At 41.8% G+C, this 144,179-nt stretch overlaps 6 protein-coding genes and 1 pseudogene across 6 annotated transcripts; 3 read left to right on the top strand and 4 right to left on the bottom strand.

Moving 5' to 3' along the window:
- Nucleotides 1–20,085: 20,085 nt before the first annotated feature.
- On the bottom strand, nt 20,086–21,109 carry LOC129821530 (gamma-crystallin M3-like). The gene is made up of 3 exons (XM_055879201.1): nt 21,041–21,109; nt 20,576–20,818; nt 20,086–20,422 (listed from the first exon to the last, which is right to left on the bottom strand). The coding sequence occupies exons 1-3, from the start codon at nt 21,068–21,070 to the stop codon at nt 20,123–20,125; spliced, it is 573 nt and encodes a 190-aa protein (XP_055735176.1). The 5' UTR covers nt 21,071–21,109; the 3' UTR covers nt 20,086–20,122.
- Nucleotides 21,110–40,359: 19,250 nt separating this feature from the next.
- Nucleotides 40,360–41,378, bottom strand: LOC129821123 (gamma-crystallin M3-like). Its single transcript, XM_055878442.1, has 3 exons — nt 41,313–41,378; nt 40,848–41,090; nt 40,360–40,694 (listed from the first exon to the last, which is right to left on the bottom strand). Exons 1-3 carry the CDS (start codon nt 41,340–41,342, stop codon nt 40,395–40,397), a joined length of 573 nt encoding a protein of 190 aa, XP_055734417.1. The 5' UTR covers nt 41,343–41,378; the 3' UTR covers nt 40,360–40,394.
- A 15,988-nt stretch (nt 41,379–57,366) lies between these two features.
- Nucleotides 57,367–59,771, bottom strand: LOC129821477 (gamma-crystallin M3-like; annotated as a pseudogene).
- Nucleotides 59,772–62,422: 2,651 nt separating this feature from the next.
- LOC129821476 (beta/gamma crystallin domain-containing protein 2-like) lies at nt 62,423–87,733 on the bottom strand. Its single transcript, XM_055879161.1, has 6 exons — nt 87,692–87,733; nt 87,318–87,560; nt 86,899–87,194; nt 63,382–63,412; nt 62,917–63,159; nt 62,423–62,763 (listed from the first exon to the last, which is right to left on the bottom strand). The coding sequence occupies exons 1-6, from the start codon at nt 87,701–87,703 to the stop codon at nt 62,464–62,466; spliced, it is 1,125 nt and encodes a 374-aa protein (XP_055735136.1). The 5' UTR covers nt 87,704–87,733; the 3' UTR covers nt 62,423–62,463.
- A 7,018-nt stretch (nt 87,734–94,751) lies between these two features.
- LOC129821475 (beta-crystallin B1-like) lies at nt 94,752–103,005 on the top strand. Its single transcript, XM_055879160.1, has 6 exons — nt 94,752–94,766; nt 94,888–95,136; nt 95,199–95,473; nt 101,477–101,486; nt 101,777–102,019; nt 102,647–103,005. The coding sequence occupies exons 1-6, from the start codon at nt 94,752–94,754 to the stop codon at nt 102,920–102,922; spliced, it is 1,068 nt and encodes a 355-aa protein (XP_055735135.1). The 3' UTR covers nt 102,923–103,005.
- Nucleotides 103,006–105,947: 2,942 nt separating this feature from the next.
- Nucleotides 105,948–106,771, top strand: crygs4 (crystallin, gamma S4). The gene is made up of 3 exons (XM_055879159.1): nt 105,948–105,956; nt 106,050–106,325; nt 106,490–106,771. Exons 1-3 carry the CDS (start codon nt 105,948–105,950, stop codon nt 106,769–106,771), a joined length of 567 nt encoding a protein of 188 aa, XP_055735134.1.
- A 2,644-nt stretch (nt 106,772–109,415) lies between these two features.
- Nucleotides 109,416–111,186, top strand: LOC129821529 (gamma-crystallin M2-like). The gene is made up of 3 exons (XM_055879200.1): nt 109,416–109,433; nt 109,828–110,070; nt 110,923–111,186. Exons 1-3 carry the CDS (start codon nt 109,416–109,418, stop codon nt 111,184–111,186), a joined length of 525 nt encoding a protein of 174 aa, XP_055735175.1.
- The last annotated feature ends 32,993 nt before the right edge of the window (nt 111,187–144,179 follow it).

Genomic DNA, 144,179 nt, shown 5'->3' with positions numbered 1-144,179 from the left:
CCTATGACTCGCACTGTCCCCTTTCCACCCGGCTGGCTCTGCCCTGTGGCTGAGTGACTCATTGCGAGCTTACAGAACAGGGCTGCTGGCAGCTGAGCAAAAATTGAGAAACTAAACTTCCAGAGGACCAATAATCCTTTCACTCCCTCGCTACTTTTTCTTCTTCTGTATCCATTGCTAAAGCCACATTCTATCACTCGAGTCAGGCGTGAAGGCAGGTTACTCAAATGAGACTGTGCTTTTCTGTGTTACGGAGGCTCTCCGAACTGCCAAAGCTGACTCTCTCTCTGTTCTCATCCTCCTAGATCTATCCACTGCCTTTGACACCGGGAACCAACAGATCCTCCTCTCCACCCTCTCAGGGCTGGGTGTCTCAGGCTCTGCACTTTCTTGGATCGCATCTGTCGTGTCTTTGACTATGCCAGATTGATTGCTATGACATGCTATTCTATAAAATAATTTCTCCGGTATCAATATTACCTGATTGAACTAACCATGTAAATATTAATTAACTAGAGAGGGACACCACGAAATAATATTTATAGAGCTGTTATCTTTCGAATAAACTCTTAAAGATTTTGTAATATTTTACCAAATAACAGTCACATTAATCGTCATTTTATTCAGTCTCATCTGAAAGTTGTAAGTCCTTGATTATCTGCAAGAATCCTGGCTAACAAGTTGAATCAGCAATACAAAATTGGGTTTAATTATTTATTTACTAAATACCTAACTAATCACACAGAAACACATATACACAATTAAATCATAACTTGATCACAAATTACGTCATACAGAAAAACGGCCCTAGCGGGCAGAATCGATATGACAGCTTGTTACACAAAGGAAAGGGGGGGGGAGTCCTAGTGAAAGCGCGGGAGACTTGAGCATAGGCGAGCTGTGCTATCGTAAATCTTATCTTATGCATTCTAAATTACCGCCATTTGAAGAGGAAAATGCAATGAATATTTACTCTGAGCTGCGCTTCAGTAGGTTGGTGGTAGATGGCCTGTGTCGCCAACCCGAGTCCTCTGTCCTTTGAAGAAGTCTCTGGTAGTCACGGGAACACGTTGTGGGTATTAGTCGGGGTACTTGGACTGTCCTTCCGAACCTGCGTTTAGCTGTTGCTAACTCCAAGGCTAGGAGATATCACTTCTGTAGTGAATACGAGTTCAAAGTTCATACCATTCACAATCAAAGTCCATGCTGATGTTGGCTTCATCTATAGTGATTATCTGAACCATTCTGACCCTGGATCGTCATCCTAGAGTACCCGGAACAGGAAGTTATTTTCTGGGAAAATGGCTTTTATAGTGGAGGGAGAGGGTTTATAAGGTTTATAACCCATTCCTCTTCACAGGGGCGGACCACTGTGAGCAGAGAAACTTATGAAAGCACAGATCTCTCATTTGGAAGCTAAAATTACATTTCATCTCTTCACAAATAATGTCATATTCAAACATTTGAATTAAACAACAATTCCATGTGAATCCGATACCTCTGACGTTTAGACTTTTCACAGTAGCGTTTATGTCATTCTATCATTGATGAGAATGTGTCAGAGGGCAACCGAACTGACATAATATACCTTAAGTACCACCGTATATGTACAGTTGGTTGGATTACCAGAATATAGTTCATTTCCCCCAACTTCTGATGTTACCAGAACCTCTATGTTAACCCATGGGTTTCCTTATGTCACATCAGTTATAGTGGGGAGAGAGAAAAAGGGGGAAAGAGGTATTTATGACTGTCGTAAACCTACCCCCAACCCAACGTCATGACAGTCCCCCCATGTTGGGTTCAATCTTGCGATTAACCTGCATGTTGCAAACCAACATACAAATGACCGTGGGTTGTTCTGGTTGTGGACCATCGTTGTGGTCCCCATCTGGTGGTCGACCCAGGTAGGGTTTCTGCGAATGAAGAAGTCTGCTCCATGGCTGGACAGCAGATATCCAGTTGGTGATCGCTGTCGCAGTCCCCCCTCTGGTGTGGTCCACCCGGGTAGGGTGTCTGCAAATGAAGAAGTCTGCTCCATGGCTGGGCAGCGGAGGTCCGGATTGGGATCGCCGTTCCGGACCCGTAGTCTGGTCGTCCAGACTGGAAGATCTGGGCAGTAACTTAGGCAGATGTTAACAACGCACACACACTCATGAAATATATCATTACATTTCCTCCCAAATGAGCGGCGTTGTGGCACTAACTGATGGTTGTATGGGGAAGTTGTTTATGGCTATCACTTTCTACATGCCGAAGAAAATGAAACAAAATGAAATGAAAGCATAAACAAATAAAATATAGTTATGCCACCTTAACCATCTAATTGGACTGTATTCTATCTACGTCCATGGTCTTGGCAAAATGACCCTATCATGGCATTGTCTAATGTCATATCTAGGGCTCTTCTAATTTGCGGGGTGTTGGTTAAGGTACTATCCTAAGTTGATAACTATATGATACGTCTACAGCTGTAAGGCACTAGTTTTGGGCAGTCTACAGGGATGACCTATGGACTTCTGAGAAGAAAACTGGTGAGTTCTGTAGCTGTAGAGTTAAAGGCCTCAAAATAAATGTTCAACTTTACTAAGGCTGGTATTTTGCTCGGACCCTTAAGTGATCCTAGCATAAATCCTAATTGGATGTTCCGTTTTACATGTGCGTTTATGCTTACGCAAGCACACATGCCAAGGGAAGGAAACCAAGTATTCTGGCAGATTACAACTTGTTCAGAATGAGTCTGACGTAGTCAGGTAATTTTCAGGTCAATGCCTAGAGTTCAGTCAGAATTGGTGTCGAAGGAGTCTGTAGTGGTTTTACTACCAGTCACTGTCTTCCACTATTGTAGTGGCAGTAGGTATGAAGAAATATACTTCATAGCTATGTTATGCACGGAAGAGCTAACCTCATGACGGAAGTACTGTAAGTATTAGACCAGTCGTACGTGGTGTGATCGTGGTTCTTGACTTCTAATAACTTTTCTCCTGTACGGAGGATTCTATTTATTAGTGGCGTGTGTAACCATTGGAAGAGTGCAATGGAGATTCCCTTCCCCGTGCTGCACTCTGAGTGACTCCTATGTTGCTATTATCAGTAGCAATTTAACTTGTGAGGTTACTAATCCTCTTACTGAGTGTTGCTGGGCTGACTGTGGTATTGGTACTGGTACTCAAGGGGTCCAGTTGTCCAACCGATTTATTCTGAAATGTTATCCTACAGGAATACATGATTAGAGCATTTTACTAGTTGTCTTGTAGTGACTACTACACAAGGCAAGCAATGATTATTGTTGCCATTTGTTTTGGAGGTGGACAAGTCCACTGAACTTCCTTTACGACCAGTGTGGTACACCTCAGTCCTATCTTAGATGTGTTCTAAGAGGCCCATAGACAGGGATTATGTCTGCTCCTCACTGTTCTCAAAGGGGAGTTTACAACTAGATTTGATTTATGCTCTGGCGGCCTCGTACGGTGTTGTCCGTAGTCTCGACCCCCCCACCGGCCTCGATAAGGCTCATCATGGGTCTGGGCTACTATTCCCCCCCTTTGCGTCTCGGGACCCCCCCACCAGCATGTGGTGTTGGTATCCGAGGCGCAAACGAAAGGTTCGGACCCTATGTACGAGTTGTCAATGGCCGCGTTATTATGAGAATGGCTGCAACCTTTCAACCAAATCTCCTGGTGTTTGTGCTTCAACACCCTCAGTGGCTGTCGAGGTCTGTCAGTCACCACCGCGTCCGCGCGTGGCAACCTCTTCAGTACCTGCGAACTGAGACGAGGATATCGGTCTGTGATATCGCAAAGTGTTTCACCAGTGGGAATCATCGGGTCAGTTGCCGGACTGACGCCATTAGTGTCATTGTAAGGGTTGACAGTCCCCCACAAAGCGGAAGGTGTATCATCGGAAGCAGAGTATACTCTGCGCATCGATGTTTTTCTTGCTGAGACAGCCGCAGTGCTTGCGGAAGTGTCCGAAGGGCAAGAGAAGTTCATCTCAACTACCGTATTGCACGACTGCACAGAGGAGGGAAGTAGCGCATTCACAGAGACAGCTGGCTCGAAATCATGAAAAGAATTGTCAATCAGATTGGCTGATGGAATGTTTTGAGATATCGTAATATCTCCTTGGATCGGATTCTGCCCCAAGAGGGTTTTAAATGTCTTTTTCCCAAGGGGTGCTTTTGACAGATATCCCTCGTGACTGACTGTGTTGCAGCTAGCGTTAGGGGAAGACAGTGTGGTCAGTGGAGAAGGCACTGTGGCCTGTGACCATACCTGGTTGGTTTTCCAATCCATCAATGGGAGTAATCGATCCATCAAGTCTGCTCCAAGTAGCAGGGGTACAGTTTCGAGGCTAGTAAGATACACAGGGTGGACGAGCAATAAGTCCTTGAAGTGTAGTTTCAGCATGACTCTCAATGTGAGAGGCGAGGTAGTCTGAGTGACCCCTCGAAGTGTAGTGTCGCATCGTTCCACTTTTAACCAACGTTTAGTTGGCTTCAAAGCCCTTTTTAGATCATCAAACAATGTTTGAGAGATGAGTGATATTGTCGCTCCCGAATCAATTAGCGCATGACAAGGTAAGCAGTCCTCCAGGACTGTTTCCAGGTATGGTCGTTTCGATTCGTGGTTAGTGGACATGTTCCCCACAAAGTGGAGTGGTCTTTCGCAACAACGTGATGTGTCAATTCTGTTCAAGGTGGAAGCAGATTGACTTTTACGATTTTGAGTGGGCTTGGCTTTAACGAAGCGTTTGACCTTTTTCTTCGCAACCTTTGTATCAGAGTTTATAGACGAAGCCCGTGGGCTTGTTTCTTGGTCAATCGGGCCCTGGATAGGGTCTCGAGTGAAAGCAGGAGGGATTTGAATTTTAACGTCCTTGCTATGGGTGTTAATTCCTGTGGACCTGGAGTCCGGTAATTCCCTGTCTAGTCCTTGTGACTTATCTTTTACCGTTTTCTCAAATGTTTCTCGCTTTAGTTCTTCACCTAGTGGAACTTCTGGAGAACATTGGTCTACGTTTTGATCATCCTTCAACCCTTTGTTACCCTTGTGCTCTGACACTTTGTGTGGGTTGGGTGCAGGAACGTAGTGAACAAGTCGATTGTAGCGGTAGTCGTTTTGATGGCGACGTGCTTTACGGTTATTTCGACCGCGGAGGTTATTGGAATCATGGTTTCGTGGTAGAAACTGTTGTTGTGCGTCATCTCTTAACGCTCCAATACCTGATAATGCACCCTCTGACTGGAGTGAGTGCTCCTGGTCAAACTTCAAAACCGAGTGGTCAGGGCTCTTGGCGTTGCGAGCTTTTGATGCCTCAAAAGCTGTGCTTGCAAGCTCTCTGAGTTGTAAGATAGGCAAGCCAATGTGGGCTGCAGTGCCCAAGTAGGTAATGAAGGTGGGATACATGTTCGACAGGAACATTTGTTTAAATGGTAACAGGTCTTCCATGCCTGGTTCAGTGAGTAGGCCAAAGTAAGCTGAACGAAGCCTATGATAGTAAGCTTGTGGGTGTTCATTCCGAGCTTGTTTGACCGTGTTAGCCAGTGAGCTATCGTGTTTGCGAGTTGCAGAACCACTGAATTCTAATTTCAAAGCTGTGGCAAGTTTAGCGTAGTCATTTAGCACGTGTTGCTGTTGTGGGCGAATGAACCTTGTCACGTGTCTATTCGACGTTCGCTTCAACAGGTAAACCCTGTCAGAACCCGTAGCGTTTGGGTAGCCATCCAACGCGTCCTCTATGTCAGCTAGGAACGTCTCAGTATCGTTTGGCTGACCTGGAACGGGGTCAAAGGTGGGGAAATACTTGACGAGTTTGTCAAGGTATTCCGCGTCAAGCGGGCGGAGAGGGTGGGCTTTCTCCTGTGGGGAAAGTGGGGCCAAAAGGCCAAGAGGAGAAGCCAAGCTTTGGCTTTGTTGGCCAAGAGGCGCCATATTACTCAGTGCCGAATGGCCAAGCGGAGAAGACTGGGGGACACCTGACGGAGGCAATGTCTGAAACCTATCGTCTTCACTCCTTTGAGTACCGGGCTCCGGTTGCTTGGATGGATAGTCACGCTGTAGCGCGTGACCCTTCTGGACTTCCTCCAGATGGTACCTAAGGGTGGTATTCTGCTGCATTGCAGAGTCCACTTGAGCGCTTAGAGTACTGATTTTGGACACGTGAGTGTCGCACTTGCTCCTTTCGGTCTCAAACTTATCTGTCATGGTTTGCAGATGCATGTCTTGAGAACGGAGCGAGAGATTCAGTGATGAGATTTCTTCCGCTTGCTTAGAAATCAAGATTTCCATCTTCATCCCCCGAGTTCTCTCATCATTCATTTGGTCAGCGACTTCAATGAGTTCTGCTGATTTGTCATCCAACTTCGTCATTGTGTTCATCAACTGATCGTCTTTGGTCTGCAGAATTTTGAGTAGAACCGTGTTACTCTGAGTAACGTTCAATAAAACTGCCTGCATGTTATCAAATTGTGCGCTCCTATTTGTAGATAACTCAACAGATTTCTCTAGTTTGGAGTGGACTACCTCGTATTTAGTTTTGGCTAAATTGAGTTGTTCCTGGAGACAACGATTTTGTTGAAGCGTTTGTGCTCGTTCATTGTCATAAGTATTTGCAATTACTTTCAATTGTTCAGATTTCAAACACAGTTCCACGACTAGCAGAATGTTTTAATTTCCTGCTTTTGTCAATAGTGGCTCAGTTCTCTCCACCTGTACCCCAATGCTAGCCAAGACTGGCACGTGCTTCAGCTGTGCACGGTGGTATTGAACCGATGCCACATTCTTATGGCGATACATCAGTGCAAAAGTGGGGAGAACCGTCACAAAACCTGTGTTTGATGGTTGATTTTGGAGAGCGTTCGCAATTTCGGCTGTTTTTTCACTAATGGCATAATTAGGGTTGGTATCGCTGCTGAGGTCAGAGATCGATCCTTTTATGGGTGGAGGTTCACTACTTAGCGGAGGAGTGGTGACCCCCTCCTTTGATAGCTTGCACATTATTAGAAAAGTTTAGAGGAAAAATGTTCCCTAAATTTATTCAAAGTTTGGGTTTGGAATTAATTGGAAGCTGCAAAGACAAGTTTAATCTATTTATAGATGTTGACGAACTACCAGTACTGTACCAGTAATGTGGAAGTTGGACGTGAATGAATTTGCAAAAGCAAATTGAATTAATTAATCAATGCCAATGATTAATCCTACCTGTGTGGCTATCTGGGTATTAAACTTTAATTAACATGAGATGTGGCTTCATCTAGGTTAATATGATAAGTTTAAAAGTGTCTCATTTGATTGGAAGAACATTAAATTATGTTCAACAATTTAACTTATTAAATTGAATGAGACGGTAATCCATAAAATCTCTGTTGATTGGTTATCATAAGTGTGAAACAGTAGACCAACTGTTGGGCACATTCAACACTGTGGCACTTCTCCCTAAGGCCGAAACCACATGGGATTCCCGCTGGGCGGGGCTTCTGTCAATACTGGATTACTGAATGGGTTTTGAAAAACCCAAATTTTACTGATTGATCAATTTAATGATAAATCAAACCTGTATAGGCAATTTGTGAATTGAACTTTAATTAACCTGAGAAGTCCTTAATCTAGGTTAGTTTGGAAAAAGTTTGCAATGTCTTATTTAGAGAACTCAACAATTTGGATATTATTTAAAATATCCATTTCAGAATGTAAATGGCCAGATTTACACTTATTAGTTCAATTGGATAAGACATTGATATTCGTCTGGAAATCATAAGTAATGACTTGAGTGTGACCCGAATAATTCTTCATGAACGAATATTCTGGGCACACTTCATCGGCCAATGATTTAACCCGCTGAAATCAAACGGAACTATCCGCGTGCGGGACTTCCGTTCCGCGAGGCGGAGGAATTTCAGCGTGGCACCAGAAAAACAACTATTTTCCCTTGTTAGCTTTAGCACCTCGTGCCAGCTAACCCTCCTTTGTGCCTGAAAATGTAGCACGTAGGATTCCCTTGGCAAGGGAAAGGTTTTACTAATAACGTATTATGTTCAAACCCTTTCGGCGTTTTTTGACAATGTTTTAACCGGAACACGCGGCACACATGAAACGCACCGTGTTCTCTTCACGTTGAATCGCGCGAGAGAGAGAGATAATTATCGCTGGTCACGCTATATCTCCTGAATTTCAATCGGCTGGCTCTTTGTCCTCGCTCGAGAAATTAATAATGACCTGCCCTACCAGCGTATGAAACGCGCCAGGCAGAAATAGCCCTGCGTTTGGCCAAACGCACTATTTCTCAGATTTCTATAATTAGCTTTCTCAGCCTCATACAAGAAATGTATTCGCTTACGTTCCCACTGACTACGTCAGAGAACAACGTGGGGCGGGGGAATCTACAGCACACACAACCGAAAATGCTTGTCTATCACTCCAAAAATGTGTATAATAAACTTGGTATATTATGGAATCTGCTTTTCAATTTTATACAGGCTGAATCAAAATGAAAACCTCATTCTATCTTAGACTCCTCACAGGGGGCACCAATATGTCGTGTCTTTGACTATGCCAGATTGATTGCTATGACATGCTATTCTATAAAATAATTTCTCCGGTATCAATATTACCTGATTGAACTAACCATGTAAATATTAATTAACTAGAGAGGGACACCACGAAATAATATTTATAGAGCTGTTATCTTTCGAATAAACTCTTAAAGATTTTGTAATATTTTACTAAATAACAGTCACATTAATCGTCATTTTATTCAGTCTCATCTGAAAGTTGTAAGTCCTTGATTATCTGCAAGAATCCTGGCTAACAAGTTGAATCAGCAATACAAAATTGGGTTTAATTATTTATTTACTAAATACCTAACTAATCACACAGAAACACATATACACAATTAAATCATAACTTGATCACAAATTACGTCATACAGAAAAACGGCCCTGGCGGGCAGAATCGATATGACAGCTTGTTACACAAAGGAAAGGGGGGGGGGGGAGTCCTAGTGAAAGCGCGGGAGACTTGAGCATAGGCGAGCTGTGCTATCGTAAATCTTATCTTATGCATTCTAAATTACCGCCATTTGAAGAGGAAAATGCAATGAATATTTACTCTGAGCTGCGCTTCAGTAGGTTGGTGGTAGATGGCCTGTGTCGCCAACCCGAGTCCTCTGTCCTTTGAAGAAGTCTCTGGTAGTCACGGGAACACGTTGTGGGTATTAGTCGGGGTACTTGGACTGTCCTTCCGAACCTGCGTTTAGCTGTTGCTAACTCCAAGGCTAGGAGATATCACTTCTGTAGTGAATACGAGTTCAAAGTTCATACCATTCACAATCAAAGTCCATGCTGATGTTGGCTTCATCTATAGTGATTATCTGAACCATTCTGACCCTGGATCGTCATCCTAGAGTACCCGGAACAGGAAGTTATTTTCTGGGAAAATGGCTTTTATAGTGGAGGGAGAGGGGTGTGTCTGAAAGGTTTATAACCCATTCCTCTTCACAGGGGCGGACCACTGTGAGCAGAGAAACTTATGAAAGCACAGATCTCTCATTTGGAAGCTAAAATTACATTTCATCTCTTCACAAATAATGTCATATTCAAACATTTGAATTAAACAACAATTCCATGTGAATCCGATACCTCTGACGTTTAGACTTTTCACAGTAGCGTTTATGTCATTCTATCATTGATGAGAATGTGTCAGAGGGCAACCGAACTGACATAATATACCTTAAGTACCACCGCATATGTACAGTTGGTTGGATTACCAGAATATAGTTCATTTCCCCCAACTTCTGATGTTACCAGAACCTCTATGTTAACCCATGGGTTTCCTTATGTCACGTCAGTTATAGTGGTGAGAGAGAAAAAGGGGGAAAGAGGTATTTATGACTGTCGTAAACCTACCCCAACCCAACGTCATGACACATCCTACTTGGCAGGCCGCTCCTACCAGGTGACATGGAGAGTGTTTGCACCACACACTCACTACTGGTGTCACACAGGGCTTGGTTCTAGGTGCTCTCCTCTTCTCTCTATACACCAAGCGACTTGGCTCTGTCATATCCTTATATGGTCTCTATCATTGCTATGCGGATGACACTCAACTATTTTTCTTCCCCCCCCCCCCCACCCTGACATCCAGATGGCGACTTGCATCTCTGCGTGCGTGGCAGATATCTCGGCTTGATGTCGGCCACCACCTCAAGCTCAACCTTGACAAGATGGCACTGCGCTTTCTCCCAGGGAAGGCCTTCCCGCTCAAAGACCTCTACATGGTTTACCAGAGTGAAAATAACCTTGCCGTGACACTGGACAACACCCTCCTCTCTGCAAACATCAAAGCAGTGACTCGCTCCTGCAGGCTTATGCGCTGCTACATCTGTAGAGTATGACCCTAGCTCACAAGTCCTAACCCAGGCTGTCAGGACTGACCAAAAGAATCCAAATGGGTCAGATCAGGTTTGCAGTGACTAACTTCAATCAGACCCCCTTTCACCCATAGAGGGGGGTAGGATAGAACTAGTGGGATTTGACACTCACATCTTGTTGTAAATCAAGGGAGAAGATCCAGACCTGTGCTGTCAAAATTCACCAAAGGAATGTGCTTTTTCTCAACAGACCTTTTTCCAGCTGAAACTCTAACACATTCAAAATTGGAACAATATTTAGAATGTAGGGAATGGTCAGAGGTGATCTATAGAACACTCATTTTGTTTTATTTTGTGATGTCATAAAAAAATGTATTTGTCACATCAACTCCCTCGCCGGTACTTGATGTTGCCGGTTTACTAATCACTGGCTCTGACAACCATTGAGACTAACCTGGACTCCATCACTTCACTAATTACCTCCCCTATATCTGTCACTCCCCAGGCAGTATTGACTGTGTTTTGTCTAGATACTACTCTTGTCTTATATTGTTACATATTCATCATATTATTAAACTCACCACATGCACCAGCTTCTCAACTCCCAGCATCTGTTAGTGTCACGTTCCTGACCGGTTTTCTGTTATTTTGTATGTGTTTGACGGTCAGGGCGTGAGTTTGGTTGGGTAGTCTATGTTATGTGTTTCTATGTTGGTTAACCTGTCTAGGATCAGCGTGGCGCTAGCGGCACACCCCCCCCCCCCCACTGAAAAACCAGTGCCGCGAAATTCAAAAAAAATATATTTTTAAAATATTTAACTTTCACACATTAAAGTCCAATACAGCTAATGAAAGACACAGATCTTGTGAATCCAGTCAACATTTCCGATTTTTAAAATGTTTTACAGGGAAGACACAATATGTAAAGATGTACATCTATTACCTAAAAACACATTAGCATAATCCACCATCTTTTATTTGTCCACCAACACCAGTAGCCATCACCAATTCGGCTAAACTAAGATATTTATAGCCCCTAACCAACAAAAAAACTCATTAGATGACAGTCTGATAACATATTTATGGTATGGGATAGGTTTTGTTAGAAAAAAGTGCATATTTCAGGTATATGGCATAGTTTACAATTGCACCCACCGTCACAAATGGACTAGAATAATTACAATGAGCAACGTGTTTACCTAACTACTAATCATCAAACATTTCGTAAAAATACACAGCATACACGAATCGAAAGACACAGATCCTGTGAATACAGACAATATTTCAGATTTTCTAAGTGTCTTACAGCGAAAACACAATAAATCGTTATATTAGCTTAGCACATAGCAATTAGCAGCCCAGCATTGATTCTAGCCAAAGTGAGCAATAAAAGTCAACATCGCCAAAAGATATTAATTTTTTCACTAACCTTCTCAGAATTCTTCCGATGACACTCCTGTAACATCACATTACAACATGCATATACAGTTTGATCGAAAATGTTTATATTTAGCCACCAAAATCATGGTTAGACAATGTGAAATGTAGACAAGCTGGTAAAGAAAAAGTCCTTGCGCCACTTAGACAGTGATCTACTCTTATACATAAATACTCATAAACGTGACTAAAAACTATAGGGTGGACAGGGATTGATAGACAATTTAATTCTTAATACAATTGCGTTATTACATTTTTTAATTTATCCTTACTTTTCAATACAGTTTGCGCCAAGCGAAGCTACGTCAAAAAACATGGCGTCCTAAGCCACTAAAATGTTTCGACAGAAACACGATTTATCATAATAAAAATGTCCTACCTTGAGCTGTTCTTCCATCAGTATCTTGGGCAAAGGATCCTTTCTTGGGAGAAATCGTCTTTTGGTGGAAAGCTGTCCTCTTGCCATGTGGAAATGTCAACTGCGTTCGGGATGAACTGAAAAGCATGCCCAACTTTTCACATCGTTGCAAAAATAAATGTCCCAAAATCGCACTAAACGGATATAAATTGCTATAAAACGCTTTAAATTAACTACCTTATGATGTTTTTAACTCCTATAACGAGTGAAAAGATGACCGGAGAAATATAACAGGCTAAACTAACGCTTGGAACAGGTGCGCGCCGATGTCCTCTAGGCGCATGACGCAGCTCCAAAAGAATGACTAGCTTCAGGGTTTTTTCATTTGTAGGGCCTGTGAACGCGCAATCGACCCCATTGGAATCGTCATCACGTAAAGGCATCCAGGGGAAGACGTAAGAAGTGTCCGTATAGTCATAGCAACGACAGTGCCCTTTTAACTGACTTCAGAAGAGTGGCCAACATTTCTCAAATCTGACTCCATGTCAGGGAAATTGCTGTAGAATGGGCTCTGTTCCACTTAGAGACAAAATTTCAACTCCTATAGAAACTATAGACTGTTTTCTATCCAATAATAATAATAATATGCATATTGTACGATCAAGGATTTTGTGGGAAGCCGTTTCAAAAATTAGCCAAATTAGCATAAATAGTCTAAACAGCGCCCCCATCCCCAACAGGTTAAAGGGTGACCTGATATGGCTCTCAATTAGAGGCAGGTGGTTTTCATTTCCTCTGATTGAGAGCCATATTAAGGTAGGTGCTTCACACTGTTTGTTTGTGGGTGGTTGTCTCCTGTGTCAGTGTATGTTACGCCACACGGGACTGTTTCGGTTTTGTTTGTTCGTTCGTTTTATGTAGTCAGTTTTCCTGTTCATGCGTTCTTTGTGTTTCATGTAAGTTCGTCGTCCAGGTCTGTCTACGTCGTTTGTTGTTTTGTAATTATTCAAGTGTTCGTCGTGTTTTCTGTTTTGTTTATTAAAAATCATGTCTTATCACAACGCTGCATTTTGGTCTAATCCTTACTACTCCTCTTCGGATGAGGAGAAGGAGGAGGCCCGTTACAGTTAGTTATAAAGGAAAGACTTTAACTTGCAAAGTACACACGCTACATAGCTGAAGTTTCTACACAATGGGATGTGCGTGTAATATGAATCATTTAGTGATTTTGTTTAAAGAGGTATGTGACTTGAGAAGCTATAAAATAATTGTTTTCCACAACTTTGCACAGTGAGTAATCACCGGTCAGGAGGTGTGCCAGCCGACCAGGCCCATCCCTTTCGAGCAAAAGGTATAAAATGATGGGTAAAGAAATTAACACATTGAACCATAAAAAGCGTGAAGCGGCAACTATACATTTAAAATGGTTTGAACTTTGAATCTCAATTCGAGGTGGAAACGATAAACTTACCTCCTGGACAATCACTGATTGTCTGATTAGCTGTCCTAAGTAAAGTACTTTAACTTCTTATGGCTGCAGAGGCAGTATTGAGTAGCTTGGATGAAAGGTGCACAGAGGTGCCCAGAGTAAACGGACTGCCCCTCAGTCATAGTTGCTAATATATGCATATTAGTATTGGATAGAAAACACTCTGACGTTTCTAAAACTGTTTGAATTATGTCTGTGAGTATGGCAGGCAAAAACCTGAGAAAGAATCCAAACAGGAGGTGGAAATTCTGAGGCTGGTAGATTTTCAACCAAGCTCCCATTGAAATCACAGCGAGATATGGATGAGTTTTCACTTCCTACGGCTTCCACTAGATGTCAACAGTCTGTAGAACTTTGATGACTCTACTGTGAAGGGGGGCCGGATTAGAGGAGAATTAGTCAGGTCTGCCATGAGGTGACCAATCTTTGACCATGCGCGTTCACATGAGAGGGATCTCTGTTCCGTCGCTTATCTGAAGTCAATGTAATTCTCCGGTTGGAACGTTATTCAAGATTTATGTTAAAAACATTCTAAAGATTGATTCAATACATCGTTTGACATGTTTCTACGGACTGTTCCAGAACTTTTGGACATTTCGTCAGGTTTTAGTGAACGCGCTTCCCTGACGTTGGATTTGTATACCAAACACGCAACAAAAATAGCTATTTGGACAAATGATGGACATTACCGAAAAAAATGAACATTTCTTGTGGAAGTGGGAGTCCTGGGAGTGCATTCCGACAAAGATCAGCAAAGGTAAGTGAAGATTTATAATGCTTTTTATGAGTTTTGTTGACTGCACGATTTGGGCGGGTAACTGTATGGCTTGCTTTGTGGCTGAACGCTGTTTTCAGATTATTGAATATTGTGTTTTGCCGTAAAGCTTTTTGAAATCTGACACAGCGGTTGCATTAAGAACAAGTGTATCTTTAATTCTATGTAAAACATGTATCTTTCATCAAAATTTATGATGAGTATTTCTGTTGCTGGGCTCTCCGATTGTGCAATCAAGTAAATGAGTTGTGGAAATATAAGATTTGTAAACAAATGCAAATTAATTTGTGCTAGCCTTCATTTCACCATATAAGTATTGTTTACATGACTCTTATCTTACTTTGTAAAGTAAGTTCATTTTAAAATACTTAATTGTGCATTGCAAAATAACATTGCAGGATCGAGTAATCTATTCTAAATTAAAGATCTGAGATATCATTGGATATCACTTTCCATCCAACATGCATCTATTGTACACAATCATATCTATACAGAACCATTTAAATGTAGGGAGTGAAATACTTAAAGCTGAATTGCCCTGAGTAAAAGAAAGAGAAAAACAGACGAGTATTGTTAACATTTTAAAATGAATTTAATCAACAATTTTCGTTCAACGTTTGAGGAAATTACATAGACATGCTGTCCATGATACACCTCATGCTCATGAAGCTCATGCTTCCCATTCCCATGCCCATATCTCTGAAGCTCCTGTGCTCTCCGGGCCTCATGTACATCTGCCTGCCTCTATAGTGGGGCTGCTCGTACATCAGCCAGTGGCCGTCCATCACGTTGCAGGACTGGCAGTCAGACATACGGTAACGCTCCTGGATGGAGTCACAGTATTCCATCATCTCGTGCATCTGACCTCCAAAGTTCTCCCTCTCGTAGATCCTCATCCTGAAATCTCCTCTATGCTGTTAGGGGAAAATAACAGGTTTAATTGATCAGAGAAGTTATATATAAATCCTTTGTAATATGAGTTTTATTTTCAATGACAAGATACGTCTATTTTAATATGACACAGTTGAAGTCGAAAGTTTACATACACTTAGGTTGGAGTCAATTAAACTCGTTTTTCAGTTTTCGGTTAGGACATCTACTTTGTGCATGACACAAGTAATTTTTCCAACAATTGTTTACAGACAGATTATTTCACTTATAATTCACTGTATCACAATTCCAGTGGGTCAGAGGTTTACATACACTAAGTTGACTGTGCCTTGTAACAGTAAGCTTCTGATAGGCTAATTGACATAAATTGAGTCAATTGGAGGTGTACCTGTGGATGTATTTCAAGGCCTGCCTTCAAACTCAGTGCCTCTTTGCTTGACATCATGGGAAAATCAAAAGAAATCAGCCAAGACCTCAGAAAAAGTCTGGTTCATCCTTGGGAGCAATTTCCAAACACCTGAAGGTACCATGTTCATCTGTCCAAACAATAGTATGCAAGTATAAACACCATGAGACCACGCAGATATCATACCGCTCAGGAAGGAGAGGGGTTCTGTCTCCCGGAGATGAATGTACTTTGGTGCGAAAAGTGCAAATCAATCCCAAAACAAGAGCAAAGGACCTTGTGAAGATCCTGGAGGAAACGGGTACAAAAGTATCTACATCCAGAGTAAAACGAGTCCTACATCGACATAACCTGAAAGGCCATTCAGCAAGGAAGACGCCACTGCTCCAAAACCGCCATAAAAAAGCCAGACTACGGTTTATAACTGCACATGGGGACAAAGATCATACTTTTTGGAGAAATGTCATCTGGTCTGATGAAACAAAAGTTGAACTGTTTGGCCATAATGACCATCGTTATACTTGGAGGAAAAAGGGGGAGCCTTGCAAGCCGAAGAACACCATCCCAACCGTGAAGCATGGGGGTGGCAGCATCATGTTGTGGGGTTGCTTTGCTGCAGGAGGGTCTGGTGCACTTCACAAAATAGATGACTTCATGAGTAATTAAAAGTAGGTGGATATATTGAAGCAACATCTCAAGACATCAGTCAGGAAGTTAAAGCTTGGTCGCAAATTGGTCTTCCAAATGGACATTGACCCCAAGCATACTTCCAAAGTTGTGGCAAAATGGCTTAAGGACAACAAAGTCAAGGTATTCGAGTGGCCAATACAAAGTTCTGACCTCAATCCTATAGAAAATGTGTGGGCTTAACTGAAAAAGTGTGTGCGCGAGCAAGGAGTCCTTCAAACCTGATTCAGTTACACCAGCTCTGTCAGGAGGAATGGGCCAAAATTCACCCAACTTATTGTGGGAAGCTTGTGGAAGGCTACCCGAAACGTTTGATCCAGGTAGTGGTCTATCAGGGCCCTGTCGTTCCATCCCGCTCGGTGGCCAGGGTCCTGAAGTCCAGGCCGAACTCCTGGGCGCTCCTCATCAACTGCTTCAGGTGTAAGAGACGTTCACGTGAACTCCTCGAAGTGGTCCAGCGCCGCATCTCCTTCTACCCACACGACTTTAGCCCACTCCAGGGCTTTCGCCGAGAGGCACAAGACGAGGGCGGACACCCTCTCACGTCCCGAAGGAGCTGGGTGGACGGTCCCCAGATACAGGTCCAGCTGCAGCAGGAACCCCTGGCAGCGTGCCGCCGTCCCATAAAACTCCCTGGGAAGGGCGAGACGAATCCCACTGGGACCGGGTGCAGGGGAGGCGAGTAGTGGAGACCCCTGTTGTGCTGGTGGGGGCGCTGGAGGGACTCCCTGTCTCGCCCAGCGGTCCATAGTCTGGACGACGCAATCCATGAAGCATCGCCGCTTCACCTTTGGGCCAGGTTGTATATTAAAGTTCTCCTGTTATCACCCATCTCTGATCTCCTGCGCCTGACTTCCGGGCCACCAGTCACTCACCCCACAATGGGGGCACCCGCTCCTGCTGACTCCATTGATAGGTGTGGAATTCTGTAACTGGGTGTATGACTGGTTGGCGGGAAGTCAGGCGCAGGAGAACAGAGATGGGTGATAACAGGAGAACATTAAAACTTCTTATGGCTGCATCCCGCTACCGGGATCGATATGACAGCAGCCAGATAAAGTGCAGGGCACCAAATAAAAAAAACAGAAATCTCATAATTGTAATTCCTCAAACATACATGTGTCTTATATCATTTTAAAGGTAATCTTGTTGTTAATCCCACCAATGTGTCCGATTTCAAATATTTTCAGCAAAAGCACTACAAACGATTATGTTAGGTCACCATCAAACCACAAACAGGCACAGCCATTTATCCAGCGAAAGATAGCAGTCAGAAAAAGCAGAAATAGAGATAAAACTAATCACTAACCTTTGATTATCTCCATCAGATGACACTCATAGGACTTCATGTTACACAATACATGCATGTTTTGTTTGAAAAAGTTCATATTTATAACAAAAAATCTGAGTTTACATTGGCGCGTTAGATTCACTAGTTCCAAAAACATCCAGTGATAGTGCATAGCCACATCGTTTCAACAGAAATACTCATCATAAATGTAGATGATAATACAAGTTATACACATGGAATTATAGATACACCTCTCCTTAATGCAACCGCTGTGTCAGATTTAAAAAAAACGGAAAAAGCTAATCATGCAATAATCTGAGACGGAGCTCAGAACAATAGCCAAATTAGCCGCCATGTTGGACTCAACAGAAACCAGAAAATACATGATAAATGTTTCCTTACCTTTGATGAACTTCATCAGAATGCAGTCCTAGGAATCCCAGGTCCACAATAAATGCTTGATATGTTCGATAATGTCCGTTAATTATGTCCAATTAGCTACTTTGGTTCGCGCCTTCAGTAAACAATTCTAAAGTCAAAAAGCGCCTGCACTATAACGTGACGAAATGTCCAAAAGTTCTGTAACAGTCAGTAGAAACATGTCAAACGATGTACTGAATCAATCTTTAGAATGTTGTTAACATACATCTTGAATAACGTTCTAACCAGAAAATTAAATTGTCTTCAGAAGAGCGATGGAACGGACGTCCTCCTCATGTGAAGACGCATGGTGAATGCATGATCAGCTCGTGGAAATGATTACTCATTCCTGTCTCCTTCGGCCCCCCCTTCACATTAGAGTCATCAGACAAAGTTCTGTTGACTATTGACATCTGGTGGAAGCCGTAGGAAGTGGAAACTCATCTATATCTGGGTGAAAATCTGAAACCTCAGAAGCAATTCAAACAGGAAGTGGAACTTTTCAGGTTTTTGCCTGCCATATGAGTTCTGTTATACTCACAGACATAATTTAAGCAGTTTTAGAAACTTCAGAGTGTTTCCTATCCAATATGAATAATACTATGAATATATTAGCAACTGGGACTAAGGAGCAGGCCATTTACTCTGGGCACCTCTGTGCACCTTTCATCCAAGCTACTCAATACTGCCCCTGCAGCCATAAGAAATTAATATACACCCTGGCCCAAAGGCACAGGCGAGGCAGCACAAAGCACAACCACGGTAACATGAACAAAACAAACAAACCTAGCGCAAGCCAGCCTATAGCGTAACACCCTACACAAAGAACAATTCCACACACAGACATGGGGGAAGCAGAGGGTAATATACATTTAGTCTGATGAGGGAATGTGAACCAGGTGTGCGGGGAAACAAGACAAAACAAATGGAAAATGAAAGGTGGAGCAGCGATGGCTAGAAGACAGGAGACGTCGACCGCCGAACGCTGCCCGAACAAGGAGAGGGACCAACTTCGGCTGAAGTCGTGACAGTTTGTTGCACTGCTTTGCTTTATCTTGGCCAGGTCGCAGTTGTAAATGAGAACTTGTTCTCAACTGGCCTACCTGGTTAAATAAATGAAATGCACATTTTTATATTTGGTAACACTTGCTTATTTTCCATCGACTCCAACCCCATTTGATACATTGAACGTATGTGGGTAAAGTAGTGTCTACATAGGGGTACAGGTTGTGAACACACACAAAAGCTCTGACAAAGGCATTGAGGCCGATACCTAAAGCTTAATAAAGAGTAGTGATACTAGCAAGAGCAGTGTGCGGGTTTCTTCTTTTTTCTCATCTTATTCAACTGTTACCATGCACCTGCAACAAAGATAGCTCAGATGTGCGAGTGCCTTTTGAATTTTGATTATTATAATATACAACAGAAAATAAATGAGTTGTAAAAATAATTTGCTTAACAATGTACACTTGTATTGGCATTCTTCCAATACAAGTGCACATTAATACATATATATTTAGGTCATCGTTTAGGTATACATTGATACCTTGTACAACTTTTATACTTGTTTGCTGCATGTCTAATTACACCTTGACCGTGGTTTTATAGATATGAGATTTGTAAACAAATGCAGATTAATTGTTGCTAACCCTCCTCCCACCCTATAATTATTATTTTAGATAACTCTGTTATCTTTTTACATTTTCTAAGTGAGTTTATTTGAAAATCATTACAATTGTGCATTGCAAAATAATATGTCAGGATCAAGTAATATTTTCTAAATTAAAGATTTTAAATATCACTAGATATTATTTTACATCAGCATACATCTATTGTGAACAAACAGATATCTACACAGAAATTTGAAATGCTAAAGATGTAGGAGAGTGAAATAATGAAATGTTTAAACATGGAGTGCTCTGAGTAAAACAATCACAAAAATTAGAAAATGTAGCAGTTTTAAAATTTTGAAATAAATTTAATCAACAATTTTGAGAAAATTACATAGTCATGTTATCCATGATACGCCTCATGCTCATGAACCTCATGCCACCGCTCATGCCTCCCATTCCCATGCCCATATCTCTGAAGTTCCTGTACTCTCCAGGCCTCATGTACATCTGCCTGCCTCTGAAGTGGGGCTGCTCATACATCAGCCAGTGGCCGTCCATCACGTTGCAGGACTGGCAGTCAGACATACGGTAACGCTCCTGGATGGAGTCACAGTCGTCCATCATCTCGTGCATCTGACCTCCGAAGTTCTCCCTCTCGTAGATCCTCATCCTGAAGTTTCCACGGTGCTGTTATTTGGGAAATACAAATATTTGAAATAATTACTGACTACACCATACTGTTGATAAGCTCACAGGGCCAATATGATTTGTGTGATTATGGACTTCACACAGCTACTTCTAGTGGGACTGTTACAGCAGCCTCAATATCATATGGCTTACCATGGGGATCATGCGGCAGGACCTGATACCATCGGTAATTCCCATCATACTCTGGTAGTCTGAGTACTCTCCCCTCCTCATGAAGAACTGGTTTCCCATGTAGTTGGGGCGCTCGTACCCCATGAAGCAGCCGCTCTGAACCCTGCAGGATTGGCACCTGCTCATGTAGGAAGACATGTCAGGGCAGTCGGAGCTGCACTCATAAGAGCGGCCCTGGAAGTTCCTCTCCTCGTAGAAGGTGGCCTGAAAATAAAAGGGAATCATATCTTTGAATTAAACAATTGTAGGAAACAAACATTTTAGAGGAATTTGCAGCGCTATTTAGTCCCACTGGTAACCAGGTTATTGGGATAAGTAAAATTATCATGTTGTAGTTAGGGGTGCGTAGAGCACAAGAGCCCTTTTGTATAACAAGCTCTGAAAATGAAAGTAAAAATAATTCTAAGAAATCTTGTCAGTGCTTACCCTGCCCATGTTCATGCTGGTGTTGGACATATTTGCTCACTGTGCTGCTGGTTGCTGCTCCTGAACTGACTTTCTACCTGGTTTAACCCTTTCTTTTATACCTGACCAAACCTAAAGAATCCCTAGCTCCATTGTTCAAACCCCTGCATCAGCATCATGCTCTAGAGGCCTACTGAGGCTACTGAGTTGACGTCCACATTTTCAGGGACTGGATCCCTCAGTCTTTAGAAAGGCTATTTCTAAATTGACTGTTTCTCAAACAAAGTAACAAAACTGTTTGAGAGTTTACAACAGTTTGAAATGGAAGGTTCTCCATACATTGTGCAATACTTTTTTGAAAAGGTTTGAAAGATGCCTTTTTTAAATGCTGGTATAATGACTCAATGTTATAGTAGAGGAAATCACACACATGGTTTTAAGAGTGAAAATCTTTTAGGTTTAACTATGTATTACTCATCTTTTGTTCAGTGTGCTGACTTAACGTAGACAGACATTCCTAAACAGTGAATACATAATCAATTGTGAGTAGTTACTTAACTAACCTTTGTGGTTCATAACTATGATACTAGAGAAACTGTTACAAAACTTTAAATAGCATTGTGTATTATAAAAAATATTTCCAATAAATCAATCATCTTTACATTTTTTAATTCCTCTTAAGGAGATTGAATGGGATCTTATTAAGCACTTACAAATTTGTAACATATTTTACAATTTTGTAATTGTTAACATATCATACATATTGCATCTCCCCCAAAATTCAAATAATGGATGATGATGTTCCCTATTTTCAGGGATACGTTTTGACTCGTGAGTGCTACTGGCTGAAATTATACCGTACCTTTCTGGCATTACTTTAAGTAACACCGAAAAAAGTAAATTAGGTAACACTTAGGTAAGGGTCTGTAAAGGGTTTACACCCCTTAATGTCGATGTCCAGGCCCCCTAGAAATCTAATTAGCTCAATAAAAAAATCCCAATACAAGCCTGTCAGTTTAAGCTACAGATATCTGTTTTTTTGCATTGGATGCGTCTCAAATAACCACATCCCCTACGTATGTCACTCTTCCGCATCTGTAGTGAAAGGTGACAGAGCTAGAGTGGTGTTTGTCAGACCATGAGACATTCCAAAAATCAGTCTTCTCGCAAAATTGTCTGTAGCATCCGAACGGTTCGGCCTAAAAACTATTATGACCCCTCTATGGAAAGATGAGATTCTATGACCCCCACAGGCCTCACAAGACTCGTCTGAAGGTCCCCCGGTACCAGATGAAAAAATGAATGGAAGTATATATGGAGTCTGTTTAGTGCCAAAAATAAGGTGTTAAATAAAGTTTCCTTATCTTTCTTATATCTCTCAGATATAGGACAGAGACTTCAGAACAAACTTCCTTTAGATTTTTTTGAGGGACTATCTGTTGTTCCATGTAGTGAATCTGTTATTCAACGCGTTTGTATGGGCTAATAGCAGTAAGGCCACATATTTGTTTTCATCAAATATTTTTTACATATTTTTTTGATACTTAAAGTGTCTTAAAATTCCAAATCAAATAGCTAAATGATCCTTGGTCTGACGTTCTTAAAAAAATCCATATAGCTCAGTAGAACCCCCACCCCAAACACACACATTTTATCAATCTGAACACACACACACTCATTATTTAGCTCACCATTTTGTTCTTCGAATCAAATACAGTTTGATTTGTCACATTCTCCGAATACAATAGGTATAGACTTTACCTTGAAATGCTTACTTGCGAGCCTTTTCCACACAATGCAGACTTAAAAAGTAAGAACATTTGCAAATAAAGTAGAAAATAGTAACACACTAAATAACTATAATGAGGCTATATACAAGGAGTACCGGTACCGAGTCAATGTGCAGGGGTACAAGGTAGTTGAGGTAATATTTACATCAGTGGCGGTCGTTGACGTTTAAGTTGAGGGAGGACAACATATTTTTTCATGAGCATGGCCTTATTTCTATTACAGCATACTGGATGACTGTCATTCATTCCATTCAACCAGCTCAATGTGACATCGATAGACAGGCATTTTCAAGTCCTGCCATAGAGTTTCAAGTCGATTTAACTTTTACCGCCTCAGAAACCCGGATCCGGGATCACCCCCCCCCCCCCACACTGATTAGCATCGCTAGCATAGCGTCACATTTAAATAGTAGCATCTAAATATCATTAAATCACAAGTCCAAGACACCAAATGAAAGATACAGATCTTGTGAATAAAGTCACCATTTCAGATTTTTAAAATGTTTTACAGGGAAGACAAAATATGTAAATCTAATAGCTAACCATGTTAGCAAAAGACACCCTTTTTCTTTGTCCACCATTTTTTCTCAACACCAGTAGCTATCACCAATTCGGCTAAACTAAGATATTGATAGCCACTAACCAAGAAAAAACCTCATCAGATGACAGTCTGATAACATATTTATGGTATAGGATAGGTTTTGTTAGAAAAATGTGCATATTTCAGGTATAAATCATAGTTTGCCATTGCAGCCACCAACACAAATCTCACCAAAGCGAATAGAATTACTACAGAGAGCAACGTGTATGACCAATTTACTCATCATAAAACATTTCATAAAAATAGACCAAGCATAGCAATGGAAAGACACAGATCTTGTAATTTCAGACAATATTTCAGATTTTCTAAGCGTTTTACAGCGAAAACACAATAAATCGATAAGTTAGCATACCACATGTGCAAACGTCACCCCAGCATGAATTCAAGCCAAAGGGAGCGATATCGTTATCATCGCCAAAAGATATAAATTTTTTCACTAACCTTTTCAGAATTCTTCCAATGACACTCCTGTAACATCATATTACAACATACATATATTGTTTGTTCGAAAATGTGCATATTTAGCCATAAAAAAACGTGGTTATACAATGAAAATAGTAGCAAATCAAGCCTCAACATGTCGGACGCCATCTTTCATAGTGATCTAGTTTAATCGAAAGCTAATCATATACTTGACTAAAAAATACAGGGTTGACAGGAATCGAAAGACAAATTAGTTCTTAATGCAATCGCTGATTTACATTTCTAAAATTATCCTTACTGTGCAATACAGGGTTCGCCAAGCGAAGCTATAGCAAACAAAATGGCGGATATATGCATTTAAAATATTTTGACAGAACAACGATTTATCATATTAAATATTTCTTACTATGAGGTGATTTTCCATCAGATTCTTGGGCAATGCATCCTTTCTTGGGTCTAATCTTCTTTTGGTCGAAAGATGTCCTCTGTCCGTCGAAATGCCCACTAACGTTCGACCGGGACCCCGAAATGTGCCCAAAGCTTCAAAGAGCATCACATAGAAATTCCTCAAAATCGCACTAAACGGATATAAATTGCTATAAAACGGTTTAAATGAACTACGTTATGATGTTTCTAACTCCTATATCGAATTAAATTACAGACGGATACATTTCACGTTGATAACCGAGCCTCTGAAAATGGCATCCCGAAGTCCTCTTCTGCGTAATGGCCAGAGTCGAAAGGGGGGCTACCCTCACTCCTTGGCCTTTTATAACCTCTGAGAGCTACGCAGAAAGCCCATTCCACTTCTCATTGGTTACTGACATCCAGGGGAAGGCGGGTGCAGTTCATGTCGTTCCATAGGATATACACAGACTTTCAAAACTGATCTGAAATCAGAGCTTCGCTCTCAGACCATCGCAGTACCTGTCATGGATTTCGCTGTAGAAAGAGTTCTGGGTCACCCACAGACAAAATTCCAACGGCTATAGAAACTAGAGAGTGTTTTCTATCCAATAGAATTAATAATATGCATATTGTACGATCAAGAATTGAGCACGAGGCAGTTTAATTTGGCGACACCCAGAAATAAAAAATGCTAATTGCGCCACCTATTGACAAAAGGTTAACCTGTCTAGGATCAGCGTGGCGCTAGCGGCACACCCCCCCCCCCCACTGAAAAACCAGTGCCGCGAAATTCAATTATTATTATTTTTTTTAATATTTAACTTTCACACATTAAAGTCCAATACAGCTAATGAAAGACACAGATCTTGTGAATCCAGTCAACATTTCCGATTTTTAAAATGTTTTACAGGGAAGACACAATATGTAAAGATGTACATCTATTACCTAAAAACACATTAGCATAATCCACCATCTTTTATTTGTCCACCAACACCAGTAGCCATCACCAATTCGGCTAAACTAAGATATTTATAGCCCCTAACCAACAAAAAAACTCATTAGATGACAGTCTGATAACATATTTATGGTATGGGATAGGTTTTGTTAGAAAAAAGTGCATATTTCAGGTAGATGGCATAGGTTACAATTGCACCCACCGTCACAAATGGAATAGAAAAACTACTTAGAGCAACGTGTTTACCTACTTACTAATCATCAAACATTTCGTAAAAATACACAGCATACACGAATCGAAAGACACAGATCCTGTGAATACAGACAATATTTCAGATTTTCTAAGTGTCTTACAGCGAAAACACAATAAATCGTTATATTAGCTTAGCACATAGCAATTAGCAGCCCAGCATTGATTCTAGCCAAAGTGAGCGATAAAAGTCAACATCGCCAAAAGATATTAATTTTTTCACTAACCTTCTCAGAATTCTTCCGATGACACTCCTGTAACATCACATTACAACATGCATATACAGTTTGATCGAAAATGTTTATATTTAGCCACCAAAATCATGGTTAGACAATGTGAAATGTAGACAAGCTGGTAAAGAAAAAGTCCTTGCGCCACTTAGACAGTGATCTACTCTTATACATAAATACTCATAAACGTGACTAAAAAATATAGGGTGGACAGGGATTGATAGACAATTTAATTCTTAATACAATTGTGTTATTACATTTTTTAATTTATCCTTACTTTTCAATACAGTTTGCGCCAAGCGAAGCTACGTCAAAAAACATGGCGTCCTAAGCCACTAAAATGTTTCGACAGAAACACGATTTATCATAATAAAAATGTCCTACCTTGAGCTGTTCTTCCATCAGTATCTTGGGCAAAGGATCCTTTCTTGGGAGGAATCGTCTTTTGGTGGAAAGCTGTCCTCTTGCCATGTGAAAATGCCAACTGCGTTCGGGATGAACTGAAAGCGTGCCCACCTATTCACAGCGTTAAAGAAATAAATGTCCCAAAATCGCACTAAACGGATATAAATTGCTATAAAACGCTTTAAATTAACTACCTTATGATGTTTTTAACTCCTATAACGAGTGAAAAGATGACCGGAGAAATATAACAGGCTAAACTAATGCTTGGAACAGGAGAGGGTCGGTGTCCTCCACGCGCATTACGCAGCAAGAAAAGACTTGCTAGCTACAGGGTTTTTTCATTTGTAGTGCCTGTGAACGCGCAATCGACCCCATTGGAATCGTCATCACGTAAAGGCATCCAGGGGAAGACGTAAGAAGTGTCCGTATAGTCATAGCAATGACAGTGCCCTTTTAACTGACTTCAGAAGAGTGGCCAACATTTCTCAAATCTGACTCCATGTCAGGGAAATTGCTGTAGAATGGGCTCTGTTCCACTTAGAGACAAAATTTCAACTCCTATAGAAACTATAGACTGTTTTCTATCCAATAATAATAATAATATGCATATTGTACGATCAAGGATTTTGTGGGAAGCCGTTTCAAAAATTAGCCAAATTAGCATAAATAGTCTAAACAGCGCCCCCATCCCCAACAGGTTAACTCAAAACTGTAACTCGAACACTCAGGAACATTCAATGTTGTCTTGGTAAGCAACTCCAGTGTAGATTTGGCCATGTGTTTTAGGTTATTGTCCTGCTGAAAGGTGAATTTGTAGATTTGGCCTTGTGCCTTAGGTTATTGTCCTGCTGAAAGGTGAATTAGTCTCCCAGTAGATTGAACCAGGTTTTCCTCTAAGATTTTGTCTGTGCTTACAGCTGTATTCGTGTCACACCCTGGCCTTAGTTATCTTTGTTTTCATTATTTTAGGTACGTCAGGGTGTGACATGGGGAAGTTTGTGTGTTTTTTGTATTGTCTAGGGTGTTGTATGGTTTAGGGGGTTTAATAGAGTAGATGGGTTAGTGTTCAGTGTAGGTATCTAGGAAAGTCTATGGTTGCCTGAATTTGTTCTCAATCAGAGACAGCTGGTTATTGTTGTCTCTGATTGGGAGCCATATTTAAGGCAGCCATAGGCTTTAGCTTTTGTGGGTAATTGTCTATGTCTAGGTTGAACGTTTGTTGCTTGTGTGTGCACTAACGTTTGTAGCTTCACGGTTGTTTTGGTTAGTTTGTGTATAGTGTTTGTTTCATGTTTTTTCCCTCTCTTACAAAATAAAGAGATGTATTTTGCACACGCTGCGCCTTGGTCCACTGTCATTCAAGAAGACGACCGTGACAATTCGATTTCTTTTTAACCAAAAAACTCCCTAATCCTTGCCGATGACCAGCATACCCATGACATGATGCAGCCACCACCACGCTTGAAAATATTAAGAGTGGAACTCAGTGATGTGTTGTGTTGGATTTGCCCCAAAAATAATGCTTTGTATTCAGGACAAAACTGTAATTCCCTTGCCATATATTTTTATTCTGTACAGGCTTTCTTCTTTTCACTCTGTCATTGGGTTAGTATTGTGGAGTAACTGCAATGTTGTTTAACCATCCTCAGTTTTCTCATACAACAAACATTAAATACTGTAATCCCTGAGCAGTTTCCTGCTTCTCTGGCAACTGAGTTAGGAAGAACACCTGTATCTTTGTAGTGACTGAGGGTATTGATACACCATCCGCAGCCTAATTAATAACTTCACCATAACTTCACCATGCTCAAAGGGATATTCAGAGTCTACTTTTTGATTTTTTACACATCTACCTATCGGTGTCCTTCTTTGCAAAGGAATGAAAACGTTCATGTCTTTGTGGTTGAAAATGTGCTTGAAATTCACTATTAAATTGAGGGACCTTACAGATAATTGTACATGTGGGGTACAGAGATGGGGTAGTTATTCCAAAATCACGTTAACCACTATTATTGAACACGGAATGAGTCTGTAACACAACAAAATAAGGAAAAAGGGAAGGGTGTGAAAACTTTCCGAAGGCACTGTAATAAATAGTGTCAGCAGAGTATGTGGACAGTGAAATGGTGTGTGTGGCATCAATATGCATGTCTGTGTGTGTGTGTGTGTGTGTGTGTGTGTGTGTGTGTGTGTGTGTGTGTGTATATATGTGGGTGTGTGTGTAAGTGTGTGTTCGAGTGTGAGTGGAATATGTGTGAGTGTGTGTTTGTATAGTCCTGTGAGTTTGCATAGTCAGTGTAAGAGAGTCATTGCAAAAAGGGTCAATGCAATAGTCTGTGTAGCCATTTGATTAACTGTTCAGCAGTCTTATGGCTTTGGGGTAGAAGCTGTTCAGGTGCCTTATGGTCCCAGACCTGGCGCTTCAGTAATGTTTGCCGTGCGGTGGCACCTTGAACAGTCTATGGCTTGGATGGCTGGGGTCTTTGACAATTTTCTAGGCCTTCCTCTGACACCGCCTGGTAAAGAGGTCCTGGACGACAAGGGGGATCGGCCCCGTCTGCACCACCCTCTGTAGCACCTTGCGATCGATGGCGGTGCAGTTCCCATAGCAAGTGGTGATGCAGCCAGTCAATATGCTCTCAATGTTGCAGCTGTAAAATGTATTTTCAACCTGAGGGGTAAGAGGTGCTGTCGTGACTTCTTCACACCTGTGCTGGTATGAGAGGATCATGTTAAGTCCTTGGGGATGTGGACACAGAGGACCTTGAAACTCTCAACCTGCTCCAGTACAGCTCTGTCGATGTGGATGGGGGTGTGTTCGGTGCGCTGCGTTCCCTCTAGTCCATGATCAGGTCCTCTGTCTTGCTTACATTGATGGAAAGATTGTTGTCCTGGCACTACACTGCCAGGTCTCATCGTTGTCGGTGATCAGGCCTAACACCATCGTGTCATCCGCAAACTTGTTGATGGTGTTGGAGTTGTGTGTGGCCACACAGTCATGGGTGAACAGCGAGTACAGGAAGGCACTAAGCACACACAACTGAGGGGCCCCGGTGTTGAGGCTCAGCTTAGCTGATGTGTTGTTACTGACCCTCACTACCTGTGGGTGGCCTGTCAGAATGTCCAGGATCTAGTTGCAGATTGAGTTGTTCAGTCCCATTGTCTCGAGCTTGGTGATTAATCTGGTGGGGACTGTAGTGTTGAACTTTGAGCTGTTGTCAATTAACAGAATCTTCACATAAGGTAGGTATTCCTTTTGTCCAGGTGGGAGAGAGCAGTGTGGAGTGCAATAGAGATTGCGTCGTTGTGGATCTGTTGGGGCTGTATGCAAATTGGATTGGGACCAGGGTGTCTGGGATGATGGTATCGATGTGCCATGACCATCCTTCGATGCATTTTATGGTTACAGGTGTGAATGCTACAGGATGATAGTCGTTTAGGCAGGTTACCGTTGAGTTCTTAGGAACATGGACAATGGTGGTATGCTTGAAACATGTTGGGATTACAGACTGAAACAAGGAGATGTTGAAAATGTCAGTGAAGACAATTGCCAGCTGGTCTGCGCATGATCACACAGTCGCCCGGGGCAGCAGGGGCTCTCATGCCTTGTTCAGTGTTGTTTGCCTCGATGTGAGCATAGAAGGCGTTCAGCTCATCTGGGAGGTTTATGTCACTGGGTTTCCCTTTGTAAGAATATTTTAAGATAATACACAACGCAGAGGACTAACGGTCAAGAGGGAATTAACGATAAATGAAAATAGTGTTTTTTCTGTAATAGGGAATTAATGATCAATGGGTCAGAGACATGGGAGGAATTTTTCTAGGCATTGAGCCTGAAACAGGATGCTTGTTATTTGGCCATTGGCTCAGTTTTATTGCAAGGAAATCTAATTGGTCAACTCTTTGAATAAACCTATTTTATTGCCAGTGCAGTAGGATTCAATATTAGTCCTACAGTATATTGACATTTATCATGTTTGATGGCCTGTCGGAGATCGTAGCGGGCTTTCTTGTATGCGTCCATGTCCGTATCCTGTTCCTTAAATGCGGTAACTCTAGTCTTTAGACAGGTTTGTATACTACCTGTAACCCATGGCTTTTTTCTTCTTCTGATAAATCCCTGAACAATATTCAAGTCTGTGCTAGAGAAGCAATCTTGTAGCTTAGCGTCCGCTTCATCGGACCACTTTCATAATGAGTGAGTCACTAGTACTTTCTGTTTGAATACTGCATGTCTTCCCAGTAGCCTACTTGGTGTATGAACTGCTGACTGCTCATAACTTCCAAATTATTTTTGACACATCAACCTGGATCAAGGGGCAGGGCAATTTGTGATTTGTTTTGGTGACCAGTGACTGTATTGTAGGATGAGTGGTTTCACCTCTTTTCTGAGTGTATATATCCAGCTTCCCAGGCTCCATGTAGCCTACTTGATGTGTGAACTGCTGACTGCTCATAACTTGCAGATGATTGTTGACGCATCAACCAGGATTAAGGGAAAGGGCAACTTGGGACTGTTGTTGATTTCATAATCAGTGGCTGTATTGGAGAGTGAGTGTTTTTTTCCTCTCATTGGCAATCAGCAAATAGTACAGGGAGGTGTGCACTTTATCTCTGCTAGGCAGTTAACAATTAGTGTTAGTACTTCAGTCTCTATGCACTATGAGTGTGTTTTCTATACCTGTTCGCTCCTCTCCCTGTAGGCTTTACAGACGGTCCCCACCCCTTGGCTGCAACCCTTCTAATTTTGTGTACTCTGCGCACACAACCAATGTGGAATCCGGGTCTCTGGAAGTGTTTGGAACTGCCGATCTGCGGTCAAGAACACCGAGTTCATTTCAGCCTATGCTGCTCTTCAGTCCCTTGACCTTTTGGCCCTGACAGACATTGATCACCCCAGAAATCACTGCTACTCCAGCTGCTCTCTTCATCTGATTGTCGGTGGTGGTACAGGTCTACTCATTTCTCTTAACTGGAGATTTTCTCTTTTCTCCCCTTTTACCTGTCCATTTGCTCATTTGAATTCCATGCTGTCACTTGAACACTCAAGCTTAACATTGTCATTTATCGCCCACCAGGTGCCCACCAGGTGCCCACCAGGTGCCCAGGTGATCATTTCTTGATGACGGTTCACCGCTTTGTGTACTGGGCGACTTTAACCTCCTGACGTCTGCCTTCGATTAATTTCTATCCAACTCTCTCGTACCCCTCCTTGCCTCTTTTGACCTCACTCTTTCCCAATCCCCTCCAACTCAAAAGGCAGGCAATACCCTTGACGTAATCTTTACAAGACTCTGTTTGCCTGCTAATCTCAGTGCAACCCCCCTCCAGGTCTTTGATCACTTCTTTGTTTCCTTTTCTGTCTTTCCTTCCATCAACCCTAGCCACTCAGCCCCTACCCAGATGGTCATGCACATCAAAATCTTCACTCTCTCACTACTCTCTATCCTATCCTACTCTCTATCCTATCATCTCTCCCTTTGGATAAATCCTCCTCCCTTCTGCATCCTATGACTCGCACTGTCCCCTTTCCACCCGGCTGGCTCTGCCCTGTGGCTGAGTGACTCATTGCGAGCTTACAGAACAGGGCTGCTGGCAGCTGAGCAAAAATTGAGAAACTAAACTTCCAGAGGACCAATAATCCTTTCACTCCCTCGCTACCTTTTCTTCCTCTGTATCCATTGCTAAAGCCACATTCTATCACTCGAGTCAGGCGTGAAGGCAGGTTACTCAAATGAGACTGTGCTTTTCTGTGTTACGGAGGCTCTCCGAACTGCCAAAGCTGACTCTCTCTCTGTTCTCATCCTCCTAGATCTATCCACTGCCTTTGACACCGGGAACCAACAGATCCTCCTCTCCACCCTCTCAGGGCTGGGTGTCTCAGGCTCTGCACTTTCTTGGATCGCATCCTACTTGGCAGGCCGCTCCTACCAGGTGACATGGAGAGTGTTTGCACCGCACACTCACTACTGGTGTCACACAGGGCTTGGTTCTAGGTGCTCTCCTCTTCTCTCTATACACCAAGCGACTTGGCTCTGTCATATCCTTATATGGTCTCTATCATTGCTATGCGGATGACACTCAACTATTTTTCTCCCCCCCCCCACCCTGACATCCAGATGGCGACTTGCATCTCTGCGTGCGTGGCAGATATCTCGGCTTGATGTCGGCCACCACCTCAAGCTCAACCTTGACAAGATGGCACTGCGCTTTCTCCCAGGGAAGGCCTTCCCGCTCAAAGACCTCTACATGGTTTACCAGAGTGAAAATAACCTTGCCGTGACACTGGACAACACCCTCCTCTCTGCAAACATCAAAGCAGTGACTCGCTCCTGCAGGCTTATGCGCTGCTACATCTGTAGAGTATGACCCTAGCTCACAAGTCCTAACCCAGGCTGTCAGGACTGACCAAAAGAATCCAAATGGGTCAGATCAGGTTTGCAGTGACTAACTTCAATCAGACCCCCTTTCACCCATAGAGGGGGGTAGGATAGAACTAGTGGGATTTGACACTCACATCTTGTTGTAAATCAAGGGAGAAGATCCAGACCTGTGCTGTCAAAATTCACCAAAGGAATGTGCTTTTTCTCAACAGACCTTTTTCCAGCTGAAACTCTAACACATTCAAAATTGGAACAATATTTAGAATGTAGGGAATGGTCAGAGGTGATCTATAGAACACTCATTTTGTTTTATTTTGTGATGTCATAAAAAAATGTATTTGTCACATCAACTCCCTCGCCGGTACTTGATGTTGCCGGTTTACTAATCACTGGCTCTGACAACCATTGAGACTAACCTGGACTCCATCACTTCACTAATTACCTCCCCTATATCTGTCACTCCCCAGGCAGTATTGACTGTGTTTTGTCTAGATACTACTCTTGTCTTATATTGTTACATATTCATCATATTATTAAACTCACCACATGCACCAGCTTCTCAACTCCCAGCATCTGTTAGTGTCACGTTCCTGACCGGTTTTCTGTTATTTTGTATGTGTTTGACGGTCAGGGCGTGAGTTTGGTTGGGTAGTCTATGTTATGTGTTTCTATGTTGGTTAAAGGGTGACCTGATATGGCTCTCAATTAGAGGCAGGTGGTTTTCATTTCCTCTGATTGAGAGCCATATTAAGGTAGGTGCTTCACACTGTTTGTTTGTGGGTGGTTGTCTCCTGTGTCAGTGTATGTTACGCCACACGGGACTGTTTCGGTTTTGTTTGTTCGTTCGTTTTATGTAGTCAGTTTTCCTGTTCATGCGTTCTTTGTGTTTCATGTAAGTTCGTCGTCCAGGTCTGTCTACGTCGTTTGTTGTTTTGTAATTATTCAAGTGTTCGTCGTGTTTTCTGTTTTGTTTATTAAAAATCATGTCTTATCACAACGCTGCATTTTGGTCTAATCCTTACTACTCCTCTTCGGATGAGGAGAAGGAGGAGGCCCGTTACAGTTAGTTATAAAGGAAAGACTTTAACTTGCAAAGTACACACGCTACATAGCTGAAGTTTCTACACAATGGGATGTGCGTGTAATATGAATCATTTAGTGATTTTGTTTAAAGAGGTATGTGACTTGAGAAGCTATAAAATAATTGTTTTCCACAACTTTGCACAGTGAGTAATCACCGGTCAGGAGGTGTGCCAGCCGACCAGGCCCATCCCTTTCGAGCAAAAGGTATAAAATGATGGGTAAAGAAATTAACACATTGAACCATAAAAAGCGTGAAGCGGCAACTATACATTTAAAATGGTTTGAACTTTGAATCTCAATTCGAGGTGGAAACGATAAACTTACCTCCTGGACAATCACTGATTGTCTGATTAGCTGTCCTAAGTAAAGTACTTTAACTTCTTATGGCTGCAGAGGCAGTATTGAGTAGCTTGGATGAAAGGTGCACAGAGGTGCCCAGAGTAAACGGACTGCCCCTCAGTCATAGTTGCTAATATATGCATATTAGTATTGGATAGAAAACACTCTGACGTTTCTAAAACTGTTTGAATTATGTCTGTGAGTATGGCAGGCAAAAACCTGAGAAAGAATCCAAACAGGAGGTGGAAATTCTGAGGCTGGTAGATTTTCAACCAAGCTCCCATTGAAATCACAGCGAGATATGGATGAGTTTTCACTTCCTACGGCTTCCACTAGATGTCAACAGTCTGTAGAACTTTGATGACTCTACTGTGAAGGGGGGCCGGATTAGAGGAGAATTAGTCAGGTCTGCCATGAGGTGACCAATCTTTGACCATGCGCGTTCACATGAGAGGGATCTCTGTTCCGTCGCTTATCTGAAGTCAATGTAATTCTCCGGTTGGAACGTTATTCAAGATTTATGTTAAAAACATTCTAAAGATTGATTCAATACATCGTTTGACATGTTTCTACGGACTGTTCCAGAACTTTTGGACATTTCGTCAGGTTTTAGTGAACGCGCTTCCCTGACGTTGGATTTGTATACCAAACACGCAACAAAAATAGCTATTTGGACAAATGATGGACATTACCGAAAAAAATGAACATTTCTTGTGGAAGTGGGAGTCCTGGGAGTGCATTCCGACAAAGATCAGCAAAGGTAAGTGAAGATTTATAATGCTTTTTATGAGTTTTGTTGACTGCACGATTTGGGCGGGTAACTGTATGGCTTGCTTTGTGGCTGAACGCTGTTTTCAGATTATTGAATATTGTGTTTTGCCGTAAAGCTTTTTGAAATCTGACACAGCGGTTGCATTAAGAACAAGTGTATCTTTAATTCTATGTAAAACATGTATCTTTCATCAAAATTTATGATGAGTATTTCTGTTGCTGGGCTCTCCGATTGTGCAATCAAGTAAATGAGTTGTGGAAATATAAGATTTGTAAACAAATGCAAATTAATTTGTGCTAGCCTTCATTTCACCATATAAGTATTGTTTACATGACTCTTATCTTACTTTGTAAAGTAAGTTCATTTTAAAATACTTAATTGTGCATTGCAAAATAACATTGCAGGATCGAGTAATCTATTCTAAATTAAAGATCTGAGATATCATTGGATATCACTTTCCATCCAACATGCATCTATTGTACACAATCATATCTATACAGAACCATTTAAATGTAGGGAGTGAAATACTTAAAGCTGAATTGCCCTGAGTAAAAGAAAGAGAAAAACAGACGAGTATTGTTAACATTTTAAAATGAATTTAATCAACAATTTTCGTTCAACGTTTGAGGAAATTACATAGACATGCTGTCCATGATACACCTCATGCTCATGAAGCTCATGCTTCCCATTCCCATGCCCATATCTCTGAAGCTCCTGTGCTCTCCGGGCCTCATGTACATCTGCCTGCCTCTATAGTGGGGCTGCTCGTACATCAGCCAGTGGCCGTCCATCACGTTGCAGGACTGGCAGTCAGACATACGGTAACGCTCCTGGATGGAGTCACAGTATTCCATCATCTCGTGCATCTGACCTCCAAAGTTCTCCCTCTCGTAGATCCTCATCCTGAAATCTCCTCTATGCTGTTAGGGGAAAATAACAGGTTTAATTGATCAGAGAAGTTATATATAAATCCTTTGTAATATGAGTTTTATTTTCAATGACAAGATACGTCTATTTTAATATGACACAGTTGAAGTCGAAAGTTTACATACACTTAGGTTGGAGTCAATTAAACTCGTTTTTCAGTTTTCGGTTAGGACATCTACTTTGTGCATGACACAAGTAATTTTTCCAACAATTGTTTACAGACAGATTATTTCACTTATAATTCACTGTATCACAATTCCAGTGGGTCAGAGGTTTACATACACTAAGTTGACTGTGCCTTGTAACAGTAAGCTTCTGATAGGCTAATTGACATAAATTGAGTCAATTGGAGGTGTACCTGTGGATGTATTTCAAGGCCTGCCTTCAAACTCAGTGCCTCTTTGCTTGACATCATGGGAAAATCAAAAGAAATCAGCCAAGACCTCAGAAAAAGTCTGGTTCATCCTTGGGAGCAATTTCCAAACACCTGAAGGTACCATGTTCATCTGTCCAAACAATAGTATGCAAGTATAAACACCATGAGACCACGCAGATATCATACCGCTCAGGAAGGAGAGGGGTTCTGTCTCCCGGAGATGAATGTACTTTGGTGCGAAAAGTGCAAATCAATCCCAAAACAAGAGCAAAGGACCTTGTGAAGATCCTGGAGGAAACGGGTACAAAAGTATCTACATCCAGAGTAAAACGAGTCCTACATCGACATAACCTGAAAGGCCATTCAGCAAGGAAGACGCCACTGCTCCAAAACCGCCATAAAAAAGCCAGACTACGGTTTATAACTGCACATGGGGACAAAGATCATACTTTTTGGAGAAATGTCATCTGGTCTGATGAAACAAAAGTTGAACTGTTTGGCCATAATGACCATCGTTATACTTGGAGGAAAAAGGGGGAGCCTTGCAAGCCGAAGAACACCATCCCAACCGTGAAGCTTGGGGGTGGCAGCATCATGTTGTGGGGTTGCTTTGCTGCAGGAGGGTCTGGTGCACTTCACAAAATAGATGACTTCATGAGTAATTAAAAGTAGGTGGATATATTGAAGCAACATCTCAAGACATCAGTCAGGAAGTTAAAGCTTGGTCGCAAATTGGTCTTCCAAATGGACATTGACCCCAAGCATACTTCCAAAGTTGTGGCAAAATGGCTTAAGGACAACAAAGTCAAGGTATTCGAGTGGCCAATACAAAGTTCTGACCTCAATCCTATAGAAAATGTGTGGGCTTAACTGAAAAAGTGTGTGCGCGAGCAAGGAGTCCTTCAAACCTGATTCAGTTACACCAGCTCTGTCAGGAGGAATGGGCCAAAATTCACCCAACTTATTGTGGGAAGCTTGTGGAAGGCTACCCGAAACGTTTGATCCAGGTAGTGGTCTATCAGGGCCCTGTCGTTCCATCCCGCTCGGTGGCCAGGGTCCTGAAGTCCAGGCCGAACTCCTGGGCGCTCCTCATCAACTGCTTCAGGTGTAAGAGACGTTCACGTGAACTCCTCGAAGTGGTCCAGCGCCGCATCTCCTTCTACCCACACGACTTTAGCCCACTCCAGGGCTTTCGCCGAGAGGCACAAGACGAGGGCGGACACCCTCTCACGTCCCGAAGGAGCTGGGTGGACGGTCCCCAGATACAGGTCCAGCTGCAGCAGGAACCCCTGGCAGCGTGCCGCCGTCCCATAAAACTCCCTGGGAAGGGCGAGACGAATCCCACTGGGACCGGGTGCAGGGGAGGCGAGTAGTGGAGACCCCTGTTGTGCTGGTGGGGGCGCTGGAGGGACTCCCTGTCTCGCCCAGCGGTCCATAGTCTGGACGACGCAATCCATGAAGCATCGCCGCTTCACCTTTGGGCCAGGTTGTATATTAAAGTTCTCCTGTTATCACCCATCTCTGATCTCCTGCGCCTGACTTCCGGGCCACCAGTCACTCACCCCACAATGGGGGCACCCGCTCCTGCTGACTCCATTGATAGGTGTGGAATTCTGTAACTGGGTGTATGACTGGTTGGCGGGAAGTCAGGCGCAGGAGAACAGAGATGGGTGATAACAGGAGAACATTAAAACTTCTTATGGCTGCATCCCGCTACCGGGATCGATATGACAGCAGCCAGATAAAGTGCAGGGCACCAAATAAAAAAAACAGAAATCTCATAATTGTAATTCCTCAAACATACATGTGTCTTATATCATTTTAAAGGTAATCTTGTTGTTAATCCCACCAATGTGTCCGATTTCAAATATTTTCAGCAAAAGCACTACAAACGATTATGTTAGGTCACCATCAAACCACAAACAGGCACAGCCATTTATCCAGCGAAAGATAGCAGTCAGAAAAAGCAGAAATAGAGATAAAACTAATCACTAACCTTTGATTATCTCCATCAGATGACACTCATAGGACTTCATGTTACACAATACATGCATGTTTTGTTTGAAAAAGTTCATATTTATAACAAAAAATCTGAGTTTACATTGGCGCGTTAGATTCACTAGTTCCAAAAACATCCAGTGATAGTGCATAGCCACATCGTTTCAACAGAAATACTCATCATAAATGTAGATTATAATACAAGTTATACACATGGAATTATAGATACACCTCTCCTTAATGCAACCGCTGTGTCAGATTTAAAAAAAACGGAAAAAGCTAATCATGCAATAATCTGAGACGGAGCTCAGAACAATAGCCAAATTAGCCGCCATGTTGGACTCAACAGAAACCAGAAAATACATGATAAATGTTTCCTTACCTTTGATGAACTTCATCAGAATGCAGTCCTAGGAATCCCAGGTCCACAATAAATGCTTGATATGTTCGATAATGTCCGTTAATTATGTCCAATTAGCTACTTTGGTTCGCGCCTTCAGTAAACAATTCTAAAGTCAAAAAGCGCCTGCACTATAACGTGACGAAATGTCCAAAAGTTCTGTAACAGTCAGTAGAAACATGTCAAACGATGTACTGAATCAATCTTTAGAATGTTGTTAACATACATCTTGAATAACGTTCTAACCAGAAAATTAAATTGTCTTCAGAAGAGCGATGGAACGGACGTCCTCCTCATGTGAAGACGCATGGTGAATGCATGATCAGCTCGTGGAAATGATTACTCATTCCTGTCTCCTTCGGCCCCCCTTCACATTAGAGTCATCAGACAAAGTTCTGTTGACTATTGACATCTGGTGGAAGCCGTAGGAAGTGAAAACTCATCTATATCTCGCTGTCATTTCAATTGAGAGCATGGTTGAAAATCTGACACCTCAGAAGCAATTCAAACAGGAAGTGGAACTTCTCAGGTTTTTGCCTGCCATATGAGTTCTGTTATACTCACAGACATAATTTAAGCAGTTTTAGAAACTTCAGAGTGTTTTCTATCCAATATGAATAATACTATGAATATATTAGCAACTGGGAATAAGGAGCAGGCCATTTACTCTGGGCACCTCTGTGCACCTTTCATCCTAGCTACTCAATACTGCCCCTGCAGCCATAAGAAATTAATATACACCCTGGCCCAAAGGCACAGGCGAGGCAGCACAAAGCACAACCACGGTAACATGAACAAAACAAACAAACCTAGCGCAAGCCAGCCTATAGCGTAACACCCTACACAAAGAACAATTCCACACACAGACATGGGGGAAGCAGAGGGTAATATACATTTAGTTTGATGAGGGAATGTGAACCAGGTGTGCGGGGAAACAAGACAAAACAAATGGAAAATGAAAGGTGGAGCGGCGATGGCTAGAAGACAGGAGACGTCGACCGCCGAACGCTGCCCGAACAAGGAGAGGGACCGACTTCGGGGGAAGTCGTGACAGTTTTGTTGCACTGCTTTGCTTTATCTTGGCCAGGTCGCAGTTTTAAATGAGAACTTGTTCTCAACTGGCCTACCTGGTTAAATAAATGAAATGCACATTTTTATATTTGGTAACACTTGCTTATTTTCCATCGACTCCAACCCCATTTGATACATTGAACGTATGTGGGTAAAGTAGTGTCTACATAGGGGTACAGGTTGTGAACACACACAAAAGCTCTGACAAAGGCCTTGAGGCCGATACGTAAAGCTTAATAAAGAGTAGTGATACTAGCAAGAGCAGTGTGCGGGTTTCTTATTTTTTCTCATCTTATTCAACTGTTACCATGCACCTGCAACAAAGATAGCTCAGATGTGCGAGTGCCTTTTGAATTTTGATTATTATAATATACAACAGTAAATAAATGAGTTGTAAAAATAATTTGCTTAACAATGTACACTTGTATTGGCATTCTTCCAATACAAGTGCACATTAATACATATATATTTAGGTCATCGTTTAGGTATACATTGATACCTTGTACAACTTTTATACTTGTTTGCTGCATGTCTAATTACACCTTGACCGTGGTTTTATAGATATGAGATTTGTAAACAAATGCAAATTAATTGTTGCTAACCTTCCTCCCACCCTATAATTATTATTTTAGATAACTCTGTTATCTCTTAAAATGTTTTATGTGAGTTTATTTGAAAATCATAAAAATTGAGCATTGCAAAATAATATGGCAGGATCAAGTAATATTTTCTAAATTAAAGATTTTAAATATCACTGGATATTATTTTACATCAGCATACATCTATTGTGAACAAACAGATATATACACAGAAATTTGAAATGCTAAAGATGCAGGAGAGTAAAATATTGAAATGTTTAAACATGGAGTGCTCTGAGTAAAACAATCACAAAAATAAGAAAATGTAGCAGTTTTAAAATGTTGAAATAAATTTAATCAAAAATTTCCGTACAACCTTTGAAAAAATTACATAGTCATGTTATCCATGATACGCCTCATGCTCATGAACCTCATGCCACCGCTCATGCCTCCCATTCCCATGCCCATATCTCTGAAGTTCCTGTACTCTCCAGGCCTCATGTACATCTGCCTGCCTCTGAAGTGGGGCTGCTCATACATCAGCCAGTGGCCGTCCATCACGTTGCAGGACTGGCAGTCAGACATACGGTAACGCTCCTGGATGGAGTCACAGTCGTCCATCATCTCGTGCATCTGACCTCCGAAGTTCTCCCTCTCGTAGATCCTCATCCTGAAGTTTCCACGGTGCTGTTATTTGGGAAATACAAATATTTGAAATAATTACTGACTACACCATACTGTTGATAAGCTCACAGGGCCAATATGATTTGTGTGATTATGGACTTCACACAGCTACTTCTAGTGGGACTGTTACAGCAGCCTGAATATCATATGGCTTACCATGGGGATCATGCGGCAGGACCTGATACCATCGGTAATTCCCATCATACTCTGGTAGTCTGAGTACTCTCCCCTCCTCATGAAGAACTGGTTTCCCATGTAGTTGGGGCGCTCGTACACCATGAAGCAGCCGCTCTGAACCCTGCAGGATTGGCACCTGCTCATGTAGGAAGACATGTCAGGGCAGTCGGAGCTGCACTCATAAGAGCGGCCCTGGAAGTTCCTGTCCTCGTAGAAGGTGGCCTGAAAATAAAAGGGAATCATATCTTTGAATTAAACAATTGTAGGAAACAAACATTTTAGAGGAATTTGCAGCGCTATTTAGTCCCACTGGTAACCAGGTTATTGGGATAAGTAAAATGATCATGTTGTAGTTAGGGGTGCGTAGAGCACAAGAGCCCTTTTGTATAACAAGCTCTGAAAATGAAAGTAAAAATAATTCTAAGAAATCTTGCCAGTGCTTACCCTGCCCATGTTCATGCTGGTGTTGGACATATTTGCTCACTGTGCTGCTGGTTGCTGCTCCTGAACTGACTTTCTACCTGGGTTAACCCTTTCTTTTATACCTGACCAAACCTAAAGAATCCCTAGCTCCATTGTTCAAACCCCTGCATCAGCATCATGCTCTAGAGGCCTACTGAGGCTACTGAGTTGACGTCCACATTTTTAGGGACTGGATCCCTCAGTCTTTAGAAAGGCTATTTCCAAATCGACTGTTTCTCAAACAAAGTAACAAAACTGTTTGAGAGTTTACAACAGTTAGTAACAGCCTTGAAATGGAAGGTTCTCCATACATTGTGCAATACTTTTTTGAAAAGGTTTGAAAGATGCCTTTTTTAAATGCTGCTATAATGACTCAATGTTATAGTAGAGGAAATCACACACATGGTTTTAAGAGTGAAAATCTTTTAGGTTTAACTATGTATTACTCATCTTTTGTTCAGTGTGCTGACTTAACGTAGACAGACATTCCTAACCAGTGAATACATAATCAATTGTGAGTAGTTACTTAACTAACCTTTGTGGTTCATAACTATGATACTAGAGAAACTATTACAAAACTTTAAATAGCATTGTGTATTATAAAAAATATTTCCAATAAATCAATCATCTTTACATTTTTTAATTCCTCTTAAGGAGATTGAATGGGATCTTATTAAGCACTTTTTTAAAAACAATTTTGTAATTGTTAACATATCATACATATTGCATCTCCCCCAAAATTCAAATAATGGATGATGATGTTCCCTATTTTCAGGGATACATTTTGACTCGTGAGTGCTACTGGCTGAAATTATACCGTACCTTTCTGGCATTACTTTAAGTAACACCAAAAAAAGTAATTTAGGTAACACTTAGGTAAGGGTCTGTAAAGGGTTTACACCCCCTAATGTCGATGTCCAGGCCCCCTAGAAATCTAATTAGCTCAATAAAAAAATCCCAATACAAGCCTGTCAGTTTAAGCTACAGATATCTGTTTTTTTGCATTGGATGCGTCTCAAATAACCACATCCCCTACGTATGTCACTCTTCCGCATCTGTAGTGAAAGGTGACAGAGCTAGAGTGGTTTTTGTCAGACCATGAGACATTCCAAAAATCAGTCTTCTCACAAAATTGTCTGTAGCATCCGAACGGTTCGGCCTAAAAACTATTATGACCCCTCTATGGAAAGATGAGATTCTATGACCCCCACAGGCCTCACAAGACTCGTCTGAAGGTCCCCCGGTACCAGATGAAAAAATGAATGGAAGTATATATGGAGTCTGTTTAGTGCCAAAAAATAAGGTGTTAAATAAAGTTTCCTTATCTTTCTTATATCTCTCAGATATAGGACAGAGACTTCAGAACAAACTTCCTATAGATTTTTTTGAGGGACTATCTGTTGTTCATTGTAGTGAATCTGTTATTCAACGCGTTTGTATGGGCTAATAGCAGTAAGGCCACACATTTGTTTTCATCAAATATTTTTTACATATTTTTTTGATACTTACATGATACTTACATACAATTAAAATTCCAAATCAAATAGCTAAATGATCCTTGGTCTGACGTTCTTAAAAAAATCCATATAGCTCAGTAGAACCCCCACCCCAAACACACACATTTAATCAATCTGAACACACACACACTCATTATTTAGCTCACCATTTTGTTCTTCGAATCAAATACAGTTTGATTTGTCACATTCTCCGAATACAATAGGTATAGACTTTACCTTGAAATGCTTACTTGCGAGCCTTTTCCACACAATGCAGACTTAAAAAGTAAGAACATTTGCAAATAAAGTAGAAAATAGTAACACACTAAATAACTATAATGAGGCTATATACAAGGAGTACCGGTACCAAGTCAATGTGCAGGGGTACAAGGTAGTTGAGGTAATATTTACATCAGTGGTGGTCGTTGACGTTTAAGTTGAGGGAGGACAACATATTTTTTCATGAGCATGGCCTTATTTCTATTACAGCATACTGGATGACTGTCATTCATTCCATTCACCCAGCTCAATGTGACATCGATAGACAGGCATTTTCAAGTCCTGCCATAGAGTTTCAAGTCGATTTAACTCAAAACGGTAACTCGAACACTCAGGAACATTCAATGTTGTCTTGGTAAGCAACTCCAGTGTAGATTTGGCCTTGTGCCTTAGGTTATTGTCCTGCTGAAAGGTGAATTAGTCTCCCAGTAGATTGAACCAGGTTTTCCTCTAAGATTTTGCCTGTGCTTACAGCTGTATTCCATTTCTTTTTAACCCAAAAAACTCCCTAATCCTTGCCGATGACCAGCATACCCATAAAATGATGCAGCCACCACCACGCTTGAAAATATTAAGAGTGATACTCAGTGATGTGTTGTGTTGGATTTGCCCCAAGAATAATGCTTTGTATTCAGGACAAAAATGTAATTCCTTTGCCACATATTTTTATTCTGTACAGGCTTTCTTCTTTTCACTCTGTCATTGGGTTATTATTGTGGAGTAACTGCAATGTTGTTTAACCATCCTCAGTTTTCTCATACAACAACCATTAAATACTGTAATCCCTGAGCAGTTTCCTTCTTCTCCGGCAACTGAGTTAGGAAGAACACCTGTATCTTTGTAGTGACTGGGTGTATTGATACACCATCCGCAGCCTAATTAATAACTTCACCATAACTTCACCATGCTCGAAGGGATATTCAGAGTCTACTTTTTTATTTTTTACACATCTACCTATCGGTGTCCTTCTTTGCGAAGGATTGAACATGTTCATGTCTTTGTGGTTGAAAATGTGCTTGAAATTCACTATTAAATTGAGGGACCTTACAGATAATTGTACATGTGGGGTACAGAGATGGGGTAGTTATTCCAAAATCATGTTAACCACTATTATTGAACACGGAATGAGTCCATCCAACTTATTATGCGATTTGTTAAGCACATTTATACTCCTTATTTTGGCTTGCCATAACAAAGGTGTTGAATACTTATTGACTGAAGATATTCCAGCTTTACATTTTGTATTTAACAATTTTCTACAAACAAAATTCCACTTTGCCATTATGGGGTATTGTGTGTAGATCAGTGACAAAAAATCTCAATTTATTCTATTCAAAATTCAGGCTGTAACACAATAAAATAAGGAAAAAGGGAAGGGTGTGAATACTTTCTGAAGGCACTGTAATAGATAGTGTCAGCAGCGTTTGTGGACAGTGAAATGGTGTGTGTGGCATCAATATGCATGCGTGTGTGTGTTTTGTATGTGTGTGTGTGTGTGTGTGTGTGTGTGTGTGTGTGTGTGTGTGTGTTCGTGTGTGTGTGTGTGTGTGTGTGTGTGTGTGTGTGTGTGTGTGTGTGTGTGTGTGTACGTGTGTGTGTAAGTGGGTGTGTGTGTAAGTGTGTGTTGGAGTGTGAGTGGAACATATGTGAGTGTGTGTTTGTATTGTCCTGTGAGTTTGCATAGTCAGTGTAAGAGAGTCATTGCAAAAATGGTCAATGCAATAGTCCGGGTAGCCATTTGATTAACTGTTCAGCAGTCTTATGGCTTTGGGGTAGAAGCTGTTCAGGTGCCTTATGGTCCCAGACCTGGCGTTTCAGTAATGTTTGCCGTGCGGTAGCACCTTGAACAGTCTATGGCTTGGATGGCTGGGGTCTTTGACAATTTTCCAGGCCTTCCTCTGACACCGCCTGGTAAAGAGGTCCTGGACGACAAGGGGGATCGGCCCCGTCTGCACCACCCTCTGTAGCACCTTGCGATTGATGGCGGTGCAGTTCCCATAGCAAGTGGTGATGCAGCCAGTCAATATGCTCTCAATGTTGCAGCTGTAAAACGTATTTTCAACCTGAGGGGTAAGAGGTGCTGCCGTGACTTCTTCACACCTGTGCTGGTATGAGAGGATCATGTTAAGTCCTTGGGGATGTGGACACAGAGGACCTTGAAACTCTCAACCTGCTCCAGTAAAGCTCTGTCGATGTGGATGGGGGTGTGCTCGCTGCACTGTGTTCCCTGTAGTCCATGATCAGGTCCTCTGTCTTGCTTACATTGATGAAAAGATTGTTGTCCTGGCACTACACTGCCAGGTCTCATCGTTGTCGGTGATCAGGCCTAACACCATCGTGTCGTCCGCAAACTTGTTGATGGTGTTGGAGTTGTGTGTGGCCACACAGTCATGGGTGAACAGCGAGTACAGGAAGGCACTAAGCACACACAACTGAGGGGCCCCGGTGTTGAGGCTCAGCTTAGCTGATGTGTTGTTACTTACCCTCAGAATGTCAGAGTGTCCAGGATCCATTTGCAGATGGAGTTGTTCAGTCCCATTGTCTCGAGCTTGGTGATTAATCTGGTGGGGACTGTAGTGTTGAACTTTGAGCTGTTGTCAATTAACAGAATCTTCACATACGGTAGGTATTCCTTTTGTCCAGGTGGGAGAGAGCAGTGTGGAGTGCAATAGAGATTGCGTGGATCTGTTGGGGCTGTATGCAAATTGGATTGGGGCCAGGGTGTCTGGGATGATGGTATCGATGTGCCATGACCATCCTTCGATGCATTTTATGGTTACAGGTGTGAATGCTACAGGATGATAGTCGTTTAGACAGGTTACCGTTGAGTTCTTAGGAACATGGACAATGGTGGTATGCTTGAAACATGTTGGGATGACAGACTGAAACAAGGAGATGTTGAAAATGTCAGTGAAGACAATTGTCAGCTGGTCTGCGCATGATCACACAGTCGTCCGGGACAGCAGGGGCTCTCATGCCTTGTTCAGTGTTGTTTGCCTCGATGTGAGCATAGAAGGCGTTCAGCTCGTCTGGGAGGTTTGTGTCACTGGGTTTCCCTTTGTAAGAATATTTTAAGATAATACACAACGCAGAGGACTAACGGTCAAGAGGGAATTAACAATAAATGAAAATAGTGTTTTTTCTGTAATAGGGAATTAATGATCAATGGGTCAGAGACATGGGAGGAATTTGTCTAGGCATTGAGCCTGAAACAGGATACTTGTTATTTGGCCATTGGCCCAGTTTTATTGCAAGGAAATCTAATTGGTCAACCACAGGCTAGGGTTGGGTTATAAAACTACATCCTGTCTCTTTGTTCTGTGGAGAGAATCACTGAGGACAGGGGAGAATGAACACCTCTCAGGTGTGAGTACCTCTCAGCATAACATCCATGAATTGTCCTCTTTGAATAAACCTATTTTTCTCCCCCTGATTTACTCTGGGGTCTGTGTTATTGAAGAGTAACATCAACTGCTAACACCTTTGTAATCCGTAATAGTTTGCAAACCCTGTGACATCCGATGAGCAGTGGAGCCAGTGCAGTAGGATTCAATATTAGTCCTACAGTATATTGACTGTTTGATGATCTGTCGGAGATCGTGGCGGGCTTTCTTGTATGCGTCCATGTCCGTATCATGTTCCTTAAATGCGGTAACTCTAGTCTTTAGACCGGTGTGGAAACTACCTGTAACCCATGGCTTTTTTCTTCTTCTGATAAATCCCTGAACAATATTCAAGTCTGTGCTAGCGAAGCAATCTTGTAGGTTAGCATCCGCTTCATCGGACCACTTTCATAATGAGTGAGTCACTAGTACTTTCTGTTTGAATACTGCATGTCTTCCCAGTACCCTACTTGGTGTATGAACTGCTGACTGCTCATAACTTCCAAATTATTTTTGACACATCAACCTGGATCAAGGGGCAGGGCAATTTGTGATTTGTTTTGGTGAGCAGTGACTGTATTGGAGGGGGAGTGGTTTCACCTCTTTTCTGAGTGTATATATCCAGCTTCCCAGGCTCCATGTAGCCTACTTGATGTGTGAACTGCTGACTGCTCATAACTTGCAGATGATTGTTGACGCATCAACCAGGATTAAGGGAAAGGGCAACTTGGGACTGTTGTTGATTTCATAATCAGTGGCTGTATTGGAGAGTGAGTGTTTTTTCCCTCTCATTGGCAATCAGCAATTAGTACAGGGAGGTGTGCAATTTATTTCTGCTAGGCAATTAACAATTAGTGTTAGTACTTCAGTCTCCCCTGGTTCCAGTAGCAGTCTTGTCTGCGAAACTAAGACTGTCGCTGAAACAAAGACAGTTCTACCAAGTTGTTCTGCAGAATTCATCGAGGAAGGCTCCACACCACTCTCTCACTTGAGTATCTACTTATTTTCTGATGATCTAATTTTGCTCTTTTTTAGCTTTGGAAACTATGAGTGTGTTTTCTATACCTGTTCGCTCCTCTCCCTCTAGGCTTTACAGACGGTCCCCACCCCTTGGCTGCAACCCTTCTAATTTTGTGTACTCTGCGCACACAACCCATGTGGAATCCGGGTCTCTGGAAGTGTTTGGAACTGCCGATCTGCGGTCAAGAACGCCGAGTTCATTTCAGCCTATGCAGCTGTTCAGTCCCTTGACCTTTTGGCCCTGACAGACATGGATCACCCCAGAAATCCCTGCTACTCCAGCTGCTCTCTTCATCTGACGAATGCGGTGGTGGTACAGGTCTACTCATTTCTCTTAACTGGAGATTTTCTCTTTAATCCCCCTTTTACCTGTCCATTTGAATTCCATGCTGTCACTTGAACACTCAAGCTTAACGTTGTCATTTATCGCCCACCAGGTGCCCTTGGAGAGTTTCTCAATGAGCTTGACACCTTGAAGATAATTTCCTGATGACGGTTCACCGCTTTGTGTACTGGGCGACTTTAACCTCTTGACGTCTGCCTTCGATTCATTTCTATCCAACTCTCTCGTACCCCTCCTTGCCTCTTTTGACCTCACTCTTTCCCAATCCCCTCCAACTCACAAGGCAGGCAATACCCTTGACGTGATCTTTACAAGACTCTGTTTGCCTACTAATCTCAGTGCAACCCCCCTCCAGGTCTTTGATCACATCTTTGTTTCCTTTTCTGTCTTCCCTTCCTCCAACCCTAGCCACTCAGCCCCTACCCAGATGGTCATGCACATCACAATCTTCACTCTCTCACTACTCTCTATCCTATCATCTCTCCCTTTGGCTAAATCCTCCTCCCTCCTTTCTCCTGATTTTGCCTCTTCGATCCTACTCCTCCCTTCTGCATCCTATCCTTTCACTCCTATCTTCTCTTCCTCTGTATCCATTGCTAAAGCCACATTCTATCACTCTAAATTTCAAGCTTCTGCCTCTAAACCTAGGAAACTATATTTTCCACCTTCTCCCCCTCCTTTCTCTCTGCAGACAACTTTGTCAACCACTGAAAAGGTTGACATCCACTCCTCATTCACTCAGCCTATTGAGTCCACTGGTCCTACTTACACAGAACTACCCTTTTCCTTGACCTCTTTCTCCCCGCCAGATTAAACCCTGTGACTAATGAGGTCTGGCTGCCCAACAACCTGCTCGCTCAACCCCATCCACTTCTCCAGACCATTTCTGGAGACCTTCTCCCATTCCTCACTAAACTCATCCCTGACCACTGGTTGCATCCCCTCTGACTAAAAAAACTACAGACCTGTATCCCTTTCCTTTCCTAAGCACTTGAGCGTGTTGTCTTTGATCAATTCTCTTGTTATCTCTCATAACGATCATATTGATCCTAACGAGTCAGGCTTTAAGGCAGGTTACTCAAGTGAGACTGCGCTTTTCTGTGTTACGGAGAATCTCCACACTGCCAAAGCTGACTCTCTGTTCTCATCCTCCTAGATCTCTCCACTGCCTTCGACACCGGGAACCATCAGATCCTCCTCTCCACCCTCTCAGGGCTGGGTGTCTCAGGCTCTGCACTTTCTTGGATCGCATCCTACTTGGCAGGCCGCTCCTACCAGGTGACATGGAGAGAATCTGTGTTTGCACCACACACTCACTAATGGTTTCCCACAGGGCTTGGTTCTAGGCGCTCTCCTCTTCTCTCTATACACCAAGTGACTCGGCTCTGTCATATCCTCACATGGTCTCTTCTATCATTGCTATGCGGATGACACTCAACAATTTTTCTCACATCTTGTTGTAAATCAAGGGAGAAGATCCAGACCTGTGCTCTCAAAATTCACCAATGGAATGTTATTTTTCTCAACAGACCTTTTTCCAGCTGAAACTCTCACACATTCAACATTGGAACAGTATTTAGAATGTAGGGAATGGTCAGAGGTGATCTATAGAACACTAATTTTGTTTTATTTTGTGATGTCAAAAAAAATATTGTCACAGCAACTCCCTCGCCGGTACTTGATGTTGCCGGTTTACTAATCACTGGCTCTGACAACCATTGAGACTAACCTGGACTCCATCACTTCACTAATTACCTCCCCTATATCTGTCACTCCCCAGGCAGTATTGACTGTGTTTTGTCTAGATACTACTCTTGTCTTATATCGTTACATGTTCATTATATTATTAAACTCACCACATGCACCTGCTTCTTAACCTGTCTAGGATCAGCGTGGCGCTAGCGGCACACCCCCCCCCCCCCCACTGAAAAACCAGTGCCGCGAAATTCTAAAAAAATATTTTTTTTAAATATTTAACTTTCACACATTAAAGTCCAATACAGCTAATGAAAGACACAGATCTTGTGAATCCAGTCAACTTGTCCGATTTTTAAAATGTTTTACAGGGAAGACACAATATGTAAAGATGTACATCTATTACCTAAAAACACATTAGCATAATCCACCATCTTTTATTTGTCCACCAACACCAGTAGCCATCACCAATTCGACTAAACTAAGATATTTATAGCCCCTAACCAACAAAAAAACTCATCAGATGACAGTCTGATAACATATTTATGGTATGGGATAGGTTTTGTTAGAAAAAAGTGCATATTTCAGGTAGATGGCATAGGTTACAATTGCACCCACCGTCACAAATGGAATAGAAAAACTACTTAGAGCAACGTGTTTACCTACTTACTAATCATCAAACATTTCGTAAAAATACACAGCATACACGAATCGAAAGACACAGATCCTGTGAATACAGACAATATTTCAGATTTTCTAAGTGTCTTACAGCGAAAACACAATAAATCGTTATATTAGCTTAGCACATAGCAATTAGCAGCCCAGCATTGATTCTAGCCAAAGTGAGCGATTAAAAGTCAACATCGCCAAAAGATATTAATTTTTTCACTAACCTTCTCAGAATTCTTCCGATGACACTCCTGTAACATCACATTACAACATGCATATACAGTTTGATCGAAAATGTTTATATTTAGCCACCAAAATCATGGTTAGACAATGTGAAATGTAGACAAGCTGGTAAAGAAAAAGTCCTTGCGCCACTTAGACAGTGATCTACTCTTATACATAAATACTCATAAACGTGACTAAAAAATATAGGGTGGACAGGGATTGATAGACAATTTAATTCTTAATACAATTGCGTTATTACATTTTTTAATTTATCCTTACTTTTCAATACAGTTTGCGCCAAGCGAAGCTACGTCAAAAAACATGGCGTCCTAAGCCACTAAAATGTTTCGACAGAAACACGATTTATCATAATAAAAATGTCCTACCTTGAGCTGTTCTTCCATCAGTATCTTGGGCAAAGGATCCTTTCTTGGGAGGAATCGTCTTTTGGTGGAAAGCTGTCCTCTTGCCATGTGAAAATGCCAACTGCGTTCGGGATGAACTGAAAGCGTGCCCACCTATTCACAGCGTTAAAGAAATAAATGTCCCAAAATCGCACTAAACGGATATAAATTGCTATAAAACGCTTTAAATTAACTACCTTATGATGTTTTAACTCCTATAAGGAGTGAAAAGATGACCGGAGAAATATAACAGGCTAAACTAACGCTTGGAACAGGAGCGGGTCGGTGTCCAGCACGCGCGTTACGCAGCAAGGAAAGACTTGCTAGCTACAGGGTTTTTTGATTTATAGGGCCTGTGAACGCGCAATCGACCCCATTGGAATCGTCATCACGTAAAGGCATCCAGGGGAAGACGTAAGAAGTGTCCGTATAGTCATAGCAATATCAGTGCCGTTTTAACTGACTTCAGAACAGTGGCCAACATTTCTGAAATCTGAATCCATGTCAGGGAAATTGCTGTAGAATGGGCTCTGTTCCACTTAGAGACAAAATTTCAACTCCTATAGAAACTATAGACTGTTTTCTATCCAATAATAATAATATGCATATTGTACGATCAAGGATTTTGTGGGAAGCCGTTTCAAAAATTAGCCAATTTAGCATAAATAGTCTAAACAGCGCCCCCATCCCCAACAGGTTAACTAACAGCATCTGCTGGTGGAATCCAAGATGGCGTAGCAGTGAAGACGCGTTTTTGTTCGTCCTCTCGTGTATTTTTGTATTCTTTTTTTTGTATATATTTTATTTTCAATCTTTTCCATTTTAATTCGATTATATCTTCTGGTAACCTGCCTCACCCAATGTGATACGGAATCGCTATAATTTTTTATTTTAGAACACATTCAAGAACCACCAGAAGCTAATTAGCTACAAGAAATTAGTCATTGTTAGCCACTGCTAGCGGCTTTTACCTTCTGCACAGATACCAGCCCTGTTTTTAGCCTGGAAAATACTCGACAATCTACCATTCCTGCCCTAATCCCTGGACCACCACTTCTGATTTTCACAGCTAGCTAATGGCTAACGCCCCTGCCACGAAGCTAGCACCAGTTAGCCGTGAGCCAGGCGCATCTCCCGGCTAGCAAACTAAATTCTACAATACCTCTTTTGCCATCTGGCTTGGATCCTCTGTCGACACGGTGCCCCGCCGCACCACCGATGAATACTCCATCCGCTGTGCCTTCAACCGGCCTCCGTCGGAGCAGACGCTCCTACTAGCCCCAGGCTACTAACTTTAAACGCAGTGTCGCTAGCGTAGTGGTGACTACTCCGCGGCTTCCCTGTTCCATCTACTGCTGCCCCCTGGACACTATGATCACTTGGCTACATCGCTGATGCCTGCTGGACTGTCCATTAATTCACGGTATTCCATTCTGTTTATTTATTTTATCTGTCGTGCCCAGCCGCGAACTCAGGCTCTGGGTGTAGTTAATCCGACCCTCTCTGCCTAGTCATTGCCATTTTACCTGCTGTTGTGTTAGCTGATTAGCTGTTGCTGTCTCACCTGTTGTCTTAGCTAGATCTCCCAATCAATACCTGCGATTACTTTATGCCTCGCTGTATGACTCTCTCAAATGTCAATATGCCTTGTATACTGTTGTTCAGGTTAGTTATCATTGTTTTAGTTTACAATGGAGCCGCTAGTTCCACTCTTCATACCTCTGACACCTCCTTTGTCCCACCTCCCACACATGCGGTGACCTCACCCATTATAACCAGCCTGTCCAGAGATACAACCTCTCTTATCATCACTCAGTGCCTGGGCTTACCTCCGCTGTACCCGCACCCCACCATACCCCTGTCTGCACATTATGCCCTGAATATATTCTACCACGCCCTGAAATCTGCTCCTTTTATTCTTTGTCCCCAACGCTCTAGGCGACCAGTTTTGATAGCCTTTAGCCGCACCCTCATCCTACTCTGTTCCTCGGGTGATGTGGAGGTAAACCCAGGCCCTGCATGTCCCCAGCCACCCTCATTTCTTGACTTCTGTGATCGAAAAGCCTTGGTTTCATGCATGTCAACATCAGAAGCCTCCTCCCTAAGTTTGTTTTACTCACTGCTTTAGCACACTCTGCCAACCCTGATGTCCTTGCCGTGTCTGAATCCTGGCTTAGGAAGGCTACCAAAAATTCTGAGATTTCCATACCCAACTATAATATTTTCCGTCAAGATCGAACTGCCAAAGGGGGAGGCCTGTCATACTGTCATACTTTCCAGGTCCATACCCAAACAGTTCGAACTTCTAATTTTAAAAATTAATCTCTCCAGAAATAAGTCTCTCACTGTTGCTACCTGCTACAGACCCCCCCCCCCCCCCCCCCCCCCCCCCCCTCAGCTCCCAGCTGTGCCCTGGATTGATCGCCCCCCATCTAGCTTCAGAGTTTGTTCTGTTAGGTGACCTAAACTGGGATATGCTTAACACCCCGGCCATCCTACAATCTAAGCTAGATGCCCTCAATCTCACACACATCAAGGAGCCCACCAGATACAACCCTAAATCCGTAAACATGGGCACCCTCATAGACATTATCCTGACCAACTTTCCCTCCAAATACACCTCTGCTGTCTTCAATCAGGATCTCAGTGATCATTGCCTGTATCCGCTACGGGTCCGCGGTCAAACGACCACCACTCATCAATGTCAAACGCTCCCTAAAACACTTCTGCGAGCAGGCCTTTCTAATTGACCTGGCCCGGGTATCCTGGAAGGATATTGACCTCATCCCGTCAGTTGAGGATGCCTGGTCATTCTTTAAAAGTAACCTCCTCACCATCTTAGATAAGCATGCCCCGTTCAAAAAATGCAGAACTAAGAACAGATATAGCCCTTGGTTCACTCCAGACCTGACTGCCCTCGACCACCACAAAAACATCCTGTGGCAGACTGCAATAGCATCGAATAGTCCCCGCGATATGCAACTGTTCAGGGAAGTCAGGAACCAATACACGCAGTCAGTCAGGAAAGCAAAGGCTAGCTTTTTCAAGCAGAAATTTGCATCCTGTAGCTCGAACTCCAAAAGGTTCTGGGACACTAAAGTCCATGGAGAACAAGAGCACCTCCCAGCTGCCCACTGCACTGAGGCTAGGTAAGTCACCACCGATAAATCCATGATAATCAAACTTCAAGCATTTCTCAACGGCTGGCCATGCCTTCCACCTGGCTACTCCAACCTCGGCCAACAGCTCCGCCACCCCCGCAGCTACTCGCCCAAGCGCCCCCAGCTTCTCCTTTACCCAAATCCAGATAGCAGATGTTCTGAAAGAGCTGCAAAACCTGGACCCATACAAATCAGCTGGGAATGACAATCTAGACCCTCTATTTCTGAAACTATCCGCCGCCATTGTCGCAACCCCTATTACCAGCCTGTTCAACCTCTTTCATATCGTCTGAGATCCCCCAAGGATTGGAAAGCTGCGGCGGTCATCCCCCTCTTCAAAGGGGGAGACACCCTGGACCCAAACTGTTACAGACCTATATCCATCCCGCCCTGCTCTAATGGCAGCCTTCCTCCTCTTCGTCTGAAGAGGTGTAGCAGGGATCGGACCAAGACGCAGCGTAGTTCGTGTTCAACATGTTTAATAAAAGACGATAAACGTGAACACTATACAATACAAAATAACAAACGTGGCAAAACCGAAACAGTCCTATCTGGTGCAGAGAACACAAAGACAGCCACCCACAAAACCCAACACAAAACAAGCTACCTAAATATGGTTCCCAATCAGAGACAATGACTAACACCTGCCTCTGATTGAGAACCATATCAGGCCATACATAGAAACGGACAAACTAGACACACAACTTAGAATGCCCACCCAGCTCACGTCCTGACCAACACTAAAACAAAGAAAACACAAAAGAACTATGGTCAGAACGTGACACCTGCCTATCTAAGGTCTTTGAAAGCCAAGTTAATAAACAGATCACTGAACATCTCGAATCCCACCATACCTTCTCAGCTGTGCAATCCGGTTTCCGAGCCGGTCACGGGTGCACCTCAGCCACGCTCAAGGTACTAAATGATATCATAACCGCCATCGATAGAAGACAGTAACTGTGCAGCCGTCTTCATCGACCTGGCCAAGGCTTTTGACTCTGTCAATCACCATATTCTTATGGCAGACTCAGTAGCCTCGGTTTTTCTAATGGCTGCCTTGCCTGGTTCACCACCTACTTTGCAGACAGAGTTCAGTGTGTCAAATCGGAGGACATGTTGTCTGGTTCTCTGGCAGTCTCTATGGGAGTACCACAGGGTTCAATTCTCAGGCCGACTCTTTTCTCTGTATATATCAATGATGTTGCTCTTGCTGAGGGCGATTCCCTGATCCACCTCTACGCAGACGACACCATTCTGTATACTTCTGGCCCTTCCTTGGACACTGTGCTATCTAACCTCCAAACGAGCTTCAATGCCATACAACACTCCTTTCGTGGCCTCCAACTGCTCTTAAAAGCTTGTAAAACCAAATGCATGCTTTTCAACCGGTCGCTGCCTGCACCCGCCCGCCCGACTAGCATCACCACCCTGGACGGTTCCGAACTAGAATATGTGGACATCTATAAATACATAAGTGTCTGGCTAGACTGTAAACTCTCCTTCCAGACTCCTATTAAACATCTCCAATCCAAAATCAAATCAAGAATCGGCTTTCTATTTCGCAACAAAGCCTCTTCACTCACGCCGCCAAACTTACCCTAGTAAACCTGACTATCCTACCGATCCTCGACTTCGGCGATGTCATCTACAAAAATGCTTCCAATACTCTACTCAGCAAACTAGATGCAGTTTATCATAGTGCCATCCGTTTTGTTACTAAAACACCTTATACCACCCACCACTGCGACCTGTATGCTCTAGTCGGCTGGCCCTCGCTACATATTCGTCGCCAGACTCACTGGCTCCAGGTCATCTATAAGTCCATGTTAGGTAAAGCTCCGCCTTATCTCAGTTCACTGGTCACAATAACAACACCCACCCGTAGCACGCGCTCCAGCAGGTATATCTCACTGATCATCCCAAAAGCCAACACCTAATTTGGCCGCCTTTCCTTCCAGTTCTCTGCTGCCTGTGACTGGAACGAATTGCAAAAATCACTGAAGATGGAGACTTATATCTCCCTCACTAACTTTAAGCGTCAATTTGCAGCTGGTAGGGATCTGCTCTGACTCCAGCACACCTGTCTCCAACCACTCTATCACACAGAGAGGAAGAGAGTGTACAGGGGGAGTAACTGCAGGTCAAGAAGACACGGGATGAAAACCAGAGGGCGTAGCAGGAGCAGATATGACACAAGGAGGTTACGACTGTTCAGAATGGTGATATGATACAAGGTTATGTTAATAAGTTGACTGTTTATAGATGTGATAGGTTAGATGGTTACTCTTTAAAAAACCAATCTCTTGGTGCCACAGATCCTAATGATGTAATTGTTACATGATTAATTTAATCAGGTAACAAATATCCAGGTAGTCAATTGGAGAAATAACAGTCTTCAGATAATGTTAAAGTCAAGTCACGACAAGGTACTTGTCATCTCCCGTCTGGATTACTGCAACTTGCTGTTGGCTGGGCTCTCCGATTGTGCAATCAAGTGAATGAGTTGTGAAAATGTAAGATTTGTAAACAAATGCAAATGAATTTGTGCTAGCCTTCATTTCACCATATAAGTATTGTTTTAGCTGACTCTTATCTTACTTTGCAAATACTTAATTGTGTATTGCAAAATAACATGGCAGGATCGAGTAATCTATTCTAAATTAAAGATCTGAGATATCATTGGATATCACTTTCCATCCAGTATTGTCACGTTCCTGACCTGTTTTCTCTTGTTTTTGTATATGTTTAGTTGGTCAGGGCGTGAGTTGGGGTGGGCATTCTATGTATTGTGTTTCTATGTTGGGTTTAATGTGTTGCCTGATATGGTTCTCAATTAGAGGCAGGTGTTTGACGTTTCCTCTGATTGAGAACCATATTAAGGTAGGCTGTTCTCACTGTTTGTTTGTGGGTGAGTGTCTTCCGTGTCTGTATGTCTACCACACGGGACTGTTTCGTTTTGTCGTTCGTGTATGTAGTCTGTTCGTGCGTTCTTCGTCATTTGTAAGTTCTCGGGTCCAGGTCTGTCTACATCGGTTATTTGTTTTGTAGTTTGTTGAAGTGTTTTCGTGTTTCGTGTTTACTTTAATAAACATCATTATGTCAAACTATCACGCTGCGCATTGGTCCTCTGATCCTTCTCGCCTCTCCTCGTCTGAGGAAGAAGTAGACGATCGTTACAAGTATGCATCTATTGTACACAATCATATCTATACAGAACCATTTAAATGTTAAATGTAGGGAGTGAAATAGTGAAATGCTTAAAGCTGAATTGCCCTGAGTAAAAGAAAGAGAAAAACAGACGAGTATTGTTAACATTTTAAAATTAATTTAATCAACAATTTTCGTTCAACGTTTGAGGAAATTACATAGACATGCTGTCCATGATACACCTCATGCTCATGAAGCTCATGCTTCCCATTCCCATGCCCATATCTCTGAAGCTCCTGTGCTCTCCGGGCCTCATGTACATCTGCCTGCCTCTATAGTGGGGCTGCTCGTACATCAGCCAGTGGCCGTCCATCACGTTGCAGGACTGGCAGTCAGACATACGGTAACGCTCCTGGATGGAGTCACAGTATTCCATCATCTCGTGCATCTGGCCTCCAAAGTTCTCCCTCTCGTAGATCCTCATCCTGAAGTTTCCTCTGTGCTGTTAGCGGAAAATAACAGGTTTTATTGATCAGAGAAATTATATATAAATCCTTTGTAATATGAGTTTTATTTTCAATGACAAGATACGTCTATTTTAATATGACATACAGTTGAAGTCGGAAGTTTACATACACTTAGGTTGGAGTCAAACTCGTTTTTCAAACACTCCACAAATTTCTTGATAACAAACTATAGTTTTGGCAAGTCGGTTAGGACATTTAGTTTGTGCATGACACAAGTAATTTTGTTTACAGACAGATTATTTCACTTATCATTCACTGTATCACAATTCCAGTGGGTCAGAAGTTTACATACACTAAGTTGACTGTGCCTTTAAACAGCTTGGAAAATTCCAGAAAATTATGTCATGGCTTTAGAAGCTTCTGATAGGCTAAATGACATCATTTGAGTCAATTGAAGGTGTAATTGTGGATGTATTGCAAGGCCTACCTTCAAACTCAGTGCCTCTTTGCTTGACATCATGGGAAAATCAAAAGAAATCAGCCAAGACCCCAGAAAAAAATTGTAGACCTCCACAAGTCTGGTTCATCATTGGGAGCAATTTCCAAACACCTGAAGGTACCACGTTCATCTGTACAAACAATAGTACGCAACCTATATCGACATAACCTGAAAGGCTGCTCAGCAACGAAGAGGTCACTGCTCCAAAACCGCTATAAAAATGCAAGACTTCGGTTTGTAACTGCACATGGGGACAAAGATCGTACTTTTTGGAGAAATGTCCTCTTGTCTGATGAAACAAAAATAGAACTGTTTGCCCAAAATGACCATCGTTAAGTTTGGAGGAAAAAGGGGCAGGCTTGCAAGCCGATGAACACCATCCCAACCGTGAAACACAGGGGTGGCAGCATCATGTTGTGGGGGTGCATTGCTGCAGGAGGGACTTGTGCACTTCACAAAATAGATGGCTTCATGTGAAAGGAAATTTATGTGGATATATTGAAGCAACATATCAAGACATCAGTCAGGAAGTTAAAGCTTGGTCGCAAATGGGTCTTCCAAATGGACATTGACCCTAAGCATACTTCCAAAGTTGTGGCGAAATGGCTTAAGGATAACAAAGTCAAGGTATCGGAGTGGCCATCACAAAGCCCTGACCTCAAACCCATAGAAAATGTGTGGGCAGAGCTGAAAAAGCATGTGCGAGCAAGGAGGCCTACAAACCTGACTCAGTTACACCAGCTCTGTCAGGAGGAATGGGCCAAAATTCACCCATCTTATTGTGGGAAGCTTGTGGAAGGCTACCTGAAACGTTTTACCCAAGTTAAACAATTTAAATGCATTGCTACCAAATACTAATTGAGTGTATGTAAACTTCTGTGATGTGATGAAATAAAAGCTGAAATAAACCATTCTTTGTACTATTATTTGGACGTTTCACATCCTTAAAATATTGTGGTGATCCTAACTGACCATAGACAGGGAATTTTGACTAGGATTAAATGTCAGGAATTGTGAAAAACTGAGTTAAAATGTATTTGGCTAAGGTGTATGTAAACTTCCGACTTCAACTGTATTTTCATCCTACCATTGGGATCATGCGTCAGGACCTGACACCATCGGTGATTCCCATCATACTCTGGTAGTCAGTACTCTCCCCTCATGAAGTACGAGTTTCCCATGAAGTTGGGGCCCTCGTACAACACGAAGCAGCAGCTCTGAACCCTGCACGATTGGCAGCTGTTCATGTAGGAAGATATGTCAGGGCAGTCGGAGCTGCACTCATTAGAGCGGTCCTAGAAGTTCCTCTCCTCGTAGAAGGTGGCCTGAAAATAAAAAGCATTAATTTATGAATTAAACAATTGTTTAAACAATTGTTTGAAAAAAACTTTTGAGAGGAATTTGCTATTTATTCCCATATAATGTCCCAGACAACAACTGATCTGACATCATATTCTTTAATTACCCATGGACACTTTCAACTGGTTGAGAAAGGGAAATATTGTTCCATTCCACAACCTTTTGATGTTACCATACGTTCTCTGTGGTAGCACAGGGCTTTCCAAGAGACCCTTCTGTAGAGTGGAGACAAAAGGGGGAAAGGTATTTATGGGGGTCATGAACCTCACCCAACAATGCAATATCATGACACATGGTTACCAGTGGGAATAAATAGGCCATCAGACTGTTAAACAGCCACCACTAACATTTAGTGGCCGCTGCCAACATACTGACTCAACTCCAGCCACTTTAATAATGGGAATTGATGGAAATTTATGGAAAAATGTATCACTCGCCTCTTTATTTTATTTATTTATTTTTATTTTACCAGGTAAGTTGACTGAGAACACGTTCTCATTTGCAGCAACGACCTGGGGAGTAGTTACAGGGGAGAGGAGGGGGATGAATGAGCCAATTGTAAACTGGGGATTATTAGGTGACCATGATGGTTTGAGGGCCAGATTGGGAATTTAGCCAGGACACCGGGGTTAACACCCCTACTCTTACAATAAGTGCCATGGGATCTTTAATGACCTCAGAGAGTCAGGACACCCGTTTAACGTCCCATCCGAAAGACGGCACCCTACACAGGGCAGTGTCCCCAATCACTGCCCTGGGGCATTGGGATATTTTTTAGACCAGAGGAAAGAGTGCCACCTACTGGCCCTCCAACACCACTTCCAGCAGCATCTGGTCTCCCATCCAGGGACCGACCAGGACCAACCCTGCTTAGCTTCAGAAGCAAGCCAGCAGTGGTATGCAGGGTGGTATGCTGCTGACAGGGTGGTATGCTTTAAACAAAGCCACTTAATATAATGTTTACATACCCTACATTACTCATCTCATATGTATATGCATATACTGTACTCATGTATCATATGTATATACTGTAATACATGTATCACTAGCCACTTTAAACTATGCCACTTTATGTTTATATACCCTACATTACTCATCTCATATGTATATACTGTACTCTATACCATCTACTGCATCTTGCCTATGCCATTCTGTACCATCACTCATTCATATATCTTTATGTACATATTCTTTATCCCTTTACACTTGTTTGTATAAGGTAGTAGTTGTGGAATTGTTAGGTTAGATTACTCGTTAGTTATTACTGCATTGTCGGAACTAGAAGCACAAGCATTTCGCTACACTCGCATTAACATCTGCTAACCATGTGTATGTGACAAATCAAATTTGATGTCTCTCCGCTGGGAGAGACAGGACTCCCTGTCTCTCCCAGTGGTCCATAGTCAGGACGACGCGGTCCATGACAGCCCCAGAGATGGTGAAGCATCACCTTTGGGCCAGGGTGTATATTAAAGTTCTCCTGTTATCACCCATCTCTGCTCTCCTGCGCCTGACTTCCCAGCAACCAGTCACTTACCCCCACAACGGGGGCACCCGCTCCTGCTGACTTCTTTGATAGGTGTGGAATTCTGTAACGGGGTGAGTGACTGATTGCCGGGAAGTCAGGCGCAGGAGAGCAGAGATGGGTGATAACAGGAGAACATTAATATACACCCTGGCCCAAAGGCACAGGCGAGGCAGCACAAAGCACAACCACGGTAACAGGAATGAACCAAACAAACCTAGGTTTGAAACAAACCTAGCGCAAGCCAGCCTGTAGCGTAACACCCTACACAAATAACAATTCCACACACAGACATGGGGGAAGCAGAGGGTAATATACATTTATTCTGATGAGGGAATGTGAACCAGGTGTGCGGGGAAACAAGACAAAACAAATGGAAAATGAAAGGGTGAGCGGCGATGGCTAGAAGACCGGTGATGTCGACCGTCGAACGCTGCCCGAACAAGGAGAGAGACCGACTTCGGCGGAAGTCGTGACAGTTTTGTTGCACTGCTTTGCTTTATCTTGGCCAGGTCGCAGTTTTAAATGAGAACTTGTTCTCAACTGGCCTATCTGGTTAAATAAATGAAATGCACATTTTTATATTTGGTAAAACTTGCTTATTTTCCATCGACTCCAACCCCATTTGATACATTGAACGTATGTGGGTGAAGTAGTGTCTACATAGGGGTACAGGTTGTGAACACATACAAAAACTCTGACAAAGGCCTTGAGGCCGATACGTGAAGCTTAATAAAGAGTAGTGATACTAGCAAGAGCAGTGTGCGGGTTTCTTCTTTTTTCTCATCTTATTCAACTGTTACCATGCACCTGCAACAAAGATAGCTCAGATGTGCGAGTGCCTTTTGAATTTTGATTATTATAATATACAACAGAAAATAAATGTGTTGTAAAAATGATTTGCTTAACAATGTACACTTGTATTGGCATTCTTCCAATACAAGTGCACATTAATACATATGTATTTAGGTCGTCATTTAGGTATACATTGATACCTAGAACAACTTTTATACTTGTTTGCTGCATGTCTAATTACACCTTGACCGTGGTTTTATAGATATGAGATTTGTAAACAAATGCAAATTAATTGTTGCTAACCTTCCTCCCACCCTATAATTATTATTTTAGATAACTCTGTTATCACTTAAATATGTTTTATGTGAGTTTATTCGAAAAACATTACAATTGAGCATTGCAAAATAATATGGCAGGATCAAGTAATATTTTCTAAATTAAAGATTTTAAATATCACTGGATATTATTTTACATCAGCATACATCTATTGTGAACAAACAGATATCTACACAGAAATTTGAAATGCTAAAGATGTAGGAGAGTAAAATAATGAAATGTTTAAACATGGAATGCTCTGAGTAAACAATCACAAAAATAAGAAAATGTAGCAGTTTTAAAATGTTGAAATAAATTTAATCAACAATTTCCGTTCAACCTTTGAGAAAATTACATAGTCATGTTATCCATGATACGCCTCATGCTCATGAACCTCATGCCACCGCTCATGCCTCCCATTCCCATGCCCATATCTCTGAAGTTCCTGTACTCTCCAGGCCTCATGTACATCTGCCTGCCTCTGAAGTGGGGCTGCTCATACATCAGCCAGTGGCCGTCCATCACGTTGCAGGACTGGCAGTCAGACATACGGTAACGCTCCTGGATGGAGTCACAGTCGTCCATCATCTCGTGCATCTGACCTCCGAAGTTCTCCCTCTCGTAGATCCTCATCCTGAAGTTTCCACGGTGCTGTTATTTGGGAAATACAAATATTTGAAATAATTACTGACTACACCATACTGTTGATAAGCTCACAGGGCCAATATGATTTGTGTGATTATGGACTTCACACAGCTACTTCTAGTGGGACTGTTACAGCAGCCTGAATATCATATGGCTTACCATGGGGATCATGCGGCAGGACCTGATACCATCGGTAATTCCCATCATACTCTGGTAGTCTGAGTACTCTCCCCTCCTCATGAAGAACTGGTTTCCCATGTAGTTGGGGCGCTCGTACCCCATGAAGCAGCCGCTCTGAACCCTGCAGGATTGGCACCTGCTCATGTAGGAAGACATGTCAGGGCAGTCGGAGCTGCACTCATAAGAGCGGCCCTGGAAGTTCCTGTCCTCGTAGAAGGTGGCCTGAAAATAAAAGGGAATCATATCTTTGAATTAAACAATTGTAGGAAACAAACATTTTAGAGGAATTTGCAGCGCTATTTAGTCCCACTGGTAACCAGGTTATTGGGATAAGTAAAATGATCATGTTGTAGTTAGGGGTGCGTAGAGCACAAGAGCCCTTTTGTATAACAAGCTCTGAAAATGAAAGTAAAAATAATTCTAAGAAATCTTGCCAGTGCTTACCCTGCCCATGTTCATGCTGGTGTTGGACATATTTGCTCACTGTGCTGCTGGTTGCTGCTCCTGAACTGACTTTCTACCTGGTTTAACCCTTTCTTTTATACCTGACCAAACCTAAAGAATCCCTAGCTCCATTGTTCAAACCCCTGCATCAGCATCATGCTCTAGAGGCCTACTGAGGCTACTGAGTTGACGTCCACATTTTCAGGGACTGGATCCCTCAGTCTTTAGAAAGGCTATTTCCAAATCGACTGTTTCTCAAACAAAGTAACAAAACTGTTTGAGAGTTTACAACAGTTAGTAACAGCCTTGAAATGGAAGGTTCTCCATACATTGTGCAATACTTTTTTGAAAAGGTTTGAAAGATGCCTTTTTTAAATGCTGGTATAATGACTCAATGTTATCCTGTCTAGGATCAGCGTGGCGCTAGCGGCACACCCCCCCCCCCCCCACTGAAAAACCAGTGCCGCGAAATTCAAAAAAAATATTTTTTTTAAATATTTAACTTTCACACATTAAAGTCCAATACAGCTAATGAAAGACACAGATCTTGTGAATCCAGTCAACATTTCCGATTTTTAAAATGTTTTACAGGGAAGACACAATATGTAAAGATGTACATCTATTACCTAAAAACACATTAGCATAATCCACCATCTTTTATTTGTCCACCAACACCAGTAGCCATCACCAATTCGGCTAAACTAAGATATTTATAGCCCCTAACCAACAAAAAAACTCATTAGATGACAGTCTGATAACATATTTATGGTATGGGATAGGTTTTGTTAGAAAAAAGTGCATATTTCAGGTATATGGCATAGTTTACAATTGCACCCACCGTCACAAATGGACTAGAATAATTACAATGAGCAACGTGTTTACCTAACTACTAATCATCAAACATTTCGTAAAAATACACAGCATACACGAATCGAAAGACACAGATCCTGTGAATACAGACAATATTTCAGATTTTCTAAGTGTCTTACAGCGAAAACACAATAAATCGTTATATTAGCTTAGCACATAGCAATTAGCAGCCCAGCATTGATTCTAGCCAAAGTGAGCGATAAAAGTCAACATCGCCAAAAGATATTAATTTTTTCACTAACCTTCTCAGAATTCTTCCGATGACACTCCTGTAACATCACATTACAACATGCATATACAGTTTGATCGAAAATGTTTATATTTAGCCACCAAAATCATGGTTAGACAATGTGAAATGTAGACAAGCTGGTAAAGAAAAAGTCCTTGCGCCACTTAGACAGTGATCTACTCTTATACATAAATACTCATAAACGTGACAAAAAAATATAGGGTGGACAGGGATTGATAGACAATTTAATTCTTAATACAATTGCGTTATTACATTTTTTAATTTATCCTTACTTTTCAATACAGTTTGCGCCAAGCGAAGCTACGTCAAAAAACATGGCGTCCTAAGCCACTAAAATGTTTCGACAGAAACACGATTTATCATAATAAAAATGTCCTACCTTGAGCTGTTCTTCCATCAGTATCTTGGGCAAAGGATCCTTTCTTGGGAGAAATCGTCTTTTGGTGGAAAGCTGTCCTCTTGCCATGTGGAAATGTCAACTGCGTTCGGGATGAACTGAAAAGCATGCCCAACTTTTCACATCGTTGCAAAAATAAATGTCCCAAAATCGCACTAAACGGATATAAATTGCTATAAAACGCTTTAAATTAACTACCTTATGATGTTTTTAACTCCTATAACGAGTGAAAAGATGACCGGAGAAATATAACAGGCTAAACTAACGCTTGGAACAGGTGCGCGCCGATGTCCTCTAGGCGCATGACGCAGCTCCAAAAGAATGACTAGCTTCAGGGTTTTTTCATTTGTAGGGCCTGTGAACGCGCAATCGACCCCATTGGAATCGTCATCACGTAAAGGCATCCAGGGGAAGACGTAAGAAGTGTCCGTATAGTCATAGCAACGACAGTGCCCTTTTAACTGACTTCAGAAGAGTGGCCAACATTTCTCAAATCTGACTCCATGTCAGGGAAATTGCTGTAGAATGGGCTCTGTTCCACTTAGAGACAAAATTTCAACTCCTATAGAAACTATAGACTGTTTTCTATCCAATAATAATAATAATATGCATATTGTACGATCAAGGATTTTGTGGGAAGCCGTTTCAAAAATTAGCCAAATTAGCATAAATAGTCTAAACAGCGCCCCCATCCCCAACAGGTTATAGTAGAGGAAATCACACATGGTTTTAAGAGTGAAAATCTTTTAGGTTAAACTATGTATTATTACTCATCTTTTGTTCAGTGTGCTGACTTAACGTAGACAGACAGTCCTAACCAGTGAATACATAATCAATTGTGAGTAGTTACTTAAGTAACCTTTGTGGTTCATAACCATGATACTAGAGAAACTGTTACAAAACTTTAAATAGCATTGTGTATCATAAAATGAATCATCTCTACATTTTTTAATCCCTCTTAAGGAGATTGAATGGGATCTTATTAAGCACTTTTTTTTAAACAATTTTGTAATTGTTAACATATCATACATATTGCATCCCCCCCAAAATTCAAATAATGGATGATGATGTTCCCTATTTTCAGGGATACGTTTTGACTCGTGAGTGCTACTGGCTGAAATTATACCGTACCTTTCTGGCATCACTTTAAGTAACACCAAAAAAAGTAATTTAGGTAACACTTAGGTAAGGGTCTGTAAAGGGTTTACACCCCCTAATGTCGATGTCCAGGCCCCCTAGAAATCTAACTAGCTCAATAAAAAAATCCCAATACAAGCCTGTCAGTTTAAGCTACAGATATCTGTTCTTTTGCATTGGATGCATCTCAAATAACCACATCCCCTACGTAGGTCACCCTTCCGCATCTGTAGTGAAAGGTGACAGAGCTAGAGTGGTGTTTGTCAGACCATGAGACATTCCAAAAATCAGTCTTCTCGCAAAATTGTCTGTAGCATCCGAACGGTTCGGCCTAAAAACTACTATGACCCCTCTATGGAAAGATGAAATTCTATGACCCCCACAGGCCTCACAAGACTCGTCTGAAGGTCCCCCGGTACCAGTTGAAAAAATGAATGGAAGTATATATGGAGTCTGTTTAGTGCCAAAAATAAGGTGTTAAATAAAGTTTCCTTATCTTTCTTATATCTCTCAGATATAGGACAGAGACTTCAGAACAAACTTCCTTTAGATAGTTGGGGGGACTATCTGTTGTTCCATGTAGTGAATCTGTTATTCAACGCGTTTGTATGGGCTAATAGCAGTAAGGCCACATATTTGTTTTCATCAAGTATTTTTTACATATTTTTTTTGATACTTAACATAAATCTTCAATAATGTTCCAACCTGAGAATTCCTTTGTCTGCAGAAATGCAATGGAACGCAAGCTAACTCTCTCACGTGAACGAGCCTTGTCAGCTAATGGCACTCTGCCAGAGCCCTGACTCAAAGAGCCCTCATTCCCCCTCCTTAACAGTAGAAGCATCAAACAAGGTTCTAAAGACTGTTGACATCTAGTGTAAGCCTTAGGAAGTGCAATATGACCAATATCCCACTGTATCTTCGATAGGCAGTTGAAAACTGTTGAAAACTGTTGAAATATCAGATTTCCCACTTCCTGGTTGGATTTTTTCTCAGTTTTTTGCCTGCCATATGAGTTCTGGTATACTCACAGACTTCATTCAAACAGTTTTAGAAACTTCAGAGTGTTTTCTATCCAAATATACTAATAATATGCATATATTAGCAATTTGTCATGAGTAGCAGGCAGTTTACTCTGGGCACCTTATTCATCCAAGCTATTCAATACTGCCCCCAGCCATAAGAAGTTAATGGAGCTCCTGATGAACAGTTCTTGTGCTGACATTGCTTCCAGAGGCCGTTTGGACTTCGGGAGTGAGTGTTGCAGCCGAGGACAGACGATTTTTACAGCTACGCGCTTCAGCACTCGGCAGACCAGTTCTGTGGGCTTGTGCGGCCTACCACTTACTTTCTGAGCCATTGTTGCTCCTAGACTTTCCACTTCAGCAAGTCTAGCATGCCAGCGCTTAACAGCACTTACAGCAAGTCTAGCATGCCAGAAATTTGACAAACTGTTTTTGTGGAAAGGTGGCATCCTAGGACGATACCATTCTACTGCCAGTGTTTGTCAATGGAGATTGCATGGCTGTGTGCTCGATTTTATACACCTCGGCAAGGGATGTGGCTGAACAAGCCTAATTCACTCATTTGAAGGGGTGTTAATTGTGCTGTGATATTTCACATAAATTCTGAACCTGTCTAAGTATCTACAGATTGTAAGTTAAATATCAATATTTTTTGAAGAATATTAATATTAGATTGTTGATTGACTGACTATGGTTTTTTGAAGTGGCAGACTTTCTTGTAAGCGTCCTTGTCTGTGTCCTGTTCCTTTAAGCGGTAGCTATAGGCTTTAGCCCAGCGCAGATACTGACTGTAATCCATGGCTTTTGGTTAGGGTACGTACGTAAGGAAATGTTTTGGTACTTTTTATCGCTTTTTTCTCCTCAATTTCGTGACTTCCAATTGGTAGTTACAGTCTTGTCCCATTGACGCAACTCTCGTACTGACTCGGGAGAGGCGAAGGTCCGCACTGCTTCTTGACACACTGCTCGCTTAACCCGGAAGCCAGCCGCACTAATGTGTCGAAGGAAACACTGTACAGCTGGTGACAGAAGTCAGTGTGCATGCGCCCGGCCCGCCACAAGGAGTCACTAGAGCGCGATGGGAGAAGGATATCCAGGCCGGCCAAACCCTCCGCTATCCCAGACTATGCTGGGCCAATTGTACGCCGAGTCATGGGTCTCCCGGTCGTGGCTGGCTGCAACACAGCCAGGGATTGAACCCAGGTCTGTAGTGACGCCTCTACCACTTCTATGCAGTGCCTTAGACCGCTGCGTCACTCAGGAGGCCGCAATTAAATGCAAGGCTATTTTGTGGTAAAGCCAAATCAACTATCAACACTACTATCAAAGATTGTTATATCTAACCCATGGTACTGCAATTTATCCAAAAGCATCTGTTTTTGCTGTCATTTGTCACTTGAGTGACCTCTGCTGTCATAATGTGGAACTGAAGACCCAACTGTGTTGCGAGGGTCTCCCAGAATATAATACATTTGTCGCCAGAATATTGCCAAGGAGAAAGCAAGTCCTTGATATAATTTACAGCCTTATGCTTAATTAGAAGGTTGATAACAGAAATGAACAGTGAGTTATTTTTTTGAACAGATTTTATTTCAGGGTATGAGGGGAAGCGATATTACAGGCTATCCAAAAGAAAACTATCAACCTCTCCATTGCAGATATCAGACCAAAAGCACTACATGTAAAACATGCATAAACAAGTCACGTCTCAGCAATCTGCTGTCTTATAGCAGGTGTTTATGATACTTAAGAAAGCACCCCCCCCCCCCCCCCCCCCCCCGCCACCACTCCAAATTGAGATGCTGACCAACAAAAATAAAGTAATACATTCTGCATACTTCCAACCATTTAGGGCACATGTGTCAAACTAAACTTATTCCACAGAGGGCTGAGTGTCTGCGGGGTTTCGCTGCATCCTTGTACTTGATTGATGAATTAAGGTCACTAATTAGTAAGTAACTCCCCTCACCTGGTTGTCTAGGTCTTCAGTGAAAGGAAAAAACAAAAAACCACAGACACTAGGCCCACTGTGGAATTAGTTTGACATAGGGATCCCATAAATTCCAGTACTAACAAAGTAACAAGAAGCAGACTCCTGAACAGTAAGAGGACAATAAGAAATGTAGGCTCTCTTTAAGAAAACAAAAACAGTTATCAAATCCTATGTGCAACTATAACACATAGATGAGATTTACATGATGAGCAAGACATACTGTAAGAACGATACGTTTTAGGTTGAACCTAACCACACTGAGGATGATTATAGTTGACAAGGCAGAGATGTTGGCTAGCTCCGATATGGCCAGCATAACCCCTTAGACTCTTCCTCTAAAATGAACATGCAGATGCAACCAAATAGTGAAATAACATTTAAAAGTTATGGGAGTCAATATGTGTGAGGATAACTAAGTACAGCTTTGCAACCTGGCCAAGATAAAGCAAAGCAGTGCGACAAAAACAACAACACGGAGTTACACATGGGATAAACAAACGTACAGTCAATAACACAATAGAAAAATCTGTATACAGTGTGTGCAAATGAAGTAAGGAGGTAAGGCAATAAATAGGTCAATAGTGGCGAAGTAATTACAATTTAGCAATTTACACTGGAGTGATATATGTGCGGATAAGCAAGTAGAAATACTGGTGTGCAAAAGAGCAGAAAAACAAAAACAAATATGGGGATGAGGTAGGTAATTGGTTGGATGGGCTGTGTACAGCTGCAGTGATCGGTAAGCTGCTCTGAAAGTTGAGCTTAAAGTTAGTGAGGGAGATATAAGTCTACATCTTCAGTGATTTTTTGCAGTTCGTTCCAGTCATTGGCAGCAGAGAACTGGAAGGAAAGGCAACCAAAGAGGTGTTGGCTTTGGGGGTGACCTGTGAAATATACCTGCTGGAGCGCGTGCTATGGGTGGGTGTTGCGATAGTGACCAGTGAGCTGAGATAAGGCGGAGCTTTACCTAGCAAAGACTTATAGATGACCTGGAGGCAGTGGGTTTGGCGACGAATATGTAGCGAGGACCAGCCAACGAGAGCATACAGGTCGCAGTTGTGGGTAGTATATGGGGCTTTGGTTACAAAACGGATGGCACTGTGATAGACTGCATCCAATTTGCTGAGTAGAGTGTTGGAGGCTATTTTGTAAATGACATCGCTGAAGTCGAGGATCGGTAGGATAGTCAGTTTTATACGAGGGTATGTTTGGCAGCATGAGTGAAGGAGGCTTTGTTGGGAAATAGGAAGCCGATTTAACTTTAACTTGGATTGGATATGCTTAATGTGAGTCTGGAAGGAGAGTTTACAGTCTAGCCAGATACCTAGGTATTTGTAGTTGTCCACATATTCTAAGTCAGAACCGTCCAGAGTAGTGATGCTAGTCGGGCGGGTGTGGGCAGCGATCGTTTGAAGAGCATGCATTTTGTTTTACTAGCATTTAAGAGCAGTTGGAGGCCACAGAAGAAGTGTTGCATGACGTTGAAGCTCGTTTGGTTTGTTAACAGTGTCCAAATAAGGTTGAGATATACAGAATGGTGTCGTCTGCGTAGAGGTGGATCAAAGAACCACTCGCAGCAAGAGCGACATCATTGATATACATCATTGATATACACAGAGAAAAGAGTCGACCCGAGAACTGTGGCACCCCCATAGAGACTGCCAGAGGTCCGGACAATAGGCCCTCTGATTTGACACACTGAACTCTATCTGAGAAGTAGTGAACCAGGCGAGGCAGTCATTTGAGAAACCAAGGCTGTTGAGTCTGCCGATAAGAATACGGTGACTGACAAAGTTGAATGCCTTGGCCAGGTCGATGAAGACGGCTGCACAGTACAGTCTTTAATCGATGGCAGTTATGATATCGTTTAGGACCTTGAGCATGGCTGAGGTGCACCCGTGACCAGCTCGGAAACCAGATTGCACAGCGGAAAAGGTATGGTGGGATTCGAAATGGTCAGAGATCTGTTTGTTAATTTGGGTTTTCAAGATTTTAGAAAGGCAGGGCAGCATGGATATAGGTCTGTAACATTTTTGGTCTAGAGTGTCTGACCATTTGAAGAGGGGGATGACCACGGCCGCTTTCCAATCTTTGGGAATCTCAGACGATACGAAAGAGAGGTTGAACAGAATAGTAATAGGGGTTGCAACAATGGCGGCAGATCATTTTAGGAAGAGCGGGTCCAGATTTTCTAGCCTAGCTGATTAGTAGGGATCCAAATTTTGCAGCTCTTTCGAACATCAGCTGTCTGGATTTGGGTGAAGGAGAAGCGGGGGGGCTTGGGCCAGTTGCTGCGGGGGGTGCAGAGATGTTGGCCGGGGTTGGGGTAGCCAGGCGGAAAGCATGGCCAGCCGTAGAGAAATGCTTATTGAAATTCTCGATTATTGTGGATTTATCAGTGGTGACAGTGTTTCCCAGTCTCAGTGCAGTGGGCAGCTGGGAGGAGGTGCTCTTATTCTCCATGGACTTTACAGTGTCCCAAAACTTTTTTGAATTAGTACTGCAGGATGCACACTTCTGTTTGAAAAACCTAGCCTTTGCTTTCCTAACTGACTGTGTGTATTGGTTCCTGACTTCCCTGAAAAGTTGCATATCATGGGGACTATTTGATGCTAGTGCAGTCCGCCACAGGGTGTTTTTGTGCTTGTTGAGGGCAGTCAGGTCTGGAGTAAACCAAGGGCTATATCTGTTCTTAGTTCTACATTTTTTTACAGGGGCATGTTTATTTAAGATGGTGAGGAAAGCACTTTTAAAGAACAACCAGGCATCCTCTACTGACGGGATGAGGTCAATATCCTTCCAGGATACCTGGGCCAGGTCGATTAGAAAGGCCTGCTTGCAGAAGTGTTTTTGGGAGCGCTTGACAGTGATGAGGGGTGGCCTTCCAGCTACCACAGAACTCCTGTACTTCATCCACTGTCGGTCTACCTCCATCTCCGCCAGCATCTTCAAAGGGACCAGGGACTTCGTCAATGGATAAGGGGTCTTCAGATTCAGTGTTCTCAATGGCTACAAGGTTGGGGGGCAGCTCCTCACTGTCACTGTCACTGTCAGAATCTTATTCCTTACTTTCATACTCAGACTCATTGTCAGAATTTAAAAAAATCTCCAGACTTTCCGCATTTGAGAGTTGTCTCCTTTTGAAAGACAGTGCTAATGCTACAGCTTAGCTCACTAGCTACATACATAAACAACAACACCAAATGGCTCAGAGTGGGAGTGAGAGATTACGTGATAGACTGCCGGCACGCGCAGCTTGTATCAATAAATCACTATCAGAAAATGTTTTGTGTGGTAATTTTTTATATATTTACTGTTTTATTCACATGTTTTCAAGTTCCAGTGACAAATCATGCATTCCGATTCTTGCATAGATTGTAATGGGCACATATTATGTGTGTAAAATACTTTTTTGAAGGTTGTACTGATTATGATGAGCTAAGCTAATTCCAGCTGTGTTTGGAGCCATGTTTGTTGACAAACAATGCATTCTGGGTTTCACGTAATCGTTTGTCGGACCAACAATGTAATAACAAAATGAGGTGAGTAAGGTGTTAGGAGAATTATGTTCTCATGTTCTTTAACCAATTCAATTAAATTACTCAGTCTGCTATATCAGGATTTGTAGGATACTGATAGAAATAAAAACAGACAGAGGCCCAGTCTACAATAGTCAAATGTTTATTCACGGAATGTTCTGCCTATCATTTCCTGTACATTGGTCTATGTACCTCACATTTCGTCATAAATGTCCCTCCTCCTCTCAGAAACAATGACAATATAGTTCACAAGTCTTCCTGTCATACATTGTCTGCCACCTGTTATAAAATCTACTACAAGCCCAAGGTCTCTCCCCTCCCTGGGTGGGGACAGAATGTCCTGAAAGGAACACAGTAGTACAGCTTGTCTGTCGATAGCTCCTCTTATCTCATACATTGTCTCACACCTTAATTCTAATTCTGACTAAAACTACACACATCGGAGTTAGATGTATGATTCTAATACATTTCATACAATCATACAGTGACAGGGTAGAATTCTGTTAGTTATACGTTCTACGTTAAATGTATACATCATTTAGTCATTATTCATAAAAATCATAACATAAGGGTTCACAAATTTTTAGATAACTTCCGGAAGTGAATGGTGATGTGAACAATGGTAGACGACACACCCCCTTCAACATGCATACTATAAACAGACCAAACTCATCTTGTATACTCTTATTATCTTTGGTTTCTGTGAGGGGAAAAAAGCATGGCAACACGCAGAAACTACCCATTTTTGGAATACTTTCAAATTTAGAGTGTTTAACTCAATTATTTCGATCAATAGTGAGCTCACGGCAGGTAGCCTAGTGGTTAGAGCGTTGGGCCAGTAACTGAAACGTGACTAGATCGAATCCCCAAGCTGACAAGGTAAAAATCTGTTGTTCTGCCCCTGAACAAGGCAGTTAGGGAATGGTCTGCCTACCCATGTGAGACTCGGTCTCAACATTTAAGTCTTTATTGAAGACTCATCTCTTCAGTAGGTCCTATGATTGAGTGTAGTCTGGCCCAGGAGTGTGAAGGTGAATGGAAAGGCACTGGAGCAACGAACCGCCCTTGCTATCTCTGTCTTGCCGGTTCCCCTCTCTCCACTGGGATTCTCTGCCTCTAACCCTATGACAGGGGCTGAGTCACTGGCTTACTGGTGCTCCTCTTCCATGCCGTCCCTAGGAGTGGTGCGTCGGTTGAGTCACTGATGCGATCTTCCTGTCCGGGTTGGCGCCCCCCCTTGGGTTGTGCTGTGGCGGAGATCGTTGTGGGCTATACTCTGCCTTGTCTCAGGATGGTAAGTTGGTGGTTGAAGATATCCCTCTTGTGGTATGGGGGCTGTGCTTGGCAAAGTGGGTGGGTAGGGTTATATCTTGCCTGTTTGGCCCTGTCCGGGGGTATCGTCGGACCACAGTGTCTTCCGACCCCTCCTGTGTCAGTAGTTATGCTGCAGTAGTTTATGTGTCGGTGGGGCTAGTGTCCGTCTGTTATCTGGAGTATTTCTCCTGTCTTATCCGGTGTCCTGTATGAATTTAACTTGTTTGGGATAGGGGGCAGTATTTTGATGTCTGGATGAAAAGCGTGCCCAAAGTAAACTGCCTGTTACTCAGGCCCAGAATCTAGGATATGCATATAATTGGTAGATTTGGATAGAAAACACTCAGTTTCTAAAACTGTTAAAATAATGTCTGTGAGTATAACAGAACTGATATGGCAGGCGAAACCCCAAGGACAAACCACCCCCCCAAAAAAATCAGCTTATTTTGAATGGCTATCACTTTTATTATAAGGCGAAGTCCTCCCAGATTGCAGTGGAAGTTCAGATCTTCCACTAGATGTCAACAGTCTTTAGAAAGAGTTTCAGGCTGGGTTTTGGAAAAATGTAGTGAAATTGTACTTTTTCTAGGTGGCTCCCATTTTGGCTGTAGTGTTTCCAAGCGCGTGGAAGAGAGCGCGTTCTTTGGTATTTTTCTCCGGTAAAGACAATAACGATTCTCTGTCTTAACCTGTTGAGGACAGAGGGCGCTGTTTTCACTTTGGGGGAAAATCGTGCCCAATTTAAACGGCCTCGTACTCAATTCTTGCTCGTACAATATGCATATTATTATTACTATTGGATAGAAAACACGCTCTAGTTTCTAAAACCGTTTGAATTATATCTGTGAGTAAAACAGAACTCATTTGGCACAAACTTCCTGACCAGGAAGTGTAAAATCTGAAATCGATGCTCTGTTCTAGGTCCTGCCTATAAATGGGCATGATACGTATTAGTATACATGCACGTCATACACCTTCCCCTAGATGTCAAGAGGCAGTGAGAGAAGAAATGGAGTGTTTACCTTGGTCTGAGATGGAATAAATCCTCTTGGAATGACGTGTCACCCATTTCCTGTTTTCTGGAAAGCGCGAGGTTGGACCTGGAATTGCCTTCTGAAAAGCTTTCGTTATAGGCGACTACTATCTCCGGCTTTAATTTTATTTGATACATGTGACAATATCATCGTAAAGTATGTTTTTTCAATATAGTTTTATTAGATTATTGAAATTTATTCGGGACGTTAGGCGTGTTGCGTTGTGTGCCTTTGTTCAGGAAGGAGAGCTTCGCGCCACTTGGCTAGTGCGCTTGCTAATTCAAGAGGGAAAAAAGACGTTCTAAATCCAAACAACGATTGTTCTTGACAAAGGACCTCTTGTACAACATTCTGATGGAAGCTCATCAAAAGTAGGACCCATTTTATGATGCTATTTCATATATCTGTCAAACTGTGTACTATTAGTTTTGCGCCCAGGTTTTGGGCACTCGCTCGCCATAACGTAAGCCTTATGTCGTAATGAAGTTATTTTTAGAATTCTAACACGGCGATTGCATTAAGAACTAGTGTATCTATCATTTCCTATACAACATGTATTTTTTAGTTATGTTTATGAATAGCTATTTGGTTAGAATATGTGTGTCAGAAAAAGTGTCAGAAAAATATCCGGATGTTGTGGGAAAAAGTAGCTACGTTAGCACAATGTATAACCACTGATTTCAGCTCTAAATATGCACATTTTCGAACAAAACATAAGTGTATGTATAACCTGATGTTATAGGACTGTCATCTGATGAAGCATATCAAGGTTAGTCAAAAATTATATATCTTTTGCTGGTTTGTTACGATCGCTAACTTTTGCTGCTGGGAAATGGCTTGTGTTTCTGGCTATTGTGGTAAGCTAATATAACGCTATATTGTGTTTCCGCTGTAAAACACTTAAGAAATCGGAAATATTGTCTGGAATCACAAGATGCCTGTCTTTCATTTGCTGTACACTATGTATTTTTCAGAAATGTTTTATGATGAGTATTTAGGTATTTGACGTTGGTGTCTGTAATTATTCTGTCTGCTTTTGGTGCAATTTCTGATTGTAGCTGCAATGTAAACTATGATTTATACCTGAAATATGCACATTTTTCGAACAAAACATAGATTTATTGAATAACATGTTATAAGACTGTCATCTGATGAAGTTGTTTGTTGGTTAGTTTGGTTGGTTCTTGGTTAGTTAGGTTGTCTTTGTGCATGCTACCTGTGCTGTGAAAAATGTCTGTCCTTTTTTGTATTTGGTGGTGAGCTAACATAAATATACGTGTTGTATGGATTCATAGACATGTTGGATGGATTCACAAGATGTGTACCTTTCATTTGCTGTATTGGACTTGTTAATGTGTGAAAGTTAAATATTTCTAAAAAATATATTTTGAATTTCGCGCTCTCTGCCTTTTCAGTGGAATGTGGGAGGAGTTCCGCTGGCGGAACGCCAGAGCAGTACAGGTTAAATTGTATCGTTTATTTACATATTAGGGTACCTAAGGGTTGATTACAAATGTTGTTTGACTTGTTTGGAAGAGTTTATTAATAACGTTTGGGATTCATTTTGTATGCATTTTGATGGAGGGAAACTGGGTGGATTATTGACTGAAGCGCGCAAGCTAAACTGAGTTTTTATGGATATAAAGAAGGACATTATCGAACAAAAGGACCATTTGTGATGTAACTTTGACCTTTTGGAGTGCCAACAGAAGAATATCATCAAAGGTAAGGCTTTTATTATATCGCTATTTCTGACTTTCGTGTCGCACCTGCCTGATTGAAATATGTTTTCAATGGTTTTGTATGCGGGGCGCTGTCCTCAGATAATCGCATGGTTTGCTTTCGCCGTAAAGCCTTTTTGAAATCTGACACAGCGGCTGGATTAACAAGAAGTTAACTTCTTGCAACTATAGGGGGTGCTGTTTCAAATTAGCATAATTGTCTCTACAGATTAAACTGCCTAGTACTCAATTCTTGCTCGTACAATATGCATATTATTGTTATTATTGGATAGAAAACACTCTCTAGTTTCTATAGACGTTTGAATTATGTCTCTGAGTGAAACAGAACTCATTCTACAGCACTTTTCCTCCAAGTGTATGAGATTTAGACATCTTGGCCTCTGGTTCCAGATCAGTTTTAAAAGTCTCTGTTAATCCTATGAGATACAAACACTGCCCACGCCTTCCTCTAGATGTCAGTAAGTGGTGACAATTTGAATGGAGTCTATTGCGCAATCACAGGCTCTATAAATTACCAAAGACCGGAAGTAGGATTCCTTTGGAGTCTGCGCTCAACGCAAGAAGGATATCTGACTGACATTTTTCCAAGTCTTGGTTTAGCCAGTAATATAGCGTCGGTCATGTTTTTACTCGTTATAGGTGTTAGAAACATCATAATGTAGTTCATTTAAACCGTTTTGTAGCAATTTATATCCGTTTAGTGCGATTTTGAGGCATTGCTTTGTAATAGACTTTGAAGCTCCGGGCACGTTTCGGGGTCCCGGTCGTACGTTAGTGAGCATTTCGACGGACAAGTGGACATCTTTCGACCAAAAGAAGATTAGACCCAAGAAAGGATTCATTGCCCAAGAATCTGATGGGAGAACAGCTCATAGTAAGAACAATTTATGATGATAAATCGTGTTTCTGTCGAAATATGTTACACGCTTATGCTGCCATTATGTTTGCTATAGCTTCGCTTGGCGCAACCTGTATTGAAAAGTAAGGATAATTTAAAAAATGTAATTCCGCGATTGTATTAAGAATTAAATTGTCTATCAATCGCTGTCCACCCTGTATTTTTTAGTCAAGTTTATGAGTATTTATGTATAAGACTAGATCACTGTCTAATATGATGCACGACATTTTCTGACCAGCTGACCTACTTTTGTCATTGTCTAACCATGATTTTGGTGGCTAAATATGCACATTTTCGAACAAACTCTCTATGTATGTTGTAATATGATGTTACAGGAGTGTCATCTGAAGAATTCTGAGAAGGTTAGTGAAAAAATTAATATATTTTGGCGATGATTACTTTATCGCTCTCTTTGGCTAGAATCAATGCTCTGGTAATGTTTGCACATGTGGTATGCTAATATAACGATTTATTGTGTTTTCGCTGTAAGACACTTAGAAAATCTGAAATATTGTCTGTATTCACAGGATATGTGTCTTTCGATTAGTGTATGCTGTGTATTTTTACGAAATGTTTGATGATCAGTAATTAGGTAATACACGTTGCTCTATGTATTTATTCTAGTCAGTTGTGACGGTGGGTGCAATTGTAAACTATGATATCTACCTGAAATATGCACATTTTTCTAACAAAACCTATCCTATACCATAAATATGTTATCAGACTGTCATCTGATGAGGTTTTTTCTTGGTTAGTGGCTATCAATATCTTAGTTTAGCCGAATTGGGGATAGCTACTGGTGTTGAGAGAAAATGGTGGACAAGAAAAATGGTGATTTTTGCTAACGTGTTTAGCTAATAGATTTACATATTGTGTCTTCCCTGTAAAACATTTTAAAAATCTGAAATGGTGGCTTTATTCACAAGATCTGTATCTTTCATTAGGTGTCTTGGACTTGTGATTTAATGATATTTAGATGCTACTATTTAATTGTGACGCTATGCTAGCGATGCTAATCAGTGTGGGGGGGGGGGGGGGGGGGGGGGGGGGTGCTCCCGGATCCGGGGTAGATGCTCGTTAGAGGTAACGCTTTATTTTGATGTATTACACTTGTGATTTTATGAAAGTTAAATATTTATAATACTGTAGTTTGAATTTCGTGCTCTGCAATTTCACCGGATGTTGTCGAGGTGTCCCGCAAGCGGCACGCCTTTCCCAAAGAGGTTTTTAAGTATCCTCTCTCTAATTCTCTCTCTTTTTCTTTCTTTCTTTGTTTGTTTGTTTCTTTCTCTCTTTCTTTCTCTTTCTCGGAGAACCTGAGCCCTAGGACCATGCCTCAGGACTACCTGGCCTGATGACTCCTTGCTGTCCTCAGTCCACCTGGCCGTGCTGCTGCTCCAGTTTCAACTGTTCTGCCTTTGGCTATGGAACCCTGACCTGTTCACCGGACATGCTACATGTCCCAGACCTGCTGTTTTCAACTCTCTAGAAACAGCAGAAGCAGTAGAGATACTCTGAATGATCAGCTATGAAAAGCCAACTGACATTTACTCCTGAGGTGCTGACCTGTTGCACCCTCGACAACCACTGTGATTGTTATTATTTGACCCTGCTGGTCATCCATGAACATTTGAACATCTTGGCCATGTTATGTTATTATTTCTACATGGCACAGCCAGAAGAGGACTGGCCACCCCTCATAGCCTGGTTCCTCTCTAGGTTTCTTCCTAGGTTCTGGCCTTTCTAGGGAGTTTTTCCTAGCCACCGTGCTTTTACACCTGCATTGCTTGCTGTTTGGCGTTTTAGGCTGGGTTTCTGTACAGCACTTTGTGACATCAGCTGATGTAAGAAGGGCTTTATAAATACATTTGATTTGACTGAGTTAACCCATTGTTCCTAGGCAGTCATTGTAAATCAGATTTTATTCTTAACTGACTTGCCTAGTTAAATCAAGGTAAAATAAAACGTGATTAACCTCTCTGGGATATGTGGGACGCTAGTGTCAACATCCAGTGAAAATGCAGAGCACCAAATTCAAATAAATTACTATAAAGATTAAACTTTCATGAAATCACACATGCAATAGACCAAATTAAAGCTAAACTCGTTGTGAATCTAGCCAACGTGTCAGATTTCAAAAAGGCTGTACGACGAAAGCATACCAAACGATTATTTTAGGTCAGTACAGAGTCACAGAAAAACACAGCCATTTTTCCAGCCAAAGAGAGGAGTCACAAAAAGTAGAAATAGAGATAAAATTAAACACTAACCTTTTATGATCTTTATCAGATGACACTCATAGGACTTCATGTTACACAATACCTGTATGTTTTGTTCGATAAAGTTCATATTTATATCCAAAAATCTCAGTTTACATCGGCGCGTTACGTTCAGTAATGTTTTGCTTCCAAAACATCCAGTGATTTTGCAGAGTCACATCAATTTACAGAAATACTCATCATAAATGTTGATGAAAATACAAGTATTATGCATGGAACTTTAGATAAGCTTCTCCTTAATGCAACCGCTGTGTCAGATTTCAAAAAAGCTTTACCAAATAAGCACACAATGCAATAATCTGAGTACAGCGCTCAGAGCCCAAACAAGCCATACAGATATCCGCCATGTTTTGGAGTCAACAAAGTCAGAAATAGCATTATAAATTTTAACTTACCTTTGATGATCTTCATCAGAATGCACTTCCAGGAATCCGAGTTCCACAATAAATGTTTGAATTGTTCAATAAAGTTACATTTATGTCCAAATACCTCCTTTTTGTTTGAGAGTTTAGTACACAATCCAAACTGACGACACGCGGGCAGGTACAGACGAAAGTTCAGACGAAAAGTCATATTACAGTTCGTAGAAACATGTCAAACTAGGTATAGAATCAATCTTTAGGATGTTTTTATCATAAATCTTCAATAATGTTCCAACCGGAGAATTCCTTTGTCTATAGAATTGCAATGGAACGCAAGCTACCTCTCACGTGAACGTGCGTGTCCAGCTCATGCCACTCTGGCAGACCTCTGACTCATTCAGCTCCCATTCCCCCCTTCTTCACAGTAGAAGCATCAAACAAGGTTCTAAAGACTGTTGACATCTAGTGGAAGCCTTAGGAAGTGCAATATGACCCCATTTCCACTGTATCTTGAGAGTTGAAAAACTACAAACCTCAGATTTCCCACTTCCTGGTTGGATTTCTTTCTCAGGTTTTTGCCTGCCATATGAGTCCTGTTATACACACAGACATAATTCAAACAGTTTTAGAAACTTCAGAGTGTATTCTATCCAAATCAACCAATTATATGCATATTCTAGCTGTTAGGACTGAGTAGCAGTTTACTCTGGGCACCTTTTTATCCAAGCTACTCAATACTGCCCCCCTGCCCAAAAGAAGTTAATTATAAATAGTAATTTCTATTTGCTAATTCATATTGTAGTTTATGTCAGCCAAGAGTTATAAAAATATGATGCTTGTGTTATGTCAATCTTTTCTCAGTTAGTGCTAGGACAAATGTAGCCTACATACTGTAGCTACTTCTGTGAATGTCTGAACATTGCATCCAAAATTAAACTGCTCACATTCTGGACTTTGTAAGGACTGTGTTTGTGCAAAATGTTTCTGAAAAAAACAGTGGCCAGCTCAAATGCTGATTGTCGAATCATACGAACCTGGCCGTTCTAAATAAGTGTTCTAAATAAGCGTTCTAATCACACCAGTTTGATCGTACGCTACAGGGACCACTGTAGAATGATCACACCCATGTGTTGGTACGTGTGAAAAGGTTAAAATTATAAATTTTGATTAGCTAACACAACGTGACATTGGAACACAGGAGTGATGGTTGCTGATAATGGGCCTCTGTACGCCTATGTAGATATTCCATAAAAAATCTGCCGTTTCCAGCTGCAATAGTCATTTACAACATTAATAATGTGTCACGCCCTGACCTTAGTATTTTTTTTATTTTTATTATTTTGGTTAGGTCAGGGTGTGACATGGGTGATTATATGTTTTTGTCCTGTCTAGGGTTTTTGTATGTTTATGGGGTTTGGGACCAGTCTAGGGGTTTTGTATGTCTATGGTTGCCTAGATTGGTCCTCAATTAGAGGCAGCTGTTTATCGTTGTCTCTGATTGGGAACCATATTTAGGCAGCCATATTCCTTGAGTATTTCGTGGGTGATTATCTATGTCTATGTTTAGTTGCTTGTGTCAGCACTATGATTATATAGCTTCACGTTCGTTTTGTTGTTTTTGTATAGTTCATTCTGTGTTCTTTCTTTATTAAAAGAAGATGCATTCAAATCACGCTGCGCTTTGGTCTCATCGCTATATCGAACGTGACATAATGTCTACACTCTATTTCTGATCAATTTGATGTCATTTTAATGGACAAAAAATGTGCTTTTCTTTCAAAAACAAGGACATTTCTAAGTGACCCCAAACTTTTGAACGGTAGTGTATGCTTTTCATATTTCTTCTGTAAGAAACATTCACATTTAGCCCTATCCATATAGGCCAAATCCCACAAGAGTAAAGGGTTTATTTACCACAACCATGATTTCCCATGTGTTTTGGAATTGAAGTATGGCGAGGGTTGATGCACCTCAGCAAATCTAGACCCTGTGACCAGATGCTTTGGCAGGGGCCCTTTGAATCATACACTCTGATCTACTTTTACGCACCATTGAAGACCTGTCGAAAATATTAAATGCATGCATATCTCATGAGACCTCATGCACCAGCCATTTCCAATGACTTAGGCAAATTAGTCTTCAATGTGTCACATATAACATTAAGTGGACACACACCCAAAGGAAGAAGGACCTTGCTGTTTGTCTGAACATCCTGTTTGGGTTTTGAGTTTATAAGGATTTAAATACCTTTGCAAATAAATGACTAAATATGAATCAGGTGTACGAGGACTATGTACATCATTTGCAAACTCCACTCCCCGGTCAGTGATGATGTTGTCCACAAGCCCAAAATTAAGAAGTTTGTTGGTGACTATTGAAGCGATCTCTGTTCACGATTTGCCCTCCAAGAGTTCAACAATCGCCCATTTGCTGAAGTGGTCAGTAATGGTTAGGGCATACTGGTTACCAGCCACAGTTCTCTTCTCAAAAAGGGCATAAAAGATCAATGCCCAGGACAGACCATGCCTGTCTAACTTCGATAGGATGCATTACAGAGACCTGCATTTTCATGTTATCGTAGAGTTGACACTGGGAACTCCTCAACCTTATGGTATGAGAAAACATAGTACATTAGATATAACAAAGGCAAACACTCTTTCATCTTTATTTATAATAACAGCAATATGCACAGTTATATCTGGCAGCTGATTTCATAGCTGAACCACTTACATATCTGTTCAATCTAACCCTGGAATGTAATGAAATTCTGAAAATCTGGAAATCAGCATTTGTCCTACCACTTTTAAAAGGGGGAGATCCAACTCTTTTAAATAATTATAGGCCAATCTCAAAGCTGTCACCCCTGGTGAAAATACTTGAAACTCTTGTGGGTGAACAGCTAAAAGAGTTATTATTTACTAACTCTATTTTATCAATGTACCAACAGGGCTTCAGGAAGAAGCATAGCACAATTACAGCAGCCATGAAGGTTTTAAATGATATCACTGAAGCCCTTGACAAAAAACAGCACTGTGTCTCACTTTTTATTGATCTCTAAGGCTTTTGATACAGTTGATCATGCTATACTAAGGCAGAGATTGTCGAGTGTAGGTCTTTCAGAGCATGCACTTGCATGCTAACTATCTGTCTGATAGAACTCAGTGCACTCAATTTGATGGGCTTATGTCTGTTAAATTGTCTGTCTTTAATGGTGTGCCCTAAGGCTCTGTACTTGGTCCGCTCTTATTCACTATTTATATAAATGATTTAGACAAAAATGTCTAAAATGCGCAACTTCATTTTTATACTGATGACACTGTTATTTACTGTTGTGCCTCGTCTCTTACAAAAGCTTTCCAGAACTTGCAAACTGCTTTTTATACTGTTCAACATACCTTGTGTCAATTGAAGCTTATCCTCAATAATAACAAAACTAAACAAATGGTGTTTTCTAAAGCAAGAAATAGACCTCTGAACCTTTCACCTATTACTACCTGTCAGGGCAAGGAGATTGAGGTTGTAACCTCATATAAATATCTTGGAATTTTAATTGATGACGGCCTCTCTTTTAAATTGCATATTTAACAACTTACAAAAAAATTTAAGCTGAAATTGGGATTTTATTTTAGGAATAAGGCCTGTTTTTCTTTTGAAGCCAGGAGGAGGCTGGTTTCAGCTACATTTATGCATTTATTAGACTATGGGGATATTTTATATATGAATGCTTCCGCTCAGTGTTTGAGATCAATTGACACCCTTTACCATGGCACTTTGAGATTTATTTTAAACTGCAAAACCCTTACGCACCACTGCACTTTGTATACCAGGGCTGGCTGGCCTTCTCTAGTCACTCGTAGGCTCAGTCACTGGTATACTTTTATTTATAAAGCCATTTTGGGTTTACTACCTTTATATTTGGGCATTTTTATTGTTCAGAAATGTGGTGGGTACTCTCTTCGTTCGCTGGACTTTATCCTGCTAACTGTTCCAAATGTCCGAACTGAATTAGGTAAAAGGGCTTTTATGTACTCTGCGCCATCATCTTGGAACGACTTACAAAATACTTTTAAACTGGAAGAACTTGTCCCGATTGGTATTTTTAAATCACTGATCGATGATTGTGAGACTGATTCCCTGACCTGTCAATGTTTTTAATTTGTTGTTTTTGATTTTTGTAATACTCTTGTGAATTCTATGGTTTTTACTAGATTACTTGTAGTTTTTCATGTCTGTAATTTTTGTAATGACTTGGTGCTGCCTATCTTGGCCAGGACGCTCTTGAAAAATAGATTTTAAATCTCAATGAGCCCTTCCTGGTTAAATAAAGGTTAAATAAAAAAATTCAAATTAAAAAGTTATAAAATGGGTTGTTTGGATCCTGGATGCTGATTGGTTGATAGCAGTGAGTTAAAGCACCCCAATCCCAGCATTCCACAGGTAATGCCTGTTAACAGTTCCATTAGATTTATCTATGTGAATCCACTGTCCCACAGCCTAGCCAGTCAATTTGCAAACTTCTCCCCTGGAAAAAAAGGCATCTAGACAATATTTATTCTCCACGCTACTAGCCTAGCATTTGGCTTGGTACAGCGGGGGTTAATATAAGCCTACCCGACCTATGCAACATGTTGCAGTTTTTTTGTTTGTCATCTCCATCGTGCCATGTATATGACCATGACAAGACTGACAGCTTCTCTTAACGAGGCAAATTAATTTATCAGGATCATTATTATAATGGATATATCTAAAGAATTGGCAATAGAAACTAAGGTAAAAAAATGAGTTTGCTGTCATTTCAGCTGCTTGATGTGATGGGTGTTACGCTGTAACTGTCACGGCCGTCTGAAGAAGAAGGTGACCAAAGCGCAGCGTGGTAAGTGTTCATAATTTATTAAATAAAAACTGAACACTGAAATACAAAAAAACAACAAGAACGACCGAAACAGTTCTGTCTGGTGCAGACACAAAAAACAGAAAACAACTACCCACAACACACAGGTGGAAAAAGGCTACCTAAGTATGCTTCTCAATCAGAGACAACGATAGACAGCTGCCTCTGATTGAGAACCACTCACGGCCAAACACAAAGAAATAGAAAGCATCGAAAAATAAACATAGAATGCAAGACATAGAATGCCCACCCCAACTCACGCCCTGACCAAACCAAAATAGAGACATAAAAAGGATCTCTACGGTCAGGGCGTGACAGTAACGCTGAATTTACGTGATACACATTAAATTGGCTAGCTAGCAAAGGAGAAGCAATGTTAGCTTGTGATTAGTTGTGAATGCGAAAGATAGAAAGTTAACTAGTAGATAGTTTCCATCAGCAGATGTTCCCAGGTATTGTTTTGAGATAGCCATCTTGAACATATATATGCATTGTCAATTAAAAAAGTAGAGCCAAGTCTTTGCAATCGCAAACAATCTCCACACATCAAACCCTCAGCACTTTGACGCACGAGTCCGGATTGGCAGATCTAGCAAATGCACGTGCCCACAGAACAGTTTTTCAAGGTCAAGGGAGGGTGCGAGAGAGAGGCATCCGCACAAGCTCAGCCATCCACACAAAGACAGGCGTGTGCTGTGAGAAATTTACAACGTGATGTCCAAATCAGAACAAATTCAGAATGATTGGAATTATTTCATGATGGGAAGATTTTTATATGCAGTGATGATTACAGAAGAAAACTGTTTGTAGATAAAATGGTCTGCAACTTACCATGAGGTATTCTAGTTCAGGTGAGCAAAAGCTCTAGACTTACTTCACACATGAAGCAGCACACCAGTTATTGTTTACAAAGAGGCACACACTTCCCCTTTGGTTTTGCCTTAGTCTGCTGTCCGGTCGCGATGAAGCATGGAGTTTTATGTCCATATCGCCTGCCAGTCAAGTTTCTGAACAGCATATAATATTATTGTTTTCACGTCCCGTTAGAAGGAAACTATCGAACGGAGCACATCCATCTTGTCCTCAAGTGACTGGACATTTGTCTAAAACGGAGAGGAGTGCCGGACGATTTTCTCTGCTTCTGAGTCTAACAAGGACTCCAGCCCTCCTCCCTCATCTCATCTTGCAGCGCTTAAATAGCCCGAACAATGGAGTAGGGTCCGGTGTAAACAAGGGAACAGCTGAGTTGAAGTAGGAGCCGAAATTGAGGTCGAAGTCAAGGTCGAGTTGTAGTTCAGAATTATAATGGTGTGAGCTATCTGTACAAAAAAATACGGATAAGCACAAAAAAGTCACAAAATAGCAAAGTCAATTTGGAGCAAGTAAGACGTTGACCATTTCTGTCGGCGCCATCTTATTATTCTTCACTTCTTACATCTATAGATACAAATATATATTGGATTGTTGCCTATATGGCTGATTATGATAACATACAACAGTAAATAAATAAGTTGTGAAAATAATTTGCTTAACAATGTACACTTGTATTGGCATTCTTCCAATAAAAGTGCACATTAATCTGAGATCTGAGATATCACTGGATATTACCTTACATTGAGCATACAGTACATCTATTGTATGCTTTGAAATGTTAAAGATGTAGAGATTGAAATAGTGAAATGCTTAAACATGGAGTGCTCTCAGTAAGATAATCACAAAAAGAAGACAATTTAGCAGTGGAAATAGGTTTAATCAACAATTTTCATACAACATTTGAGGAAATTACATAGTCATGTTATCCATGATACGCCTCATGCTCATGAACCTCATGCCACCGCTCATGCCTCCCATTCCCATGCCCATATCCCTTAAGTTCCTGTACTCTCCAGGCCTCATGTACATCTGCCTGCCTCTGAAGTGGGGCTGCTCATACATCAGCCAGTGGCCGTCCATCACGTTGCAGGACTGGCAGTCAGACATACGGTAACGCTCCTGGATGGAGTCACAGTCGTCCATCATCTCGTGCATCTGACCTCCGAAGTTCTCCCTCTCGTAGATCCTCATCCTGAAGTTTCCACGGTGCTGTACGGAGGAAATAACAGGTTTCATTGATCAGATAAATCATATGTAAACTTGTGTAATATGAGAGTTATATTTTCAGGAGCATGATTATTCTTTTTTAAAGATTAAATATTTTCAACCTACCATGGGGATCATGCGGCTGGACCTGATGCAGTCGTTCATTCCCATCATACGCTGGTAGTCTGAGTACTCTCCCCTCCTCATGAAGTACTGGTTTCCCATGAAGTTGGGGCGATCGTACACCATGAAGCAGCCACTCTCAACCCTGCAGGAGTGGCACCTGCTCAGGTGGGAGGACATGTCAGGGCAGTCCTGGCTGGTCTCATAGGAACGACCCTGGAAGTTCTTGTCCTCATAGAAGATGATCTGAAAATGCAAAAATAAATCATTTGTAAAAATTATTACCAAAGAAATAAATTGAAAGATATTGTAATTGACTTAACCAGCCATTATTCAAGCATTAAACTTAAAACTGTAGGCTAAAACGCAGTGCCTACCTTGCCCATCATGGTTGCGGTTGTTTCTTTGAGCTGTGCTGTTGCTAAACTGATGTCCTGCCTCTGTTGACCCTTACTTTTATACCTGACCAAACCCAAAGAATCTGTGGGCCCCATTGTGTAAACCCCTGACCCAGCAACACTGTATAGAGGCCTATAGAGTGCTGAAGTGCTTTCGCTACATTTCCATGTGACTGGATCCCACGAAGACTTTAGAATAGGGGTTTTTCATTGAGAAGTAAATACAACTGAGCTTTTGGAAGTAATATACAATGGTCTGTTGTACATATTTCAGAACACACTAGGTATTTAGTGAAACATGTTCAATAAAAGTGTTCTTTGGCTTGAGATTGTTTTTATGCTATAGCTGTGACATAATCCATAAATCTTTTCAAACAGCTTGAATTTTGGTTTCATGGGTCGGTTGGTGACTGTGAATAGCTTTAAGTCATTTGGTACGTTCAATAAATGCAAAGAAAAATATTTTACGATAACATAGTTTAATTTATATATACACTACCGGTCAAACGTTTTAGAACACCTACTCATTCAAGGGTTTCTTTATTTTTACTATTTTCTATATTGTAGAATAATAGTAAAGACATCAAAACTATGAAATAACACACAAGGAATCATGTAGTAACCAAAAAATTGTTAAACAAATCAAAATATAGTTACTATTTGAGATTCTTCAAATAGCCACCCTTTGCCTTGATGACAGCTTTGCACACTCTTGGCATTCTCTTAACTAGCTTCATGGGGTAGTCACCTGGAATGCATTTCAATTAACAGGTGTGTCACGATCGCTGTCTTCAAATTCCCTGTCATAAATGAGCCAAGGCGCAGCGTGCATGTAATTCCACATCTTTAATTGAAGTGAAACCTTCACAAAAGACAGGTGAACAGAACCCGAACGTGACGCAACCGTGGCGCACACAAACACTCACAGAAAATAAATAATTACCCACAAACACAGGTGGGAAAAGGCTGCCTAAGTATGATTCCCAATCAGAGACAACGATAGACAGCTGCCTCTGATTGGGAACCATACCCGGCCAACAAAGAAACAGACAAACTAGAATGCCCACCCAAATCACACCCTGACCTAACCAAATAGAGAAATAAACAGGCTCTTTAAGGTCAGGGTGTGACAAGGTGTGCCTTGTTTGTCAGGACCCGGTGCGAGAAACAGTCACTAATAATCGTCAGAACCCAGAAGATGAGGCAGACACAGCGGTACTAGAGATGGTGGTTTAATTAAAGAACAAAATCTTCAGGCAAAGAATCTATATCCACAATGTCCAAACATAAAGCCAAGAAGCACAAAATGGATATCCTCCAAAATACAAAGAAACTCCAAAGTGGTAAAAACAGCAGGGAAAAACAAACCTCAAAAGACTACTCAAAAATACACAAGAACTAAACCAGAGAACCTCTGGAAAATCCAATAAGAGAATCATATGTTCAGAACAAGGCTTGGGCTTGGGCTGGGTGCTAACATACAAACACTGAGAAACACTGTTTTGGCCACTCATTATGGCCAAACAGTTCTATTTTTGTTTCATCAGCCCAGAGGACATTTCTCCAAAAAGTACGATCTTTGTCCACATGTGCAGTTGCAAACCGTAGTCTGGCTTTTTTATGGCGGTTTGGAGCAGTGGCTTCTTCCTTGCTGAGCGGACTTTCAGGTTATGTCGATATAGAACTTGTTTTACTGTGGATATAGATACTTTTGTACCTGTTTCCTCCAGCATCTTCACAAGGTCCTTTGCTGTTGTTCTGAGATTGATTTACACTTTTCGCACCAAAGTACGTTCATCTCTAGGAGACAGAACGCATCTCCTTCCTGAGCGGTATGACGGCTGTGTGGTCCCATGGTGTTTATACTTGTGTACTATTGTTTGTACAGATGAACTTGATACCTTCAGACGTTTGGAAATTGCTCCCAAGGATGAACCAGACTTGTGGAGGTCTACACATTTTTTTCTGAGGTCCTGGCTGATTTCTTTTGATTTTCCCATGATCTCAAGCAAAGAGGCACTGAGTTTGAAGGTAGACCTTGAAATACATCCACAGGTACACCTCCAATTGACTCAAATTATGTCAATTAGCCTATCAGAAGCTTCTAAAGCCATGCCATTATTTCTGGAATTTTCCAAGCTGTTTATTAAAGGCACAGTCAACTTAGTGTATGTAAACTTCTGATCCACTGGAATTGTGATACAGTGAATTATAAGTGACATAATCTGCCTTTAAACAATTGTTGGAAAAATTACTTGTGTCATGCACAAAGTTGATGTCCTAACTGACTTGCAAAAACTATAGTTTGTTAACAAGAAATTTGTGGAGTGGTTGAAAAATGAGTTTTAATGACTCCAACCTAAGTGTACGTAAACGATTTCAAATGTAGTGTGACATTTGCTTATAAATGTTTTATGAAGCATCAAGCACAAATACTTTATGAAGGCCTTACTAATCAGAAATAGCTTGGATTTGATTTAGACATACCAACACCATTACTCCTTTTGTTTGTGCTTGCTTTTGAGTCATCAAATGCATCAAATCAAAATGCAATTTGATATTTTACACACATTTACTACAGATTTAGGTAAAATGGTTTTTAGTTTCTATGTACCTCACACATGGAACAATCTTCAAAATACCCTACAGTTGGACGCACTGGTGCCTTTCGGGCAGTTCAGAGTGTTGGGTGGAGGACCTCTTCATAGAGAAATGTTCTTGTTTTTTATAGTTGTGTTTTTTATATTTGTGTTTCCTGTGGTCCCGCCGGGATTTAAGTATGTCTCTCTAACTTCTTGATGTGTAATTGCTTGCTGCTCTTGTGATGCAGGGCTCCTTTGCTAAATATATTTTGGTCTTTGCTTAAATAAAGGTAAAATATGTTTTCTTGTCAAAAACAGTGATGTTAAAATCATATACCAAATTGATTAGATAAACAGTTGTTTTAAATCAGTGGTACAAAAAGGTGTTATTAATAATGAATCATTATGAAAGCTGAATAAACACAGTAGTAACCTTGTAGTAAGAGTAAAACTTGACTTGAGTACCTGGATTACTTTAGACGTTAAATCAGTTTTGGCCACATTTATCCTGTAATTTAAATAGTCTACAAGAGTCTACTCTTGTATTTGAAACATTCTATTCACTCCATTATTTTCAATTGGCTAGTTATGGCTTTGACTTGGGTAACACTTTATTTTAACAGTCCATAATAAACCATTTGTAAGACATTCATAAATTGTGTGTTTACCATTTATTTATCATTACTACCCTAATTTATAAACAATTTACTAATCATTAGATACCTTTTTGCAGTCCCTAATCTAAAGTCAGCTCTGTTTATACTTTATAAATGTTTTGAGTCATCAGTGGTAGACATTCCATCTTTACCTGATGCTCCTTAAGGTCTTAAACTGTTTAAATAGATATATTGATATATATATGTGTGAATAACTAGCTTACTAACATGGTGAGCAAACTGTTTGTAAATGCCTTATAAATGGTTAATTACGGAACGTTAAAATAAAGTGTTACCTTGACTTTTTTAACAGTATATTTTAAGATTTGAACCCGTTAACCTTGTGGGTGTCAGTCAGTCCACCTCCAAAACCATTCTGCAAAGAAGTAGAAAAAGATGATTGTTGAAGTCGCTGGTGTCATACAACGAACACTGCAATACCATAGTTGTGGAATGGGCTCTTTGCTTTATTGCACCTGACCTCTACTCCTGTAAAATGGTATTCGTTTACTGGCCAAGGGTAAGGTGAGCCATGTCCCAATCTCTGCCAAATTTCAGACATCCAGGCGTACACTGAGTATACCAAACATTTGGAACACCTTACTAATATTGAGTTTTGACCTCAGAACAGCCTCAATTCGTCGGGGCATGGACTCTACAAGGTGTTGAAAGCATTCCACAGGGATGCTGGCCCATGTTGACTCCAATGCTTCCCACAGTTGTGTCAAGTTGGCTGGATGTCCTTTTGGTGGGGGACCATTCTGGATAGACACAGGAAACTGTTGGTGTTAGAAACTCAGCAGCTTTGCAGTTCTTGACACAAACTGGTGTGCCTGGCACCTACTATCATACCCTGTTCAAAGGTACTTAAATCTTTTGTCTTGCCTATTCACCCTCTGAATGGCACACACACAAGCCATGTCTCAATTGTCTCAAGGCTTAAAAATCCTTCTTTAACCTGTTTCCTCCCCTTCATCTACACTGATTGAAGTGGATTTAACAAGTGGCATCAATAAGGGATCATAGCTTTCACCTGGATTCACCTGTTCAGTCTACGTTATGGAAAAAGCAGATGTTCTTAATGTTTTGTATACAGTACTCAGTGTATGACTAGCAATTACATGCAGGCAGCTTTCACAGGAAAAAGCTGTGAAAGGTATTTGGAGGGGTTTGAACAATGCTACACAAATGTGTCTGACCTCAACTGTCCTAGTCGGCAACACATGACAAATATAAATAGTTTGTTGAACATTCATTTAAGTAAACAGCATACATGTATAATCTGTTTTTCATGATTTATACACGATTATACAGTGCCTTCAGAGAGTATCCATGTGGAATTCCCTTGAGTTATTCCACATTTTGTTGTGTTACAGCCTCAATTCAAAACGGATTAAATGTATGAGTTTTTTTATTTTTATGAAATACAGAAATATCTAATTTATATAAGTATTGACACCTTAAAATTACCTTTGGCAGCGATTACAGCTGTGAGTCTTTCTGGGTAAGTCTCTAAGAGCTTTGCACACTTCGATTGTACAATATTTGCACATTATTATTATATAAAAAATTCTTCAAGCTCTGTCAAGTCAGTTGTTGATCAGCCATTTTCAAGTCTTGCCACAGATTTTCAAGCCAATTTAAGTTAAAACTGTAACTAGGCCACTTAGGAACATTCAATGTCGTTTTGGTATGCAACTCCAGTGTATATTTCGCCTTCTGTTTTAGGTTATTGTCCTGCTGAAAGGTGAATTAATCTCCCAATGTCTGGTGGAATGCAAACTTAACCAGGTTTTCCTCTAGGAATTTGCCTGTGCTTAGTGCCACTCCATTTATTTTTTACGTTGAAAAACTCCTCAGTCTTTAACGATTACAAGCATACCCATAACATGATGCAGCCTTCATTATACTTGAAAATAAGGCGAGTGGTACTCAGTAATATGTTTTATTGGGTTTACCGCAAACACAACACTTTGTATTCAGGACAAAAAGTTAATTGCTTTGCCAATTTCTTTGCAGTATTACTTTAGTGCCTTCTTGCAAACAGGATGCATGTTTTGGAATATTTTTATTCTGTTCAGGCTTCCTTCTTTTAACTCTGTCAATTAGGTAAGAATTGTGGAGTAAATTGTTGTTGATCCATCCTCAGTTTTCTCCTACCATAGCCATCAACCTCTGTAACTGTTTTAAGTCACATTGGCCTCATGGTGAAATCCTTGTGCGGTTTCCTTCCTCTCCGGCAACTGAGTTAGGTAGGACACCTGTACCTTTGTAGTTATTGATACACCATCCAAAGTGTTATTATTAAGTTCACCATGCTCAAAAGGATATTCAATATAGTACATTTTTTTCACTGCTCGACAGAGATAAGGTAGTAATTCGAAAATCATGTTAAACATTATTATTTCACACAGAGTGAAACCATGCAACTTATTATATCACTTGTTAAGCAAATCTTTACTCCTGAACTTATTTAGGCTTCAATTTTTTTCTGAATTTATAAACATTCCACTTTTACATTATGGGGTATTGTGTGTAGGCTAGTTACACAAAATCTAAATGTAATCCATTTTAAATTCAGGCTGTAACACAACAAAATGTGGAAAAAGTACTTTCTGAAGGCCCTGTACCTACTAAAAACAATGTTATTGAGTAATGTACATTTTTAAAATACAGACATTTGAGTGAACACACCTAGTTTGAATACTGACGTAAATAAGATATGTCTGTATTTCTTTTTCAATACATTTGCAAAGATTTCGAAAAACATGTTTTCACTTTCTCATTATGGGGTATTGTGTGTAGATGGGTGAGAACAAAAATCAATTTTATCCATTTTGAATTTAGGCTGTAACAAAACAAAATGTGGAATAAGTCAAGGGGTATGAATACTTTCTGTAGGCACTGTATACAGTGCATTCGGAAAGTATTCAGACCACTTCCATTTTTTCCGTAGGTTTTCATCAAGAATGTCTCTGTACTTTGCTCTGTTCTTCTTTAGGAGGGGAAGCTTGTATACCAAACTAACTTCCTTAAAGGCTTTCTCAAGGCTTTCCAACCCTGCTGATGTTGATGGTTTTTTAGGAAATACAATAACTCAGTCTCTTGAACTAAATAGATTTACGTAATGAGTACATTGCTTGCAAGTGAAGTCCACACATTACTGTTGACTCCAAGTAATCTAGCTTAGACTAGGGCTTCTTGTACTTTAGACCTAGTCCTAGCTGAGACACTTCAACATACAGTATGAATGACTGCAAACCTTTTTGAATTATGGTTTTAGGTCAATTTTAAGTATAAAGATTTCGATGTAGTACCAAAAATGACGTTATAATCACAATTGTGTGCATTTTCTGTGGCCAAACATTGAAAACCTTAGCAACAGGTGTCAGAGATTGCAACCACAGGTATCACAGAGTAATTTCAACGTAACAAAAATAGTGGCAGTGAACTGCCATTTTCTTTTGTAGTTGGCACAGTTGGCGGTGCGCCAACCTCCATCTCTACTTCTAGGTCATGTACATACTGTTTTGAATTATAAAACACAGTTAACGTTCCATGATCAAAGCCATAAGTAATTGACATGTTTCATTTACTACAGTATACTAATTAATTGAAACATTATGTAAGTACTACTAAAAGTAACAATATTGAACCTGCTTTTGTATACAGTACATTTCATGGTGATGACTCAGAAATGTAACACAATGTGGTCACATATGCTGAGGACATCTAACAAGGTATAAAAGGGCAAGAGAGCCACTAGCATTTACAGTCAAGCTTAAAAAACCAACAGCCACCATGACCATGGGCAGGGTAGGTGGATTTTAAACTATTTTCTTAATCATTCTAACTAAATGAGTGCTTTACATATGTGTTCACTGTACCTTACTGCTGCAATAGGTGTTGTATCGCATTCTTACAACTTGTCATGCAGATCATCTTCTACAAGGACAAGAACTTCCAGGGTCCTTCCTATGAGACCAGCCAGGACTGCCCCGACATGTCCTCCTACCTGAGCAGGTGCAACTCCTGCAGGGTTGAGAGTGGCTGCTTCATGGTCTACGAGCGCCCCAACTTCATGGGTCACCAGATGCTGGTCAGAAGAGGAGAGTACCCTGACAACCAGCGCCTAATGGGCATGAGCCAGAATGACTGCATCAGATCCAGCCGTATGATCCCCATGGTAAGGAAAAGAGAGCATTTCTTCCTTTAAATTACAAATTGTTTTAAATTCTCCACCAACAGCACAGAGGCTCCTACAGAATGAAAATCTACGAGAAGGAGAACTTTGGAGGTCAGAACGTGGAGCTGATGGACGATTGTGACTCCATCCACGATCGTTACCGCATGTCCGATTGCCAGTCTGCCCAGGTCATGGATGGCCACTGGCTGATGTTTGAGCAGCCCCACTTCAGAGGCAGAATGATGTACATGAGGCCTGGAGAGTACAGGAGCTTTAGGGATATGGGCATGGGTGTCAAAGACATGAGGTTCATGAGCATGAGGCGCATCACTGACATGTGCTAAATCATCTGATTGTCAATAAAAACATTTTTTAAACGGTATCTACCAGTATGTCTTACTCATTACATACACCTTCGTCAGTCTGAAATATCACTTTCATGTTATAATATATTATATCATAAGACATACTATACAGTGTTGATCTGTGCAAATCAAAATGTCCTAAAAGCAGCCATTTGACGTCCAAGCACCATTGCCTTCAAATACTATGTTTTAAAAAAATATGCTGATAATAAAATATTAAACTGTAAACCTAAAGGTGCAATACAATCACTAGCTGTAGCTTATGCTAAAAGTATGTCTTACAAGTATCGTTAGATTTTATTGACAAGTAGATTTGTGTGTTCATTTGCATAGCAATGAAATGGCATTCCATGTTTATGGGTTATTGTTTCCAAGGGATGGCAGAGAGAATAGTAAGGTTCAAAGCACTGAACATTGCAGAACACCAAATTCAACTTTCTTATTTAAAAATAAGAAAAAAATAACTTTAAATGTATATACACCTATTTTGTAGGAGCTACAGCATTTGCATAGGTATTTTTCTCCTCTAAAGAGCTGTGCTCTCAGAAAATCGACTGCCCATAAGTAACTACTTTTCATGCTATTTGGTCACATGAGGGAGCAACAATAAACCTGTACATCTAAAACTCTTTACCTATTTGACGTGGAAGAAACGGATCTTAAAAGTTTTCTTTTGATCCAATGCTTATTCAAACAGTGATACATAATCTGAATGTGAATTAAATGTTATTTAAATGTTAATGCTAAGTCACTGTTATACTCCACTTTTTCATCATTTTTCATACTTTACAAAAATGCTACTTATTGACTACAGCTCAGCGTTCAACACCATAGTGCCCTCAAAGCTCATCACTAAGGTAAGGGCCCTGAGACTAAACACCTCCCTCTGCAACTGGATCTTGGACTTCCTGACGGACCACCCCCAGATGGTAAGGGTAGATAACAACACATCCTTCACGCTGATCCTCAACACGGGGGCCCCTCAGAGGTGCATGCTCAGTCCCCTCCTGTACTCCCTGTTCTCTCATGACTGCACAGCCAGGCACAACTCCAACACCATCATTAAGTTTGCTAATGACATAACAGTGCTACCTCTGATCACCGACAATGATGAGACTATAACGAGGAGGTCAGAGAACTGACCGTGTGGTGCAAGGAAAACAACCTCTCCCTCAACGTGATCAAGACAAAGGAGATGATTGTGGACTACAGGAAAAGGAGGACCGAACATGCCCCCATTCTCATCGACAGGGCTGTAGAGGAACAGGTTGAAAGCTTCAAGTTCCTTGGTGTCCACATCACCAACAAACTAACATGGTCCAAGCACATCAAGACAGTCGTGAAGAGGGCACGACAAAACCTACTCCCCCGGGGCCAAGCTTCCTACCATCCAGGACCTCAAGTGCAACTGCACTTGAAGAAACTTTCAAAGTTCTTGACATTTTCCTGATTGTCTTAAAGTTATGATGGACTGTCGTTTCTTGCTGCTTATTTGAGCTGTTCTTGCCATAATATGGACTTGGTCTTTTACCAAATAGGGCTATCTTCTGTATACCACCCCTACCTTGTCACAACACAAGTTATTGGCTCAAACGCATTAGGAATGGAAGAAATTCCACAAATGAACTTTTAACAAGGCACACCTGTTAATTGAAATGCATTCCAGGAGACTGCCTCATGAAGCTGGTTTAGAGAATGCCAGGAGTGTGCAAAGCTGTCATCAAGACAAAATAAAATAATGAAAAACCCTTAAATGAGTAGGTGTCCAAACTTTTGACTGGTACTGTCAAAGCCTTGTGGAACTAAATTTGCTACTCCGGTACCGCTTGCCATGCCGTAGCAGAGAGAACAGTCTATGACTAGGGTGGCTGGAGTCTTTAACAATTTTAAGGGAGTCTTTGACAATTTTTAGGGACTTCCTCTGACACCACCTATATATGCAAATTTCTGTTTGAAATTTCTGCCCTGGAAGATATTGTCCTCATAGAAGATTATCTGCAAGAGACCACACATCAAATGTTCAATTCCCCGTCTCAAGTCATTTGCTGAAGGTCTGTGAAGTTCTGTTAGTAATACACGAGGATAGTCACCCTACTATTAAGCAATAAGGAACTAGGAGGTGTGGTATATGGCCAATATACCACTGCTAAGGGATGTTCTTACACATGACGCAATGTGGAGTGCCTGGATACAGCCCTTATCCATGGTAAATCGGCCATATACCACAAACCCCGAGGTGCCTTATTGCTATCAAGAACTGTCTACCAAAGTAAATAGACCAGTAACATTTTTTGTTATACCCATGGAATAAGGTCTGATACACTACGGCTTTCAGACAATCGTCATTCATGGCTCAAACCACCCGGTTTATAATATGCAATAAACTATGATCTAAATATCCATCCTTACCTATCTTTATTCCATTTCAAGCTATCTCCTGTACTTTTCCATTAGCTGAATCCAAGATTGGGCTGTGTTAGAGGACTGACAGGCTGACCCAGAGCTGGCTGATATGCGCACACCTTGTTTGATGTTCTTTGTGGGATTCTGTCCAATGACCTGCGGCAGCCAGTGGGATTTATACTTTATACGCACCGTAATGGGTTTTGTTATTCACATTTTATGGAACCTGATGAATAAGTAGGTCTGCAATCACTGTCTTTCTTTTTTGCTATCACGACTCACAACGATGGAGTGCCCAAGGCGCTGAAGACCATCTGAAGACACAAGGAGGAAGCAGGAATGTAAAGAACAGAGTTGATTTCTTAAAGTAACTGTCCAGTGAAAATCTCACTTTTAAAAATTAATATTCTGTTAACTCATACCCAAATAATGTTGAATAATGACTCCTCCTATACTCGTATTTGTTGCAAAAGCATTTGTGGCAGGAGTCCCACCTCAAACTTGTATTTCAAACAGACCATTTAAAAAATGCTTGCTATTTCCTCATAGTGTATGATATCATACTCCTGAGGAGGATGAGCTGGGCAATTAGTGGTCTAAAGGAAGATGAGCTGGCCAATGGGCGGTCTACTTGCATGAATATTTTTTTTGACTGATATACTCCCACACCATTCTGTTGTTGGGGAACGCCCACAACATTCCAACACAGAAAAGCTGCATTTTAACATACTTAATCAATTAAAAAATTGGAAGTAAAACTATTCTGTAGGTCATATTTCATAGAAATCTGGAAACTGGACAGTTACCTTCATGTTTAGGAGTCTACCGTTTTTGAATGCTGTACAGACGCACAAAATTATGGTATTTATGAAATATTATGTAATAATCGGCTAATTTCGGGAAAGCGAGTTTAAACATTGAACCGTCAATATCACACTGAAGTTATTGCTCTCTTTTTCAAGAGAGAGACTTGTCTATAAAATACAATCGTCAGTCACATTTCCCACAATAAGTGACCCTAATATGTGGGAACTGTCATAATGCAAATCTCTGTTTAACTCCATTGTCTATGATTGTGTTGTCATGTGAGACTTTGTAAAAATAAAAATAAAAAGTATAGTTTCAAAACGTACAAAGCCAAGTGGTGGAATTGCCATTGGGCTGAAACAAACTCAGGATTGTGGGTTCAATCAAGGGCATGCTTCAAAGTACCAACAGTAGTTCAAGAGATTAAGGGGCTCAGCCTTTACAAAATTGTTTTTGTAAGTTAATGTATTGAAGGACATAGGCTTTAGCTCAGCAAGCTTATACACTCCTGTGATGGTCAGCAGACCCAGGTTTGAACCCAGATGGGTCTCTTTGTGAAGGAGGTTGAAGTGGATCGGAGGTGGTTCAATAAAGTACAGTCATTGATTTTTGCCTGAGACATAAAGACTTCACTAAGCTCCCTGAAGTAACACTGGCTTACAGGGGACCCACATGCAAAATCACAAGTATTAAATCAACACATAGTGTTAAATCAGGCCCTACACCCAAACAAGGGCACTGCGTTCATCCACCTCTGGCCTGCTCGCCTCCCTACCTCTGAGGAAGTACAGTTCCCGCTCAGCCCAGTCAAAACTGTTCGCTGCTCTGGCACCCCAATGGTGGAACAAACTCCCTCACGACGCCAGGTCAGCGGAGTCAATCACCACCTTCCGGAGGCACCTGAAACCCCACCTCTTTAAGGAATACCTAGGATAGGATAAAGTAATCCTTCTAACCCCCCCCTTAAAAGATTTAGATGCACTATTGTAAAGTGGCTGTTCCACTGGATATAAGGTGAATGCACCAATTTGTAAGTCGCTCTGGATAAGAGCGTCTGCTAAATGACTTAAATGTAAATGTAAATGTAAATGTAACACTCAAAAGTGTCTATATAGTGTCACACCACACAGAGTTAATGTTACTGTTTCTGTCACTGGCCAACAATATTGGTTGTAATCACTTTGCACTGGTGTTAAGTGTTAAAAATATATTTAATCATGGAAAGGAGGTAAAATAACCACTCAAATTCATAGACAGAGATATGGATGCAAGAAAACATGGTCCATGAGATTAGCAGGAAAGTTTTAAACATTTCGAGGCTATACATTGTTTGTTATTAAATACTAAAAGCTCTGACGAAGGCCTTTAGGCCGATAAGTAAAGCTTATTAAAGAGCAGTGTAACGGCTGTTGTCTTCCTCTTCTGACGAGGAGAAACGAGAAGGATCGGAGGACCAATATGCAGCGTGGTAAGTGTCCATAATGTTTATTTTAAGACATAAACTGAACACTACAAAAATACAAAACAATAAACGTGAAACGAACGAAACCGAAACAGTACCGTGTGGCGACAAACACTAACACAGAAACAAACCAAAAGTGAAACCCAGGCTACCTAAGTATGATTCTCAATCAGGGACAACGATTGACAGCTGCCTCTGATTGAGAACCATACCAGACCGAACTCAAAACCCCAAAATAGAAAAACACACATAGACTGCCCACCCCAACTCACGCCCTGACCATACTAAATAAAGACTAAACAAAGGAAATAAAGGTCAGAACGTGACAAGCATTGATATGAGCAAGAGCAGCGTGCAGGTTTCTTATTTTTTTTCCTTTTTATTTCTCTTGTTAACAAATACTAAAATTACAACAACAAAAAAAACAATGGCATAATACAGCTTTAGATTGAGGGTTAATATCTCTAATCTGTGGTTTCAGATTTGTTTGTTATAGAGTCACAAAAACCCTATAAGTCATCCAAGAACTCTCTACTCTGACTGCACATAGCCCACAGAGGAGTTCCATACACATTTTGTCATTCTTGAAATATCTCAATACTTGTTCCCGATCTGAATGAGACATAATTTGAAGGATTGAAGAAAGTAATTCATAGTGGTCACACTTGCAACCTGAGAAAATATCCTTGTTCTGGTTCAGAGTTTACGTTGTGTCAATCATTTAAGACAGCTTTCTTTACAATGCATTGCCATGCTCTTTCCTCTGTCTCTACAGTAAATTAAGAGCACACCAAAAGCCACAAGAGGATCCCATCAACGACTACTAAATTCTGACTCGATATTGACTATTGGGATGAAAGTTCAGTCATTATAGCTTCTACAACTACAGACTTGCTCGATGAGACAACACAGTTGCAAAACGAAACAGTTCCTGAACATGATGCTCAAGATAAAATAAAATCACAAAAAAAATGTATATTTAGATCGAACATTACTAGATGCCAATAGAAACCAATAAAGATTCCATGATAGCAGACTGCTTGAAAGCAATCCATATAATGCATTTAGGGGATAGGCTGGGAGAGTTGGCCTTTATAACTTTCACATCACAGTTCTGGCAATTCTTTGATGCGGAGCCATTGCATTGGTACAAAGGGAAATTAAACTTGAACAAACCATTTTGCTGATATGCAAAGCAGGCTAATTTGCTTAACAAAGGCTTTCCCTTGTCGGCACATTCTGCATTTCGATATAAACATCAGCAGTACTGCTGGTGAGTGGGAGGTGAGCAATAACAATAAAAAATGGGGAAGGTAAGAAGGAGTCTTTAGATTACATAGATAATATAATAGAATGTATGTAAAATGTGTATGAGAAACTTTGCTCGACAGAAAAAGTGCTTATACTTTTAGTTATGTTTATCTGCCTTGATTTGACTAATGACTTTGATTCGATTTTTTGTCACTTCTGTAACTTCAAGCAGCATTGTAGGTATTGCAGCTTGGCAGAGGAGCAATCATTACAGCCACATATTGGAAGAAGTACTGTATAAAAGGTATGGCTTGTATCTTACCAGGCTTTTCTGTCTCTATCTCTCTTCCAGATTGTATTCTTTGAGGATAAGAACTTCCAAGGTCGTAGTTATGAGTGCAGCAGCGACTGCCCAGACCTGCACTCCTTCTTCAGCCGCTGTAACTCTATCAGGGTGGAGAGCGGCTGCTGGGTTCTTTACGAGCGCCCCAACTATGCAGGCTACCAGTACATCCTGACCCCTGGGGAGTACCCTGACCACCAGCAGTGGATGGGCTTCAACGACAGCATCAGATCCTGTCGCTCTATCAAAAACGTAAGCCTACCTACCAAAAGTACAAACTGTAAGCCTAGTTTGAAGATGGGACTGACGAATCTGACGTTTATTTGTGTCAGTAGATAGATACTGACAACTTGAGGCAAGAAGTTCATAATCAGTGCTCAAAGTCCACAGGAAACTTACTTCTAGCATTCATTTAGCTTTTTGACAGATGTTTTCTCGATCTTAAATGTACACATATTACATCAGACAGACATCACTAACTAATTTGTATTTATTTTATGCTTGTATATTTGGGTTTTGGCAATTAGGATGTTAAAATGTGTCTGACCAGATTTGGATGCAGGGCAATGCCCAGCTTGAATGGAATGCCCCAGGGTGCACCAACCAGGCAATAATCAGTCAAAAGCCAACAGACAATAAGGATAGATAAAAGGCTCATGTTTTGGCAGCAGTTTGCCTCATGTCCAGGCCCATCTATATCAGTTGTTGAAGGAAACCAGGACAACAGCCAATAAACCAATTTAAAGAGGCATCCCAAATTTCTAATATCATTTTTTGCATACCAGATTAATGACAATTCAAATAATTAACATCATTACTTTAATATGATTAATTAAGGATACTGGCATTTATATATTTTCGGTTGTATTTATTTTGCAGGTCTATGGAAATTCCTACAAGATCAGATGCTATGACAGGCCAGATTTTGCTGGCCATATGGCAGAGTGGAGTGAGGACTGCCCGTCGGTCCACGAAGCATTCAAGTTCCGTGAGTTCCACTCTGCTGTGGTGACGGACGGTGCCTGGGCATTCTACGAGCTGCCCAACTACAGGGGGCGCCAGTACTTCCTGGAGCGCAAAGAGTACCATAGCTTCACGGACTGGGGCGCCACCTCCCCTGTCGTGGGCTCCTTCCGCAGGATTACAGAGTTCTAGAACCTTACAACCTCTAGAGTTCTAGAGCCCTACGACGAGCCCCCCTTTCCAAGAAACCTCTCTGCAGTGCCTTATGACACCCACCTCTGTGTGAGAGTTTTGCAGTCTAACAAATAAAGCTCTGTCTGATTCACACACACCCCATTGTCTTCATTAATTTGACACGGGAATCACCGGGCTGTAATCACAAGTACTGCATGTCAACACCAGTAGATCTACTCACACTGTTTTCTTTAGTCGTCTTTGCCACCATATCAACAACCCTAAAATAGAATGGAACACAATACAATCCTTTATTGCCTTCCAAGGAACAAAGTCTTTACACAATCCTATAGAAGATACCCATACGAATGAACACACAAACAGTTTGTAACGCGGTACAGTGTCACACAATACAATGCCAGTTAAACATGTACAGTATAAGGGGCAGTGTTACATTCCGTAAAGACAACCCTAGATGTCATCGCTCAACAGAAAAGGGAACTAACAAAGTAGTCACTTTGACAATCAAACTAAAACAGAAAGTGTTTCAGATGGGTTCTGAAAGAAACCACTGAATGTTGGCAAAGCAACTAGAAAGGGACATAAAAGACAACCCCTATGGATGCCCACTTGAATTTCCTCATAAAAGACAAAATAAAATAAAAGCTGTGATTCTTTCTGGGTAAGTCTCTAAGAGCTTTGCACACCTGGATTGTACAATATTTGCATATTATTATTTTTTAATTATTCAAACTCTGTCAAGTTGGTTGTTAATCATTCCTAGACAGACATTTTCAAGTCTTGCCATATATTTCAAGCCGTTTTAAGTCAAAACTGTAACTAGACCATTAGGAACATTCAATGTTGTCATGGTAACCCACTTCAGTGTCTATTTGGCATTGTGTTTTAAGTTCTTGTCCTGCTGTCTCCCAATGTCTGTTGGAAAGCAGACTGAACCAGATTTTCCTCTAGGATGTTGCCTGTGCTTAGCACTATTACGTTTATTTTTATCAACAACAAAAAACTCCCTAGTCCTTGCCAATGACAAGCACACCCATAACATGATTCAGCCCCCACCATGCTTGAAAATACGAAGAATGGTACTCAGTGATGTGTTGGATATACCCCAAACATAACACTTTGTATTCAGGAGATAGTTAATTTATTTGACACATTTTCTTTGCAGTTTTACTTTGTGCCTTATTGCAAACAGGATGCATGTACAGGCTTTCTTCTTTTCACTCTGTCAATTATGTTAGTATTGTGGAGTAACTACAATGTTGTTGATCCATCCTCAGTTTTCTCCTTTCACAGCCATTAAACTCTGTAACTGTTTTAAAGTCACCATTGGCCTCTTGGTTAAATACCTGAGTGGTTTCCTTTCTCTTAAGAAGGAACGTTAAGAAGGACGCCTCTATCTTTGTAGTGACTGGGTGTATAGATACACCATCCAAAGTGTAATTACTAACCTCACCATGCTCAAAGGGATATTCACTGTCCTTACTTTTACCCTTCTACCAATAGGTGACCTTTGCCAGGCATTGGAAAACCTTCCTGGTCTTGGTGGTTGAATCTGTGTTTGAAATTCACTGTTCGACTGAGGGACCTTACAGATAATTGTATGTGTGGGGTACAGAGATGAGGTAGTCATTCAAAAATCATGTTAAACACTATTATTGCACACAGAGTCCATGCAACTTATTATGTGACTTGATAAGCACATTTTTACTCCTGAGCTTATTTAGGCTTGTCATAACAGATGGGTTGAATACTTATTGACTGAAGACATTTCAGCTTTTCATTTGTAATTCATTTGTAATATATATATATACACACACACTTACATTATGGTGTATTGTGTGTAGGCCAGTGACACACAATCTCAATTGAATACATTTTGTAACACAACAAAGGGGTGATAAGCCTTTCGGAAGGCACTGTAGCTACAGTATATGGAATTGAACTGCGTTATTTCTCGATCTGTCTATATACATTTTGTGAATCAGAGCAAAAACAATTAGAACAAAAATGTGTCCTCTTCATTTGAGATAGCTACAATCAGAACCATAAAACTATGTTGACTTACAAAAGTTGTTAGAAATCTGTCTTGGAGTTGTGCTTAGTGGGCTGTGTGAAACTGAGCTAGGTATATGGATGACCTCTGCGGGTTTCATCAACAACGGCATGAAAGCTGGCATTGAAAGTTGGCATTGAAAGTGGTATGCTGATAATACAGGACGGCATTTGCATGAACTGTATGAACTGCATATAGAATCATATTTGGCCTTTTTAAGACTTTGCGTTTAAGACATGTGCTTCTGGGTTCTGTACGAGTGGCCTAGCAACTACTTCCTCACTTCCTCTATAAGGAAAGGTTGCGCATATCATAATGAATACATAGACAAGAGGGCATTTGTATTCCCATAAAGACAGAATTATGTATTTCATTCATTACAAAGTTATTACAATGTATCACTGCTGGACTTTAAAAATATGATTTTAACAACATATTAGAATGACACAATACAATAGTTTCAATCTTTTATTTTCATTTTGATGTGAAGATAAGGGATTATCTAGAATAAGGGATACTGCAACAGAGAAGTACAGTTGTAACATTTAGTTGTTTGTCCATTCGATACGGACAGCCTGTTAAGAGCTTGTGAAGTCCTGGCCTAAATGTATCATGACATGGATTTTCATGGGTTAAAACATACAGTGAGACTCATTCGATTTCCCATTAGATTTATTTGTTTAATGTTTATCTCAAGCTGCCCTTGGAACCCTGGATTGTTTTGGATCCCACATGAACTGACTGAAATTTGGCACGTTCTACCTGCTATTGTGTGTGGATCAGTGATTCAGTGCTTTAGAACAGTGCGTTGAGCCTAGATAAATATTTAAATAGCTGATTGAAATATCTGATTCACTTTGTGCTAACCATGTGCTTGGTGTTATTGTCTCTGCCATCTATAAAGAGTATACTTGCAGGCCCTGAGCTTTAGTGTCATTTACTGTGCCTGGTATTCTGAACTCTGAAGAGATGGAGAAGGTGAGTTGTGTTCCGGTGGAGATTCATATAATGAATGAGCACCTGTTCCATAGTTTCGTAGTTCTGTAATTTTTTGAACTATATGGAATTCAGAAATGTAACACGCTGTCTCTTCTCTTCCAACAGATTGTGTTTTATGAGGACAGGAACTTCCAGGGGCGGTCCTACGACTGCAAAGGAGACTCCGCTGACCTGCATGACTTTTTCGCTCGATGCAACTCTTGTCGGGTGGAGGGCAGCTGGTGGGTCCTCTATGAGCGCCCCAACTACATGGGTTACCAGTACATCATAGGCCCCGGGGAGTATGCAGACTACCAGCACTGGATGGGCTTCAACGACTGCATAAGATCCTGTCGGGTCATCAAAAAAGTAAGTCATGTAAACTAGGAGACCAACATTTTTTTTTTTATAGAGAAACATTATCATGGCCTTATTCAAGTTACTATCAGAACTTAGGTAGGCCCACACCTTTCAGAACTTTATAAACAGCCAATAATGACACATTATTCGATGTTTGATCAACTTTTTCCCAGACCACTGGCCCCTACAAGCTGAGGCTGTTCGAGAGGCCCAACTTCGATGGTCAGTCCCTGGAGGTGACTGAGAACCTGCCCTCTGTCCAGGAACGTTTCCACAGCCGCGAGATCCACTCCTGCAAGGTCCAGGAGGGTTCCTGGGTCTTCTTCGAGCACCCCAACTACCGCGGCCGCCAGTACCTGCTAGAGAGGGGGGAGTACCATCGCTACACCGAGTGGGGAGCTCTGCATGCCACCGTGGGCTCCATCCGTCGCATCATAGCCACTGGAGAGAGATGATTGTAGTCGCATGGTGTGATTCGAATAAAGTTTTCTGATGATAAACATGAGCTTGTTTCTGAGTATGATTGAGGTCACATGGAAGTTATAGAAGAGCATGGAACTTTTACATCAAAAGGCATATATTATAAACACAGTGGTCAATATCTTAGTAAATATAAATATATTTGTGTAATAACAGTTACTGTATACCATGAAAGGGGTATTTAAGGAATCCAAGAAGTAAAAACACAGAATGTTGCTCCGAGAATAAAGCCACAGTGTGTAAGTTTTCCAGTTATTTCAATGAATGAAATATCCTTGATTTGGAAGAATATGTAACACTTTACTGTAAGCACTTTATGTACTGTACATATTCATAAAGCCTTTATAACTACTACATAAGAAATGATCAAATCTGTCATAGGCCGTTATTAACAATATGAACAATGGCATAAGATGTTATGAAGCTATTTATAACTGCCTATGGTAAATCTGTTGTCACATGCTCTTCTATCAGCTGTAACAAGTGACTCAAGTATATCTGCAAAATACTTATTTTTACTTAGCCTAGTTGACTTGGATCTCTTGACCACGTATACAGGCACATCATTTAAACATCTTCCCAGCTTCCACTAAAAGAAGTAAACAGTTCATGCAAACAACGAGGTAGGCTAATAAATAATTATTCTCTGCCTAAAATATTGTCCTTGCCTTTGTGGGTTGTAGATTTTAGTTCTATAAAATAAGTGGGTAACTTCTGACAAGAAATTCATGCTAAATTCACCTGATGGCACACTCTCTGTTATAATTGACCGCTTTGACAATCAAGGGCTCTCTTCATAAAAAGACACTAGTTGTGTTGCCTATGGAATCCACAACATCCATTTAGGTATCCACATACTTTGCTTGAGAGAGTTTTAAATCCTGATAGAAATATGCAATACACATGGGTAGAAATTATTATTAAGTCCAAGCAAATACGAAGTTGGGCATAAATGGCTAACTAAGAAATTGGAGGATATATAAAACAATATACCACAAGTGCTGCATTAACCTTAATAGAACACACTTTTACTAGAAAACCCTTTACAAGTGTTAAATGATAAATAATGGTGGATCCCTGGTTGTGACCCCACTCTCCGAAGGTGTCTCGGGGGGAGTGGGATATGTAAAAAACACATTTCCATTTCACACCACACACTTGTACAGGTTACACACTTGTGTGAAACAGGACAAATATAAGCACCCCCTATTTGCATTGTGTGATTGTAATTTGGATGCTTGCCCAATGCTGAGCTTATACGTGGTCAGAGCCATGACCCCTTTTCTCAGGTGTGAAGGCATTTAGTGTTACTGACTTCAAGAACAGTGATCAGAAATTACAATCCATCTACTGTATCCGAGTTAAAATTTCTTCGGGATCGGTGTCCCTTCCACGGGACGGTTGAGTTAACGTAGGCTAATGCGATTAGCATGAGGTTGTAAGTAACAAGAACATTTCCCAGGACATAGACATATCTGACATTGGCAGAAAGCTTAAATTCTTGTTAATCTAACTGCACTGTCCAATTTACATTAGCTATTACAGTGAAGTAATACCATGCTATTGTTTGAGGAGAGTGCACAATTTTGAACATGAAAAGTTATTAATAAACAAATTAGGCACATTTGGGCAGTCTTGATACAACATTTTGAACAGAAATGCAATGGTTCATTGGATCAGTCTAAAACGTTTGACATACACTACTGCCATCTAGTGGCCAAAATCTAAATTGCACTGTGCTGGAATAATACATTATGGCCTTTCTCTTGCATTTCAAAGATGATGGTACAAAAAAAACAAAATAACGGTTGTTTTTTTCTTTGTATTATCTTTTACCAAATCTATTGTGTTATATTCTACTACATTCCTTTCACGTTTCCATCAACTTCAAAGTGTTTCCTTTCAAATGGTACCAAGAATATGCATATCCTTGCTTCAGGGCCTGAGCTACAGGCAGTTAGATTAGGGTGTGTCCTTTTAGGTGAAAATTAAAAAATAGGGGCTAATATTTAAGAGGCACTCCAATGTTAGCCAACTCCAACTCTAAATGTGGTAGATGAAGGGTGGGGCATTGGTGTTGGAATCTTGAGGTGTATTGAACTGTAAGGACATTCAAGACTTCATAAATACTGATCGGACGACTCTTTCTACAGTAAATGTGGTGGTGTGCTGTGTACAGTAGCCTAGATGGAGGGTGGGGCATGATGGGTGTTGGAAATGCACCTGCCAGTTCCATTGCAGATGTTAAAGCTTACAGAACAGAGCAGTTTGGCCAGAAGCCAACTTCATGGAGGCCATCGCACAACCAGCAGCCTGGAGAACAATTTAATTACATCAATAAATCAGTTTCTGGAATCAGGCATTGTAAGATCAAAAGGTCAACCTGTATACAATCACTGGCTAAACATTGTATAAAATGGGCAGACTTTTAAAACAATTGCTGCGTCAGCTCTTGTGCTGATATAAATGCTGAGGCTATTCAAATGACAATGATTCCCCTGGCATTGCATTTCAATGTCCCACATATATAAATCTGGCCCATGGCAGTGGCGATACCACTGTATGTGAAAGGAGGTATAAATATTGAGTTATCAAAAAAGTTAGAGATAAGCCCCAATCATGGACCGCATCGGAAAGGTAGGTCATTTAACAGTCATTTTCCTTTTCGCCCCATCTCTATATTTGCACCTAATTGGGTTACAAAAGTCCAGAAACTTTCCAAAAGTTACCTGTTTTTTCAGAAATCCTGGTTGGAGGATCCTCGGAATCAGGAGGGAATGAGCAGAGAAGGAATTTTCCAATTTGGAATCCTCCATCCAGGATTTCTGAATATTATGAACTTTGTGAAAGTTTCAGGAAATTTGCAACCACCTAATTTACCTTGCATACTCCCACCTACTTGCCTGGTCAAGCAAAGTGACCGCTGCGCTCACATTTAGTTTTACTTAAAGTTAAAGAAAATGTGGGCTACTGTGAGATCAGTCTGGTTTCACAAAGCTACTGACCCACCTCCCCTATTTTTAATCCACAGATTATCTTCTATGAGGACAAAAACTTCCAGGGTCGCCACTTTGAATGCTGTAGCGATTGCCCTGAGCTGAGTTCCCACTTTAGCCGCTGTAACTCCATCCGTGTGGAGAGTGGGAACTGGGTGTTGTACGAGAGGCCCAACTACCTGGGCACTCAGTACATTTTGACCAGCGGGGAGTACCCCGACTACCTGCGCTGGATGGGCTACAATGACAGCATCAGGTCCTGCCGCGTCATCCGCAACGTGAGTCCTATCAAGGAGGCCAAGGGTTTGGCTTGAAGATTGGGGGCCATGCCGTGCAGTATTAGTTTGGGTTAATGCTGATCGAGAATACAATTATCTTCTTTTTATTTCTCCCCATCTCTCTCTCTTTCTCTATACCTCTCTCTCTACCTCTCTCTCTACCTCTCTCTCATGTGTGTCATGTATACATACAGGTTGGCACACACAAACCTGCGTGTTACAACATATGTCCTGTGCAGCCTAAAGGCAGGCTACTGAGGAGACAGAAAAGAACACAAAAATAGTAGATAAGAAAAATGTTGCAGCCAAGCTGTCACAACTCAAAACCTAGAGCAGTGGAGGATGCTTGTTGGAGAAGGAGAGTCAAATGTCTTCCCACATATATTTTTCTGTGTTAAATTACTGCCACCGCTCAGGAGCCACGTCATGTGGGACCAAACGTTGCATATCTCCACCCAGCATTTTTCCCAATAGCTTTCCCAATAGCTCTTTCCACGGTCTCATCAATCATATTGTACAGCCATATGACGTTAATATGCTGTAGTGTATTCAATCAAAACCAGTGACCAGGTATTCGAAATAAGCAAAGAAAATATAACAAACATACTAATATGCAGGTGTATCTTTTTCAAGCTGTAGTTGAGTGTTAGACTAGTTGATTACATGAATCCTAATGTGCAATTTCACAGCACAAATCTGTAATCAGATATGCAATGCCTTAAAACAGTTCAAAGGTTATGAGCATTGGTATGCAAATATGAAACGATTACAATATATGTATACTGTGTACATGCATATCCTGAATACAAATCCTATTGGGTGTTCCACCCCTACCACCCACCCTCCCCCCAGACCTCTGGCAAGTTCAGGATCCGCCTCTATGAGCGTCCTGACTTTGCAGGTCAGATGATGGAGTTCAGCGAAGACAACCCGAACCTCCCCGAGCACTGGCGTCACCCCGAGGTGCACTCCTGCAATGTGATGGATGGCGCCTGGGTGTTCTACGAGCACCCCAATTACCGCGGCCACCAGCACCTACTGGAGAGGGGCGAGTACCGCCACTTCAATGACTGGAGGTCCAACGTGGGGTCCATTCGCCGCGTTCAGAACCTTTAGAGCTGCCTCACAACATGCCTGTTTATAATCATAACTGTTATTTGCACATTTATTAATAAAATGAAAAAGTTGTGCTCAAATGAGAGATGGCCCTTTCTGTTCTTTCATCTGACACCTGCATGTCCCCACCCCCAATGGTGCTTCTACACCTGCATTGCTTGCTGTTTGGAGTTTTAGGATGGTTTCTGTACAGCACTTTGTGACATCAGCTGACGTAAGAAGGGCTTTATAAATAGATTTGATTGATTGATGGTCTTCCTCACTGCTTTCACTACTACACCCAAGAATGGTCATTTAGAAAACAGCGCATTCTTTTACATGGAGATTTCAGAGGAAAAGTAAGGTTGACTAGACAAATGAACTTAACACCTGTGATATCACAAACTATCGTCAAACTCCGGGGTTATATTTTACTGTAAACTGAGACTCCTCTATACTGGTGGTTTCTAAAACAAGGGGTATATTTCATTAATTTAAATTACTTTAACGGTTAAAAAGTAGTCACTTCAATTAACTTCAGCCATGAAAAGTTTGGATGCCGCAACTATCAAGACTTATTGCAATCAGACTATCAAGACTTATTGCAATAAGACTATCAAGACTTATTGCAATCAGACTATCAAGACTTATTGCAATAAGACTATCAAGACTTATTGCAATCAGACTATCAAGACTTATTGCAATCAGACTATCAAGACTTATTGCAATCAGACTATCAAGACTTATTGCAATCAGACTATCAAGACTTATTGCAAAGTAAACTCCTTGCAGACGATAAAGACATACAGCAGACTATCAATACTTATTGCAGTCCAACAATACTTTTTGCAGATCATCAAGATTTAATGCAGACTAGCAATATTTGTTACAGACTATCAAGACTTATTGCAGACTACAAAAAATGTATCGTAGACTATCAAAACGTATTGTAGACTATAAAGACTTATTGCCAACAATCAGAATGAATCACAATCACTTTACATTCTAATTTGAATTATTGAACAGGTGCTGCATGCAATAGACAATGTACAAACAGAATACAGACAAAGTCAACATAGTCAACATACAGGATATACAATATAAATACAATAAACATAAAACATAAAACTCTGGAGTAAAAGTTGATTTACAGTGAGGATATACAGTACAGTTTACAGAGGGAATATATATATATATATATATATATATATATACATATATATATATATATATATATATATATATATATATATATATATATATACAGAGGAAGGGATGCTGCCGTGACAAATACTTTATATAAAGTGTATATACAGTGTATATACAGTGTAGTGCAGATGTGTACATAGTGCAAATGCAGTATAGTACAAGCAAAACTTATTTCATACTATCAAGACTATTGGAGACTATCTAGACCTATTGAAATCTATAAAGACGTATTGGAGACGATCAAGACGTATTGGAGACCATCAAGACGTATTTGAGACCATCAAGACGTATTTGAGACCATCAAGACGTATTGGAGACCATCAAGACGTATTTGAGACCATCAAGACGTATTGGAGACCATCAAGACGTATTGGAGACCATCAAGGCGTATTGGAGACCATCAAGGCGTATTTGAGACCATCAAGACGAATTGGAGACCATCAAGATGTATTGGAGACCATCAAGACGTATTGGAGACCATCAAGACGTATTGTAGACTATCAAGACGTATTGGAGACCATCAAGATGTATTGGAGACCATCAAGATGTATTGGAGACCATCAAGACGTATTGGAGACTATCAAGACGTATTTGAGACTATCAAGACGTATTGGAGACCATCAAGACGTATTGGAGACTATCAAGACGTGTTTGAGACTATCAAGACGTATTGGAGACCATCAAGATGTATTGGAGACCATCAAGACGTATTGGAGACCATCAAGACGTATTGGAGACTATCAAGACGTATTTGAGACTATCAAGACGTATTGGAGACCATCAAGACGTATTGGAGACTATCAAGACGTATTTGAGACTATCAAGACGTATTGGAGACCATCAAAACGTATTGGAGACTATCAAGACGTATTGGAGACCATCAAGATGTATTGGAGACCCTCAAGAGGTATTGGAGACCATCAAGACGTATTTGAGACTATCAAGACGTATTGGAGACTATCAAAATCTATTGGAGACTATCAAGATATATTGCAGAATCATACTGTCAATGTTTGCCAAAGCATTTCACTCTTCTTTGTTTCCTGACGCTCTATTCTCTCATTGAGCCAGCATCTACTGTACATTGCCGCCCAGCCTGGTTGTCAAAGGGAAGCTATCCCTCAATCATGCAATACTCCGCTCTACAGGAAATGCTCAAAAAAATACTTTCATTACAGAATTTCAGGGGGAAATAATTTTGTAATTGTTATTTTATTACCAGTTTTCTCCCCAATTTCATGGTATCAAATTGGTAGTTACAGTCTTGTCCCATTGCTGCAACTCCCGTATGGACTCGGGAGAGGCGAAGGTCAAGAGCCGTGCGTCCTCTGAAATACAACCCAGCCGAGCCGCACTGCTTCTTGACACAATTCCCACTTAACCCGGAAGCCAGCTGCACCAATGTGTCGGAGGAAACACCATACACCTAGTGACCGTGTCAGCGTGCATTGCGCCCGGGCCCGCCACAGGAGTCGCTAGAGCGCAATGGGACAAGAACATCCCTGCCAGCCAAACCCTCCCCTAACCTGGACGACGCTGGGCCAATTGTGTGCCGCCCCATAGGTCTCCCAGTCGTGGCCGGCTGCGACAGAGCCTGGACTCGAGCCTAGTGGCACAGCTAGCACTGTGGTGCAGTGCCACTTGGGAGGCCAGGGGGAAATTAATATTGAATAAATTACTCAATGGGAGCACTTCCATTGACTTCTGATCAATACAAATGTTTTCTGTCAGTAACATGAAATACTATAACGCTTTAAAAATTGCACTAAATCTTGTAGATAGAGATCGAGTGTAATTACTGTAGGGAGCCTGAAGAGGGGTGTGTGTGATGCGTCAGGTCAGGGGGTAGGCCTACGTGCATCCGCAGAGCGTGTAATGTGGTATGCCAGGAGTGCAGCACCGTTACCATTGAAGGTGGTCAATAAGCAGCATGCAGTTAAACCTTCTAACAAAAAGGTCAGACCACCGTACTGATGACTCATGGGATTTGCCAACAAGGGCCCAGAGCATGCCAGTCCTGCTTTGTGCTGATGTGAGCAGGCACAGGGCTATCTGAAACAACACGGGCCGTATCAACACAAAGGCCAGCACTTTCCCCCAGCTGGGTCACTGACCTCTACTGTACCCTTGTTTACCTATACTGGCCTCTTCTAGCATGTGTAGCGGTTCAGAAAGACAGACAGGCTATACAGTGCCCCCTGCTGTTTTGTTTGGTGTATCACCCCAGGGTCATTTGGTCATGGCATAATGGCCTCCATCCAGATGGGGGAGCCAGCCATGCTTGCCCTGGTCAACAACTGGGAGGGAACATGCTTGAATAGCCAATACAGGGAATGTTTCAGTGTTTTGACTTTGGGCATGGTTAAGAATGCCTTCCAGGAAGATGTATCAAACCAAAGCCATGCCATCAGGCCAACTCAGGTGTTAATTACCTGGTACCTGTGGGATCTGCCAATCCATCTCATGCCAATGGAGCATCTCTGTGTCCAATGGAGACATCTGACACAGAGACGTAGCAGGTTGCCACCATAAGATCACAGCTTGGGAAATTAGGCTACTCTTCAGAGCCTTGCTGCTACTCATCTTCCGCTGGGGCGCAGGGAATGACAACTGACACAGAAGGACAAACTACCAGGCAATATAGTACAGAGATGCACCATAGAGGATATATACTGTCAAAGCCATGGAGAGATAAACACACATGTCCCTCTCCGATATGGCAGTGGTGGAAAAAGTACCCAATTGCCATACTTGAGTAAAATTTAAGACACCTTAATAGAAAATGAGTCATGTAAAAGTGAAAGTCACCCATTAAAATACTACTTGAGTAAAAGTCTAAAAGTATTTGATTTTAAATATACTTAAGTATCAAAAGTAAATGTAATTAAAAATATATACTTATCAAAAGTAAACACATAAATAATTTCAAATTCCTTATATTAGGCAAACTAGACAGCACAATTTTATTTTTTATTTTATTTTTCTTACGGATAGTCAGGGGCACACTCCAACACTCGGACATAATTTACAAATGAAGAAATCTGCCAGATCAGAGGCAGTAGGGATGACCATGGGATGACCAGTGCGTCAATTCGACCATTTTCCTGTCCTGTTAAGCATTCAAAGTGTAACGATTACTTTTGGGTGTCAGGGAAAATGTATGAAGTAAAAAGTACATTATTTATTTAGGAATGTAGTGAAGTAAAAGTAGAAGTTATCAAAAAATAAAATATTAAATTAAGTACAGATACCCAAAAAAACGACTTAAGTAGTACTTTAAAATATTTTTACTTAAATACTTTACACAACTGTGATGGTCATCTTTGTGGTTTGTAAGCTGGACCACACTTACATGCTTATGGCCCCAAACCTCTTTCCTCCATCTAAGATTCAGACCAACAACCCCCATCCTCTCTGGGCTATTTATTTATGTTGGGGTCAGTGATAGGGCCCCACAGCTGAAATGAATTACTTGAATCCTATTGGAAAGAATATGAAAATAAACTTTCCAGACCAGAGAGTTGCCATGTATGGCTGTGATGGAGGGAAGGGAAAATAAAGGAACTTAGCTAGAGAGAGAGAGGGAGAGCGAGGAAGAGAGAGAGAGAAAGAGAATCTGAAAATAAAAAATTACAAGAAAAAAACAGGAGAGAAGCAAAAAAGAAAGAGAAATGAGAGGTGGTGAGGTGACTCCTTGACAAGGGCCTAACCATCTCTGTAGGTTGACTGAGTACGACCAAAACAACAGTGTTATATATCTCCTTGGGATAAGATTGCACCAAGTTTAATACCTGACAACATTATTATATTACACTAAGTTAACAATGCAGCCAATACAATACAGTTAACAGCCAGAAGCTGTATTGAAATCCTTCCCCTGGCTCCCCCAGAGGTCTGTCTAAGAGGTTGACACACTGAGGTTCCTCTTATAGGGAGGGTTTTGCACACCAAACCTGACGCCAAGCCTAACCCGACATCAGCTATTCTCATGATCAGTTCTCTCTGCAATAATCTTAAAAGACTGTTCAATAAATGATGACCATCTTGGCACGTAACACAAGGGGATAAAATTAAAGCCATATTTGACTCAGCTCAACCGGATTTCAGACGATGAGGTCAAGTGTTAGTAGAATGTCTCTGATCCAAAATGATGCTTTGTTAAAAATGATCTTGGCTATACATAAAGTATATACATACTGCAATATTTAGAGTGGGATGATAGTTTTTGAAGTATCAATGTTATGACAAATGCAATATGTTTTTTATGGCAGTGTCCCTTTTTCAGCTGAGCTTTTTGTAGGTCATTGGAAAATCCAAACATCTAAACCACGTCCACTTTTCAGCCATCAGGTCCGAAGATTTAATTAAAACAAACATTGTTGCTCATGAAAGCTTTTCATTAGTATCCATGTCACTCACAAACCCTTCTTTGGACGGGTGCAGAAAGAGATGAAACAGAGGTAACCTTTATCTCACACGTTGTTTAACAAGGATGTAATAATGGGAGCCATGAAAGTGCTTTTGTAAACAACATAAATAAAATAAATAAATGTTTTAATTTGTCAGACTAATGTTGTTAAACATTTACGATTTACGAACTCAATTACAATATCCATTTTAAAACCGTTGTCTATCATCCCGAGAGACTGACAAAAGAAGTATGGGGAATTACTTTGGAACGATGGGGATGGGAAGATAAATACATAGTTGCGTCATTTGTCTGCTATGGCTTTTGATCAAAATATTCTCCCTAAAAAACAAACAAGGGTCACACAGCCCTAATTAATATTCAGCTTGCTGCTGATAGTGTTCTTAAAATAATCTTCAGTCCATTAAGGTGAACAGAGGTGCATCGGTCTTAACGATTTTCTCTCAGCAAGTGCTCATGAATTGATCACCTGACAGTGCCACTCTCCCTCCATCTCTCTCTCTCAGTCTTTCTGTTAGTAAGAGAGGAGCAGCCACGCTGACTTACTGTATTTCTGTACATGCATGCAGACAACTGCCATCTAAACTAGTTGTATCTAGTGTAAGAACCATAGAGTGAGGATGCATCAATAATTCTAGAATTGAGTCAGTGTTTTGGAGGCCATGTGGTTGAGGTCACGTTAGGTCAGTGTGCTGTGGATTGTCTGCCCATCATACTCCCAGCTGGCAGTGACAACAACCTCCTTGCCCACCACACAAAGGCATGCTGGGACATTAATTAGCGCCCCTAGGCCAAGCAGGGAGGACGTCCCACTGGTCCTATACTGAACCTGCCAGTAAGTCAATACGCATCTCTCTCTCTTGGACCTGTTGGACACAAGCACCACTCTGACAGTGCAGATGGAGAGTGGGATGATTAGGAGTCACAATTTAGGATTATAAGCATGTGGCTAGTAACAAAAGGGGATTTGTCCACAACACTAGAATAATCTAGTCCACATCAGTGTCAGATAGTATTGAATACACATTGCATGTTGTCGGTTGTCATGTGTGCAGTAGAGCCAAAGATTTGTAGAACTTAACCAAGATAGAACACAGCCTGTCTTTTCTAATGGGGGAAAAATTGCCATAGTGGGCAGAACAAGCACGAGCTAGCAAGATCCTATTGGCACGTTCAAGCATCATCTGCATATTTCCGTTAGGGAAGTGCGCACGTGCAATAACTCAATTCTAAACAATGCATTTTTTTTTTACTTTTGCAAACGGTGAGTTTATAAACCTTAGGCCACTCTGTTCACAACAGATTTTAGTTTTGGGAAAAGAAAACTGTATTGAGATCAAATGTTTCATCAATGAGAATTTGCAGAATGTCTACCAAAATCCATCTCGTTCCGTCTTCTCCCACTGCCATATATGGTAGTGAGTGGAAATGCCAAGCAGATGCTTCACATTTAAACATCCAGTGAAACATCTGTCTCATTGTTCAATCTGCGGTAGAGCTCTTTAAGGTCAAGCTTTGTCTGATGGTACACTATTTACAATGTTATTTTGTCACCAATAGGTGGCAGCATTGCTCATTACAGTCCTTGACTGTTGGTTGACTTTGAACACGAACACATTATGACGTCTGTCCAAACTGGGCACCTTCAAAGCAGAATTTTTGCATAGTAGTCTTACCATTTTATATACAGTTGTGACATTGCTGTGTTCAAGTCAGCAGAGTTAAGATGTATCCCTGTCAATACTGTATGTGTCATGTCTGTACTGTATCAGATTGGTATCCTGTAGCTCCATTTTACAGTAGAGTTGCTGATTTATAATGTCCTTATCAAGCCATACAACACAACTGAACTGAAACAAGGGTGAGGTGTAGCCTATAATTACGCAGAAACCGAAATATGACTGTCTGACTTTGTCCTTGATCAAGGCAGTCAATAGACAACTCAAATTACTGTCATCTTCCTCTAGCTATCGATCCTACACCTGCTTTCCATCCTATCTCTATATCTCTCAGTCACGCAAGCATGCACGTACACACGCACTCACGCACACACGCACCGACACACACACACTAACCTTTGTGCAAAGGATTTACCAGAGGCAGATGTGACGTCAACAAACCTGAATAAAAGGATTGCCATGGAAACCCATCTCCCTCCTCCTTTTCCCCATCCTGCTGGATCTTCAGACATGAATGCAGTGCTCCTATGACATCAGACTCTTTTCAACACATACATCACATCAAGAAATTGATCACACTTTCTTACATGCATGATGTAGGCCTAGTACAGGATCTTACAAACATCAATTATTAAGGTTTCTCTCCCTTACCACTTACCGGTAATAATTTATTCACATGTTCTTATGGTCTATTAGCCACAGTCCTACTTATGCTTAAGGCTATTTGTTAGTTTGCTTTATACATGACTGACTTGTAGCAAAACATTGTGTTTAGATGTTTGTTGAATAAATTACAGGTCCTACACAGACTGTAGGGAATGGTGCATTGATTAGCGAGTACTAGGTCTAGCCTACACATCACATTTATGTCAGAAAAAACTTGTTTTGTATGTTGAATGGACATTCAACTTTTAAAAGGCTCTCTAAAAATAAATTGTACAATATTATAACGTGGTGACCTCTCACAAAAATGCTTATCCCTAAAATTCAGTACAACATATTATCATGGGTATGGAGCGATTTTAGTGGCAATAATTCTTAATTTGTATTAGGATATTGAATTTGAATGTAATACTTTTGAATTTGTAATGCACAAATTGAATCATTGAATTAATAAATTTAACTTGTATTTCATGATTTAAAACTGAATTGAATGAATATTGCATTCAGTTAAAAAAATTCCATATCAAGTTAATATTTGTTATACAGTGCCTTCAGAAGGTATTCATACCCCTTGACTTATTCCACATTTTATTGTGTTACAGCCTGAATTCCAAATGTATTAAATATTTACTTTTTCTCAACCATCTACACACAACACCCCATAATGACAAATTGAAATCATGGTTTTAGACATTTTAAATTGACTGAAAATTAAATACAGAAATATCCAATTTACATACTGTAAGTATTCACACCCCTAAGTCAATACATGTTAAAATCAACTTTCGAAGCGATTACAGCTGTGAGTCTTTCTAGGTAATTCTCTAAGAGCTTTGCACACCTGTATTGTGCAATACGTGCACATTATTCTTTTTTAAATTCTTCAAGCTCTGATGGTTGTTGAGCATTTCTAGACAGCCATTTTCAAGTCTTGCCATTGATTGTCAAGCCAATTTAAGTCAAAACTGTAACCAGGCCACTCAGGAACATTCACTGACTTCTTGGTAAGCAACTCCAGTGTATATTTGGCCTTGTCTTTTAGGTTATTGTGCTGCTGAAAGGTAAATTCATCTACCAGTATCTGGTGGAAAGCAGACTGAACCAGGGTTTCCTCTAGGATTTTTCTTGCGCTTATAGCTCCATTCCATTTCTTTTTTATCCTGAAAAACTCCACAGTCCTTAATTACAAGTATACCCATAGCAGGATGCAGCCACCACTACGCTTAAAAATATAGAGAGTAGTACTCAGTAATGTGTTGTATTGGATTTTCCCCAAACATATTACTTTGTATTCAAAACAAAAAGTTTGCTTTGACAGTTTTCTCCTATCATACTCATTAAACTCTGTAACCTTTTTAAATTCACCATTGGCCTCATTGTGCCCAAGATGGCGTAGCAGTGTAGACGTCTTTGTCCTGTCGTGTCCCGTGTCCCTTGTATATATCTTTTTACATCTTTTTCTTCGCATATCTTTTAAAAATACTTTCTTAAACCTCAACTTCTAAATACTCTCCTGCAACCCGCCTCACCCAATGTGGCGTGGATCTGCTTTTTTCTAAAGTATTTCTATTTACTTCTGATCTGGAATCCATCTACTGAAGATAGCCAGCTAACTGCCTACCAGCTATCAGTTAGCAAACCATTGCTAGCGGTCATCAGCTAACCTTTAGCTCGGAAAGCTCTCGCTAGTTCGAACAACGTGACTAAAAGCAGAGCATAACGGAACTATTTCTCTCCATATCCCCGGATTCCTACCGCAAACAATGAACATTTTCATCTGGATCTTCGCAACTAGCTAACCACAATCCCGGGTGACCACTCCTGGCTAGCGTTTCCATCCCGGAGCAAGCACCAATTAGCCTGAAGCTAGCCCGGCTAGGGCTCCTGTGCTACCACTGAAGCCCACTCCTGGGCTACAATATCCGGACCCCTTTACTGCTGGTATGGAGCACGGAACCCGTGGTTAGCTAGTAACTGCTAGCTTATCTTGCAGCTAGCGCAGCCAGGAAGCTAGCACCAGTTAGCAAACACAATTCTACAATTCACAACCTCTCTTTCGCCATCGCTATCCGGCTTGGATTCTCTGTCGACACGACCACGTCTGGTCTGCAGACGTGCCCTCAACCGGTGCCCTCAACCGGCCTCCGTCTGAGCAGACCCCCTCCGTCTGAGCAGACCACCCGCCGGGCTACTAACTTTAAACGCGTGCTAGCTTAGTGGAGGCCTCACTGCTCCATCTACGGCTGCCCCCTGGACACTATGATCACTTGGCTACATAGCTGATGCCTGCTTGACTGTCCATTAATTCATGGTACTCCATTCTGTTTATTTGTGTTTTATCTGTCGGCTCTGTGCCTTAACTCAGGATCTGTGTGTAGTTAATCCGACCCTCTCTGCCCAGTCGTCGCCATTTTTACCTTCTGTTGCTGTGTTAGCTGACTAGCTGCTGTTATCTCACCTGTTGTTTTAGCTAGCTCTCCCAATCATGACCTGCAATCACTTTATGCCTTATTGTATGTCTCTCTCAAATATCAATATGCCTTGCATACTGTTGTTCAGGCTAGTTATCATTGTTTTGGTTTGCAATGGACCCCGTAGTTCCACTCTCCGTACCTCTGATACCTCCTTTGTCCCACCCCCCACACATGCGGTGACCTCACCCATTGAGACCAGCATGTCCAGAGATACAACCTCTCTTATCATCACCCAGTGCCTGGGCTTGCCTCCGCTGTACCCGTGCCCCACCATACCCTGGTCTGCACATTATGCCCAGAATCTATTCTACCACGCCCATAAATCTGCTCCTTTTATTCATTGTCCCCAACGCTCTAGGCGACCAGTTTTGATAGCCTTTAGCCGCACCCTCATCCTACTACTCCTCTGTTCCTCGGGTGATGTGGAGGTAAACCCAGGCCCTGCATGTCCCCAGTCACCCTCATTTGTTGACTTCTGTGATCGAAAAAGCCTTGGCCTCATGCATGTCAACATCAGAAGCCTCCTCCCTAAGTTTGCCTTACTCACCGCTTTAGCACACTCTGCCAACCCTGATGTCCTTGCCGTGTCTGAATCCTGGCTTAGGAAGGCCACCAAAAACTCTGAGATTTCCATACCCAACTATAACACTTTCCGTCAAGATAGAACTGCCAAAGGGGGAGGAGTTGCAATCTACTGCAGAGATAGCCTGCAAAGTTCTGTCATACTTTCCAAGTCTATGCCCAAACAGTTCGAACTTCTAATTTTAAAAATTAATCTCTCCAGAAATAAGTCTCTCACTGTTGCCGCCTGCTACCGACCCCCCTCAGCTCCCAGCTGTGCCCTGGACACCATCTGTGAATTGATCGCTCCCCATCTAGCTTCAGAGTTTGTTCTGTTAGGTGACCTAAACTGGGATATGCTTAACACCCCGGCAGTCCTACAATCTAAGCTTGATGCCCTCAATCTCACACAAATCATCAAGGAACCCACCAGGTACAACCCTAAATCCGTAAACATGGGCACCCTAATAGACATTATCCTGACCAACTTGCCCTCCAAATACACCTCTGCTGTCTTCAATCAAGATCTCAGCGATCACTGCCTCATTGCCTGTATCCGCCATGGGTCCACGGTCAAACGACCACCCCTCATCACTGTCAAACGCTCCCTAAAACACTTCTGCGAGCAGGCCTTTCTAATCGACCTGGCCCGGGTACCCTGGAAGGATATTGACCTCATCCCGTCAGTTGAGGATGCCTGGTCATTCTTTAAAAGTTACTTCCTCACCATATTAGACAAGCATGCTCCGTTCAAAAAATGCAGAACCAAGAACAGATATAGCCCTTGGTTCACTCCAGACCTGACTGCCCTCGACCAGCACAAAAACATGCTGTGGCGAACTGCAATAGCATCGAAGAGCCCCCGCGATATGCAACTGTTCAGGGAAGTCAGGAACCAATACACGCAGTCAGTCAGGAAAGCAAAGGCCAGCTTTTTCAAGCAGAAATTTGCATCCTGTAGCTCTAACTCCAAAAAGTTCTGGGATACTGTAAAGTCCATGGAAAACAAGAGCACCTCCTCCCAGCTGCCCACTGCACTGAGGCTAGATAACACGGTCACCACTGATAAGTCCGTGATAATCGAAAACTTCAACAAACATTTCTAAATGGCTGGCCATGCCTTCCACCTGGCGACTCCAACCTTGGCCAACAGCCCCGCCCTCCCCGCTGCTACTCGCCCAAGCCTCCCCAGCTTCTCCTTTACCCATATCCAGATAGCAGATGTTCTGAAAGAGCTGGAAAACCTGGACCTATACAAATCAGCTGGGCTTGACAATCTGGACCCCCTATTTCTGAAACTGTCCGCCGCCATTGTCGCACCCCCTATTACCAGCCTGTTCAACCTCTCCTTCGTATCATCTGAGATCCCCAAGGATTGGAAAGCTGCCGCTGTCATCCCCCTCTTCAAAGGGGGAGACACCCTGGACCCAAACTGTTACAGACCTATATCCATCCTGCCCTGCCTAGCTAATTGTAATTATTCGATTTATTGCCTACCTCATGCCTTTTGCACACATTGTATATAGATTCTCTTTTTTCTACCATGTTATTGACTTGTTTATTGTTTAGTCCATGTGTAACTCTGTGTTGTTGTCTGTTCACACTGCTATGCTTTATCTTGGCCAGGTCGCAGTTGCAAATGAGAACTTGTTCTCAACTAGCCTACCTGGTTAAATAAAGGTGAAATAAAAAAAAAAAAATTAAAAAAAAAAAAGGTCTTCGAAAGCCAAGTCAACAAACAGATCACTGACCATCTCGAATCCCACCGTACCTTCTCCGCTGTGCAATCCGGTTTCCGAGCCGGTCACGGGTGCACCTCAGCCACGCTCAAGGTACTAAACGATATCATAACCGCCATCGATAAAAGACATTACTGTGCAGCCGTCTTCATCGACCTGGCCAAGGCTTTTGACTCTGTCAATCACCATATTCTTATCGGCAGACTCAATAGCCTCGGTTTTTCTAATGACTGCCTTGCCTGGTTCACCAACTACTTTGCAGACAGAGTTCAGTGTGTCAAATCGGAGGGCATGTTGTCCGGTCCTCTGGCAGTCTCTAGGGGGGTACCACAGGGTTCAATTCTCGGGTCGACTCTTTTCTCTGTATACATCAATGATGTTGCTCTTGCTGCGGGCGATTCCCTGATCCACCTCTACGCAGACGACACCATTCTGTATACTTCCGGCCCTTCCCTGGACACTGTGCTATCTAACCTCCAAACGAGCTTCAATGCCATACAACACTCCTTCCGTGGCCTCCAACTGCTCTTAAACGCTAGTAAAACCAAATGCATGCTTTTCAACCGTTCGCTGCCTGCACCCGCACGCCCGACTAGCATCACCACCCTGGACGGTTCCGACCTAGAATATGTAGACATCTATAAGTACCTAGGTGTCTGGCTAGACTGCAAACTCTCCTTCCAGACTCATATCAAACATCTCCAATCCAAAATCAAATCTAGAGTCGGCTTTCTATTCCGCAACAAAGCCTCCTTCACTCACGCCGCCAAACTTACCCTAGTAAAACTGACTATCCTACCGATCCTCGACTTCGGCGATGTCATCTACAAAATAGCTTCCAATACTCTACTCAGCAAACTGGATGCAGTTTATCACAGTGCCATCCGTTTTGTTACTAAAGCACCTTATACGACCCACCACTGCGACCTGTATGCCCTAGTCGGCTGGCCCTCGCTACATGTTCGTCGTCAGACCCACTGGCTCCAGGTCATCTACAAGGCTATGCTAGGTAAAGTGCCGCCTTATCTCAGTTCACTGGTCACGATGGCTACACCCACCCGTAGCACGCGCTCCAGCAGGTGTATCTCACTGATTATCCCTAAAGCCAAAACCTCATTTGGACGCCTTTCCTTCCAGTTCTCTGCTGCCTGCGACTGGAACGAATTGCAAAAATCTCTGAAGTTGGAGACTTTTATCTCCCTCAACAACTTTAAAAATCTGCTATCCGAGCAGCTAACCAATCGCTGCAGCTGTACATAGTCCATCTGTAAACTACCCACCCAATTTACCTACCTCACCCCCATACTGCTTTTATTTATTTACTTTTCTGCTCTTTTGCACACCAGTATCTCTTCTTGCACATGATCATCTGATGATTTATCACTCCAGTGTTAATCTGCTAAATTGTAATTATTCGATTTATTGCCTACCTCATGCCTTTTGCACACATTGCATATAGATTCCCTTTTTTCTACCATGTTATTGACTTGTTTATTGTTTACTCCATGTGTAACTCTGTGTTGTTGTCTGTTCACACTGCTATGCTTTATCTTGGCCAGGTCGCAGTTGCAAATGAGAACTTGTTCTCAACTAGCCTACCTGGTTAAATAAAGGTGAAATAAATAAAAAATAAATAAAAAAAGGGAAATCCCTGAGCGCTTCCCTTCCTCTCCGGCAACTGAGTTAGGAATAACTCCTGTATCTCTGTAGTGACTGGATGGAATGATACACCATCCAAAGTGTAATTAATAACTTCACCATGCTCAAAGGGATATTCAACATCTGCATTTTTATATTTACCTACCAATAGGTGCCCTTGTTTGTGAGGCATTGAAAAAACTCCCTGGTCTTTATGGTTGAATCTGTGTTTGAAATTCACTGCTTGACTGAAGGACCTTAGACATAATTGTATGTATGGGTACAGAGATGAGGTAGTCATTAAAAAATCATGTTAAACACTATTACTGCACACAGTGAGACCATGCAACATGTGACTTGTTAAGCACATTTTTAGTCCTAAAGTTATTTAGGCTTGCCATAACAAAGGGGTTGAATACTTATTGACTCAAGACATTTCAGATTTTCATTTTTAAAACATAATTCCACTTATGGGGTATTGTGTGAAGGCCAGTGACTCAAAATCTCAATGTAATAGATTTTTAATTCAACCTGTAACACATCAAAATGTGGAAAAAGTCAAGGGGTGTGAAAACTTTCTGAAGGCACTGTATTAGATTTGAATAGATATTGCATTCATTTGCTGTGTATTAAGTTTAGAAACTGTGATTTCAAGTTGATCTATGTTTCAAATGCAATTTCCTCAGATTCAGTTTTCCAATTCAGCTCTCTAAATTCAGATTAAAAACCAGAGACAACATCCTGGTATTTTGCCAGCCAGGAAAGGTAGAGGAGAACAGATATAATCAAATGCTCTCTGTGTAGGAGAAGTAACTTCTGGCAGTTTCTGAAGACAATGTTGAATTTATTGTCTTCCTATGAATTTGTCTCTAGAGTTTGGACCATTTTTAACTAAACTCAGCAAAAAAAGAAAGGTCCCTTTTTCAGGACCCTGTCTTTCAAAGATACTTTGTAAAAATACAAAGAACTTCACATATCTTCATTATAAAGGGTTTAAACACTGTTTCCCATGCTTGCTCGATGAACCATAAACAATTAGTGAACATGCACCTGTCGAACGGTCGTTAAGACACTAACAGCTTACAGATGGTAGGCAATTAAGGTCACAGTTCTGAAAACTTAGGACACTAAAGAGGCCTATCTACTGACTCTGAAAAACACGAAAAGAAAGATGCCCAGGGTCCCTGCTCATCTGCGTGAACGTGCCTTAGGCATGCTGCAAGGAGGCATGAGGACTGCAGATGTGGCCAGGGCAATAAATTGCGATATCTGTACTGTGAGACGTCTAAGACAGCGCTACAGGGAGACAGGACGGACAGCTGATTGTCCTCGCAGTGGCAGACCACGTGAAACAACACCTGCACAGGATCAGTACATCTGAACATCACACCTGCGGGACAGGTACAGGATGGCAACAACAATTTGTGCATTACAAATTCTAAAATATTAAATTCAATATCCTAATACAAATTCAAAAGTATGAAATTCAAGTACAATTTCTGTTGGCACTGAAATATCTCCATACATGGGACTCACTTTGCGGAAAAATGATCGAGACTAACTCTACACAGATATTCAACCAGACACAGCAGGACATTTCAAACAGTCAACGAAGGGGTTGAATTTCTTCAAATGTTTTGCGTTTGTTACCTGAAGGATGAATGCCACGTTCTAGACAACTGGGAACTCGCAAAAAAATAAGTTCCGAATGTGAAAATTTGTTTTGAACGGTCTTCCAACTCGGAATTCCAACATGGGAACTCTGGCCTCTTTCTAGAGTACCGACCTGAAGATCACAGTCATCATGATTTGACCTAGTTCTTTTCAGCACCATGAAATGAGCCACCTGCGATTTCCCACATGGCAGCATCTTGTCATTATTGCTAGCTATCTGAATTTTCAGATAATTCACCAACCTCATCTCTTTTTCGTGCATCATTTCCATGAAGTTGTCAGACAACCCGTCTATAGAGAACAATAGTAATGGCGTCTTTTTGTAGGCACCATCATGTCACTTCCGGATCTGTTTCACCTGTCCTTGTGCTTGTCTCCACCTCCCTCCAGGTGTCGCCCTTCTTCCCCATTATCCCCTGGGTACTTATACCTGTGTTTTCTGTTTGTCTGTTGCCAGTTCGTCTTGTTTGTGCAAGTCAACCAGAGGTTTGTCTCTGCACCTGCTTTTTCCCAGTCTCTCTTTTCTGCCATACTGGTTTTGACCCTTACTCTGAGCCCGCGTGCCTGACCACTCTGCCTGACCTCTCTGCCTAACCTGAGCCTGTTTGCTGTCCTGTACCTTTGCCCCACTACTCTGGACTTATCCCAAAACCATATTCTTTCCCCATTAATTTTTCTCCTTAGGCATGGCTAAACGGACCAGAGGTAACTAATTTCAGTTTTTTAGGACTACAACCTGGCGAGCTCCATGGAATAAACGCCGAAAATAAGGTCTGAGGTAGGTTAACACATGCTTAGGAGATCTTATATGTTTTGTTCTGTTGGTAGAGCATGGACCTCGCAATGCCAGTGTTATGGGTTCGATTCCCACGGGGGACCAGTACGAACAAATATGAAATGATTACATGTAAATATCTTGTCCATAGGGGTTTCAAAACATCAAGAAGAACATAAGACCAATTCTCTTCATACATGCTTGGCAGTGACTCCAACATCTGCAAGTTTTGTAAAAAATTGATTTACTCCCATTCAACACACAGCCTAGTCTACATGAAGAAGATAACCTTTGCTCAACTGCCCTTTGAAATTACTATGATGTGCTGTTTCAGAGCCAAGGTGTCCCAGATTTTAGGGTAGACTAATATTGTTGTTTTTCAAACCACCTGAACTGAGCCATAAAGACTACATAAATAAGATAACAGGGCTTGTCCAGCTCCAGTCATTACAAGGCTTGATATCATCTTTTATATGATCCTAGTAAATCCATCTGAGATCCTCCTACCATAATCAACCGTTGACTGGCAATCTTGCTTTTCACTTTGATTTTGTATTTTTTCTGTAATTCAATTGAGATAATGATATATATCAGCATTACACGTCTTGGATTATCTTATTTAACCTTTATTTATACAGGTTAGACATGTTTTTGTAGTGATTGTAGTAACATTGATTGTACAATGTAAATGCCTCAGAGCCTTTTTAAGTAACACCACAGATGGCTTTCATTGTATCCTACCTCGTCCTCGCTTTCCCGCTTGATTATACATTGCCTGACAATCTAAACATTGGTTTAAATGGGATGAGGAGCAGAGCAGCCCAGGCTGTAGGGCTGCAGAGTGTCTGCCTGTGCAGTGATGCTGCCTGCTGTCGCTGGGCTGGCTCAGAGTGTTTATAGTGTGAGGGGGGGACTCCTAGGAGGCTGCTATTTTTAGCTCTGCTTTCATCATTCCTCTCTGCTCTGCGCAGCGTGGAAGGAAGGGATGGTGGGAGGGAGCCTCGGGCTGCATTCTAATGAATATGACAGCTGAATCTGGATGGCAGCTATAAAACAACTCTTTCTGTAAGGTTGCATGTGTCTTGTGTGTGTGTGTGTGTGTGTGTGTGTGTGTGTGTGTGTGTGTGTGTGTGTGTGTGTGTGTGTGTGTGTGTGTGTGTGTGTGTGTGTCGACTGTGAAACAACTCCATCTGCAAAGGGGGACCCCTTCTCTCTCTATAGCAACGTTGATGATGGTTGTAAATCCATGGAATGAGCTAGCTGAGGGGGGGATGGGATGAGCTAGCTGAGGGGGGGATGGAATGAGCTAGCTGAGGGGGGGATGGGATGAGCTAGCTGAGGGGGGGATGGGATGAGCTAGCTGAGGGGGGGATGGGATGAGCTAGCTGAGGGGGGGATGGGATGAGCTAGCTGAGGGGGGGATGGGATGAGCTAGCTGAGGGGGGGATGGGATGAGCTAGCTGAGGGGGGGATGGGATGAGCTAGCTGAGGGGGGGATGGGATGAGCTAGCTGAGGGGGGGATGGGATGAGCTAGCTGAGGGGGGGATGGGATGAGCTAGCTGAGAGGGGGATGGGATGAGCTAGCTGAGGGGGGGATGGGATGAGCTAGCTGAGGGGGGGATGGGATGAGCTAGCTGAGGGGGGGATGGGATGAGCTAGCTGAGGGGGGGATGGGATGAGCTAGCTGAGGGGGGGATGGGATGAGAATTAAGAACAACTCTTTGGTCCCTTTCATTTTCTTTCCCTTGTTATTTTTTGCATGTTGTTTCCTCACTGTTTGTTTATGCTGCATTGAGAGTGAAAGTGCATCACACAATCAGGATGATGTAATGGTGTTCGAATTGTATCTGTTGAACGACTACTACAGTAGAACAAGCTATGTTTATTGTGTGTCTTGTAGAGCAACACATTGGAACCCCAAGCAGTGTTAGAGTTTATTGTGAAGTATGGCAGACAGCTTTATGTAGTACAGTCTTGTGTAATGCATTCAGTGACACTCTGGCTGCCCAGCCAGTGTTTCTCCTCAGGTTGCCACAACAGACGGTAAAGTGTTCTTTCTGCTCTTTCTGATTTTTAAAATGACGTAATAGCCCCTTCATATATCATTTTTAAACAATACACTTCATAACAAACATTATTGGCATACAAATGAAAACATCACAAGACAAAGAGTAGGCTAATCTTCCCTTTCTGAGGTTGTGACCAGATGGGTAGGATACAAAGCAGGATAAGTTAGTTAGCCAGCTAACATGCCTAAATATTATGAAATAACTTTGTATTTTTTGAAAGATACTTTTGAAATGGGCATGGTCTACTCAACAACCAATAACACATATCTAAGTTTAGCTTTCTTAATTAACCTGAAAATCAATAGTTATTTCTGGTTGTTTGTCAAAGTTAGCTGGCTAACTTATTGATCTTGCTTTGTAGTTTATCCCTCAGCTCTGGTATATAGATGTATGCTGGTTGAGGTCCTTGGCTGTAATTAGAAACATGTCCTCAGCATCATTAAACACACACACACACAAACACACATCAACCCCTTATGTAGGGCCATTGGAGCATGAGACCTCTAGGAGAGAATATTCAGGAAATGAGAATCTAACCAATACCTCCCTGGCCTTGCCAGTCAGTCCATCCTCTGTGTGTATTTTTGGATGTATTTAAAGTGAAGCTATAACATGTCCTGAAGGAATCACCATGGAGATAAATGGCAAAACAAGCAAATAATGGCAACAAAGTTCCCTCAGTCGAGGCCTATTGTAAGACCTCTGGTCTGAGGGAAGAGAACAGATATCTATTTGATAATTAAGAGTGGTGGGTTCTGAACCTCTGCTCCTGTCATTATTGCCCTCTGTTCTGTTTGTCCAGGTCTTGTAACGGGAGGCTTTTGTTCTATCTGAAGTCTTAATTTAAACTGGAAGGATTTATAACAAGAAACATTACCAAGCAGAACTATTCTCAGTAACCCAAATTGAGTTTGTAGACAAGTCCGACCTCCCGAAATGCCTCAGGAGTCAGCAGCACGTATTTGTCTGCTTGGCTGTGGCTCGTGGCAGGTTGCATCATAGGGTAGAAAGCAGGGACAGTTATAACATAGCTGACACTCTCTGTGAAAAAAATGTCCTCATGAGGACTAGGCTAGATGGATGATAGACAGTCCCTGCAGTGAAAGCTAAATAGACACATTACACCTTCAGAACACCTTGTATGCATCCCAGATGGCACCCTATTCCCTATATAGTGCACTACCTTTGACCAGGGCCCATAGCGCACTATATATGGAATACGCTGCCGTTTGGGAGGCACACACTGAGATTTTCCATCATGTGATGAGAGTGTCGAGGTCGCTGGGCAATCTTGCCAAGGCTCTTGACTGAAGAATATCCTGCTGGATGTTATGTGGCTGTTTGGGTGAAACCACAGGCAGGTTAAAAGAAAGTGGATATATTTTAGTCTTTATTTTTCTCACCTCCTCTCCCCCACCACCAACCTCATCTCTCTTTCAACACCTTATTTTTCTCACCTCCTCTCCCCCACCACCAACCTCATCTCTCTTTCAACACCTTATTTTTCTTTGTCTCATTATACCCCAAACACTCAGTAACTAGGTTTCCATCCAATTGGTGACATATTTTCATGCAAATATTCTAAAATAAAAATAAAACGATATGTGCATTTTCTCACCAGAAATGTGTTTGCATCAAATTGACTTGTTGCAGATAAAAGGCTGTGTCTGATGACGGACTGCACATAAAAAATGACTGTATGTACCGAATAAAACACAAGAGTTAAATGGGTTTCCATCACATTTTCAACTCTACTGATCGTTTTGTCACAAAAAATGTTGCTTGATATATAGCGAAAGTACCCACTCTGGTCTTGGCATGTGTGCTCTGGCCAACAGCTCACAGATACATTGTGGTTATAGCCTACATGATGAGATTATTTTGGACAAAATAGCTAGATTATTTGTCACAAACGGCAGACAAGCATCGATCATCATGTCACCAGAATAAGACCCTCGATATTTATTGGAAAGGAGCATCAAGCTCATCACTGTGCACTTTCACCTCCCTGTGAAGTTCATCATAACATACTGTATTTAATCTGTAGCCTAACACACTGCATGCTTTCCTGAGTCATTCCCAAGTCATAGTGGGAGGACCTCACAGCATATCATCGAATGACTCCAAGTTTACTTTGATATAATGGTTATTATATCAATATTTGCACATAAAGGCATTTCCACTCTAATTTGTCATATTCATTTTACAGACACGAAAAGATCCCACGTTGTCTAGCGTACTTAGTTTTGTCGACATTTGGAAAGTTTACAGACAAATGTGGCCTGTCGTGACATGTTTCATCCGACTTGCACTTTACTTGCATAAAAAAGGTTGGAGGGAAACCTGGTTAGTGATTTCAAAGGATAGTGTTGTTTTAGTCTTTGAAATTTGTGACTTGGATTTACTCAGCCAATAACACAATCAGCCGATCATTTAAAGTCCAATTGTTCTCCTTTATTGGTATACATATAGCTGTGATGAAAAGACAGAGAAAAGAAGAGCCTGGTTAAGGTCATCATCCTTCTAAATACAGCTGCGCTCATCTTGTTTGAATGTGTGTGGATTTGATTTATTAACGTGGAACAACAGAGCAGGTTGGGGCAGATGAGTCAGTTTCACCAAAGAGAAGGAGCCCACTACTGTTAATTCAATTTATCCAGGAAGACAAATAGTGAGATTACCCACAAAAAAAGAAAAGAAGATAAAAAAAGGTGGGATTTGGCAGTATATTCCCTTGCCAGTGCCTGGCTTCTCTGGAATCAATAGTCCCTGCCTCTATGGTCAAAAAGAAGCATAAAGCCTCAATTAAAGTGTACAGTACAGCTGGTTAAATTGCTCATCCACATAATATGGCTTGTTATCTATCTTACCAATGTTAATCAGCCTTACTAGCCAAAACTACTTCTCTCATATACATTCATTAAACTGTACATTGGTGGCTAGAATAGAAATGCTATGTGAAACAACCAGCACTCCACCACACACACACACACACACACACACACACACACACACACACACACACACACACACACACACACACACACACACACACACACACACACACACTAGACACAGAGCTCGATTGATGGTGTGTTCTAAAGAGATTGGAGACAGGGGTAATCGTGTGGGACACTACAGAGCGTCTCTCTCTTAAGTAGCTGCAGTTACTCTGACAACGCTGACAAGGTGAGGGTCGCCGGAGCGGGTGGGGCTGAGCGCAGGCGGATATGGCTCCTGTGTAGTGATGTTTGTCTGCAGGGAAAATAACAAGGAGATGCAGGGAAACAATGACCTTCTGACAGGAGATAATATTTGCGTCCCAAATGGCTCCCTATATAGGACACTACTTCTGATGAGCCCTATGAGCCCTGGTCAAAAGTAGTACACTACATACACTAGGTAATGGGTTGCCATTTGGGACAAAGATAATGACAGAAGTTGGCACCCCAGGTACAGCAGGCAACGAGGCTGGAACAGAAGAGGATTATTTTAGAACAGTGTTAGCAGTATTATTGTTATAATGGCCTGGAGTGGCTGGGGAGAACACTGTGGGTGAAAAACACAGAGGAAAGGAGGGAGAGATCAAGTATTTCTGGACAGGGTAGGGAGGTGTGTGTGTGTTTGTCTTTACTCCTGTGTGTGTGTATTTGTTTTTTCTTTATTTCTCTCTGTGTGTGTGGGGGGGGGGGCTGCTTTTAGTGACAAAAGTGAAATGAGGAATGTAAAATGCACTGAATATTAACGCATCAATTTCAAAGATTTTACTGAGTTACAGTTCATATACAGTGAGGGAAAAAAGTATTTGATCCCCTGCTGATTATGTACGTTTGCCCACTGACAAAGAAATGATCAGTCTATAATTTTAATGGAAGATTTATTTGAACAGTGAGAGGCAGAATAACAACAAATAAATCCAGAAAAACTTTCTTGTGTTTCTTGTAGTTGGCCACCAGGTTTGCACACATCTCAGGAGGGATTTTGTCCCACTCCTCTTTGCAGATCTTCTCCAAGTCATTAAGGTTTCGAGGCTGACGTTTGGCAACTTGAACCTTCAGCTCCCTCCACAGATTTTCTATGGGATTAAGGTCTGGAGACTGACTAGGCCACTCCAGAACCTTATTGTGCTTCTTCTTGAGCCACTCCTTTGTTGCCTTGGCCATGTGTTTTGGGTCATTGTCATGCATCCACGACCCATTTTCAATGCCCTGGCTGAGGGAAGGAGGTTCTCACCCAAGATTTGACGGTACATAGCCCCGTCCATCGTCCCTTTGATGCGGTGAAGTTGTCCTGTCCCCTTAGCAGAAAAACACCCCCAACGCATAATGTTTCCACCATGTTTGACGGTGGGGATGGTGTTCTTGGGGTCATAGGCAGCATTCCTCCTCCTCCACACACGGCGAGTTGAGTTGATGCCAAAGAGCTCCATTTTGGTCTCATCTGACCACAACACTTTCACACAGTTGTCCTCTGAATCATTCAGATGTTCATTGGCAAACTTCAGATGGGCATGTATATGTGCTTTCTTGAGCAGGGGGACCTTTCGGGTGCTGCAGGATTTCAGTCCTTCACGGCGTAGTGCGTAACCAATTGTTTTTTGGTGACTATGGTCCCAGGTGCCTTGAGATCATTCACAAGATCCTCCGGTGTAGTTCTGGGCTGATTCCTCATCGTTCTCATGATCATTGCAACTCCACAAGGTGAGATCTTGCATGGAGCCCCAGGCCGAGGGAGATTGACAGATCTTTTGTGTTTCTTCCATTTGCGAAAAATCGCACCAACTGTTGTCACCTTCTCACCAAGCTGCTTGGCGATGGTCTTGTAGCCCATTCCAGCCTTGTGTAGGTCTACAATCTTGTCCCTGACATCCTTGGAGAGCTCTTTGGTCTTGGCCATGGTGGAGAGTTTGGAATCTGATTGATTGCTTCTGTGGACAGGTGTCTTTTATACAGGTAACAAACTGAGATTAGGAGCACTCCATTTAAGAGTGTGCTCCTAATCTCAGCTCTTTACCTGTATAAAAGACACCTGGGAGCCAGAAATCTTTTTGATTGAGAGGGGGTCAAATACTTATTTCCCTCATTAAAATGCAAATCAATTTATAACATTTTTGACATGCGTTTTTCTGGATATTTTTGTTGTTATTCTGTCTCTCACTGTTCAAATAAACCTACCATTAAAATTATAGACTGATCATTTCTTTGTCAGTGGGCAAACGTACAAAATCAGCAGGGGATCAAATACTTTTTTCCCTCACTGTAAGGAAATCAGTCAATTGAAATAAATAAATTAGGCCCTAATCGATGGATTTCACATGACTGGGAATACAGATGGTATCTGTTGGTCACAGATACCATAAAAAATGGTAGGAGCGTGGATCAGAAAACCAGTTAGTATCTGGTGTGACCACCATTTGCCTCAAACATTCCTCCTTTGCATAGAGTTGATTAGGCTGCTGATGGCGGCCTGTGGAATGTTGTCCCAATCCTATTCAATGGCTGTGCAAAGTTGCTGGATTTTGGCGAGAACTGGAACACACTGTTAGTGTTAGTGTACTATCTCTTATTTTTCTTCTTCTTTTATCCCATCTCTGTGTATCTTATTCATCTCCCGTGTGCATTCTCTCTTGGCTTTATGATTTATTTGGGTACGAATGGAGCATTCGCTGGGAGATTGCATTGGGGCAAATCTGATTAGGGGTTGGAATGATCATCTAGGAAATATGATAACTTGTTTTTGGAAATGCATCCAACCGGTATCCACTCCCCTCATTATAGAATTGTATGGTCATTAGGTTCAACTGGAAATTGGAAAGAAATGTAGGCAAACTTAATCTATTTCCAGACGATAATACTCTGATGGCAATGTTGTGGTCCATCAGATCAGATAATAAGTGTAACAATGTGTTTGACGTATAGAACATCCTCTGTCAAACCGAGGGAGAGGAAAATGACCATGTGAGAAGTGAGCACTCTAATCACAGAGAGAAAAATGATTTACATTGGTTGTGACAAGATCCCAGTAGAGGAGATTCATATCAGGGCAGCGCAGGCTTTAATCAGCAAATTAATCTACTCAGTAAGTGTGGATCACAAGTGTGTTTAAGTGTGTGTGCGTGCATGTGTATGCGTGTGTGTGTTTTGGAAGGGCTGAGGGATTACGTTGTGAAGAGCCTGCTTCTTTAGTATATTGATTCATATTTCAGGGCAATGTTCATCATGATTTGGTAGTGTGTGACGCTTTGCAAATCCCACATTTAAAACTGATGCACCCATTGCATTGCATCCATGCAATGGGTGCTTTCTACTTTGTGCTTTTCTTCATTGTTTTAAGAGTTATGTTCTTTTGTATTCATACTATTTATATCTTCAGTACATTTTGAGAACGGGCCAGTAAGTCAAAATTTAAATAGCTTATTTCCTCCTTATTCTTAAATGGACAATCAGTCTTAGTTCCAGTCAATAACGGTATAACAAACCCACAAGGTATTTAAAGGACCGGAAGGGTATCTTTTCTAATGCACTGTGGAGAAACCACAGGACAAAGTCAACTGTCTAGAGATGAATACACTAATATATTCTGGTGTATTCTCCCTGCCAAGCGTGGGTAGTTGGTACAAATGAGACACAGTGAACCAGGATGAAGACAGGCTGGCAGAGCAGTGCCAAGGTTTCCCACACATAGCCTAGCCTAGACACTAGGCTTGGGTGATATACAGTTCATACCGTATTCAGGTTTTTTCCGAATACCAATGCTATGATTTTCAATACCGTAACAAAATAAATAAAAATATATATAAAAAATATATAGAAATATATATATACAGTTGAAGTTGGAAGTTTACAAACCAAATACTTTTTAACTCAGTTTTTCACAATTCCTGACATTTAATCAGAGTAAAAATTCCCTGTCTTAGGTCAGTTAGGATCACCACTTTATTTTAAGAATGTGAAATGTCAGAATAATAGTAAAGAGAATGATTTATTTCAGATTTTATTTATTTCATCACATTCCCTGTGGGTCAGAAGTTTACATACACTCAATTAGTATTTGGTAGCATTGCCTTTAAATTGTTTTACTTGGGTCAAACGTTTTGGGTAGCCTTCCACAAGCTTCCCACAATAAGTTGGGTGAATTTTGGCCCATTCTTCCTGACAGAGCTGGTGTAACTGAGTCAGGTTTGTAGGCCTCCTTACTCGCACACGCTTTTTCAGTTCTGCCCACAAATTTTCTATAGGTTTGAGGTCAGGGCTTTGTGATGGCCACTCCAATGCCTTGACTTTGTTGTCCTTAGGCTGGCCAGATGGCTCATAAAAGGACAGAGAAATTACACTAACTTGACTGCATGTGTTTCTTCTGTCTCACAGGCCATCCACAGCCATGTTGCCTTTTAGAGAAGTTGGAGTATGTGGCCCAACCTCTAATATTATGAAGCATTCTTTTTATCATGAAGATGTTATTCCTCTATAAACCTGCCCTATACCATGAAGCATGCATTTTTGTGTATATTGTTGTTATTATAGTATGTTATGTGTATAGTACCTCTATGATGTTAATATATCCATCCATTCATCTGCTGTGTGATTAGTGTTCATAATGGTTTTCCAATATTTCCCTTGTTTTATAGCCGTGCAACACATCGCATCGTCATGCACGTGTCCATTTAGATGTTTTCCAGCGCGTTGGCCTCCACCATCTCTGCGCGGCCAAATCCAGGGAGATTACCGTTGTCATGGTTACGGAAAGCTGCTGATGTAATTCGGTCAGTTCGTCAGGTTGGACAAAGGTGGGCAGTGTGCTTCCCCCTCTCTCCCCCTCCCCCCTCCCTCTCTCCTTTCCCCCCTCCCGTCTTCCCTACTTTCCCTCCCTTCTCCAGTGAGGAAATTGAGGGAACCAAAACGTCATTGATGGGTTGGTTCCAACATCATTGATGAATAGTAAGGTGATTAAAATGAGATCGTTCTCTAAATCTCTCTTTTCACATGACTAATTATCAAAGTGAATAATTGGAAAAACGAAACAAGGTGGTTCTTTTGGGTACATTTCCCTCTAACCCCCCCTCAAATTGGTAATCAAGTCCCCTCCATAACGATGGTTGGAAGCACGGTAATCACATTATAGCCATGTTTACTGGCATGGGAGGGTCAGGCTGGACAGACAGGGTGTATATTTACAAGGGGGCAGCTGGAACACATCAATAATCGTGAGCGGAAATGCAAGGAAATGTTCCTAGGATGTCTTTCTAACCAAGTGTATTTGGTTCCCATTAATTTGGACATTAAACCGGGCAGCTAATTGTCCATTAGGGCTTAATGTATTTTTTCCCCCTGCAACGCCAGTCCTGGTGTGTCTTATGATGGCAGTGTTGTTGCCATTGACAGGCTACACACTGTAATAAGACAGAGAGTGGCAGCAAACTAAAATGTGAGTTGCTGTGACTTAATTTATTGGGTAGGCCCCACTTTAGTCATTACAGAGCAAACTCAATGGACCAAGTACAGTAATCTCTCTCTCTCTCTCTCTCTCTCTCTCTCTCATCTCTCTCTCTATCTCTCTCTCTCTCTCTCTCTCTCTCTCTCTCTCTCTCTCTCTCTCTCTCTCTCTCTCCTCTCTCTCTCTCTCTCTCTCTCTCTCTCTCTCTCTCTCTCTCTCTCTCTCTCTCTCTCTCTCTCTCTCTCTCTCTCTCTCTCTCTCTCTCTCTCTCTCTCTCTCTCTCGTCCTCTCTCTCTCTCTCTCTCTCTCTCTCTCTCTCTCTCTCTCTCTCTCTCTCTCTCTCTCTCTCTCTCTCTCTCTCTCTCGTCCAGGAAATGGTCAACGAAGATAGTGGGTGTGGTAAGGATCGACCATAAATGTATCAAAGAGTCGTCTATCTATGATGCAGGTTGCCCTGATGAACTGGTGTGTGTTCTGCATTGTGTGCATGTACCTGATTTGAAAATGCCATTGGTCTGATTTGAATGGCAAATTTGAGGAAGTACCCATCGTCATGACGTGTCAATGTTTGAATAGAGGTAGGCTATCTGTGCCACATGGGGGCATTGTCCCTGTGAATGTGAAGGGACTCCCACTCAAGCCCTGGTGCAGGACTGCCCTGTTCAGTTTTGTTCTTGAATAGCCAGGTGCAGCCTAACTCAATAATTCATCATGTAGACTACTTTGAATGGCCTTGAAAGTGCGTTTCAGGAGAGCAGAAAAAACTGTTTATTAAATACTACAAGACTGCATAAAGAATGCATGATACGATAGGGGCAAAAATGGACAAAAACAAAATGATGTGTTGTAGAATTGTTGCAGAAGGGTAGCAGTGCATGTTAGAGGTATTGCGGTTGTGTGGGGTCTGTGTTTACCTAGGGTATGCTTTTAGACTTACTTTCAGACTTTTTAAACAAAATCTTTTTAGACTAAATCTTTTCACTTGTGAGGTTGCAGCCTTAGAACTGAATCTCCCCTGTCCCCTCCCTCGCCTCCCCCCTCTCTTCTCTCTTACCCCTCCCCTCCCTCGCCTCCCCTACCTCTCCCTCTGTCCTCTCCCTCCCCTCCTCTCCTCTCGCCTCCCCTACCTCTCCCTCTGTCCTCTACCTCCCCTCCTCTCGCCTCCCCTACCTCTCCCTCTGTTCTCTCATTCCCTCCCCTACCTCTCCCTCTGTTCTCTCATTCCCTCGTCTACCTCTCCCTCTGTTCTCTCATTCCCTCGTCTACCTCTCCCTCTGTTCTCTCATTCCCTCCCCTACCTCTCCCTCTGTTCTCTCATTCCCTCCCCTACCTCTCCCTCTGTTCTCTCATTCCCTCCCCTACCTCTCCCTCTGTTCTCTCATTCCCTCCCCTACCTCTCCCTCTGTTCTCTCATTCCCTCCCCTACCTCTCCCTCTGTTCTCTCATTCCCTCCCCTACCTCTCCCTCTGTTCTCTCATTCCCTCCCCTACCTCTCCCTCTGTTCTCTCATTCCCTCCCCTACCTCTCCCTCTGTTCTCTCCCTCCCCCTCCCCTCGCCTCCACATACCCCCCCCCCCCCTCTGTTCTCTCATTCCCTCCCTTGCCTCTCCCTCTCCCTCTGTCCTTTCCCTCCTCCTCCCCCTGTTACACTCAACACTGTTTATCTTTCCACCACGACCACAGCGGCCTCTCAATAAACAGCAGCATCTTCAGTTCAGTCGTTCCATGCAAATACACACAAACCCCCAAAAGATATGATTACGAGAGTAGCAAACACACTCAGTGGGCTGGATTGACTCTCAGCTGCTGTTGCAGCCAAGGTGACAGTAAAAACAATATGAGGAACTGTGGAAAAAGCAGTTAAATGATATAGCCTACTGTAACTAATCATGGCCCAACACTATGTTTTATTACATTACCTGCTAAACAATGGTTATCTATGGGACTGTAAATGGAAAAAGCTCATTGGGTTATTTTTCCATTGGCCTACCCACGCACACACAGTGATCAAATCTTAAGCAGAATGGGCGATATCACCAAACGGATAAGGAGTGCCTTGCGCAAATGTGGGTGTTACTTGACAGTTTATTACGGGTGATGTTTTGTTATGCAAGTTATGAAGTTGTCAACCAAGAGTCAGAAGCACCAATTCAATGATAAAGCTTTAGTTGCTCCCCACGTGCTTTATCTTGAGTCTTGACAACCTTTGCTTGAAGGGTCTAATGCACTTGAATGTTTTTATGCAATTTCTGCATTTTTTTATTAAAGATTGAATAATTGAAACTTGCGTGTTTAATTATTAAGAGGTGTTCAGGAAGCCAAGGTTGGAAGGATAGGCTCGGCGATCTATAATAAGGACACTGGCAGTACCGGGGTGGCAGGTAGCCTAGTGGTTAGAGCATTGGACTAGTAACTGAAAGGTTACAAGATCGAATCCCTGAGCTGACAAGGTAAAAATCTGTAGTTCTGCCCCTGAACAAGGCAGTTAACCCACTGTTCCTAAGCTGTAATTGAAAGTAAGAATTTGTTCTTAAAACTGACTTGCCTAATTAAATGAAGGTCAAATAAATTAGAAGGAATATATTCAATAGGAGTTGTTATGGGAAAGGAGACAAGGCTTGGCTAACTAGGACTGTTCTTCCTGGAGAGTCCTGCTTGCTACTTATACTTGGAAAAGTCTTCTCATTAGTGTAGGTTGTCTGCGTGTGTGTGTACGTCACCAGGTGACCATCCTCTCCAGGGACACGGGATTCCCTATAGCCTCTAAACCTAGTGTCACAGACGTCAACTAGATCCACTCACTCACACACCTCCAGAGAAAAAGGTCAAGGTTTCCCAATAAAGCCTTTGGGTTGGACAATATTAAAGAATAGTGGATGGAAAACATAATTCATAAAACCATTCATCAATATGCTGCCTTGGCTTTATTGATCGCCTGGGTGGAGCCTATACTTAAATGTATAGATGGGTTTCCTGTCAGAGGTATAGTTGTATGTAAAGAGATTGAGCACCACCATTGTCACGTTCGCTGGAATAAATGTCAGACCAAGGCGCAGCGGATGTTGAGTTCCACATTATTTATTAGAAAGTGAAACTAAGCAAAGACAAAAACAAATAAACAATAAACTAACAACGAACAGTGACTACAGAGATGCTACGTGCACTAACTCAAAACAATATCCCACCATAACACAGTTGGAAAAAATGCTACTTAAGTATAATCCCCAATTAGAGACAACGATTACCAGCTGCCTCGAATTGGGAATCATACAAAATCACCAACATAGAAAAGCAAACCTAGAACCCCACATAGAAATAATTGTAAAGGTTTTCTTCCAGGGGTGAAGGAGAGGACCAAAGTGCAGCGCGGCTACTGTTAAACATGTTTAATACAAACACAAGTGAAACACTATTAACAACATACAAAATAACAAACGTGCAAAACCGATACAGACCTATCTGGTGCAGAACACAAACACAGAGACAGGTAACAAACACCCACAAAATCCCAACACAAAACAAGCCTCCTATATATGAGTCTCAATCAGAGACAACGACTACCATCTGTCTCTGACTGAGAACCCACACTAGGCTGACATAAACAGACAAACTAGACACACAACATAGAATTCCCACCCAGCTCACGTCCTGACCAACTAAACACATACAAAACAACAGAAAACAGGTCAGGAACGTGACAGAACCCCCCCCCCCCCCCCCCCCTCAAGGTGCGAACTCTGGGCCCACCCCTAAAACTCAAGGGGAGGGTCTGGGTGGGCATCTGTCCGCGGTGGCGGCTCCGGCGGTGGACGAGGGCACCACTCCACCATTGTCTTTGTCCACCTCCTTAGCGTCCCTTGAGTGGTGACCCTCGCCCCCGACCATGGTCCAGGAACCTTCACCAACTCCCCTCTACAATAGAGGAGACAACTCAGGACAGAGAGGTAGTTCAGGACAAAGAGGTAGCTCAGGACAGAGAGGTAGCCCAGGACAGAGAGGTAGCCCAGGACAGAGAGGTAGCCCAGGACAGAGGGACAACTCCGGACTGAGTGGCAGCTCATGACTGAGTGGCAGCTCATGACTGGAGGGCAGCTCATGACTGGAGGGCAGCTCATGACTGGAGGGCAGCTCATGACTGGAGGGCAGCTCATGACTGGAGGGCAGCTCATGACAGGAGGGCAGCTCATGACTGGAGGGCAGCTCTGGCAGCTCCTGACTGATGGACGGCTCTAGCGGCTCCTGACTGACGGACGGCTCTAATGGCTCGGGACAGACGGACGGCTCTAATGGCTCGGGACAGACGGGCGGCTCTAATGGCTCGTGGCAGACGGATGACTCAGACGGCGCTGGGCAGACGGATGGCTCAGATGGCGCTGGGCAGACGGATGGCTCAGACGGCGCTGGGCAGACGGATGGCTCAGACGGCGCTGGGCAGACGGATGGCTCAGACGGCGCTGGGCAGACGGATGGCTCAGACGGCGCTGGGCAGACGGATGGCTCAGACGGCGCTGGGCAGACGGATGGCTCAGACGGCGCTGGGCAGACGGACAGTTCAGGCGCCGCTGGGCAGACGGGCAGTTCAAGCACCGCTGAGCAGACGGCAGACTCTGGCCGGCTGAGACGCACTATAGGCCTGATGCTTGGTGCCGGAACTGGAGGTACCGGGCTGAGGGCACGCACCTCAGGGCGAGTGCGGGGAGGAGGAACAGGGCTCTGGAGATGCACTGGAAGCCTGGTGCGTGGTGTAGGCACTGGTGGTACTGGGCTGGGGCGGGAAGGTGGCGCCGGATATACCGGACCGTGAAGGAGGACACGCGCTCTTGAGCACCGAGCCTCTCCAACCTTACCAGGTTGAATGGTCCCCGTAGCCCTGCCAGTGCGGCGAGGTGGAATAGCCCGCACTGGGCTATGCAGGCGAACCGGGGACACCACCTGTAAGGCTGGTGCCATGTACGCCGGCCCGAGGAGACGTACTGGAGGCCAGATACGTTGGGCCGGCTTCATGACATCCAGCTCGATGCCCAACCTAGCCCTCCCAGTGCGGCAAGGTGGAATAGCCCGCACTGGGCTAAGCACGCGTACTGGGGACACCGTGCGCTTTACCGCATAACACGGTGTCTGACCAGTACGACGCCCTCTCACTCCACGGTAAGCCCGGGGAGTTGGCTCAGGTATCCAACCCGGCTTCGCCACACTCCCCTTTATCCCCCCTCCCCAAGAAATTTTTGGGTGTAGCCTCTCGGGCTTCCAGCCTCTCTTACGTGCTGCCTCCTCAATCCACCGCTCCTGGGCTGTGGCTGCCTCCTTACATTTACATTTAAGTCATTTAGCAGACTATCTTATCCAGAGCGACTTACAAGTACATACATTCATACTTTTTTTGTACTGGCCCCCCATGGGAAACGAACCCACAACCCTGGCGTTGCAAGCGCCATGCTCTACCAACTGAGCCACATGGGTGGCTCAGACGGCGCTAGTTTTCTTAATATAAGGAATTTTAAATGATTTGTTATTTTACTTTTACTTTTGATAATTAAGTATATTTTAGTGATTACATTTTCTTAAAATAATTGCAAAAAGGTTTTCTGTTGCTCAATTAGCCTTTTAAAATTATTAGCTTGGATTAGCTAACACAGTGTGCCATTGGAACACAGCAGTGATAGTTGCTGA

This window comes from Salvelinus fontinalis, chromosome 23, assembly GCF_029448725.1.
Source record: "Salvelinus fontinalis isolate EN_2023a chromosome 23, ASM2944872v1, whole genome shotgun sequence".
NCBI lineage: Eukaryota > Metazoa > Chordata > Actinopteri > Salmoniformes > Salmonidae > Salvelinus > Salvelinus fontinalis.
Note: the sequence above shows the minus strand (reverse complement) of the source record. Positions and strands in the feature narration are given on the sequence as shown.

Excerpts from the sequence above, each read along its gene's own strand:
- LOC129821530 (XM_055879201.1), bottom strand. The coding sequence starts at position 21,070 with ATGTCCAACACCAGCATGAACATGGGCAGG. Across the intron at positions 20,819-21,040 it reads CCAGCATGAACATGGGCAGG|GCCACCTTCTACGAGGAGAG; the intron begins GTAAGCACTGAC and ends TTTTATTTTCAG. Across the intron at positions 20,423-20,575 it reads CCTGCCGCATGATCCCCATG|CACCGTGGAAACTTCAGGAT; the intron begins GTAAGCCATATG and ends CCCAAATAACAG.
- LOC129821476 (XM_055879161.1), bottom strand. Across the intron at positions 63,160-63,381 it reads CCAGCATGAACATGGGCAGG|GCCACCTTCTACGAGGACAG; the intron begins GTAAGCACTGGC and ends TTTTATTTTCAG. Across the intron at positions 62,764-62,916 it reads CCTGCCGCATGATCCCCATG|CACCGTGGAAACTTCAGGAT; the intron begins GTAAGCCATATG and ends CCCAAATAACAG.
- LOC129821475 (XM_055879160.1), top strand. Across the intron at positions 95,137-95,198 it reads CCAGCCGTATGATCCCCATG|CACAGAGGCTCCTACAGAAT; the intron begins GTAAGGAAAAGA and ends CTCCACCAACAG. Across the intron at positions 102,020-102,646 it reads CCTGTCGCTCTATCAAAAAC|GTCTATGGAAATTCCTACAA; the intron begins GTAAGCCTACCT and ends TTTATTTTGCAG.
- LOC129821529 (XM_055879200.1), top strand. Across the intron at positions 110,071-110,922 it reads CCTGCCGCGTCATCCGCAAC|ACCTCTGGCAAGTTCAGGAT; the intron begins GTGAGTCCTATC and ends CCCTCCCCCCAG.
- LOC129821123 (XM_055878442.1), bottom strand. The coding sequence starts at position 41,342 with ATGTCCAACACCAGCATGAACATGGGCAGG. Across the intron at positions 41,091-41,312 it reads CCAGCATGAACATGGGCAGG|GCCACCTTCTACGAGGACAG; the intron begins GTAAGCACTGGC and ends TTTTATTTTCAG. Across the intron at positions 40,695-40,847 it reads CCTGCCGCATGATCCCCATG|CACCGTGGAAACTTCAGGAT; the intron begins GTAAGCCATATG and ends CCCAAATAACAG.
- crygs4 (XM_055879159.1), top strand. Across the intron at positions 106,326-106,489 it reads CCTGTCGGGTCATCAAAAAA|ACCACTGGCCCCTACAAGCT; the intron begins GTAAGTCATGTA and ends ACTTTTTCCCAG.